Source organism: Saimiri boliviensis, chromosome 8 (assembly GCF_048565385.1).
Source record: "Saimiri boliviensis isolate mSaiBol1 chromosome 8, mSaiBol1.pri, whole genome shotgun sequence".
Taxonomy (NCBI): domain Eukaryota; kingdom Metazoa; phylum Chordata; class Mammalia; order Primates; family Cebidae; genus Saimiri; species Saimiri boliviensis.
Genome location: NC_133456.1, coordinates 41,923,648 through 42,047,227, shown reverse-complemented (window position 1 = coordinate 42,047,227; position 123,580 = coordinate 41,923,648). Strand labels below are relative to the sequence as shown.

Below are 123,580 nucleotides of genomic sequence, written 5' to 3'. Positions count from 1 at the left end.
TTTGGCCTTGAAAGTCAGTCTGTGAAGTGGAGACCACTCTTCCTTTGAAGGGTGGTACCTGGTAGGTTCTTGGGAACTGAATTAATGTTCCCCTCCTAAGAGTGGGTCTCTGTAGACAGGCACATATGCTGTTCTGAAATCATCTGTTGCTATCTCTGTCTCTGTTGGATGGAGGTGCTTCCAGTGATGTGTGATTGTGTCTTACTTAATTCAGTATCCCCTGTGCAGCATGGGGTCTTATGTAACATACATGGACAGTCAGTCAGTGTTAGGACTGGCTGGGTTTTAGGCTGGAAGACAGTGGAAATATACAAGCAAAGGCAGTGTCTTGAATTTACACGTGGCCTGCAGCAGTTTTCAACGGAAAGGAGCCCCCTGCTTAGGAGGGCCTTTTGAATTGGGCCCCCTTTATAGTTTATAGTGAACCTGAGGGTGATGGCTAGATTGTTGGGGAGTGCTCTTTAAGTACAGAGGGAAGACTTGGTAAAGACATAAAAGCGTGGAGGAAAAGGAAATAGCCAGCTGAGTCCAAAAAATGATTCATGTGGTTTGGGCAGAATCTGAAATGAGATTGACTCTTGATAAAGAATGCAAATTCAGCTGGGCTCAGTGGCTCACACCTGTAACCCCAGCACTTTGGGAGGCTGAGGCGGGCAGATCACCTGGATTCAGAAGTTCAAGACCAGCCTGGCCAACATGGCGAAACCGTGTCTCTACTAAAAATGCAAAAATTAGCCAGACGTGGTGTGTGTGTGGGGGGGTGTGCCTGTGATCCCAGCTACTCGGGAGGCTGACGCAGAAGAATCACTTGAACCCAGGAGGTGCAGGTTGCAATGAGCTGAGACTGCGCTACTGCACTCCAGCCTGTGCAACAGAGCAAAGCTCTGTCTCAAAAAAACAAACAAATAAGAATGGAAGTTCAACAAAGAATTAAGTGCCAGGGACTGTGCTAGAAGCCGTCTCATGAGTTGCTTCATTTTACTGTCCCAGTACCCCTGGGAGATGTGTTTCCCCTGTCCCCTTTCACAGCTGTGAAAACTGCAGCCATGGAGATGAAGTCCTTTGTCCAGGGGCTCTCTCCAGCCACAGAGCCAGGTTATGAACCAGTAGGTGCCCCTCATCATTAGGGACACTTGTTGTGGGTGGTCAGGAGCAGGCACTTCCCTACAGCAGTTCTTCCCCAGGGCAGCTCTGGGAGCTGAAGTTCTCTGCATGGGCACTGGCACCCTCTGCTGGTCTGTGCTCGGGAAAGGGGATGACAACCAGTCACCAGAAAACAAAGGCACAGAATGAAGCAAAGGAACAAAATGGGGCCATGAGAAGCGCCACTCCTGTTTACCCGGGAGTTCTGCCCATTGTAGCCAGGCCGAGGTGGGGGTGGGGGGCTGCCGGATTTGTCAACCAGAAGGGTTCCGAAGGGCTTGCAGTGGGGCCAGCCCCATTGTTCATTCATTGGATAACATTGGGTGGGTTATTTCATTGCCCTTACTTCTGATATCCATAGAAACGGGATGACAGGGGGTCAGAGACGTTAAATAATTCACCCACATGGCTGCTAGCTGGAATCCAGTGCTTAAAAGTTCACTTTAGTGGCTCACGCCTGTAATCCCAGCGCTTTGGGATGTGAGGTGGGCGGATCAGCTGAGGTCAGGAGTTTTAGACCAGCCTGGCTAACATGGTGAAATCCCATTTTTATTAAAAATACAAAAAATTATCTGGGTGTGGTGGCATGTGCTACTGGAGAAGCTTAGACAGGAGAATCGCCTGAACCCAGGAGGCAGAGGTTACAGTGAGCCAAGACTGCACCATTGTACTACAGCTTGGGCAACAAGAGCAAAACTCCATATCAAAAAAAAAAAAACAAAACAAAACAAAAAACACAAAATTCACTTTATTGGCCTTTCTGTGGCCAAACACCTGCTGGGTTCCAGGCTCTGGGGTTACATGAGGTGAACAAGACTCATGGTTGCTCCCTGTGTGGCGTGGTGACTTCTGGGACCTCCCATTCCTCCTTATCATTCCTGTTTAAGCCCAAGAAAGTCCTGTGCTTTTAAGAACATGTGTGGTTAAATTGGGCTCACCTGGGTATCTAGTCCAATCTCCCTGTCTCAAACCCCTTGCTAATCCCACCTGCAAAGTCCCTTTGGCTACCTAAGGTGACATATTCAGAGGTTCTTGGGGATTAGGGCATGGACATCATTGTGTGGGGAGAGACAGTCTGCCTATCTAGTCAGCTCTCTAGACCCCAAAGATGTATGTTCAGTCCAAATACAAAATACATTCGCCCTGCCCCAAGGCCTCATCCCATTATAACATCAACTCAGGAGTCCAAAATCTGCTCTAAATCTTGTCATCTGAATCACCTCAATCTGGCATGGGGGAGGCTCTGGGGATGACCTGTCCTGGGCAGTTCCTCTCCCTCTGTGAACCTGAAACTCACTAAACCAGTTACCTGGCCCTAAAGTGTAGTGAGCAGCCACCCAGAGGGGTACAATCTAGTTCTGTCCCTAATCCATGGGACCTGATATGTGATATGGGCAAGAAAGATAAGGAAGAAACAAAGAGGCTGTACACCCAGAAATACAAGACCACTAAGCTTCCTTTCCTCCTGGTCACAGAGGACAGGGAAAGGAGTTTCTCCAAAGGGTCTGGTCCTTGTCCTATGCTTGGAAGAAGGCTGAGCTAGACACTTTCCCTTGGCCCGCCCTGGCTGCTAGGGACCCCCTGGCTACCAGAGGGCCCATAGCAGCCCCCCGGCCCACCCTAGAGACGACCGACTATTTTGAAAATGTGGTGTAATATGATACTCAGAACCATATCATAGGGAGATGATGTTATTCTGCTTTTCTTTTTTATATATATGTTAGGCACAATAACACTAGTTTTAGTTACGCCTCTGAGATATTGACAAAAATGTCATTCTCACCCCCCTTGATATTAGGATTGAAAGCACAGGGGGAATTCACTCCTTGCAATGTCTAATTCAATATAATTCAATATAATTGTTTAATTCAATATAATTGGTTTTTTTGTGGACATTAGTGACCATGAAGGGATGCTTAGAAACCGCCTCTTTGAGGAGGAAGGCAGGACGTTCAATAAGAGTGGCTGGCTATTAGCTGGTCATGGTGGCACGTTCCTGTAATCCCAGCTACTCAGGAGGCTGAGGCAGGAGAATTGCCTGAACCCAGGAGGCAGAGGTTGCGGTGAGCCGAGATCGCGCCATTGCACTCCAGCCTGGGTAACAAGAGCGAAACTCTGTATCAAAAAAAAAAAAAAAAAAAAAAGAGTGGCTGGCGACCAAAGAACTAAACTTCTTTAACTCAACAAAGGTGAGTGGGTATCCCTGGGACCACAGGCATCCAACCGAGGACCACCTCCCTCCACCTGGAAGGCCCAGGTGCGGCTGGAGGGGAACTGAAAGGGTCAGACCATGGGATTGTTCTCAACGTTGGGCTTTTACACAGCAGTTTCAAAGACAAAGGGGCTTTTCAGCTAGGTTTGGCTCACCGTCCCCACCTCCCAGGACCAAGCTTGGTCCCCAGTGTCCCCAGCAATGCTTGGGACATCCCTCACTTCGCTCCTTTTTCTTGGGGCCACTGCCCACCCCTAGGTTGCCTCCTGTTCCTCCTAGAGATGGATGGCTGTGACATTCCAGGGAGGACAAAGGGAGGGGTGAGGGGGCAAAGATGCCCTTCTAAAGAGCCGGGCGCGGTGGCTCACGCCTGTAATCCCAGCACTTTGGGAGGCCGAGGCGGGCGGATCACGAGGTCAAGAGATCGAGACCATCCTGGTTAACATGGTGAAACCCCGTCTCTACTAAAAATACAAAAATTAGCTGGGTGTGGTGGCGCCTGCCTGTAATCCCAACTCAGGAGGCTGAGGCAGGAGACATTGCTTGAACCCAGGAGGCGGAGGTTGCAGTGAGCCGAGATCGCGCCATTGCACTCCAGCCTGGGTAACAAGAGCGAAACTCCGTCTCAAAAAATAAATAAATAAATAAATAAATAAATAAATAAAGTCCCATCCCAGAAAGTCATCCGACTACGCCCCCAGGTGCCCTCAGGCTAGAGCCTTCCATCCGCCTCCTCCCTTCGCCCCGCCCCTCGGCACGGGGGAGGGGCGCTGTGCGGCCGGCGCTCTCTGATTGGCTGCCGCGTCAGGGTTCCCGCGCGATTGTGCCTTGGGCCGTCTGCGCCTGCGTGCACACGATGGGGCGCCTGCATGGAGTCTGCCTTGGGAGTTGCTGGAAGTCGGAGGCGGGGGAGCTGTCAGTGGCAGCCAGGGCAGCGGCAGGGCGCAAAGCTGAGAGCAGTCCCTTGTCTAAGCCTTTCCGCCGCCCTCTGGCACGGCCAGTACCACGGACTGCCCCCTGCCGCGGCCCCTCGGCGACACGGTGCAGCTGCCGCTTGAGGAGGTGGGTTCAGGTACCGCGAGGAGTCGGGCACGCGCCCTCGCCGCCCTTAGCGGCCTGGGAGAGGGGTGGGGACTGGGGCCCGCCGCCCCTGGAAGGGAGGGGAAGACAAGCCTGTCCCGGTGACCTCTCGCTCCCGCCGACCTCCGCGGCGTGGACCCCAGACCCCCATCCGCCGCCCAGGGCCGGGGTGGTCCGGGCGTTGGTGCAGGCGACAGCCCCGGGGAGGGTCTTCATGTAGACTTGAGGGTGTGCGTGCTGGTCCCTGTCCTCCGCCGTCGCGGGACTCGGCGGTTGGGTCCCTTCGGGTGCACGGGCTGGGATGTAGACGGAGCGGAAGGCTGTGCTGCTGAGAGGCTGGTGTACTGGTGCCTGCCGGCGGGTGGCTCTGAATGACCCCCGGAAAGGCTGATGCGTGGGTCTAGGTCTGAACGGTGCATTAGAGATGGCTCGGAAGGGTGCGAGGGGCACAGAGAAGCTTAAGTGCTACTGCACTTTGGGGACAGTTTGCATTGGAATGTGGTTTAAGGGAGACAGAGGCAACAGTTTTGGAGAAGGCAGAGGTTATGAAGAAAAGTGAGAGGGAGTTATCCCCAGAATTCTAGCTGAGAAAGTTGCAGCCTTGTAGATAGAAGCAGCTACCCTTACCTCCTGGCCCAACCCTCAAAAAAGCGCTTGGCAGTGTTCAGGGAAGAGTGGCATTTAAATGAGGCCAATTGAGTTTGGTGGTTAAAGGGCCTAAGGATTACTGAGAAATCAACAATATTGAGACGGGAAAAGCAGCACCATTTTTATTCAGCAATGAAAGCTTGGAAGTATTTTGTGGGGAGAATTCAGCGTAAGATTTAAGGAAGTGGTTGATGCCAGGTGTGGCAGGTAGAGTTAGGTGATTGCTCTGGCCCCAAGGTAAAGGTAGTTGACTTTGGAAATTTCGCTTACAATTGTTTGTAGCCTACTTAACCTAGAAGTAAGTGTTTGCACTTTACAAGGGATACTGGGTCACTGTCCTTACCTGAAATGCGTGCACTTAGGGGATTTCATTTCTCTCTTATCCCGACTGCTTTTTCTAGCAGCAAGCTGGAAACCTGACATTAGGGTACAGGCTGCCTTGCACTTCACTCTTTTAAATAAACTTATGTGGAACGAGTGTCAAATAAAAAATAATTAAATAGAAAAAAATAAATAATGCTGCCTTCTGTTGAAATCTTATTGCAGTCATCCCCACCTATCTTTAACAGCAGTTATAATGTATATCCTGAGAATAAAGTATTGGTAGTGAAATTCATCGTGTATTTGAAGAAAATACTATTCTCTGTTTATTAATAAATTGATCAGAATTTAGTGTTTTTCATCTTCTCAGCCCTGTGGAAGATCATCGCTGTTTTCCACCCTGATGCAGTGTAGCATGTCACAGTCCTGATTTAAACAGGCTGCTGCCAGTGTATCAGCAAATGCAGGGTAGGTGTCTGTAAAAAAAAAAAAAACCATATTGCTGATGAGGAGCAAGGGAGATAGCCATATACATTTACATTTCTTTTAGGGAGACCGTTGTGTGTTCACATTCTCTCTTTGTCTTTTCCCTTTCTTTCCTTTTTCTCCGTGTCTGCCATAGGCTTGCTCCTCCCTCCCATGCCGAAATATTTTCTTTGTTATGCTAATAATACCTTTTAATTTATTAGCTTATAGCACTAGTGTGAGGAATAAATGCAGATAAGTGTAGATCACTTTTACATGGTATGTGACACTTGGTAGGCACCAAATTATTGCTGGGAGTATCAGTACATTCTTACTTGTCTACACACACACACACACACACACACACGGGGTGGGGGAAGAGAGAGTGAGAAATTGCAGGGGTCATACAAAGAGTTCCCATGTACCTGTACCCAGCTTCCCCTATTATTAACATCTTACACTAGTATGGTGCATTTGTTAAAATTAATGAACATATATTGATTTGTTCATTAAGTCCAAAATCTGCTCTAAATCTTGTCATCTGAATCACCTCAATCTGGCATGGGGGAGGCTCTGGGGATGACCTGTCCTGGGCAGTTCCTCTCCCTCTGTTAACCTGGAACTCACTAAACTAGTTACCTGGCCCTAAAGTGTAGTGAGCAGCCACCCAGAGGGGTACAATCTAGTTCTGTTCCTGATCCATGGGACCTGATACGTGATATGGGCAAGAAAGATAAGGAAGAAACAAAGAGGCTGTACACCCAGAAATACCAGATCACCAAGTCTTCTTTCCTCCTGATCACAGAGGACAGGGAAAGGAGTTTCTTCAAAGGGTCTGTTGGCACCTCATTCCACGTCCTGTGAGCTTGGAAGAAGGCTGAGCTAGACACTTTCCTTCCATGGGTGCTGCTCATTTTAGAAAGTGAGTCAAGCCGGGTGTGGTGGCTCACATCTGTCATCCCAACACATTGGGTGGCCAAGGTGGGCAGATATGCTGATGCCAGGAGTTCATGACCAGCCTGCCCAACATGGCAAAACCCTGTCTCTACTAAAAATAGAAAAGTTATCCAGGCGTGGTGGTACATGCCTGTGGTCCCAGCCACTCAGGAGGCTGAAGCAGGAGAATCCCTTGAACCCAGGGGTTGGAGGTTGCAGTGAGCCAAGATCATGACCCTGCACTCCAGTTTGGGCCACAGAGTGAGACACTGTTTCAATAAAAAAAGAGTCGGTCGGAGTCAGGGCCTGCCCTGGGTTCTTCCATTGAACAGCTGTGCATTACTTACAGGTGAAAATTTTCCCAGAGCACAGCTAAGCCTGGTTGTCCTGCTTGTAGGACTCTGGCATGCAGCTAATTATCAGCTTCACTTGGGCTGTTTTTACCCGGTCCCTACCCATAGCTTCAATTAGAAGCCACGTGCTGGGGCCTCAAGAAAGTCTAAGCTTTTAGAAAGCTCTCTGGTGACTCTCATCATCAACCAGGTTTGGCAGGCACGGATCAACAGCTTTCTGGCCCAGAGACACCTGGGGCACAGGAGGGGTCAGAGCTGTCCGTGATGCCAGTTTTGAACTGGTGAAGGCTCCCTCGATTGGGCACCCTGGAGCCCAGGGGACCAGGATCAAGGGGTCCCCACCTGCCCCAGGCTGCTGAGGAGGAGGAGAAAGGAAGGCTGGAAAAGCCCATGTGGAGGAATAGAGCTGCTCTACCTGCTGGATGTCCAGGGCCATCCTTGATACTGGGCCATTGCAAGGTAGTGTTATCAAGTTCCATTTTTAAAAAGCCCTGTGACTGGGTGCAGTGGCTCACACCTGTAATCTCAACACTTTCGGTGGCCAAAGCAGGCAAATCACCTGAGGTCAGGTGTTCGAGACCAGCCTGGCCAATATGGTGAAACCCTGTCTCTACTAAAAATATAAAAATTAGCCAGATGTGGTGGTGTATGCCTGTATTCCCAGCTACTCAGGAGGCTGAGGCAGGAGAGTCGCTTGAACCCAGAAGGCATAGGTAGCAGTGAGCTGAGATCACTCCATTGCATTCCTGCCTGTGTCAGAGTGAGATTTCATCTCAAAAAACAAACAAAAAAAGAGTCCTTTTACAGAAAACTATTAAGTAAACAATAGTACAGTGGTACCTGAGAGACTGATGTGTGGCTACTTGCGTTCCCTTGATGTTCTAGAGTAGAGCTGCACTGTCTAATGTGATTGTCAGCAGCCTTCTGGATCTATGGAGTACTTGAAATGTGCTGGTGTGACAGGCAGAGTTGCAAACTCTAAATAAAAGTTGAGGATGCCTCCTCCATCAGTGTGGGCTGTGCACAGTGACTTTCTTCCAGAATGGAAAGGGGGATAAGAGAGTAACTTTACAGTGGCAAAACGTGACAGACTGCCCCGGCCAGCCAAGGTTAACATCAAGTGATACAGCACACCTTGGTAAGACACCTGAGGCCCTGGGGGGCCAGGACTTAGAAGCTTCAAATTCAACCGCCACTCCTCTCCTCACTGCCCTCATGTGGCTCCTGCAGAGAGTAGTGACAGTGCCCTAAGGGGGCCTTTAGGAGGCTGATGGGACCACAGGAGGTCTCTTGGAGGCCTGGAGAGGCATGTGAGGACTTGGCACTTTCCACAGGTATGACAGCCGGGTTGGTGCTTGAGACCTCTGGTCAGAGCTGGTAATGCTGTGTAATGAATTGCCACAAACTTAGGAGCTTTAAAAAAACAAATGTACTGGCTGGGTGCAGTGGCTCACACCTGTAATCCCAGCACTTTGGGAGGCCAAGGCAGGCATATTACCTGAGGCCAGGAGTTCAAGATTAGCCTGACCAACATGGAGAAACCTTGTTTCTACTAAAAATAGAAAAACTTAGCCAGGCATGGTGGCGCATGCCTGTAATCTCTGCTACTTAGGAGGCTGAGCAAGGAGAATCGCCTGAACCTAGGAGGCAGAAGTTGCAGTGAGCCAATATTGCACCACTGCCCTTCAGCCTGGGTGACAAAGCAAGACTCCATCACAAAAAAAGAACAGCCTTGTTAAATTCCTCCCATGTGTTGATGCACTTGCTGTAATATTTATTCCTGCAATTATAAATCACCTGCTCCCAGGGCTGCCCTGCCCATTGCGAGACCTCTTCTGCCTTCCTAAGTGTGAGACAGTGTTTTCCCTGCCTTTACCACATTGTCCGCCTCTCTGGCTGGTGTCACTCCCCTTTAAGGAGAGTGAGCCATTGGCTCTGGGATCTTGGTCTCCCCAGTTTGCCAGCAGGCCCCGACTTGGCATGAGAAATAAATGTCAGTGGGAGAAATCTATCTTTTTTTTTTTTTTTTTTTGAGATGGAGTTTCGCTCTTGTTACCCAGGCTGGAGTGCAGTGGTGCGATCTCGGCTCACCACAACCTCCACCTCCTGGGTTCAGGCAATTCTCTTGCCTCAACCTCCTGAGTAGCTGGGATTACAGGCACGCGCCACCATACTCAGCTAATTTTTTGTATTTTTAGTACAGGGTTTCACCATGTTGACCAGGATGGTCTCAATCTCTTGACCTCGTGATCCACCCGCCTCGGCCTCCCAAAGTGCTGGGATTACAGGCTTAAGCCACCGTGCTCGGCCAGTCTTTCCTTTTTTTGAGATGGAGTCTTCCTCTGTTGTCAGGCTGGAGTGCAGTGACACAATCCTGGCTCACTGCAACTTCTGCCTTCCATGTTGAAGCGATTCTCCTGCCTCAGCTTCCTGAGTAGCTGGGACTACAGACACGTGCCACCATGTCCAGCTAATTTTTGTATTTTTTAATAGAGATGGGGTTTCACCATGTTGGTCAGGATGGTATTGATCTCTTGACCTTGTGCTGTGCCCTCCTCAGCCTCCCAAAGTGCTGGGATTACAGGTGTGAGCCACCGCACTCGGCCAGGAGAAGTCTTTTTAAAGATGCACATATATAGTAAAATGCATATCCCAACACAAACGTTGTTGCACCTATTGATGTGTATCTTAAGAAGCCTGAGATAGGGAAGTTTGGTAGGTGGAAGTTACTCTCCATCTCCTTTCTCATAGCATGGCACATGGAAGAGAAGATTTTGGCTTTAGCACTTCACTGTGAGTGTCCTGTTTATTCCATGGTCATAGGCCGTTAGTACCGAATTTACTTGAAAACCTTGTGAAATTATGCAGAAAGAAAGAATGAGGAATCTTGGGTAATGGGAAAGCAACCAGCCAGTTTTATAAAAACTCCAACATGGGTGGTCTCATCTCAGTTAACTTAATCCTTTTTGCAGTGCTCAAGGGGACCTTAAGTGTTCCCAGAAGGTTTAAGGAGCAGAATCAGCTCCCAAGGAGGTCAGCACAGTGACAAAAGACAAAGGGCTCTGCCTGCCTCTTAGGGTCCTTCAGTCACGGCCACCTCTGTCTAGGGGAGCAAAGATCCTGTCTGTCCTCAGCCTTCCTGGCTATAGCTGGGGGATGGGGTTGAGAGAGCAGAGCGTGGGCACTTGTTCTGGCTGGAAAATTAGCCTTTGAAACAAGGCTCCAGAGGCAGAGTTTGAGACCCAAACAGGAGAAGGAGGTGGCCAATGTTGATGCTCTCAGAGCGGAGGGTCCCGAACTGTCTGATTATAAGCGCGGCATAGGGTGCTTACGTACATTTACAAAGTTATTTTGAGAGACACAGAAGTCAGTGGACCCACTTTCTCTTCCTCATTGGAGTTCTCTGGAAAAGTGTTCCCAGGAACAGATGATCTGACGGGGCCACGGCCCCACCAGTGTCCTTAAGAGGGAAAGCTCTGTCAGCAGAGGGAAGCTCAGACCCGACTGATCACACAGGCTGGGATCTGTGGACACCAACAACTTGCCCTAAGGCTCCAAAGCCAGAGAGGCCCGGTTGGTCCCCGATCCTGGCTTTGCTAGCCAGTCTCAGTCCCTGGCTTCATCTCTTGGAGGGCTGATGCAATCTTGTTTGTGAGATGAAGCAAATGGCATTGCTCCTACCCCCACCAGGCTGGCGTCAGGATGAAATTCAACGTAGGAAGCACCCTCTCCCTACCCCCATGGACCAAGAGGTGATGCTATTAGAGTTATATGAGTTTGTGGTTTCCCCTTACTGTTTCCACTTCCTTCCTGAAACACCCTGCAAGAGGCTTCACGGGAAAGGAAGGGTCTTTCAGATGCCTGAGTGCAGCTGGGAATGGCTGTTCCCAGTTAGCCAGGCTGGTTGGAGCCCAGGGTGAGTTGGCTGGGTTGTGGGTTTGAACCACCAGAGCCACTGAGGCACAGCTGGCCCACTGCCAAGTGCTGCCAACCATCCTGCAAATGCCACCATTGCTCATGCCTGGGAGATGTTTCAGCATTGACCGAAAAGGTTGCTAGGTCTTGCCCTGCTCGGGCCCTGCTCCGGACAGGGCACTGAAGAGTGATCTATTGTCATACTCTAAGGACAGATCTGGGTCCTATGCCTCCCAGGGACCCCAAACACAGGATACCCATGACAGGACCCCAGCCCATGGGCACAGCCCCTCTTGTTAGTATTAATTATGCACTTATGTGAAATGCACCTGCTCTTGAAGAGGGGGACAGCCAGTGATTAAAGCAGTTGAGGGGCCGGGCGCGGTGGCTCAAGCCTGTAATCCCAGCACTTTGGGAGGCCGAGGCGGGTGGATCATGAGGTCAAGAGATTGAGACCATCCTGGTCAACATGGTGAAACCCCGTCTCTACTAAAAATACAAAAAATTAGCTGGGCATGGTGGCATGTGCCTGTAATCCCAGCTACTCAGGAGGCTGAGGCAGGAGAGTTGCCTGAACCCAGGAGGCGGAGGTTGCAGTGAGCCTAGATCCTGCCATTGTACTCCAGCCTGGGTAACAAGAGCGAAACTCCGTCTCAAAAAAAAAAAAAAAGAAAAAGAAACAGTTGAGGGCAGCTCACCAGGCTGTTTCAGACTCCATTAGGAAATGGCTCTGAGAGGGTTACTTGAAAGCAAGGTAATGGTCTCCCTGTTGGAGGGGCTCTGTGCCTGGCCAGCCCCTTACTTTAAATTCCAGCCTACTCTAGCCACCCAAGAATCTTCATTAAGTGGCTTTGAAGTAGGAACTGCTACTTAATTTGCAGGGATCAGCACAAAACAAAAATCAATAATTTTCAGAAATTAAGATTAAAGTGGGCTGAGCACAGTGGCTCACGCCTGTAATCCCATCACTTTGGGAGGCCGAGGCAGGTGGATCATGAGGTCAGGAGTTCAAGGCCAGCCTGGCCAACATGGTGAAACCTTGCCTTTACTAAAAATACAAAACTTAGCTGGGTATGGTGGTGGGTGCCTGTAATCCCAGCTAATAAGGAGGCTGAGGCAGGAGAATCACTTGAACCTGGGAGGTGGAGGTTACAGTGAGCCAAGATCACTCCATTGCACTCCAGCCTGGGTGACAGTGAGAGACTATGTCTCAAAAAAAAGAAAGAAAGAAAGAAAAAAAGATTAAAGCAGCAGAGCATTCAAGCAAGCATTAGGGACCCTTTTGAGCACAGGGCCTTGGCTGTGTAGTTTGTACACTGGCCCAGGACTGGAGACAGTGCAAGGCAGGCAGCTGGCCTGCACTATGTGGGTGAACTGAGTCACCCTGCCCTTTGCAGGGGTTGATGGGGATCTTTTCTAGCCCATTGGCCTAGGCAAGTCTGATGACATGAGTGGGGCTTACCCTGGTCTGGGCTGAATATGATACACTGGGACAAGTTGAAGGGAGGGGGATTGGAGCGGGGTGCTCCAGGGAGCATCATCTGTGTACAACAGGAAGTCCCTGAGCTTGGGCATATGACTTAATCATCTATCACAAGGTTCAGAGCAAAACCCAGAAGACCAGGCAATGATGCATTGAAACTGTCACTACCCAAGTTAGCGTTTTCCTGTATCATTAAAAAATGTTTTATAGATAAGAGGTCTCGCTGTGTTGGCCAGGATGGTCTTGAACTCTTGGTCTCAAGTGATCCTGCCTTGGCCTCCCAAGGTGTTGGGATTATACTGAGACACTGCCCCTGGCCTCCAACACTGTTAATTTTTGACATATCCGTGATTTTTGGATTATACCTGTTTTGTTACTTTCATTAGAGAAAATTGACCTGGCCAGGTGAGGTGGCTCATGCCTGTAATCCCAGTATTTTGGGAGGTCGAGGTGGGCAGATCACATGATGTTTCTCCTGTGAGAGTTTGAGACCAGTTTGGACAACATGGTGTAACCCCACCTGTACTAAAAACACACAAATTAGCCAGGCATGGTGATGGGTGTCTGTAATTCCAGCTACTCAGGAGGCTGAAGCAGGAGAATCTCTTGAACCCATGAGATGGAGATTGCAGTGAACTGAGATTGTGCCACTGCACTTCTGCCTGGGCGACAGAACAAGACTCTGTCTCCAAAAAAAAAAACCTTCAAAAGCAGATTTTTGTCACTGCACTAATCACTAACCATGGGCGTAAAAGGACAAACGAAATGAGAGCAAAATAATTTATGCCTTGTTTTCTTTGCCTTTGACCTTCAGCTCCATGCATTCCTGCAAATGCTTTGCCCACAGCAAACCTTTGAAGACCTTAACTTTTCTGTTTGAAGTGAGATTTCCAAGTGAATTGATGTTGTCTGGAAAGACAGTACCTTTACTGGAGAGCAATTGGTATTTGACGAGAATGAGATCAGGTTGCTAAGGACACCCTTGTTTGCAATTTTTGGTTTATATAAATTACTGGTGAATAAGAAAAATAAGTTTATTCTTTCTTTCAGATGGTAAACCAGAGGAGAGGCGTGTTAGGGGTAAAGTGAGTCATGGAGCGTGGGAGGCTCAGATGGAACAGGGCTCTGGGATGCCTCTCTTTCTTGACTTGGGACTTCTAATTTACCTACCAGGCCTCAAATTAAAAGACAAACAAAGGCTTCTAATCTGGTTGGGTGGGAACAGATAAAAGTTCCTCTGGGTGGATGGATAGGGGAGGGAAGGAGGAAGTTTGCAGGAACTGAAAGAGGACATTTTGGGGGGAGAGAGGAAGAAATCTCTTGTTTAGTTACAAAACTGAAATACAATTTTCAGTGCCTTCCTTCTCCTACCAGTCGTTTAAGAAATTGACATGTAATTCACATACCACAAAATGCAGCAGTTTAAAGTGTACCTTTCTCTGGTATTTTATTTGTTTTTGAGATGACATCTCGCTGTGTCACCCAGGCTGGAGTACATGGTGTAATCTCGGTTCACTGCAACCTGTGCCTCCCAAATTCAAGCCATTCTCCCATGGCAGGCTCTCGAGTAGCTGAGGTTAAAGACACCCGTCATCGTGCCTGGCTAATTTTTGTTTTTTTAGTAGAGACAAGGTTTCACAATGTTGGCCAGGCTGGTCTTGAACTCCTGACCTCAGGTGATCTGCCCACCTCGGCCTCCCAAAACGCTGGGATTGCAGGCCTGAGCCACTGCACCAGCCTCATATTCTCAGTTTTTAATTGTTTCCTCAAAGAAGTAGGAAGCCCACATATTACTTAGCTATTTATCTAATTTTTTTTGTTTGTTTTTTTTTTTGAGATGGAGTTTCGCTCTTGTTACCCAGGCTGGAGTGCAATGGCGCGATCTCGGCTCACCGCAACCTCCGCCTCCCAGGTTCAGGCAATTCTCCTGCCTCAGCCTCCTGAGTAGCTGGGATTACAGGCACGCGCCACCATGCCCAGCTAATTTTTTGTATTTTTAGTAGAGACGGTTTCACCGTGTTGACCAGGATGGTCTCGATCTCTTGACCTTGTGATCCACCCACCTCGGCCTCCCAAAGTGCTGGGATTACAGGCTTGAGCCACCATGCCTGGCCTATTTATCTAATGTTAATAGTGCTTTCTTATAACTAACGTTTACATAGATATCTTTTTTCATCCTGTTGTTTTCATCTGAGCTGTGTTTTTGTATTTAAAGGGTGCCTCTTCTACACATTAGATAGGTGGGTCATGTTTTTGTTTGTGTTTCTTAAAATTCAGTCTATCTCACTTCCATTTGGAATGTTCAGTTCACTTACTGTTCAATGGAATTTCTAACTTACGCCATTTGTGTTCTTTTTTTTTTTTTTTTTTTTTTTTTGAGGCAGTCTTGTTCTGTCGCCCAGGTTGGAGTGCAGTGATGTGATCCTGGCTCACTGCAATCTCTGCCTCCCAGTTTCAGGTGATTCTCCTGCCTCAGCCTCCGAAGGAGCTGGGATTACAGGTGCACGCCACTGTGCCTCACTAATTTTTTTTTTTTTTTTTTTTTTTTTTTTTGTATTTTTAGTAGTGAGCCAGCGTGCCTGGCCTATTTCTCTTTTGTTTTTTGTTCCTCCTTTCCTGCCTTCTTTTGGATAAATGGAGTGATTCTTCGCATATCCTTTCATCTCTAGTGGCTTTTTGGCTGTCTCTTTTTGCTCTGTTTTTAGCTATATGTGCTTTCTTTAGCAGTTGTTCTAGGGATTACAAAGCACACCCTAACTTTTCACAGTTCACCTGCAATGCTTGTGACACCACTTGGGCAATAAGGCAGCAAAAAGGAATGAAGCACAGGCATGGGCCACATGTGGGTGAGCCTGACACTGTATGCCAAGCAGCCAGTCACCAAGGGCCACATACGGTATCATCCCATTTATATAAAATGCCCAGAAGGGAAAATCCAGAGAGACAGGGAGCAGATTACTGGTTACCTAGTGCTGGGGGTGGACGGAAGAATTGGGAGGGGTGATGACCAAGAATAGCAGGTTCCTTGTTGGGGAAATGAAAATGTTCTAAAATCAGTTGTGGTGATGGATGTGTCATTCTGTGAATATACAAAGAGCCACTGATGTTGACACTTTGTTTAGAGATAGTCTGACTCAGTTGCCCAAGCTGGAGTGCAGTGGCATGATCTTTGACTCACTGCAACCTACACCTCCCGGGTTCAAGTGATTCTCCTGGCTCAGCCACCCGAGTAGCTGGGATTACAGGCATGTGCCACCACACCTAATTTTTTTTGTTTTTTGAGATAGAGTCTGGCTCTGTCACTGAGGCTGGAGTGCAGAGGTGTGATCTCAGCTCACTGCAACCTCTGCCTTCCACTTTCAAGCTATTCTCCTGCCTCAGCCTCCTGTGTAGCTGGGATTACAGGCACCCGCACCACATTGGGCTACTTTTTTGTATTTTTAGAAGAGACGGGGTTTCACCATGTTGGCCAAGTTTGGTCTTGAACTCCTGACTTCAGGTGATCTACCCACCTTGGCGTCCCAAAATGCTGGGATTACAGGTCTGAGCCACAGCATCCAACTCCATAAGGTACATTTATATTTACCTTTTTAAGAAACTGCCAAATTGTCTTTTGGAGTGGCCATGCTGTCTTATGTTCCCCCAGCATGTGTGAAGGCTCCATTTCCACACACCCTTACTTGATATTGATAGTAACATCTTTTTGTTTGTTTTTTTTTGTGATGGAGTCTCATTCTGTCACCCGGGCTGGAGTACAGTGGCACAATCTCTGCTCACTGCAATCTCTGCCTGCTGGATCAAGCAATTCTCCTGCCTCAGCTCTTGAGTAGCTGGAACTCCAGATGCAGGTTACCATGCTCGGCTAATTTTTTTTGTATTTTTAGTAGAAACAGAGTTTCACTATGCTGCTCAGGCTGGTCTCAAACTCCTGACCTTGTGATCTGCCCACCTTGAGCCACCACATCTGGTCATGATGTCTTTTTAATGTTGGACCTGTCTCGATAACATGGGCAGCATGGCTTTCTTTGCATTCAAACTGTTTCATTGAAAGATTTCTTCATATGGATGGTGTGTGCATATTTTTGTATATTTATTTCTGAGAGTTTTGTTTTTTTCGGGTGTGCTGTTGCAAATGGGATGCTTTCTTCTCTTTTCTAACTGCTTGTTTGTACATAGGAAGACTGTTAGAGGCCTGTCATCCTAGCACTTTGGGAGCCTGAGGCAGAAGGATTGCTTGAGCCCAGGAGTTTGAGACCAGCCTGGGTAGCATAATAAGACCCCATCTCTATTTATTTATTTATTTTTTTGAGACAGGGTCTTGCTCTGTCGCCCAGGCTGGAGTGCAGTAGTGCAGTTCCAGCTCACTGCAACCTCCACCTCTCAGGTTCAAGCAGTTCTCAAGCCTCAGCCTCCCTAGTACCTGGTATGACAGGTGTGTTTCACCACACCCAGCTAATTTTTGTATTATTAGTAAAGTCAGCGTTTTGCCATGTTGGCCAGGTTAGTATCAAACTCCTGTCCTCAAGCAATCCACCTGCCTTGGTCTCCCAAAGTGCTGGAATTAAAGGCATGAGCTATGCCCAGCCCCATCTCTATAGTCTAAAAATTAAGAAAAAGGAAGGCTGTTTAGTATGTTCCTTTGTACCTAACTCCTTAGCAAAATCTGTCCGCCTCATTTTTCAGAGTAAATATAACTATTTCACCTTCTGCTTTTCTCTTTAATGTCTTTCTTTCCTCACCTAGTTGCATCAGCTAGGGTCTCAAAAATAATAGTGGTAACAGAGGGCATTCTTTTGTTCCCAAGGTTGATGGAAGCTTCTGTCACTTCCATGCCTTACAAATGATGCTGGTCTTTGGCTTGATGGGTGTGTGTCTGGGTTTAATTTCCTTTATTGTGTGTAACTTAAGGAAGTATCCCTCTTTCTAATTGGATAAGTTTCTTTTTTAAATTTTGTAGTAAATGTTATCAAATGCCTTTTCAACATCTATGATGATGATGATTTTCAACATATTAATGTAAATAAAATGAAAAGTTTTAATTTTGAGCCATCCTTTGGACACTGTACAAGTCTCTCTTGGTTTAGGTAAGTTTTTTTTTTTAAGCCCCAGTGGGGTTTATTTGCTAATATTTTATTTTGGATTTTCCTGTAAATGTTTTGTTTTGTTTTGTTTTGTTTTGTTTTGTTTGAGATAGGGCCTTGCTCTGATGCCCAGGCTGGAGTGCAGTGATGTGATGACAGTGTATTGTAATAAACTCCTGGGCTCAAGTGATCCTCCTGCCTCAGCCTCCTGGGTGGCTGACACTACAGGCATGTGCCACCACGCCCGGCTAATTTTTAAATTTTTCATAGAGACAGAGCCTTGCTATGTTGTCTAGGCTGCAGTTCAGTGTACATTGTAGATGTGAATATTTATTGGTCTTTCTGCTGGAATCATTCCCTCTCCCATCTGTTTGTCTTTAAATTCTTGGCATGCACACACACTCCACCTGCACATCCTAACTGCAAAGTATTGATGTTGTCCAACCTGCCTTGAGAAGTGAGAACTGTTTTTCCTTCTTTGTATCTCTGCTGGTGTCCAGTCCACTGCTGTGTTTTTGGTAAACACTCGACCCACAGAGGGTGGGAGGCAGGAAGGGAAGGCTTCTGCATTTCCTTTGTGGACCCAACATCATGGATCCATTAAGCATATTGGGAAACCAGAAGGTCAGATGGCTGCACACTCTAGTTGCCTCTGACTCTGAATTGCTCAGGGCCCCCTGCATGCCAGTGATTTGCTTTTCTTTGTGAGTTGTCTCTTCACTCATATTCCTAGGCTGAGTTCCCCAAAACAGTGGCTAGCACAGCACCTCTAACAGTTGTGGGTGCTTATCTGATCTTGCATGACCTGATTTATAGGGTATTTTGAACAGGAGCTACCTGTTGTGGCTTGGGATATGGCTAAAGTTTACTTGACTTCCTTTCATAAAGTAACTGGTAGAATATATGCAGCATAAGGATAGTATTGCAAAAGCAGAAGTGGTGGGGGGTGATTGAGCTTGGGAAGCATTGGGAGGCAGACAGGCCCGCATCAGCACTGTCCTGGCCATTTGTAGGTTATATGACCTTGGGGGAATCCCCTCAATTCTCTGAGCCTTTGTTTCTTCCCTCATTAAGGAGGTCATCCATTCCTCATTGGACTATTGTAAGGCTTAAGATCAAACATCTTTCAAGGCACTCAGAGCAGTGCCTGGGCTCGGGGTCTTTAGGCTGTAACCATAGCAAACACTCAGATCCCAGCCATCCTCCCTTCTCTTCCCTCCAGTGTGGGAATGTGGAGGACCAACCTACTCATTCCCATTTGCCCTGGAGTTCTTTCTTCTGAACTTCATCTAGCACCTGCTGTGCACCAGGGATTCATGGGTGGGGAGGTCAGGGACAGCCAAATCTGGCCTCTGGCCTTCAGCTTGCCTCAGTCCCCATGGCTGACACCTGGCCCTTTGCTCTGGAATCTGGACCCTACAATCTCCTACCAAAGTCTCAGCCCAAAGAGGGCTCGAGGGCACTCTCTATTGGTGAGAAGATTCCATAACTGCCCATGTCTCCCCATCTCCTGAGTGGATGATCAGCCCGAGCAATCCAGAGACATAATCTTGGATTCTGCTAACTTTATTTTACAGTTGAAAACTCAAAGGAAAAGGTGATGTTCCAAAAGAAATTTTAAAAACTTTGAATGCTCTAGCGTGGGGGCCCAAATTCTCAGGTGCCCCTACCAAAACAGAGGCCCTCCAAAGCATTCAGTCCCAGTGTGTCTATCCCAAAGAGAGCAGCTCTCTGCCTCGGCTTCTGAAGAGCTATCAGTTCCCCTCTAAGAACTTCCTGCCTCAGGAGATCCCTGGATCAGGCAGGGAATGCTAGGACCAGACAGCTGAGAACCTGGCTTCCTGTCCCCCTCCACACAGTCAGCATTCTGAAGCGGTGGCTTCCCACATGGCTGTTGAATACGTGAATAAATACCTTGGGCATGAACAGGAGCCCGGTAGAGCTCTCTCTGCAGGGCTGGGACTCACTGGCCATGCTGTCTCTTGGTTTACAGTGAAGATGTGAAGTAAAGGGGGGAATTACCCAGACCAGTGGGAGAGTTTCACGTCCTCAGAAGTATGTTGAGTGCAATGGCAAATAGGTCTTCTTCCCTGCATTTGAAGCACATGCCATTCTAAGTTTCCCGGCATTCCATGCTGGTTATTCTGTCCCAGCCAAGAATCTTGCCCTTATCAAGGAGCTGGAATTAGAGTAGAAGGTGAAGGAGTTTGAAGTCTTCAGCAGCCTAGTGCTGGCTTAGACAAAATGTCAAACTGTAAAGAAGAGAGAAGAGAGAAGAGAAGTAAGGCCAGGCTATGGGCCCCAGAGAAGAGGGGCCCCTGCTGTTTTCTGAAATAAATTATGCTGGAACCCCTATTACAGCCCCTGGCCCTCCTTATTAAAAGGACAACTCTCCACCCACTCCCACCCATCTCCCTCTCCCCTTTCTGTAAGAGCAGCAGGGATGGGTTGATGAGTCCCTACACCTGCCAGGCCTTTGCATGCAGTGGTGTTAGGCCCAGCCTGCTGAGTTTCTAGGAAATTGAACAAGCATCTATGGAGAACTCAATCCATGTCAGGCTCTGCCACCAGCACCTTGGAGACAGAAGACCAAGACACACTTCCCAGCCCAGAGGAGGGTGGAACCTTAGCACATGATGCATTGAGAGCTCAGGATGCATCCAACCCAAAGTGCAGGCTAAAGGGAACTCTCACTGTATGAGTGGGATCTTCAGTGCAGCTTGCAGTGGAGGCTGCTCTACTGTTTTTCCATCAAGTGTGGTAGTCAAGGGCACAGACTGGACACTCAGAGCCACCAGAGTAAGGAAGCGCTCTTGCATCCCTCATCTGCTAGGAGAGCTGTTTAAAAGATGGGATTTGTTTAATTTTTTTGAGATGGAGTCTCACCCTGTTACCCAGGCTCACTGCAACCTCTGCCTCCGGGATCAAGCAGTTCTGCCTCAGCCTCCTGAGCAGCTGAGATTACAGATGCCTGCCACCACACCCAGCTAATTTTTGTATTTTTAATAGAGGTGGGTATGGCTAGGGTGGTCTCCAACTCTTGACCTCAAGTGATCGGCCTGCCCCAGCCTCCCAAAGTGCCTGGATTATAGGCATGAACCACTGCACCCTGATATTTATTTTTTTGAGATGGAGTCTCGCTCTGTTGCCCAGGCTGGAGTGCAGTGGTGCAATATCGGCTCACTGCAACCTCTGCCTGCTGGGTTCAAGTGATTTCCCTGCCTCAGCCTCCTGAATAGCTGGGACTACAGGCATGAACCACCATGCCTAGCCAGGAAGTGCCCTTCTATCCTTCATCTGCTAAGAGCACTGTCTAAAAGATGGGCTTTAGGTGGCCTTTTCTGCCATCTCTTTCTACTACATTCTGGCTCTTTTTCAGTATGTAATTTTCAGTAATGAGTAAATTAGCTAATTGGCTAAATTAATTACTGCACTACAAATTTAGGGATTAGTAATTTTAATAATTTCTAGTTCCCTTCTGAAATCTATAATCTCTATCTAATAAGCCTACTATCTGAGTCCTGTAGGTCTGTGTCTATTATTGTCTGTCTGTGCTAGTTTTTACATTAGAATTGTACCTCCCTAAGAGTGATTTTTATAACTACAGTGTTCATAATCATATCATCATGCCCAGCACAGAGGTGCTCCGTAAATATATATTTCCAATGTCAAAAATTTTCCATGTGGTAGAACACAAAAAATTTACCATAACCATCTTAAAGTACATACTTCAATGTGAGTACATTCATATTTTTGTGCAGCCAAACTCTGGACCTCACTAAATCCTGCCAAACTGAAACTCTGTCCCCACTGAATAAGCCATTACTGGCTCTCCCAGCTCCTGGCTGCCACCACTCTACTTTCTGTCTCTGTGAATCTGATTACTCTAGGTCCTTCACATAAGTGGAATCATACAGTATTTCTCTTTTTGTGACTGGTTTATTTCACTTTGCATAACATCCTCAGGGTTCATCCATGTGTTAGCATGTGTCAGAATTTCCTTCCTTTTTAAGGCTGAATAATGTTTGACTGTATGGAGAGACCACATTTGTTTGTTGATCTGTCGGTGGGCACTTGGGTTGCTGCTATCTTTTTGGCTGCTATGAATAACGAGACCGGCTCAGTCACGGAGACCCCCAACCCACATGGTGCTGAAGGAATTAAGAAACAGAGACAGAGGGCAAAAGGTGGGTTCAGAGTGGAGTACCAGGGGTCACACAGCATTTCCAGCTGAGAGTCCAGAGCAAACTCTGATCTCGTATTTATTGTTGACTTTACACTGACAAGTTTTACAAGTGGATGCTCTGTGTTCTTTCATTGGTTAAGGGTAAACTAACCAGGCAGCTAGTGTGTGTTTACTATAGGTTAAAGACAAACTAGAAAGTGCTCTTTACAAGGGAACAAAGGAAAGGGTCACATATCCTGTGTTCAAAGAACTAATTCATCTGGCGTGAGACATATTTATATTGGTTACTGTTTTATAGTGCTTTGAGCAGTTTTCTGCTTTGGGGGGCTGACTAGGTTTCCCTTGCCACCACTCTCAATAGGATTTCTCAGCAAATGATACGATTTCTCACACACGTCAGAATTTGCTCTCAACAATGCTGCTATGAACATCAGTGTATAAATGTGTGAGGCCCTTTGAATTATGGGGAGTACACACCCAGAAGTGGAAATGCTGGATTATATGGTAATTCTTTGTTTTGAGACAGAGTTTCGCTCTGTCACCCAGGCTGGAATGCAGTTGTGCAATCTTGGCTGACTGGAACCTCTGCCCCCTGGGTGCAGGCGATTCTTATCCCTCAGCCTCCTGAGTAGCTGGAATTACAGGCCTGCACCACCATACCTGGCTAATTTTTGTGTTTTTAGTAGAGATAGCGTTTCACCATGTTGGCCTGGCTGGTATCGAACTCCTGGCCTCAAGTGATTCGCCTGCCCCAGCCTCGTAAAGTTCTGGTTTTAGAAGTGTAAGCCACCATGCCTGGCCTATTTTTACCTTTTTGATGAATTGCGATACTGTTTTCCATAGCTGCAGCTCTATTTTAAACTCCCAGTAAGAGTACACAAGCGTTCCAACTGCTCAGCATCCTCGCTAATGCTTGTTATTTTCTGTATTGATTACAGCCATCCTAATGAGTCTGAGGTGGCCTCTCCATATAGGTCTTCTTTTTCTTTTTTTGAGATGGAGTCTCGCTCTGTCACCCAGGCTAGAGTGCAGTGGTGCAGTCTTGGCTCACTGCAACCTCCACCTCCCAGGTTCAAGCAATTCTTCTGCTTCAGCCTCCTCAGCATCTGGGACTTCAGGCACATGCCACCACACCCAGCTAATTTTTCTATTTTTAGTAGAGAGATGGTGTTACCACATCAGCCAGGCTGGTCTAAAACTCCTGACCTCAAGTGATCACCCACCTCATTCTTTCAGAGTGCCCGGATTACAGGCGTGAGCCAGCATGCTCAGTCTCTCCATGTGGTTTTGATTTGTTTCTCCAATAATTAGTGATGGTGAGCATCTTTTTATGTGATGATTGGCCATTTGCATCTCTTATTTGGAGGACTGTCTCTTCACATCCTTTACACATTTCTGAACTGCGTTAGTTGGGTTTTTTTTGTTGCATTGTGAGAGTGCTTTATCTATTCTAGATGGGAGCTCTGTCACATGTAATTTGCACCTCTGTCCTGTCATTCTGAAGGTTGCCTTTTCACTCTGTTAATAGTATCCTTTGATGCAATCCAATTTGTCTACTTTTCCTTTTGTTGTTTGGGCCTTTGGTGTCATATCCAAGAAATCATTGCCAAAGGAAACTCTCCTATGTTTTAAGAGTTGTCGGCTTGGAATGGTGGCTCACCCCTATAATCCCAGCACATTGGGAGGCCAAAGTGGGTGAATCATGAGGTGAGGAGTTCAAGACCAGCCTGACCAAGATGCCCTGTCTCTACTAAAAATACAAAAATTAGCTAGGCATGGTGGTGGGTGCCTGTAATCCCAGCTACAAGCCAGCAGAGAGTTGCTTGAACCTGAGATCTGGAGGTTGCAGTGAGCCGAGATCACGCCACTGCACTCCAGCCTGGGCGACACAGTGAGACTCCATCTCAAAAAAACCAAAAAGTTGTATAGTTTTAGACCTTACACTTGGGTCTTTGATTCATTATTGAGGTGTGTTTTTTTTTTTTTTTAAACATGACATAAGGTAAGGCTTTAAGTTCATTCTTTTGCCTGTGGATATCTAGTTTTCCCACACCATTTGTTAAAAGACTGTCCCTTTTCTGATTGAAAAGTCTTGGCATCCTTATTGAACTCATTTGACTGTGTGTGTAAGGGTTTCCTTCTGCACTCTGTATTCCATTCCACTGGTCTCTCTGTATGTCTTTACTGCCATACCACACTTTTAACCACTGTAGCATTTAATAATACATTTTGAAATTTGGAAGTAAAAGCCTTCCAACTTTGTTATTCTTTTTCAAAATTGCTTTGGCCATTTGGGGTCCCTTGAAATTGCATATAAACTTTACACAATTTATAAGGGTGGATTTTTCTTTAATTGAAGAAAAAAATGTCACTGGGATTTTGAGAGCGATTATCCTAAACCTGTAGATCACTTTGTGTTATATTGACATCTTAATGAAACTAAGCCTTATAATCTATAAATACAAGATTTTTTGTATTTTACATTTGTTACATAACCAGTCTCTGGAACCTTTAAATTCTGCCAAAGTCTTTGCCTCCTGGTTAAGTTTATTCCTATTTTATTCTTTTTTATGCTATTGTAAACTGACTTTTTTTTTTTTTTTAAGATGGTGTCTCACTATGTTGCCCAAGCTGGAGTACACTGGCTATTCACAGGCATAATCGTTATAAAAACTGACAGCATTGACCTTCCAGGCTCAAGCAATTTTTCTGCCTCATCCTACCAAGTAGCTGGGACTATAGGCATCCACAACCAAGCCAGCAGGAACTGTTTTCTTAATTTCCTTCTGGGATCATTGACTGTTAGTGTGTAGAAATACAACTGACTTTAGTATGTTGATTTCATAATCCTGAAACTTGGACAAATTATTAGTTCTAACAGTTAATTTTGTGCAGTCTTCAGGATTTTCTACAAAGATGTTCATGTCATTTGTTAATAAAGAAAATTTTACTTCTTCCCTTCCAATTTGGATGCCTTTTCTTTTTTCTTTCTTCCTTAATAGCTCTGGCTAGGATATCCAGTACTGTGAAAGCAGGCATCATTGTTTTATTCCTCATCTTGGAAAACTTTGTCTCTCATCATTGAGAATGATATTAGCTGGAGGTTGTTCATACGACCTTTATTATGTTGAGGTTGTTTGGATTTCTAGTCAGTATGTTTTTAATCATGAAAGGATATTAAACTTCATTAAATGCTTTTTCTGTACTAATTGAAACAAATTTTCATGTGTTTTCTTTCCTTCATTCTGTTAATGTGGCATTTTACCCTAATGTTTATATGGTAACCACCTTTCCATTCCAGGAATAAATCTTACTTGATCATGTTATTTAATCCTTCTGTGATGCTGTTGAATTCTCATTAGTATTTTCTTGAGCACTTTTGCATCTGTATTGATCAGGAATAGTGCTGTGTTTTCTTCTGCTGCTTTGTCTTTGGTATCAGTAATGCTGGCCTCACAGAATGAGTTTGGAGGTATTCTTTCCTCAGTATTTTGGAAGAAGATAAGCAGGATTGGTATTGATTCTGTAAATGTTTGGTACAAGTCACCCATGAAGCCATCTGTTCTTGTACTTTCTTGTCAAGTTTTTGGTCACTGATTCATCTTCTATTTCATTTATTTCTGTTCTAACCTTTAGTGTTACTTCCTTCATTCTCCTAGCTTTGGGTTTAGGCTGTTCTTTAATAATTTAAGGTACAAAGTTAGGACTGCAGTTTGAGAGCTTTTTCTTTTATTTGAGAGAGGGTCTTGCCACTTGCTGAGTTAGTCTCAAACTCCTGGGTTCAAGCAATCTCCTGGCCTCAGCCTTCCAAATAGGTGGGATTATAGAACAGTGTCACTGTGCCTGGTTGCTGCTTTTTTGTGTGTGGGGGTGGGGGCAAATGGAGTCTAGCTGTGTCTCCCAGGCTGGAGTGTAGTGGTACAGTCTTGGCTTACTGCAGCCTCCTCCTCATGGGTTCAAATGATTCTCCTGCCTCAGCCTCCCAAGTAACTGAGACTGCAGGTGCTTGCCACCACATCTGGCTAATTTTATGTTTTTAGTAGAGATGCGGTTTCCCCATGTTAGCCAGGCTGGTCTTAAACTCCTGACATCAGGTTATCTGCCTGTCTTGGCCTTCCAAAGTGCTGTGATTATAGATGTGAGCCACCACCTCCAGCCGCTTTTTTTTTTTTTTTAAATGTAAGCATGTACAGCCATAAATTTTCCTCATAGCACTGTTTTGCTGCATCCCATAAGATTCGATACATTGTTTTGTCTCAAAATACTTTATAATTTTTCTTATTTTTCTTTGATCCATAGTTTTGTAGCAGGTTGAGTTTTCATAGATTTGTGAATATTCCAGTTTTCCTTCTGCTATTATGATTTCAGTCCTTTAAAATGTATTAAATCTTGCTTTCAGTCCTAATATGTGATCTTTCCCAGAGAACGTTCCACATGTACTTTGAAGAATGTGTATTCTGCTGTTGGGTGAACTCATCTGTGTGTGTCTGGTAGGTCCAATTCCTCTATAGTATCATTCAAGCTCTCTGTTTCCTTCTTGATCTTCTGTCTGGGTGTTGTATCCATTATTGAAAGTCAGTTATTGGGCCAGGCACAGAGGCTCATGCCTGTAATCCCAGCACTTTGGGAGGCCAAGGTGGGAGGATCACTTGAGGTCAGGAGTTCAAGATCAGCCTGGCCAACGTGGTGAATCCCTGTCTCTACTAAAAATAGCTGGGCATGGTGGCATACTCCTGTAATCCCAGCTACTCTGAGGCTGAGGCACGGGAATCACTTGAATTCAGGAGGTTGCAGCTGCACTCCAGCCTGGGAAACAAAGATTCTCTCAGGAAAAAAAGAAAAAGTGAGGTGTTGAAATTTCCTACAATTTTCATAGAACTGTCTGTTTCTCCTTTCATTCTGTCAGTGTTTGTGTCATATATATAGGATCTCTGAGGTGCGTTGCATGTACCTTTTTAACTGTTGCATCTTTTTGGTGAATGGACTGTTATTATCTCTTACAACAGCTTTTGACCTTAAGTCTATTTAGTCTGAGATTAATCTAGCTCCTCTTCCTTTTTTCAGTTACCATTTCCATGGAGTAACTTTTTTCACTGTATGTGTAAGTCTCTTACTGTCTTTAGATTGTGGAAATAATTTGCATTTTTAAAGATTATCATCTGATGAAACTCAATAGCCTGGTGGGTGACTGTGCCATGAGGCCCACAGCCAGGGACTAAGGTGAGCAGTTGTTCTGGGAGGACTCCAGCACACCATTTGCGGGGCCTCCCTGTGCCACTCTGGATTGTTTTCTGCATGGCTTATGGTTTGTTTTCTCTCTCAAGTCCTTCCTTCTGCCTTCCTTTGTGTTTGATGTTTTTGTGTGACACACTTAGAATGCCTTCTTACTTCCTTTTGTGTACATTGTGTAGATAGTTTCTTTGTAATTACCATGAGGACTATATAAAACATCCCAAAGTTACAGCAATAGATTTTAAACTAGTAAGTTCAATCACATACAAATACTGTACTCCTTGACAGCTCTGCCCCGTCCTGTGTTGTTGATGCTACAAAGTGTATCTATATTTTAGAGAGAGAGTCTCACTCTGTCACCCAGGCTGGAGTGCAGTGTCACTGTCATAGCTCATTGTAACCTGAAGCCCTTAGACTGAAGTGATTCTCCTTAGCTGAGACTACAGGTGCACGCCACCATGCCTAATTTTTTAAAATAAATTACATATTTAACATAGCACACATCTCTTTTAAATCCAATAAAATAATTAAAATCAGAGATGTGAATCAAAATTCCAATAATACAGGTCTTTATATGTGGCTTCAAATGTCCACCTAGCATCTATTTGTTTTGACTTGAAGGACTCCCTTTAGCATTTCTTGCAGGACAGGTCCCAATGTAATGAACTATCTCAGCTTTTGTTTATCTGAGAATGTCTTAAATTTCTCTGGTCTGGTGCTAGGTGGAAGGATCACATGAGGTTAGGAGTTTGAGACCAGCCTGGCCAACATGGTGAAACCCCATCTCTACTCAAAATACAAAAACATGGTGGTGGACGTCTGTAATCCCAACTATTTGGGAGGCTGCACCACTGTACTCCAGCCTGGAGGACAGAGCAAGACCGTATCTCAAAAAGATAATAAAAAGTGTCTTAATATTCTTTTTTTCTTATGAGAGTTCATAAGATGCCTTTATTTGGTAAGGCACAACCACCTTTAAATTTGTCGTTCAAATGTTAACTGTAATTGGTGACTGCTTTTCTTAAATACGTCACTGGTGTCCAAGAGAGGGGAATAATTTAGCCCTTCATTTAAAATAAATAAACCCGGCCAGACATGGTCGCTCACACCTGTAATTCCAGCACTTTGGGATGCTGAGGCAGATGGATCATGAGGTCTGATGTTTGAGACCATCCTGGCCAACATGGTGCAACCCCATCTCACTAAAAACACAAAAAAATTAGCGAGGCGTGGTGGCACATGCCTGTAATCCCAGCTCCTCAGGAGGCTGAGGGAGGAGAAGATTGCAGTGAGCTGAGATTGCTCCACTGCACTTCAGCCTGGGTGAAAGAGCAAGACTCCCTCTCAAATAAATAAATAAACCCTAAAAGGAAAACAGAGGACCTTAAGTGCAGATAAGACTCCATTGTTACCCTGTGGCTGTAAATCTCCTGAGTTGCCTGTCCTCCCAGATGTTCTGTTAATCGCTGTAGTAGCTGACAGTTTTGTATTTACACGGTCAGAACAATGAGTGCTTCAGCTTGATTCCGGATTCTCCAAGCTTCCCCGGGACCCACACCACCTCCTGTCTTGGCACTTCATGAGTCCAAGGCTGCTTCCCGAGAGGATCTGGTTGGTAGACTGTGACCTTGATTCCTGCCTCTAAGCCTCACTTTTTTATCATCAGCCACCAGCTTTTTGGCACTAGAACAGTGCTTTTTATAGTGCATTCCAGTGAATGCTGAAATCACAACCTGGCCATTTGGATGTTCACCTAATGCTTTATGCTGCGGAATCCCTGCAACTCACCAACCCATGCCGGAACTCACTGGAGCTCAGGTGTGTAGCACTACCCTGTTTCTCTATGGCTGGGAGTGAAAACAGTGTTCATGTGTTTATTTCCCATTTTTTACTTTGAAGATTTTGTTTTGTGAGACAAGGTCTCACTCTGTTGTCGTGCAGCCAGGAGTGTAGTCATAGCTCACTGCAGCCTTGACCTCCCGGGTTCAAGCCATCTCGCCTCAGCCACCCATAGTGCCAGGAATACAAGCATGAGCCACTGCACCTGGCCTACTTTTGAGCTTTGAGTTCTTTATTTATTTTAGAGATAAGTCTCTGGAGATGAGTCCTTGGTCTGATAGGTGGTTTGTAAACATTTTTCCCAATATGTAGCTTATCTTTCCATTCTCCTAATTGAGTTTTTCAGAGAGCAAAAATGTGGTCTCCCTTGCAGATACTCTGCCCCTGTAGCAGGAAAGCAGACACAGACAGCACGTAAATGAACATGTGGATGTGTCCCTTGAGTAAGTGTCCATTTGTGGTAAAGAGATCTCTAGACAGATCAGTGTGGAGAGGTTATTTCATTAAGTAATAGTTGAGCTGGATATAAACTCTAACCCAGGGGTCCCCAAACTTTTTACACAGGGCCAGTTCACTGTCCCTCAGACCGTTGGAGGGCCGGACTATGCAAGGTGTGACACCCTTCACAGCCAGCGCTGCTGCCTCCACTATCCCAGACAGCGGTATACAGTGTCATAGGCCCAGCACCGCCTCCAGTGCTGTCTACAGGGACGGCGGTGATCAGCCTGTGACACTGTGTATACAGCGTCCTGGACATCTGCAGCAGCGGTGGGCCTCTTCTGTGGGAAGCCCACTGCTGCATGTTTCTCCTATTATAAGACACCTCCTAAAAATAAGACAGCCCCCATCTTTTGGGGGTAAAATTAATATAAGACAGGGTCTTATAATAGGGGAACACGGTGTGTAGTAATGTGGGGTGAGACTTTTGGGCAAAGGGAGGTTATAGGGATATTATGTTGTTGTACATTTGGGGGAGTATGGGGGCCATTGTACTGTGTAGTAATGGTTATAGTGCTTTGCCTTTCTTCCTACTTCTGCTGTGATTTCACACTACTTCCGGTGATGTGGGGCGCCGCAGCCGCAGACCACATGTGCGTCATATGACGCGCTTCCGGAGCCGTGACGCGTGCGTCCCGCGCCACCGGAAGTAGTACTGTACATGAGCGATGCCGCGCTTTGCGGCGGGGGGCTGGATAAATGGCCTCAGGGGGCCGCAGTTTGGGGACCCCTGTTCTAACCTCATGCTTACTTTCTCTTACTCCACTGTCTTCTGTTGCTGCTGGTGGGAAAGCAATTGTCAGCAAGTTCTTCCTTCTTTCCACCCTCCTCAGGAGCTTTTAGGACCTGTTCTTTGTCTTTTCTGCAATTTTGTTTTGATGGGTCTAGGTATGGATGCATTTATCGTATTGGGGATTGTGCCTCCTGACTCTAAAGTGTCCTGGGTCCTGTCTCTGTTTTCATTCTGTCACCAGACAGGAGTGCAGTGGCAAGATCTCAGCTCACTGCCACTTCCACCTTCTGGGTTCAAGCATTTCTCCTGCCTCAGCCTCCCAAGTAGCTGGGATTAAAGGCACACACCACCACTCCTGGCTAATTTTTGTATTTTTTAAGTAAAGATGGGTTTTCACTATGTTGGCCAGGTTGGTCTCAAACTCCTGACCTTAGGTGATCCACTCATCTTGGCCCCCCAAGTGCTAGGATTACAGGGATGAGCCACCACACCCGGCCTGAAATTTCTTTGAGACATGTTGGATCCTGTCATTTCATCCTCCCTTTGTCATATTTTCCAATTGATTAAGTTTTAAATGTCTATGAGTGGCAGCCACTAATTCTGGCATCTGTAGCTCTTGGAAGTCCACTCCGCTTGTTGATACTGACCTCTATGCCTTTTAGTGGGTAAGTTTTAAATGTCTATGAGTGGCAGCCACTAATTCTGGCATCTGTAGCTCTTGGAAGTCCACTCCGCTTGTTGATACTGACCTCTATGCCTTTTAGTGGGTAAGTTTTAAATGTCTATGAGTGGCAGCCACTAATTCTGGCATCTGTAGCTCTTGGAAGTCCACTCCGCTTGTTGATACTGACCTCTATGCCTTTTAGTGGGGCGTTGGCTGTAGTAATCACATGCAGCACTGGCTAAGGAATCTCAAGGTAGCTAGTGTTATAACTGAATTAGAGGTCCACCCTGGTAGTGGGGACAAACCTTCACACATTTGCTCACAGAAGTCATCTTCTGTGTTGATGATTTTTGCGGTATGAGAGCAGAGGGAAAACGGGCTGAGCATTTTCTCTAAATGGGAGTGGACATTAAAATCCCTAGTGAGGCTGGGCACGTTGGCTCATGCCTGTCATCCAGCACTTTGGGATGCCAAGGCAGGTGGATCACCAGAGGTCAGGAATTCATGACCAGCCTGGCCAACATGGAAAAACACCATCTCTACAAAAATACCTGACTGTATTTACCTGACTGTATTTTTGGGAGGCTGAGGCAGGAGTATTGCTAGAACCTGGGAGGTAGAAGTTGAAATGAGGCAAAATTGTGCCACTACATTCCAGCCTGGATAGTTCATAAATAAGAGATATAATTGACTCACAGTTCTACAGGCTGTACAAGCACAGCTCCAGCATCTGCTTGGCTTCTGGTGAGGTCCTGGGAAGCTTACAATCATGGCAGAAACAGGAAGGGCTGCAAAGAGAGAGAGGAGGTACCAGGCTCTTTATAAACAAACTGCTCTCAGGTGAACTAACAGAGCAAGAACTCACGCTTCACCAAACGCAGGATACTAAGCCATCCATGAGGGAGGTACCCCCTCTAACAAATGTGAGATTTGGAGGGGACACACATCCAAGCTGTGTCAGGCTATAAATGTTTTGTTTTGACTCTTAGCTCCTTGAGTGACAATTATTTGTCCTCCCTGACAAGAGAGAGTGAGACGGGTTTTCCCTCCGACTGGAAGGCAGATGCCAGACAGGGGGCAGAGTGTCAGCCGGCTGGGGTGGCTTACTGCACTGTGGAGGAGGGGCCAGGGACACGAAGCTTCGGGCACACAGGTGGATGTAGGTAGCCACCAGAGTGCAGGCAGGCTGGAGCTCCTGGATGCCACAGGGGTCCTGCACACACAGGCTAAGGAATGGTGCAGGCTCCACCTGAAATCAGGGCCACCCAGTCACTGTCTCTAGCCTAGGCCTCTCCTCCATGCCATTCCCCAGGGTAGATTGGGGAAAGGGCTTTCTGTGGCCCAGGGCCCAGGCTCACACTCACCAACCAGAAGCAGTTCCCCAAGCTGGAGTGGGGGTCCTGGAAGAAGGCCGGGCAGGCAGGGCTCTGTCCTGGGCAGGTCAGCTGAGTCTTCTTGGTGGCCCTACAGTCACCATCCACCTGGCAGGACAGACACAAGACTCAGGCCTCCCGCTGGACCATGTGGCTCCCCTACATACATTGGCCTCAGCAGGAGACTCCCCCCAGCCCTGGGCCTGCAAAGACCTCTGCAGAGCCAGCAGGCCACTTGCCTCTCCTGGGACTCTGCAGCGAGCAGCCCTGAAGAGCCTCAGCCAGAGGGAGGAAGGGCAGGTGCACCTGCTCACCTGCCAGGCTGAGCTCCTCCATGCTGTGGGCCACAGAGCCGTCCAGCAACATCAGATCCTTGCCTGCTTCATTGTCGTTGGTGCCCAGAAGGCCAGCGGATATGCCGGTGGAGAGGAGGGAAGCCGAGGAGGTCCTGAGAGCCCGTGATCCTTCCCCAGGGGACCTGTGTGAGAGAGGAGCCTGAGGCACATGGAGGATTGGTAGAATTCCTTCACCCTGGACTCCCGGAGCCCAGAGCTCTGGCTCCAAACCTTTAGCAGAAGAGGGAGAGAAAGCAGGGACCGACGACAGCGTGTGTCCCCCCATCCCCTCTCCACATCTTCAGCTCGACTGGCCAGAATCCAGGCCTGCCCTTTGTGTTCTTGGCAGAGGGACCACAGAAAGGCCAACTCCACCTTGGAGCCACATATCCCAGGGATGTGGGCAGAAAGCCCTGGGCCTCGGTGCCTTCATCTCAACCACTGTGGCTGCCTACAGCCCCGGGGACCTGTCGCACTGGAAGCTGAGAATGGTGCCTCTCAAAGAGGCTCTTGGTGATGGGGCCAACCCTGCAGGGGCCCAGACTCACTGTGGTGCCAGAGGCCCGGAGTCAGGCTGCAGAGGCTGGTGGGCACGTCACAGGAGATGGAGACCCCGTCCTCACTGGCCAGCTCAATCCTGGGGACGTCTCTCCTTTTCATGGCAAGAGGCAGCTGGAGGTCTGGACAGCTCTCCCCTGGCAGGGAGGAGTTGTACAACCTGTAGGCCTGTGGACAAGAGGGGGTGGTTAGGAGGGCTGATCCACAGCCAGGGGACAAGCTTGAAAGGGTCATCTCCCCAGGCAACCTGCCACAGGCACAGGTCTCTGGGGGAAGCTCGGGCCTCTCCTCCTCACCTGCAGGCTGGGGTAGAAGATGAAGGTGGTTCAGCTCCACAATCAGGGCCATGAGCCCCGAGCCTGTCCAACTCAGCATCAGGGAGAATGTGTTGTGAGCAAAGTCTGGGGCGAGCAGGATGCTGCCACACTGGGTGCTGAGGTCCCACACTCGGCTGTCAAAAGTCACCACATGCTGCTGGGCCCGGGCCACAAAGGCATGGTCTGGGGAGAAGCAGCCCCAAAGGCAGGGTGAGTGGAGCCAGCTCCACATACCACAGTGGGAACACAGTGCCTGCTGGGCACCCCAATACCTAAAGCCCCAGCTTAGCCTGCCCTGAGGCCAAGGAGTCCCCCTCCCCTGGTGTAGCAGCCAGAGGCCCAGCAATCCCTCACCTGCTTCAGGATGACATGAGCTGAAGGGCTATGGCCCAATTCAGCCCTAACAAGGGATGGAGTCCCCAGACCCGCTACAAAATTGCTGTGCTAAGTAATAAAACCTGGCTCAGAGCCCACATAGTCATGCTTCTGTTTACATCAGATGTCCACAGCAGGCAGAGCCATGGACAGAGCAGGCAGACTGGCAGCTGCAGGGTTTCATTTTAGGATGATAAAAATGTTTCAAAATCAATTGTGGTGAGGCATACACAACTCTGAATAATCTAGAAGCCACATAAAATTCACACATGCACTTAAAATTCACACATCGGCCAGGCACGGTGGCACTAAGCCATCCCAGCACTTGGTGGGACTGAGGCAGGAGGATCACTTGAACCCAGGCGGGCAAGGGTGCAGGGAGCCGAGATCATACCACTGTACTCCAACCATGACCAACCATGACAACAGTGAGATCTAGTCTCAAAAAAAATCATACAAGTCGTCCACTTAATCTCAAGGAAGCTAGGAAACACTGACTGTTTAAGTGGATGGCCGATGGCTCCCTCAAACATGACAGCAGTGTCCTGCAGACCTGCCCTCTTCAGGATAGGGAAGAGATGGCCTGTGAAGGAGCAGGTCTGACCAGTCCAGCCAGCGCGGCCCCTGAGCCGTGCCTTGGGGGTGCTCGTGCCCGTGGCGGGACAGCACCATCCACCGTGCACAGCCAGACACCTGTTGGCCAGGGCCAGCATCCCAAGGCGGGCACTACCAGCGCCGTGGTCAGCTGTCAGAACTGAGGGCACAGAGCAGCCCGTGGTCACACACACACAACTTGAAGACCAGGCTGTTTTCTACAAGATCAGCCGCACATGCCCCTTACCCATGTGAGTGAGCCACGTGGTTACCTGCATTTCACAGTGGAGGAAGCTGAGTCCACAGAGGTTAGCAGTCTCACCTGAGCAACACGAAAACTCCCCAGGAGCCCAGAGCTGGTCATCTCAGCACCGCCCTTGGCTGCACTGCTGGGCCAGGCCTTACAATCTGGAGAAAAGCAGGATGTGCCACCGCCTCAGCCCGAGTCCCATAGGACCTTGGGAATTCCAATAAGCTTTGGGCCTGGGACTGTGACGCCATGAGCCTCTGCAGGCTTCCCTGTGCCCCCACAGTACCTGCCCCTGCATGGCCCACAGGGCAGGGGGCTCCCAGGGAGAAGGGTAGCACAGCCCGGGGCAGGACTCACACTCCCAGAGACCCTGCAGCAGGCTGCATCTTAGCTAGTAGAACTCAGCCAGCACGTTGGCCCTGGACAGCTCTCGGAGTGGCCGCAGCAGCTTCTACTCCCTCAGGTAGCTGTTCACCCAGGCCATGTCCAGGGGCTCATTCCCCTGAGGCAGCAGTGGGCAGCGTCATCACCACTGAGTAGTTCCTAGAGAGAACACACAGGACAAGTCGCTATGCCTAGCCGAGCCTTGCTTCTTTTGGCTGCAGAGGGGGAGCTCACAGGTCCACAGGAAGAGCTCTGCTATGGAGAGCATTGGGGTGCCTCTCGGAGCGGGGCTGTCCTTGTTCTAGGAAATCCCATAATGAGGTGGAGGAGGACAGACAGGTCCGGCATGACAGCAGAGGTAGGGGGTGAGGCCGGGACAGAAACAAGCTGCCCTACTTTGAGGACACAGATGTCTGATGTCATGTCTGATCTGCCCCCTGGCTCTTGGGCAGCATGGGCCTGTGTGTGCGGATGCCAAGGACAGGAGCTGGAAGGTGTAGGAAATTGTTTTGTTTTTTGAGACAGAATCTTATTCTGCTTCCCAAGCTCAGGTATAGTGGTACGATCTCGACTCCCTGTGACCTCTGCCACCTGGGTTTAAGTGATTCTCCTGTCTCAGCCTCCAGAGTAGCTGGAACTACATGCACTCACTGCCATGCCCAGCTAATTTTTGTATTTTTAATAGAGTCAGGGTTTCACCATGTTGGCCAGGCTGGTCTCCAACTCCTGACCTCAAGTGATCTGCCCAAAGTACTGAGATTACAGACATGAGCCATTGTGCCCGACAAACAGGTCTAGGAAATGTCTACAGTTGAGGGGAGGACTGGAACTTTCTCAATATGTAGAGTAGAGTCAAGCCTGTGAGATCTGAATGATCAGGGAGATCTTGGCTCACGTGGGGGTGGAGTAGGAAGAGGAACATTGTACACTCTGTTGTTGATGGGCTGGTGAGGGGGAGGGACAGGGAGCCTCACTTACCTTTTAGGGAGCCCAGAGGCCCTGCAGCTGGGGGCAGGAAGCAGCGTCAGCACCCTCGCTGCCAGTTGAATCCATTTTTTTGGCACTCCCACCAGATCCCACTCACCAGGTAGGCGAATAACCAGACAGGTGATTCTTCAGCCAAGCCAAAGCCCCGCCCTGGGAGCTCTTCCCTTAGCCTACATTCTGACCGCAAGGCAGCTGGAGCAGGAACTTGTGTTACATGGAGCCTTTTCCCCGTGATGTGGGTTTAGTCCCTATTCTACAGCTGGGGAAACTGAGGCACACAGAGCCGATGCAGAGGAATCCCAGTAAGAGTCAGAGCCAGAGTCCAGATGCTCTACAAGGCCACCAGCATAGAAGAAGGGGTAGCCTCCTTACCTGGAGCCCGGTTCCTGGTGGGCCTCATGGCTGTGAGAGAAAAGGATATTTGGTCCCCAGGCCCCTGCTCTAGACTGGGTTTCCCACTTCTGTCCATCACCCCAGTGTTCTCAAAACAGGGACCAAAGGGACCTTTTGAAGTGAAAGGGTGATCGCATCCTTCCTAGATCAGAGCAGAAGCCAGAGTCCTCCCCTCACCCCGCCCCCCAGCCTTGGAACCTCCCAGTCCCTCCCAGTTGCATCAGCCCCAACACCTTGCTATTCAAACAGGCGAGGCAAGGTGGCTCATGCCCGTAATCCCAGCACGGAGTCTCTGGAGCTCAGGATTCTTGAGACCAGCCTGGCTAATATAGTGAAACCTCGTCTCTACTAAACATACAAAAATTAGCCAGATATGGTGTAGGGCGGTCAGAGTAGTCAGGGAGTCAGAGAGTGTCAAAGCATTCAGCATTGCACCTGATATGTGGCAGGAATGCCGGATGCGCCACTCCCAACATTACCTGGTTACGAGGTCATACAGGTCCAGCAGGGGTTTGCAGAGCCTCTTCGGTGCCCGTTAGAACGTGCCCTCAGCCCAGGACAGCATCTGCTGGGCCACCTGGAGAGGGAGGGGACAGTGAGAGCTGTCTCAGTCGTCCTCAACTGCCAGCCACACCCCATCCTTACTCTCACAGCTCCAGGATGCCTTTTATGGCCCCCAGGACCATCCTGATGGGCCTGGGACCCCAGTTGCCTGGCATCCCGGGCATCCACGCCTGTAGCCACCACATGGCCTCCTCTGCCCACTCCCGCCACACCTCCTCCAGGGGCAACAGCATCACTTCCAGGAAGGCGTTCTTCAGTGTGGCCAGGGGCCCTGCAACGGGCAGCCACCACCCACCATGAGGCTTCTGGGCAGCTCAGAGGCCCAGCCCAAGCCTTGAGGAGATAGGGACTGTTCCTGGGATTAAGATGGTGTGGGGAGTGGGGGAAAAGGAACAGAGCAGAAGGCACTGAAGATTGCAGGCAAGTTGTTACGGCAGACGGGAGCCGCCTCTGCATGGCCTGCTCATACGTTGTCTAGGAACTTGGATTGGGGGAGGGTTCTCACCACTCCTAGAAGTGATACGAGGCTCTCTGCACCTGAACTGTTTGCATGAACATGGTTTATGCTGAACCCCCTGCTTGCCTCCTAGGAGTCTGACAGTGTGGTCCACGCCAAGCAGCACCTGCCAATGGGGCAGCCCCACTAAACACCCTGTGTTACATAGTGCTAGGACAGCCAAGTGCCTCCCGTGTGAAGGCACTGGGACTGGTTCCCCCTGGACTCCACCCCGGCCCCCTTCCCTGCGCCAACACTCCTTCCTCCTCTCACTGTAGTCAATGACAGCTGCGAACAGCATAATGTGCCGAGTCATGGAGCACTCTTTCAAATTCACAGCCCTGTGGGTGGCCATGGGACTCTGGCACAGCAGAGAGGCTACGGAGGTAACATTCAACAGGCGGTCAGAGGGATGCCCACCCTGGCACTGGGCAGGGTCTTAGGGGCTCTGTGCTGGGCCGGACATTAGCTCTGGATGGTAGAGAGGCTAGAAGTTCTTAGTCCTGCCAGGAGGGCAATATCTGTGAGTGTTTAATGACCACACGGCCACAGCGAGCTCATCGTGGAACCAGAAAGAGACCCTGTGGCAGTGAGCTTCACAGAAACAAGGCTGTCCACTCTAAAGAAAGCAGGCGGAGACTGGAGAAACCTAGGCAGCAGGCATAAGGGATATTAGCTTGGAGACCCTGTAAGAATAAGACAACAGACCATGGAAAAAAGAAGGTTGGGCCAGGCACGGTGGCTGACACCTGTAATCCCAGTACTTTGGGAGGCTGAGGCAGGCGGATCACGAGGTCAAGAGATCAAGACCATCCTGGCCAATATGGTGAAACCCCATCTCTACTAAAAATAGAAAATTTGGCTGGGCATGTTGGTGCACACCTGTAGTCCCAGCTACTTGGGAGGCTGAGACAGGAATTGCTTGAACCCGGGAGGCGGAGGTTGCAGTGAAACAAATTCATGCCACAGCAGTCCAGCTTGGGCAACAGAGCGAGATTCCATGTCAAAAAAAAAAAAAAAAAAAAAAAAAAAAAACCAAGACTGTAGGGCTGTAAGAAGTAAGGCAGGGGTCTCAACACAGCTGAGCTGCAGGCCAGCAGGAAGCAAAGCCATCATTCTGATTGAAACAATGCCATAGGCCAATATGAGGGTTTAGGGCCCTGGACTGGGCATGGATTTTGGTGCAGGGTTGAGCCCTCCCTCCCACACTCACATTCCAGCTCATTCCACAGCTGCTCCAGCCCCACCTGCAGCCATTCCATGTAAAGAGGCAGGTGCTGGGTCAGTGCCTGCCTGGCCTGGCTCTGGCCCTACAAGGTGGTGATGGCCCGACCACTTGACTGCACGGCTTCCAGCCCTGTCCGGGACACCCAAAAGAGGAGGCCTGCCACGCCATCCAGGGTGCCTGCCGGCTGTACCTGGGCAGGAAAGCCAAGGCAAAATCAGGGTGAGGTCCAGGGCAGAGAGCCCCAGACCCTCCTGCCCAGGGTGGGATGCCTGGCAAGTGGGGGCTACAAGCCAGGCCAGAGGGGGAGCTCTCCACCCAATCCTTCCCTGCTGTGCTACTCACCAGGTGCTGGAACCTTCTTTTCCAGCCAGGCTTGCACCTGGGAGCCAACTGCTGCAATCCTGGACTGTTAGGACAGAGAAGAGGCTGGGACTCCCTCGGGGCCGCATAGGAATGAAATAGACAAAAGGTATCGGTGCCAGCGGCAGGTGCGGGCCTCACCCTGGGGCCATGTGCTCTGGTTTCTGGGCACAGATGGACCCAAAGTGCTCGGGGTTCCTGGCACTGTGGCCTCTGCCCAGAGAGAACAGGCCGCCCCTGGCAGCCATATGCAGCCAGCAGGAGGCTGTGGTTGGCAGCCTGCAAGGTCAGGCGTCCCAGGGGCTGGAAGGGCTGCCTGCCATCCAGCAACAGGACCTCCACCTCTGCTGACCGCCCGTGGGCATATGCCCGCAGCACCACACTCTTCTCTGCCCCCTGGAGGCAGAAGGGGACCTTCTGGGGCACCCTGATGTTTCCAGCTGCCTACTCCTCCACCGCTTTCTGTAGCTCCCTACTGCCCTAGGCCAAGCCTCAAAGCACTAGGACTTGAGAACCTGGAGCTGCACCACCTCAGTCAAGCTGCTGAGCCACCTGAAGCCCCCTCTTCTGTACCCTTCCCAGCTGCCTCACCTGACATGGCTGTCAGTGAGGGATGCCATGCAGTCCTGACAGGGTTTCCTGAGCCTTTTTTTGAGACAGGGTCTCACTGTCACTGAGGCAGGAGTGCAGTGGCACCATCACAGCTTGCTCCCAGCAGCTGGGACACAGAAGCACACCACCCCACCAGGCTTTAAGTAGAGACGGGAGTCCCACTATGTTGCCCAGGCTAGTCTCGAACCCCTGAGCTCAAGCGATCCTCCTGTCTTGGCCTCCCAAAGTGCTGGGATTATAGGTCTGAGCCCCTGGGCCCAGTCCTGACTTCTGAAATCTTAATGCCCAGACCCCTCTCCTTTCTTGAGCCAATGGGGGCCATGACCCAGTGAGCCAAGCTGGGACCCAGCCGCCACTCACTTTCCTCATGGGACACAGAAGCCTGGAGACAGCTTGGGGCCCTGGACATGGACAGTCTCACTTTCTCCTTCCTGTTGTCCACATTTCCCACCAACTGGACCAGGCTTTGGGAAGCTGAAGTGGAGACGCCCCAGTAGGCCAACCCACTGAGCCTTGGAGCTGCAAAGCTGGGAGTGGGAGGGCAAAGTCCTCATGGGAGTCTGTCCCTGGTCTCTGTCTCCTGCCAGCCCCAGGCTTAGGAAGAAGCTGGCTGAGGAGGCTGCAGTCGGACCTGTAGGAAACAAAGGGAAGGCACAATAACCACACCCAATCCCCAGGGCATCAGGTTCCTTGTGCCACGTCCCTCCTGAAAGGTTCCCAGTGCCTCATCACAGAAAGCACCTATGAGAATACTCAGGGCTGGGCACAGTAGCTCACTCCTGTAATCCCAGCACTTTAGAAGGCTAAGGTGAGCAGATCACTTGAGCACCGGAGTTTGAGACCAGCCTGGGCAACATGGCAAAACCCTGTCTACCAAAAACACAAAAATTATCCAGTCTCTTAACAAATAGATTTAAACAGTTTTTAAAATATCCATCTAGGCCAGGCATGGTGGCTCACGCCTATAATTCCAGCACTTTGGGAGGCCCAGGCAGGTGGATCATGGATCACAAGGTCAGGAGCTCGAGACCATCCTGGCTAACCCGGTAAAATGCTGTCTCTACTAAAAATACAAAAAATTAGCCAGGTGTAGTGGCACACACCTGTAGTCATAGCTACTTGAGAGGCTGAGGCAGAAGAATCGCTTGAACTGGGAGGCAGAGGTTGCAGTGAGCCAAGGTGGCGCCACTGCACTTCAGCCTGGGTGACAGAGTGAGACTCTTTCTCCAAAAGTAAAAAATAAGAAAAAAATTATCTAGGAGCCCACCAATCCAGCAGCAGCCTCCACAGGGCAACTTAGAGATGGCTTCCCAGGCCCCACCCAGACACTGATTTAATTGGTTTGAGGGGGCACCCCAGGCACTTGTGTTTCTAACATTCGCAGTTTCCTGGTGTTTCTGCCAACAGCCCAGGCTGTCTGAGTTCGCATAGGAACCACCGCAAAGGTCTAAGCAAGTTCAAGGGGATGCGGGTAACACCTGGCATAACACCCCAGGCACTGAGCAGTTTACCTAAATCCCTGTAGGTGCCTATCCTTGGGGATGGCAGGGACCAGGACCAGGACAGGTGTCTAGAATGGGGTGTAGGAGGGGCCGGGTGCGGTGGCTCACGCGTGTAATCCCAGAACTTTGGGAGGCCGAGGCGGGTGGATCATGAGGTCAAGAGATCGAGACCATCCTGGTCAATATGGTGAAAGCCCGTCTCTACTAAAAATACAAAAAATTAGCTGGGCATGGTGGCGCACGCCTGTAGTCCCAGCTAGTCAGGAGGCTGAGGCAGGAGAATACCTGAACCCAGGAGACGGAGGTTGCAGTGAGCCGAGATCGCGCCCTTGCACTCCAGCCTGGGTAACAAGAGCGGAACTCCGTCTCTTAAAAAAAAAAAAAAAAAAAAAAAAGAATGGGGTGTGGGAGAGGCTCATAGGCCCCAAGAGAACACAAGCCTGCAGGAGGCCCTGCAAAGGAAGGAGCCTTAGCTACCCTGTATTCTACTCCAGACACTGCAGCTAACAAGCTGTGTACCCTTCAGTAAGGGTGGCACCCTCTCTGGGCCTCAGCTCCAAGGTCTATAAAACATACAGAACAACGGTTCACAAAACGTAGAACGACTTAGAGAGAGAGAGTGCGTGTGTGTGTACGTATGTGTACGTGTGTCTGTTATGGGTTGAATATGGTTCCTCACACATGTTGAAGTCATGAACCCCCCCATACCCGTGAACATGGTGTTATTTGGAAATAGGATTTTTTTGCAAATGTCAAGTTAAGATGGGACCACAGTGGATGAAGGTAGGCCACACACCTAATGAATGCTGTTCCCAGGAGAAGGCCATGTGAAGACACCACCCAGAAGGCCACCACATGGGACAGAGGCAGAGACTAGTGTAATGCCACCATAGCCAAGCATTGCCGGCAGCGACCAGAAGCTAGAGGTGGTACGGAAGGATCTTCCCTAAGACTTTCAGAGGCAATGTGGCCCTGCTGACAACTTGATTTTGGACTTCTGGTCTCTAGAACTGTGAGACCAAACATGTCTTTGCATTAAGCTTTCTGGTTGGTGGCAATCTAATACAGTAGCCCTTGGAACTTAATGCAGCGTGCTTACTAAATGTGCAGAAGCACATTGATCTCTGAGGAGATCCAAGTTGGTAAGAAGGTACAGCCTAGGTCTCCTGTGGAATTTCACAGAGCACAGTGTGATCCTGCCAGGCAGGTGGGAGCAGGGGACAGTCTGCAGACCACACAGAGTCCGCCTCAGCCCCGCTGGCTATCACTGAAGAGCGAGGGCCCCACACACCTCTGTGCAGCCTGGGAGAGTGCCTGACCTCCCTGAATCTGTCTGTCCCTCATCTGTCCTGGGGCCACTGGGTTGTGGGGAGGAACAAAGAAGGCTGAGAAAGCCTCTGACCACTCCACAGACACCAGAATGGAGCCAATGAGGAGGCACCGGAACAGCTGTCCCAAATAAATATGGGACAGGGAAACAAGAGGACCAGTCACTTGCTGAGTGTCCACCACAGGCTCATTCCCAGGCATCTGGTTCCATCGGGCATGGGGCTTACAGATCTGGGAGCAGCCAGGAGCCTGGCTGGGAAACGGGAAGTGACCATCAGTCCCAGAGAACAAGAAGCTTGGAAGGAGAAGCTCCTTTGAAATGGCCACAGCTGCTGGACTATCAATCCACAAATGCCATCCTCATCCAGCTCCAGATGCCAGGGAGGGAGGGAATTCCCTTCTCACAAGCACCTACTATGTGCTGATGTTGTACAAATGTCTGCTTTCCTCCTAAGAATTCTGCAAGGGAGATGTTAGCTATTCTTATGTGACAGTGGGGAAGACTGAGGTTCAGCAAAGGAAAGTCACAAGGTCAAGTTCACCCAGCCAGGGAGACAGAGGAGGCCAATGGAAACACAGAGAGCACCTGCTATGTCACATGCCTTGGCTATGCAGGCAGTGGGAACTGCTATCCAGACCCCCAAACACCACCCTATGAAATACCTGATCCAATATGAGGAAACATGTTCAGAGAGGTTCCTTGCTGGGATTGCCTGGCCAGGTCAGGGCAGAGTAGGCATTGGAGGCAAGCTCTGCCCCTTCCTACTTCCCAGGGCTGCTGGGAGGCAGGAAGGGGAGGAGATGGGGCCAATAATGGCTAATGACAGCAAATACTTATGTAGTGACAGTTCTCCATCAGGCACTGCTCTAAGCAATCTATGCCTATGAACATATGTGATCTTTGCAATATTAACCCCATTGGAGATAGGGCCAGTGCAATTATAATAACCATTTTACAGGGGAAGAAACAGGTTCCAGGAGGCAGCTGGGCTCTGATTCAAACTTGGGCAGCCCAGCCACTACCTTCCATTATAGGAAGGGCTGGGTGTTGGGCCGGTGGAGGAGCTGCTTTGTCTTGGCGCCAGGCCTAGCCTGGGGTTCACCAGGTGTTCCCTGCACCCAGAGTGACGCTCTGGCCCCATCCAGGGTGCTCGTCTGCAGTTCCTCAGGTGGCCACTAGATGGCGGGGCCACCCAGGCAGCGAGGACCACCGACCTCCAGCTCCCCCGAGAAGTCAGGCGAATGAGACCTGCTGTGGTTTCGGAGGGTCAGGCTGAGGTGCAGGCCATGGTCTGGGGCTGGGGTGAGGCCCAGTTGGCAGTGGAAACGCAGCAGGAGCCCACCCTAGCCCAGGATGTGCTCCCCGGAGATCAAGAGGGCCTAGGATGAAAGAGTCTAGGTGTCAGGCAGGCACGGGGCTGGGGGGTTGAGCGGTAAGAGCTGCTTGTCACCATCCCCTGCACCTGGAATATCGCAGCAGCTGTCACCACCCAGCCTACACGCCTGCCCCTGCCCCTGCCCCAGCTAACCTCTAAGAAATGCAAATCAGGGCTGGCCACAGTGACTCACACCTGTAATCCCAGCACTTTGGGAGGCCAAGGTGGGTGGGTCACAAAGTCAGGAGTTCAAGACCAGCCAGATCAACATGGAGAAACCCCGTCACTACTAAAAATACAAAAATTAGCTGGGCATGGTGGTGCTTGCCTATAATCCCAGCTACTCAGGAGGCTGAGGCAGGAGAATTTCTTGAACCTGGGAGGCAGAGGTTGCAGTCAGCTGAGATCGCACCACTGCACTCCAGCCTGGGTGACAGAGCGAAACCATTTGTCTCGGGAAAAAAAAACACACACATACAGACACAAATCAGACATTGTTCCCTGCACTTAAGAGAAGCCAGGCTCTGGCATGGCCTGTGGACTGTTTCGTCTTCCCAATCTTGCCTGCCTCGCTCCCTCCATAAGGGCTGCCCCGTGGTCTCAAGACAAAGTCCTGCCTCAGGTCCCTTCCCTCTTCATGGCTCATCCTTGCCAGTGAGGCCCCTTTTCTAACACCCTGCCTCCTCTCTCTGCTTCCTCCCTGCGCAGCATTTACCACACCCTGACCACAGACCAGACAGCTCCAGTTTGCTGTGTCTTCCTGGCCCCACTGGAATGCACCACCCAGGAGGCCGGCACCTGGGCTGTCTCTTTCATTACCCAGTCCCTGAACCTAGAGCACAGCCCGGCATAGGTAAAACACATACACGTTTTCTGAAGGAACATAGATAAGGGGTGGGAAACGATGGTTTAGCGCTGAATCTGGCTCACTGCCAACTCTTACAAACACTTTTACTGGAATACAGCCATATGCATTCACTTACATATCCTATCCATAGCTGCTTTCACAGTGGCGGAGTTGGTAATTGAAACAGAGACTGGATGGTTCATAAAGCCTAAAATATTTATGTGTCCCTTTACAGAAGAGTGTGGGTCCCCGGGATGCATGGATGGATGGTGGATGCATGGATGGACAGTAGATGGATGATGATAGATGGATGGTGGAGGGATGGAGGGATGCAAAGGAGTGAGGGTGGGAGGGCAGAAATAGGGGGATGGATGGAAGATGGGAAGGAGGAAGGAAAGATGGGTGAATGGATGGATGGGTGGGTGGATAAAAGAACCAATGAACCAGCTACCAACCCCAGGAGGGGAAAGGGGTTGAGGAAAAGGGGTCCCAACACCTCTCTTCTGAGGCAATCATGACAACAGCAATGCTACCTTCTGTGCCAGGCACCAAGGCTGAGCATTCCTGCATCACATCTCTCTTAACTCTCACCATCACCCTACATCCTGGAACCTGCTGCTACTTCATTCCTCAGATGAAACACTAGAAGCTCAGAGAGGAGATGTGCCCTGCCCAGTCACCCAGCAGGCAAATGGCAGAGCCACCATACTGGCATCTGGCTGCCTCACTCACACCCCTGCCTTCTGCAGGCACCACCGTCCGTACTGCCCCATCACCACGGGTCCCTGGCCCTCCAGCTGCCCCTTTCCCCAGGGCAGACTCACCCTGGGCAGGTCACAGAGCCCCAGGTGGAAGGGGTGCCGCAGCCAGTGTGCGTAGTCTCTCCAGAAGCTCTGCCTGGCACAAGAGACCCTGACAATGTGCTCTAGCATGACCTCCATGATGATCTTGTCTGACTGAGATGGCCGATGCCTCTAGAATGAGAGGGCCCATGTGTCAGGGGCTCATCACGTAAGAGAATAACCATGGCCACCTGCAGATGGAGACCCTCACCTAGCAGGAACATGTGCCAGGAAACCACCGTCAGAGCCCTCATCAGCCACAGCACTCCCTTATGCTCTGGTGCAGGATTTTCTTTTTTTCTTTTCTTTTTTTTTTTTTTGAGACAGAGTCTTGCTCTGTAGCCCAAGCTGAAGTGCAGTGGCATACTCTTGGCTCACTGCAACCTCCATCTCCCAGGTGCAAGTGATTGTCCCATCTCAGCTTCCCAGATAGCCGAGACTACAGGTGCACATCACCACATCCAGCTAATTTTTTTGTGTTCTTTGTAAAGACAGCATTTCACCATGTTGGCCAGGCTGGTCTCGAACTCCTGACTTCAGGTGATTCCCCGCCTCAGACTCCCAAAGTGGTGGGATTACAGGCGTGAGCCACTGCACCCTGACCATGGCAGAATTTCTGCTGTGAGCACTTAGGATGGGCCTAAGAGCCCCAGGAACCCAGATGGGAGACCCAGAGGAGGAGGGGGCTTCCAGGGCCAGTTCTTCCCAGTTCTCCATGGGCGGGTTCCTGCCTCAGCCTCTGCAGAACAATGCTCGGCCCCATGAGGAGCCCTTCAGGTAGTGATGCCGGAGGAGACCTGGGCCCTGATGCCTCCATGAACCTGAGCTCCCGATCTCCCTCTGCCCCCTTCTGAGAAGCCCACTAGCACCCACTTCCTTCCCCATCTATTTCCAGCATCTCACGCTAGAAACACATGCTTTTCTTGTCTTCCAGAGCCCTCACCACATCCCAGGTAGGAAGGGAATATTGTGCCCATTTCACAGGTGAGAAAACCAAGGTGCACAGCAGGGAAGTGAGTTGCCCAGGGTCCCACAAGCACTGGAACTCAAGACCACACAGCCTCAGAGCAGGGCACTCCTGCAGCATGTGGAGCCATGTGGGGGTTCCCTGTCTGGACACTGCTCCCCAGGCCTCACCTCGTGTGTCAAGTTCTGCCACATGTGCTGTTGGCCCCAGGATAGGTCGAGCTGTTCAATGAACACTTCTCGGGTCTGTGTTACAGCTCTGCAGGCCGGGAGAGGGTACAGGCCCAAAGTTTCCTGGAGCAGATAGGGAAGAGAATAGGGTACATGACCTGAGGCGGGGGGGTGGGCAGCCGAGAAGCCTGGAGCAAAGGGGAGCCCCACACTGGGCACAGCGGCCAGACCCCACATACCTGTGATGGGGAGGCAGCCAAGCAGCCATCCCAGGGGGTGCTGTGTGCTGAGAACCTGTCGGCCCAGATGAGCTGCAGAGCCACAGGCTCTCCTCTGTTCCAGGGGAGCTGTACCTGCATTGAGATGGGAGGGCAGTGGTGGGGTTAAGGGGTAGACTCGGCGGAGAAGAGAGGCTAATGGCACCTCCACACCCCATCTCTGTTGGGAAATGAGAGGCTAGGGAGGATGGAGAAGCTGACACTACCCTCCTGCAATATCCCTGTAGAGGAATTAGGATGGAGGGTGAAGAGACTGCCTTGCTCCTCATCTCTGGAAGAACCCAGAGCTGTTCCCAGGCTGCAGACTGAAAGCATCTGGATTAAAAAACTGCCTCATCCCCAACACCCAGACTCAGCATTTCCAAAAGCAGAAAGCAATCACGTGCGTTCATGCGGCCTCCAGGGCCAGCAGGATCTGTCCCCTGCCAAGCACTCTGCCCCTGTCCTATTCCTCTTCCAGCTCTCCCCGAAGCAGCAGGCTCCTTCCCACCACAGAGGCCTTTGCACATGCTTTTCCTGCCTCCTGCAGTGCTGCTTCTGCAGCTTTTCCCAAGCCTGGTCCTTCCCATCTCAGGGCTGCCTCCCCCATGAGGCCCTCACTGACCACCCGCCTACAGTAGCTCCCCCACCCGCCTGTCCAGTTACTCTCAATCTTATATACTCTTTACCTTTTTCCCCCCTCTGAGGTGGAGTTTCACTCTGTCGCCCACATTGGAGTGCAATGGCATGATCTTGGCTCGCTGCAACCTCTGCCTCCAGGGCTCAAGCGGTTTTCCTGCCTCAACCTCCAGAGTAGCTGTGATTGCAGGTGTGCACCACCATGTCCAGCTAATCTTTTATATTTTCAGTAGACAGGGTTTTGCCATGTTGGCCAGGCTGGTCTCAAACTCCTGACCTCAAGTGCTCCGCCTGCCTCGACCTCCCAAAGTGCTCAAATTACAGGCGTGAGCCACTGCGTCCAGCCCATCTTTACTGCTTTATGGTGCTTAACGCACCTTCTGATTTTTAAATTAATTCCTTGGCTTGAATTCTGGAGAGCATCTTCTGCCTGCACACAACTGGCCTATTGTCCTCCCTTTCACAGATGGAAAAACCAAAGGCTCAGAGAGGTGATGGGAGACACCAGAGGACACCTAGCCAGATGGGGTGCCCAGCTGCTCACTCAGTCCCCAAAGCTACCACTAAACAGGCAACTCTAACTGAATTGAAGACGCTCAGACCTGTTTCCCACTTTAAAATGTGAGCTGTCCGCAAACACTGCATGGTATACAGTAGGTGCTAATGAGGTATTGATAAAGGAACAACTGAATGAAGGACCCTGGAGATCCCAGGCTTCAGGGAGCTGTGATTCTGAAGAAGTCCTTGTCACTGGTGAACACGGTCTCCTTCTCCTACCTGAGGCACCCAGCTCCCCAGGCTCAGCCACATAGCTCCTGGCTCCTGCCCCTGCGAAGGGCGCCTGGGACATGCTCGCTCACCTGCCGGCTCTGCCTGCCACCCCTGTTCTCAGCAAGGCTACTTGCCTCAGCTTGCCACCAGGAGACATCGAACGGATGAGCCAGGGCCAGGCGGGCAGCCAGCTTACTCTTCTCCCATCATAGGGAAGAAGAGACCAGCACCTGGGGAAGGGGACAGACTCAGCCAGAGGATTTACCCAGACAGGCTGCACCTCTTTCCCACCTGCACAGACCACCATCTCCATCAAGGTCAAGGCTGCAAGGACAGATGGCATTGAGCACAAACCCAACCCTATGCAAGGCCCTGGGAGAGCTCAGGCCATTTCTCAGAGGAGGACCTCGAGGCTTGGAGAGGAGCGGATGGGGCGAACACATGACAGATGAAACCGGAGGTCGCCCTCCTCTTTCACTGTCTTCCCTAGCTCTGTGGCTCCAGGCAGTTCACACCATCTCTAAGTCCTTCAATTTCAACATCTGAACATGGGGCTATTAATAGCACTGAGTAGATTGGAGGCTGAGGTGTGGGTTGGCGCACAGCACCTATCACGAGATAAGCATTCAGGGCCTGTCAGCCACTGTCACTGCCATGCCCGTTAAGGTGTTGTGGGGACCCAGGTCTCCTGCTGCCCTTCTAGTGAGACTGTGGGACATGGTGCAGCCTTCTCAGCCCCAGGTAAGGCTCCTTGAGCAAGGGAGGGCCCCAAGGACCCTGATCAACCTGCAGGGTGGAGTTCAGCTCTGCCCCAGGGTGACCTTCAGCCCTGACACCTACCTGGTTTCTGCCATCCCAGCCGACAACCAGGCCGTCCTGGTGGCTGCCTCCCAAATGCTTTGAGGACAGGTGGAGGCTGCAGTGTCGAGGCAGGGGGAGGGGCAGCAGGTGGGTGAGCTCCACTGGCTGGGGGAGACACAAAGGGTAGGCCATGTGAGCTGAGGTCAGCAGCTCCAGCCCCAGTGTAGTTCAGAGGACTCTCGGCGGCCGCTGCTGCCAGCTCAGGCAGGTGGCCACTCGGGTCCACACACCCAGATAATTTTCACAAAATTTGGAAGCTATGTGCTCACTTTGTCACCATTACCACTTGAACCCTGCACTGTCCCTGTGGGAATCCCCATTACAATCAGACTTCCAGGGTTCTCCACGAGGTGATATCTGCCTCCCCAGCCCTCGGACCTGGGCTGGCCTTGTGATGTTCTAATAGAATATGGTAAAGTGATCGAGCGAGCGCCAGTTCTAAGCCCAGGCCTTAAGAGGCCTCGCCACACTTCCTCCCTTGAACCCGTTCCCAGCCACATGAGAACCAACCCTGCTCGCCTTTGGGCTGATGCCACCCGGGGTTGAAGGGAGCCTGGTTTCAGCTCTGGATGTCCGAGCGAAGCTGACAGCCAGCCCCCGAGCAGGTCAGAGAGCCCAACCAAGGCCAGCGGGACAGACCTGCTCGCCCTACAGACCTTGAACATGTGGAAGACCAGAAAAGCTGCCCAGGTAACCCACATCCTTGTGAGCAAGGACCAGTGCTTGCTTGATGCCACTGAGTTTCGGAGCAGTTTTTCACCATCTTGAATCAAGATCTAATTGGAGCAGCCCCAAACCCCAAAAACCTGCATCGCTCTTGGGGGCCTCACATGCATGGGTGACCTGTACCCTCTCAGATTCCCCATGCCCCCATGCTGCCCAGTCGTATGCTCTCCTTCCATCTCGGGGTATGACAGGTGGCACCCCATAGCTGAGTCCTCACAACAGTCTGCACACCCTGGGTCTTCTTCCTTTGTCCTCCAGGTGAGTCAAGCTGCCCTGACCTCCTGCATCACGACCTCACCTCCTGAGGCCCCTGCACAGTCCTGCTTTCCCAGACCCCTACGGCAGGAGGCTGCCTGGGAGTGCTTTGTGCTGTGGTGAGCTCTGAGCTCTGTGCAAAAGGCATCCACCTGTTCAGATGGGCTGCAGGGAGCTGTGCCCAGAGACACTGGCACTGGCTGGTTCTCAGGGTATCACTCAGTCACTGGTTCTGGGGAGGCTGACCACATGCAGGGCTGGAAGCCTCTTCCCTGCCACCTGCTGACCCACCACGTGCAACACCGTGACCACAGTGTGGGGCTGCAAGCTGCGAGGCTCACCAAGGGTGGCACAAATACACAAATGCACACATGCGTGCACGTGCATATATACACACACCCATGCACACAGGCATACACACATGCATGTACACAGGCATACACATGCACACACGTGCATACAGGCATGCACACAGGCATACATAGATGCACATATAGGCATGTACACACATACACACATGCACACTGCCTTGGCCTGTTGAGGACCTGCTCATTTTCTCTGCCTTCCAGGGCACACTGGGAGGATTCCATCAGGCCACCTGGCAAGCCGTGCCCCCAGGCTGGGGTCTGCACTCTGTCTCTGCACCTGGTGGGTCCGGGGTTGGGCTCTTCTCTGTGCCCAGGGGGTTTCTCATACGGAAACTGACAGTCTGTGCAGACGCATGGCTGCACAGACCATAAATGACAGCCCCTTCCAGGGATGTCTGTTCCTGGGGGACCCCGGGGCTCATGGCTGCCATTGGGGCTGCATTGGCACTCACCTCCCCTGGCACCATAACTGCCCAGGGATGCCACCCCTCCCACACCCTGGCTCCTTCTCCCTGCCCAGTCACACTCAGAATAAGCCCTAGCTCCTCTCTGTGGGCTGCGACCCTGCGTGCCCTGGGTCCCCGAGTCCTCCTGCCTCACCTTCTACCTTCTCCCACTCCAGCCACGCTGGCTTCCCTGATGCTGCTCCACATGCAAAGCTCATTTCCACCTGGGGCTTCCGCCTGAAGTGCCTCTGCTGAGATCTGCACCTCAGCCAGCAGCTTCTTATCCCTCATCTCTCATCACCTCCTCCAAGAGGCCTTCCCAGACCACCCCACCTAAAGGAGCCCCACACTCCACACGGGCCCTGCTTGCTCTCTGTCTTTCCCACACGTGGAAATAGTCATGTTGGATGTTATTTTATGTGTGTCTTCTTGCTCAATGTCTGTCTCCCCGGGGGGTGATAGCTTGGCCATCTTGCTTCCTGATGGATCCCTTGTGCCTAGAATCATGCCTGGGATCAGCAGGTGATCAGTGATGGCTTCTTTTTGAGACCAAGTCTCACTCTGTTGCCCAGGCTGAAGTGTGATGGCACAATCTTGGCTCACTGCAACCTCTGCCTCCTGGGTTCAGTCAATTCTTTTGCCTGAGCCTCCCAAGTAGCTGGGATTACAGGCGCCCACCACCATACCTGGCTAATTTTTGTTTAGTAGAGATGGGATTTCACCATGTTGGCCAGGCTTGTCTCAAACTCCTGACCTCAGATTTTCCACCCATCTTGGCCTCCCAAAGTGCTGGGATTACAGGCATGAGCCACTGTGCCCAGCCAGGGATGATTTCTTGAGTGACTGGGTCACCACTGCCCGCATCCCCTCGCACACTCACTGTGCAGGCTGAGGTTCCTGAAGGGCCTGGGGAGAGGTCCGGAGAGGCTCCCAGTGAGGGCCAACTCCTGGCCATCCCACAGCACCACATGGTGCAGGACAGGTCCCATGAGCTCGCTCATATGTGGTCTGCAGGACCAGCTTCCCAGGAAGGGTGCTGAGCTGGAAGAGAATCATGGCGCCACAGGGGAACCTGCCCCACACTTCGGCCTGGGATGGGAAAGGAGAGAAGCTTGCAGAGGAGCAGAAAGGGAGTATTTGTGGATCATTTATAGATTTCTGCATGGTGACATACGTCAGGGAATCAAAAAGCCAAATGATTCCTAAGGATGAGCGGATAACATAAAGGAGGGGAGTGGGTGAAGGGACTGTGGCCAACTGGAGACAGCGCACAACAGCCACTTCTCAACTCCGTGGTCAAGCTGTGTGGCTCTGGGCAAGTTTCCAACCTCTCTGAGCCTCACTTTCCTAGACAGTGAAGGCAAAAAAGTGTCAACCTCTGCAAGATAATACAAACGGTGCACTCAGCCCAGGGCTAGATTGTGGAGAGGAGCTTGTAGGAGCCACACAGTTGGTCCTGGGATTTCTTAATCATGCAGTGAGCAAGTATTATGCTCCCAAGCCAGTGCTGAGTGCCTGAGTACAAAGATAGCCAAGATCTGGTCCTGGCCCTTACAGGGCTTCCAGGCTGACAGAGAGATAGTCACAGGACAGAAAATGATGTGACAAGGATGGTCACAAGAGTCATTCAAGGGAGATAGGAACGCAGACAAGCAAGCTTGGGGAGGAGGCAGGGAAGAGCATTCCAGGTAGATGGAACAGCCTGTGCAAAGGCTCAGAGAGGGTCGTTGTCCCTACTGGTAGGTACCATAGTCTGAGGGTCACTTGAGGGCACTGTAGGGGGACTGCTGGGGTTGGGTAGAAAGTTTGCTTTTTTTTTTTTTGAGATGGAGTCTTGCTGTCATGCCCAGGTTGGAGTGCAGTGGCGCAATCTCAGCTCATGGCAACCTCCGCCTCCCCAGTTCAAGCGAATCTCCTGCCTCAGCCTCCTGAATAGCTGGGACTATAGGCGTGTGCCACCACACCTGACTAGTTTTTGTATTTTTAATAGAGACGATCTCACCTTGTTGGTAAGGGTGGTCTCGATCTCTTGATCTTGTGATCCTCCCACCTCAGCCTCCCAAAGTGCTGGGATTACAGGCATGAACTACCATGCCTGGCCTTCCCGTAGATTTTCAAATGGCCGCACTTATCATCCAAGGCAGGCTCAAGCACCACCTCCTCAATGAAGCCTTCCGTGGCCACCTAATCTAAATACACTCCCTGTTCACTCAGTCACTTCAGTACATTTTCTCCAGATCTTACTACTATCTATTTGTGTCCTTTTGGGGTAGTTAATCTCCCACACTACAGTACACAATTGATGAGAGGAAGGATTGATCAATTCCATTTTAGGTCACACCCACCCCACCTTCTGAAATAGTGCCTGGCGCCTAGTAGATGTTCAACAAATCATGCCAAAGGAAGAAGGGCTGGATAAAGACACCAGCTGATAATCTACTCCAGCAAATTTTGTCCATTTCACAGCCTTGCCTGCCCTTCTTCCCAGGAACCAGGACATTAGGACGATTTCTTTTTTTCTCCAAGGGCTGCCCCAGGAGTCCCCCACCCCCACCCCAGCATGCCCTTGACCTGAGCTGTCCACACACCTGCAGGAAGGAATGTTCCAGTTTCATGAAGTTGGTGAGACTGGGCTTAGCAGCTACCAGATGGTTGCTGATGTGAAAATAATGCTCCTCCACGCCCAAGGCAAATGTGCTCTGAACCTCTCACCCTTGGAGTAGTGTAGCTGAATCAGGAAACAAACAAACAAAAAACCACACACACACACACACACACACACACAAAATAAATCTCATCAGGGCTCTGATGGAACATTTAAGCAGATGCTGGCTTTAAGCCGTGAGCTCTGCCTCCTGAAGCCCCAGGCCCAAGAGACCCACAGCTTCCTAGGCTGGAAGACCTTTGGTGAAGTAAGGGTTTAGAGCCTCAGTTTAGGCCATCAAATGTGGCCATGGCAACTCTCTTCTCAGGCCCTCCCTGCTATAGCACTGACTTGAAAATACCAGCCTGGCACTAGCAGGCAAGAACTCTAGTTGCAGTAGTGTTGCAGACAGCAGGGGGCAGTCTAGCAGAAAGGACAATGCTTGGGCTTGTGTCAGCACCAAACACACAGAGCTCCAAGTGTGGATGCACCACGGAGAGGTGAGTAATCAGCTAGTTCCTTAACCACCTGAGCCTCAGCCTTCTATTTCAAAACACAGGGATAAGGACATCTATTTTATTATGGGTTGCTGTCAACACTGTAGGAAATAATGTGCTAACTTCCAGGTTGGCTGTACAGCAGATTCGCTAGGGACAACACTAAAAATATATTCTGGGCTCCCACTTAAAACCTACAAGAATGGAGTCTGTGAGAAGAGGTTCAAGAGCTAGTACTTTTTTTTTTTTTTTTTTTTTTGAGACGGAGTTTCACTCTTGTTGCCCAGGCTGGAGTGCAATGGCGCGATCTCGGCTCACCGCAACCTCCGCCTCCTGGGTTCAGGCAATTCTCCTGCCTTAGCCTCCTGAGTAGCTAGGATTACAGGCACGTGCCACCATGTCCAGCTAATTTTTTGTATTTTTAGTAGAGACGGGGTTTCACCATGTTGACCAGGATGGTCTCGATCTCTTGACCTCGTGATCCACCCACCTCGGCCTCCCAAAGTGCTGGGATTACAGGCGTGAGCCACCGCGCCTGGCCTTTTTTTTTTTTTTTTTTTTTTTTTTTTTGAGATGGAGTCTCACGCTGTCACCCAGGCTGGAGAGCAGTGGCACAATCTCGGCTCAATGCAACCTCCACCTCCCAGGTTCAAGTGATTCTCCTGCCTCAGCCTCTCGAGTAGCTAAGATTACAAACGTGTGCCACCACGCCTGGCTAATTTTGGTATTTTTAGTAGAGACAGGGGTTTCGCCATGCTGGCGAGGCTAGTCTCGAACTCCTGACCTCAGTTGCTCTGCCCACCTCAGCCTCCCAAAATGCTGGGATTACAGGCTCCAGCTACCACATCTGGTCAAGAACTGGTACTTTTCATGAGCTGACCAGAGATGTGTCATTACATTAGAGATATCCCTGTCAAAAATGTTCAGCCTGAATCTTGTCTTCAGCAAACAATCTGACAAATCCACATTAGGAGAATGTTTTGCAAAATAACTTCCTGGACACTTCAAAATTGTCAATGCAGGATTTTTTTTTTTTTTTTTTTTTTTTTTTTTTGAGACAGGGACAGGGTCTTGTCTGTCATCCAGGCTGGAGTGTGCAGTGGTGTGAACACAGCTCACTGTAGCCTCAACCTCCTGGGCTCAAGCAATTCTCCCATACCTCAGCCTCTCAGGTAACTGAGACTACAAGTAGGCACTGCCATGTGTGGCTAATTTTTTCATTTTTTGTAGAGACAGGGTCTCCCTAGGTTTCCCAGACTGGTCTTGAACTCCTGAAGTCAAACAGTTCTCCCATCTCGGCCTCCCAAAGTGTTGGGATTACAAGTGTCAGCCACTGCATCCAGTTGGGATTTTTTTTAAGGTGGTTAATGATAATAAAATGTTTAGGGGAAATCATATTGATATCTGCAACTTACTTTGAAATGTATCCAAAACTAAGATGGATGGAGAGCTATGTGATTATGCAAAATAAAATCTGAACAGGAAAATCTAGGTATGTGGGTGTTCAACTGTGAAATTACTTCCATTTATTAGTGTCTGAAAAAATTGTATAATAAAATGTTGGGGGGTGGTGCTAGGCACAGTGACTCATGCCTGTAATCCCAGCACTTTGGGAGCCCAAGGTGGGTGGATCACTTGAGGTCAAGAGTTTGAGACCGAGCCTGGCCACCATGGCAAAACCCGTTCTCTACTAAAAATGCAAAATTTAGTCAGGTGTGGTAGTGCATGCCTGTAATCCCAGCTACTCAGGAGGCTGCGGCAGAAGAATTGTTTGAACCCAGTGGGCAGAGGTTGCAGTGAGTCGAGCTTGCATCACTGCATTCCTGCCTGGGTAACAGAGAGAAACTCTGTATCAAAAAAAAGTTAAAAAATAAAACATTGGTTAAGAAAAGGTAGGGTGTGGAAGAAGAATGTTCCAGATCAGGAGCTGGCTTTTGGGTCAAATGTGGCCCACAATCTGATTTTGTAAATGAAGTTTTATTGTAACGCAGCCATGTCTATTCACTTATATGACGTCTAGAGCTGCTTTACGACGACAATTCTGAGTAGCTGTAACAGTGATCATAAGGCCTGCAACCTCTTCATTTCACTTTACAGTAAAAGTTTGTAGACCTCTGTTCTAGATTAAGAAAATTAAAAAGAAATGGCAATTATGCACGCCGTGCAATCTTGGCCTGCATCCCAGATTTAAAACAAAACAAAACAGTTTTTTGAAAGAACGTTATTGGGAAAGCTGGGAAATTTTATATGGGCTGTACATTAAATGAAGGTATTACTTCAATGTTCAGTTTCCTGAATGCTGTAATTGTGTTAAATCAGAAAATATCCTTTTTACAGGAAAGAGGTGAAGTATTTCAGATTAAAAAGATGACATCTTCAGAAACATCTCTATATTAATTCTTAATAATACGGAAAAAAATGTATGATTATACAAATTTATGTAACATAGATGAGAAATATGGAAAGATATTAACAATTGATCAATGTTCACTGTCCCAAAGTAACTTTTATATAGGTTCAAATGACTCAAAACAAAACTTGGGGAAAAACTAAGCAGCTCCCTGAACAAAGCCAGGTGTGGTGGTACCACCTGTGGTCCCAGCAACCCTGGAGGCTGAGGCGGGAGGATCACTTGCACCCCAGAGCTTGAGGCTGCCGTGAACTATGATCATGTCACTACACTCCAGCCTGGGTGACAGAGCAAGACCCTGTCTTAAAAAGAAATTTTAAAAATGAAAAGTAAGGCCGGGCATGGTGACTCACACCTGTAATCCCAACACTTTGGGAGGCCGAGCTGGTGGATCATTTTAGGTCAGGCGTTTGCAACCAGCTGGGTAAGATGGTGAAACGCCATCTCTACAAAAACAAAACAATACAACACAAAAATTAGCCAGGTGTGGTGGTGCGTGCCTGTAATCCCAGCTATTCAGGAGGCTGGGGCAGGAGAATCGTTTGAACCCAGGAAGCGGAGGTTGCGGTGAGCCGGAATCATGCCACTGCACTCCAGCCTGAGTGACAAAAGGAGACTGTCTCAAAAAACAAATAAATAATAAGGAAAGAAAGAAGCTCCCTGAATGATTGTGCAGTTGTAGCGAAGTGTAGGGAACTCCAAAACAGTGTAAATTCGACAGAGAACCCCAGCACATAGCACGCGTGCTCTGTAAAGAAATTCGGCCTGGGCCAGGACTAGGAGGGTGCCTAGCAAAACACGGTGGCTGGCGCCCATCCACACCAGCCCTGCGATTGGGAAGGCAGAGACTGCTCAGCAGACCTGGTTACAGCAATTACAAATGAAGCCTTGGTAAACTGTAAAGTGCTGGGGAAACCCAAGGCCTGGCCCTCCCCATCTGCCCTGCACACAGCAGGTCCTGGGCACCCCAGGAATTGCACAGAGGGGACAGAATTTAAAGGGAGGTCGTCCCCATCCACTCCTTACCTGGCTGGAGAAGGGCAGGCCCAGCCTCTGAAGAGCAGGCACTGTGTGGCTGGCATTGGCCACCATCTGCAGCATGCCATGCAGTGGCCAAGCCACCAGGGCTGCCAGGTCCACGCTGACACCACTGTTTCTACCACAAAGGGCCGCACTGGCCTGGGTCTGGGACTCCAGAGACAGAAAATGGCACAGGCTACTGAAGACAGGTTCACCTCCCTTCCCAGCCCAGGAACACACCAGACTTCAGGAGGGGCCATGCCCTGTGGTCCTTAAACACAACACCAGCGGGAAAGGAAAAGGCTCCCAGGGGTGGGGAGGGTCAACCCCTTTTGAGCCTCCTTGACATCATCTGTCGTCATTTGTCCCTGAGGAGTTAGGCCTGGGTGGCTCTTCCTTTCATTGAAGTTGAAGTTGTTGAAATGACACCTTTTCCAAGAAGCCTCCCCTGACTACCCTTCTGAAGTCCATCCCGATTCTTTGCTGCTAGGCATCCTCCATCCATCTGCCTGGAGTGGGGCTCCCAGCACAACCCAAAATGACCTCACTCACTTACTTACTAGGTTCCTGCTCCCCTACTGCCACTCCATGAGAATGCCAGCCCCCTGGGGGTGGGGTTTCTCTTAGGACAGCTCCTGACACACAACAGGGGGTCAGTGAGTACTTTCTGAATGACTGAGGGAGGCTGCTTCTCTGTAGGGATTCCTGGGGATTCTCTGAGCAGCCTGCAGGCAAATCAGCATGAGGTCTGCTCTTGATAAATGGCCACTGTGACCTGATACCCACCTGCAGTCATCTGGCCCTGGCTGGAGGGTCCCATCCCTCCCACCACCCCCAACAGAACAGGAGAGTCTGGCTCACCGTAGGAGTTTCTTCCTTGACTTAAATTCCCACTGCTACACATAGAAACCCAGTGGGTCCAGAAGCCCCCGAGCAAACAGATGGCGCCTACTCTATGTCAGACGCCAGGTTCCCATGGGGTGCAGCTTATGGCTGAGACCCAAGTGACACTCAGCCAGGCTCCAGCACCTCCCATCTGGCCAGTAGGGTGGATAAGCCCCACAGCTCTGTGCCTCAACTTCCTTATCTATAAGGTGGGCACAGCCCACCCGCCTCAAGGGACAGCATCCAGAGTAAATGGGGTGACACATGGGAGACGACCACCTGTAGGCATGCAGGAGGCCTGGGAAACGCTTCCTTACTTCCTCATTCCACACTCAACCACGTGTACCTACTAGGTGCAGGCCAAGAGGAGGGAGGGGACACAATTCCCACACCCAGGAGTGCCTGGCTGTCAGAAATACCAAGAATGTTAACAGGCAGAAAGTGTCCCCAAGATGGGGGACATCAGACTGTGGACAGCGAAGGGAGGAGAGAGAGGTCACTCCTGGCTGGGGGCGGCCACACCAGGCATCCTGGGCCAGGAACTAGAGCAGCGTGAAAGTGTTCATCCAGAATGACCTCCCATCACTCCATCACTTGTCCCCAACAAATTCTGAGGTCAGCTCAGACTGGGGACAATTTCCTCATGTGATCCAGTCCTCCGTTCACCCCTCAGGAGGCTGAGGGCCCAAAATAAAGTTTTTGTTGGTTTTTTGTTGTTGTTGTTGATTTTTTTGAGATGGAGTCTCACGCTGTAACCTAGGCTGGAGTGCAGTGGTGTGATCTTGGCTCACTACAACCTCCATCTCCCAGGTTCAAGTGGTTCTCAGGTCTCAGCCTCCTGAGTAGCTAGGACTACAGGCATGCACCACCATGCCCAGCTAATTTTTTTTGTAGAGACAGAGTTTCACCATGTTGACCAGGCTAGTCTCTAACTCCTGACCTCAAATGATTCACACGCCTCAGCCTCCCAAAGTGCTAGAATTACAGCCATGAGTCATTGCACCAAGCCCCCAAAATAAAAAAAGTTCGAGGCCAACAGAAGATGCCCTAGGGGACTAGGGAGACCCAGGAGTCCTGAATGGTCAAGAGCCAGGTCTCTGTAATCTATCTGGGGTCAGAGGGTAGCTCTGGGTTCAATCCTTGCTCCATCATTACCAGCTGTGTGGCCTGGGCCAGGTGACTTAACCTCTCTGAGCCTCCATTCCTCATCTGCAAAATGGGAATGGCATTCCTAATCCTACCTCATATACCCATTCACGCACATTCAACACCTACTATGTGCCCTGCGGCAAAGCAGACAAAAATCATCCCTGCCCTCATGGAGCACACATTCTGGTGATTCTTGTGAAGAGAAAATGAGAAACCAAGGTATTTGTATGCTACATGGTGTGTTCAAATGACAGAACAGGGGAGAGGCTGGGAGGAGATGGGGAGGTGGAAAAGAGGCCTCCCTGAGCTGCCATTGGAAAAAACACCTAAGAGAGGTGAGGGAGCCAGGCAGGTGCGTGGGACAGGGGCATTCCAGGCAGCAGGATCAGGCCGTGCCAAGGTCCTGGGGCAGCAGCAAACCTGGTGTGTTAAAGAATAGAAAGGAGTGGAACAGGTGGGGTTGGGGGCCGGGAGACAAGGTCAGATGGGGGAAGGGTGCGGGTTCTGCCAGCTCGCAGGCCCCTCTAAGAGCTGTGGCGGCCCCCTGTGTGATGGGGACAGCTGTATTGTACTGAGCTCTTATGTGTGCACAGCTTGCCTGGCGTGTAGGTAGTAAGTGCCCAGCCAGTGCTGGCTCCTCTTATTGCTTTTATTTTCCCCTCATAATGGGCTGAACCATGGACCCCAAAAAGAAATAATGAAGTCCCACTTCCCTCACGCTCGGTCCTATGAATATGACCTTATTTAGAAATCGGGTCTTGGCTGGGCGTGGTGGCTGACAACTCTCACTCCAGCACTGGACATTGGACTCAAGGACATTGAGTCAATAACCTTCCAAGAAAGAAAACACCAGTCCCAAATGGTTTTTCTGGTAAATTTTAACATACATTTAAGGAAGAAATACCAATTCTACATAATCTTTTTTTTGGAAAATAGAAGCAGAAGGAACACTCCCCAATTCATTCTATGAATCTAGCATTACCCTAAAATTAAGAGCAGTTAAAGACATTGTAGGAGAACTACAGACTGGAATCCCTTATGAATACAGATTTTTTAATCCTTAACAAAATTTTAGACAATATAATCCAACAATGTCTTAACAGAATTATGCAACACAAGAAAGTGGAATTTATTCTTAGTATACAAGGATGGTTCAATAGTCTAAAATCAATCAATGAACTCAGCACATTAAGAGGTTAAAAAAGAAAAATTATAGGATCCATGTAAATTCATGCAGCAAAAGCATTTGTCAAAATCCAACACCCTTGAAGGTACCAACTCTCAAAATACTAGGACTAGTGGGAAGTATCCTCAACTTAATAAAGAACATCCACAAAAAGTCTACAACTTAATGGTGAGAAACCAGATGTTTTCTCCCTAAGATTGGGAACAACACAAACATTTCCTTTATCATCATTATTATTTAACATTACATCTGAAGTTCTAGCTGGTGAAATAAGACAACAAAAGGAAACAGAGTATACAGATAAGGAATAAAGAAATAAACCACCTTTGTGTATAGATGACATGAATGTCTATAAAGATAATTTAAAAGCAGAAAATTCAAAAGAAGAAATAAAATCCTCCTGTAACTAAGAAAATGATAACAAACAAAATTTGTGTATATATAGAATGGACAATACAATAGTATTCAGCCTTAACCAAAAAAAAAAAAAAAAAAGGAATGAAATTCTAAGACATGCTACTACATGAAGAACCCCGAAAACATTTTGCTAAGTGAAATAAGCCGGACACAAAAGGACAAATATTGTATAATTCCACTTGTATAATGTGCCTACAAATGGTTAATTTATAGAGACAGAAAACAGAGTTTACCAGGGACTAGGGAGAGAGGGAAATAGGGAGTTATTTTTTCATAAGTACAGAGTTTCTGTTTGATGTGATGCAAAAGTTCTGAAAATGCATAATGATAATAAAATCATTGCACAACCTTGTGAATATATTACACTTAAGGCTACAAAATTGTGTGTTAAAACATGGTTGACATAAATTTTATGTATATTTTACAATAAAAATTTCCAATGGGAGGGTATCCTACAAAATATCCAACCAGCACTCCTCAAAATTGTCAAGACAATCCAAGACAAGGCTGTGAAACTGTCACAGCCAAGAGGGGCTTAAAGAGACATGACAACTTTGTAAAGTGATTATATTAGTCTGTTCTCACATTGCTATAAAGGAAAAGCCAAGACTGGGTAATTTATAAGAGAAGGAGGTTTAATTGACTCAAAGTTTTGCATGGCTGGGGAGTCCCCAGGAAACTTACAATCATTGCAGAAGGGGAAGCAGGCATGTCTTACATTTCAGCAGGAGAGAGAGTGAGCATGTGAAAGAGGAAATGTCAGACACTTACAGAATTATCAGATCTCATGAAAGCTCACTCACTATCATGAGAACAGCATGGAGGACACCACTCCCATGATGCAATTGCCTCCCACCAGGTCTCTCCCTCAACACATAGGGTTTATGGGGATTACAATTCAAGATGAGGTTTGGGTGGGAACACAAAGCCTAACCACATTAGTGATATACTGGACCAAACCCTAGAATAGGAAAAGACATTAGGTAAAAAACAAGGAAATCTGAATAAACTACAGATTTCAAAAAAAAAAAAAAGAAAAAAAGAAAAAGAAAAAAAAAGGAAAGGCCGGGCGCGGTGGCTCAAGCCTGTAATCCCAGCACTTTGGGAGGCCGAGGCGGGTGGATCACGAGGTCAAGAGATCGAGACCATCCCGGTCAACATAGTGAAACCCCGTCTCTACTAAAAATACAAAAAATTAGCTGGGCATGGTGGCACGTGCCTGTAATCCCAGCTACTCAGGAGGCTGAGGCAGGAGAATTGCCTGAACCCAGGAGGCGGAGGTTGCCGTGAGCCGAGATCGCGCCATTGCACTCCAGCCTGGGTAACAAGAGCGAAACTCTATCTCAAAAAAAAAAAAAAAAAAAAAAAGAAAAGAAAAAGAAACTACAGACTTCAGTTAATAATAATGTATTAGTAATGGCCTACTAATTGTAACAATTTAACCATATTAATGTAACATCTTAATAAATAGGAAAAACTATGGGCAGGGTATATGGGAACTCTCTCTACAATAGTCTCAGTTTTGTTTTGTTTTTTTTTTTTTGAGACGGAGTTTCGCTCTTGTTACCCCAGGCTGGAGTGCAATGGCGCGATCTCAGCTCACCGCAACCTCCGCCTCCTGGGTTCAGGCAATTCTCCTGCCTCAGCCTCCTGAGTAGCTGGGATTACAGGCACACGCCACCATGCCCAGCTAATTTTTTTGTATTTTTAGTAGAGACGGGGTTTCACTGTGTTGACTGGGATGGTCTCGATCTCTTGACCTCGTGATCCACCCACCTCGGCCTTCCAAAGTGCTGGGATTACAGGCTGAACCACCGCGCCTGGCCAATAGTCTCAGTTTTTGTGCAAATGTAAAACATCTAAAAAATTACATTTTTTTTTTAAGTTAAAAGAAATTTTCTCCTTCAACAAAATTCTGAGCTAGATGATCTTCAACACCCTTCCACTGTACAACAACCAGATTCTGAAAAACAAAACAAAACAAAAACTTATCTATGCATTACTGAACTTGAAGGAAGTATGAGAAATTTCCACGTGTCCTGCTAACATCTCATTCTCCAGATCTCTGCCCCACAAATAAATGAAACCTTGTGATAGTAAGCAATTAAGAATAAAAAGAGGCTGGGCACAGTGGCTCACACCTGTAATCCCAGCACTTTGGTAGGCTGAGGCAGGCAGATCACAAGGTCAGCAGTTCAAGAACAGCTTAGCCAATATAGTGAAACCCCATCTCTACTAAAAATACAAAAATTAGCTGGGCATGGTGGTGGGTGCCTATAGTCCTAGCTACTTGGGAGGCTGAGGCAGGAGAATTGCTTGACTCCAAGAGGTGGGGGTAGCAGTGAGCCAAGATTGTGCCACTGCACTCCTGCCTGGATGACAGAGTGAGACTCTGCCTCAAAAATAAATAAATAAATAAGTAAGAATACAAAGGTTAAGATGAGAAAATGCCCAGGGAATTGAATTCAGAAAACAAGGCTTACATCAACAGCAATATGGAAGAGCTAAATTTGAGACCTCTGTGCTAAGCTAAAAACTCAGAGAGGCTAAAAGTGGACTGGTAGCACCCCAATAGTCCTACCAGATTCAAACACAGATCGTCTTCAAGAACAATTCCCTAGCTGAGCCCATCAGATTCCCAGGTTAAGATTAAGAAAATGTGAGTTCACCATCAAAAATCACCAGATATAAAGGATCAACTCATCATGCGTGTAAAATTAGAAGATATAACAACTATTTAGACCTCCAAGAAATTCAGATATTAAAATTTTATCAGCTGTGAAATATAAAAAATCTACTTAGAAAGAAATAGACAGAAGGAACAGAATCACAACAATGAGCCATCAACAACAGACCATCAGGAATGACCAGGCAAATGTGACAAATAATCAAATGAAGCTTTTAGATATTAAACACGTTTGTTGAAATGAAAATACTCAATGAATAGGTCAAATGGAAGATTAGAAACAGATAATTAGTAAACTATAACATATCTAAGAAAATTATTCAGAATGAACATAGAATGGTTAAACAGTACAGATGTTAGACTGAAAAGATCTGACATCTCAAAAATTAGATTTCAAGAAGGATAGACTTGAAAAATTGAGAAGCAATATTTAAAAAGTTAATTTCTTAGAATTTTCCAGAATTTGGGAAACATACAAATGTGTAAGTTCAAGAAGCATACTGCATCCCAAAGAGGATAACTTTTTAAATATATTCCTAGAGCTGTCATATATGACAAAACACCAAAGAAAAAAGAGATCTTTAAAGCAGGCAAGAGGAAAGAACAGACAGATAACCTACAAAGAAGCAATTAAAGTAGGTGTTTTGACAGCTACAATGAAAGCCAATATGACAGTAAATAATTAGCAGAATTTGGTGATAATAAACCCCATTATAATGAAACTTTGGATCTAACCATGCTTGGTTATTACTGATCAATTACTCACTAATGATTGGCAGCCTTCTGTCTAGTTCTACTCTCAAACTGGGTGGGATAAACGTCTATCTTCTGAATGGATAGGGTACGGGACATAGTAAGATTTGAAGGAAAAGTAAGTACTCTATTCAGGAAACAGGGAGTCGGAGGATGACTCTTTTATTTCCAGTATTATTCCTGCCCAATCTCTCCTGATTAGACCTACTAAATGGGCCCCAGCTAAATATGAGATCACTACAATTATTGCCACTGTTACGGAAGTCCTGGCCAGTGAGACAGGATCCAGAACTGGCACTCTTTGACATTTATTTTGAAGCAGAAAGCCACTGCCACAACCGTGTGATGCCAAATCACAACCAGGATGAGCAAATATTTTAATTATAGAGCCAGACCACTGGAACTTCTAGTCCAGGCGTCCCCAAACTACGGCCCCCGGGCCGCATGCGGCCCCCTGAGGCCATTTATCCGCCCCCCTGCCGCACTTCAGGAAGGGGCACCTCTTTCATTGGTGGTCAGTGAGAGGAGCACAGTATGTGGCGGCCCTCCAACAGTCTGAGGGACAGTGAACTGGCCCCCTGTGTAAAAAGTTTGGGGACACCTGTATCTAGTCAATCAGCTAGACAGACTCAGGTAACTCATTTTTTTAACTATCACAATAAGCCCACTCTTCTTTTTACCAAGTTAAAAATCATCCTCAGCAATCTTATTATGAGGGGATTTTATTGTATCTTAAAAGTGATCAAATAAAATAATTTCAGTTTAGAAGTGTACACTCAATCACCAATACTGTATGGCAAGATGAGGGTGAAATAAAGATATCTTTACATAAATAAAACTTAAGAAATTTGGCACACACATAGGCCTACCAAAGGCACTTCTAAAGGACATGCTTCAGGAAGAAAAAAAATACTAGTAAATTACTCTGAAACACCAGAAAAACGGTGAGCAAACAAGATGATAAACATGCATGTAGGTCCAAATAAATAATTTCTCTAAAAGTCCTACTACTAATAATGTCATTTGTAGAGTTTATCAAAAAGGAAGACTAAAACATTGGATTCTCATCCACCTTAGCACAGAAGGGAACTTCTTCAACCTAATAAAGGCATCTCAAAAAACCCTACATTGAACATTAAATTTAATGATTAAAAAATCAAATGCTTTCCTCTTAATGTCAGAAACTAGACAGGCATTTCCACTGTCACCACTATTTATAATTATACTGAAGAATTGAAGGTTCCACCTTGTATAATGAGGTCAATCATTCAATAAATAATCTTGGAAATGAAGAAATAAAACATTCTCTTCATAGATGACATGATTTGTACTTAGAAAATACCGAAGACTCTTCACAAAATTAATGAAACTAGTTCATGAGTTTAGCAAAGTTTTAGACTGCAAGGTCAATATACAAAAATTAATTATAGTTCTATATAGTATACTATAAACTTCTATAAAATTAAGTATAACTTTATATACTATAAACTTTGATTTCCAATTGTTCATAATTAGTATGTTCATAATTAGTATGAACAATTGGAAATCAAATTTTAACATGAAGCACTATTTACAACAGCACCGAAATATGAAATGCTTAAGTATAAATCTATCAAAACATGTACAAAATCTGTTTGCTGAAAACTGCAAAACATTATCTGAAAATGTCACAGATAATTAAACAGAAAGATACACTGTGTTCATGGATTGGTGGACTCTGTATTGTTAAGATATCAGTTCTCTCTAATCCAATATCTGAGCAAAAGTTTTGTAGAAATTTATCAGCTGATTCCAAAATTAGATAGAAAGACAATAGACTAAGACTAGCCAAAAGAATTTTGAGAAAGAGTATTAATAGCAATGTTGAAGAATTCACAACACTCAATTTCAGTACTACAGTAATTAAGACGGTGTACTGCTGATTAAAAAAATGCAGACACATAAATCAGAGACAGTCAAGATGTAAACCCCAAAATTTTAATATGATGAAATGGAGAAAGGATAGTTTACAACTACTGCTGGGATAATTGTAAATCCATATTTTTAAAGAGCTAATCTTGATCCATATATCACACCATATAGAAAGTAATTTGACACTGTCTCATAAAGTTAGACATATAGTTACAACACAGCAATCTAGGTAATTACCCAAACAAATGAAAGATTGTGTCAAACACAAAATACTATATATTGTATTATTTCACTAATATTAAATTCTAGAAAAGGTAAAACCATAGTGACTGAAACTAGATAGATGGTTGCCTAGAATTGGGTATTAGAGGAAAGCATTCACTGCAAAGGGCCATGAAGAACTTCTGACAATGTTCTAGATCTTGATCGTGGTCATGGATACATGACTGTATGTAAATTCCAAAGCTTACTAAACGTCACACTTAACGTGGGTAAATTTTATTGTATGTAAATTATTCCTCAATCAAACTAGGGAGAAGTGAATTGGCTAAATTATTCTCAACCTTCCTTGAATTCAGTTTGACTTACTTGAGTCACTTTTTGACTAAGAGTCATCCATGTCCACCCTTCTTCATACAGTACTATTTCCTGTATCATCAACTGTTGTTCAGTCTTTATTAAGGGTGCACTACTATTTTCTCCAGAATTTTCTTCCACGCCTCTAACACCCATTCTACAAGTTTTCATGTAAATGTTCAAGCAATGATGATCATAGTACTTTTGCTGCTTACCTGACTATAAGATGCCATCTGACTTCAGATATATTAAAATGTGAAAAAAATGTACATCCTAGAATGGAAATGTGATAGAAAGAAACAAGTTTTAAATACTGGTGAAATCAACTTTTTAATTATTATGTAATAATCTCTTTATCTTCAGTAATGCTTTTTGGTTGTCAGTGTTGCCTGATGTAAATACAACTAACATGACGTTCTTTTGATTTTGCTGGTATATCTTTTCCCCGCCTTTTTACTTTGAGAGATCAACCTTGCCTTTACAATTAAGGGGCTCTAGAGAGCTGCTGCTGGTGTTCAGCAGTGTCTGTGATGTCTGGTGGTGGTAGCTGTCAAACAGCAGTAACAGTACCTTTAAGATAAGACTTGTTGGGCCAGGCGCGGTGGCTCAAGCCTGTAATCCCAGCACTTTGGGAAGCTGAGGCGGGTGGATCACGACGTCGAGAGATCGAGACCATGCTGGTCAACATGGTGAAACCCTGTCTCTACTAAAAATACAAAAATTAGCTGGGTGTGGTGACGCACATCTGTAATCCCAGCTACTTGGGAGGCTGAGGCAGGAGAATCGCTTGAACCCAGGAAGTGGAAGTTGCAGTGAGCCAAGATCGTGCCATTGCACCCCAGCCTGGGCAACAAAGCAAGACTCTGTTTCAAAAAAAAAACAAAAAACAGGCTGGGCGCAGTGGCTCAAGCCTGTAATCCCAGTACTTTGGGAGGCCGAGGCGGGTGGATCACGAGGTCAAGAGATCGAGACCATCCTGGTCAACATGGTGAAACCTCGTCTCTACTAAAAACACAAAAAATTAGCTGGGCATGGTGGCGCGTGCCTGTAATCCCAGCTACTCAGGAGGCTGAGGCAAGAGAATTGCCTGAACCCAGGAGGTGGAGGTTGCGGTAAGCCGAGATCGCGCCATTGCACTCCAGCCTGGGCAACAAGAGTGAAACTCTGTCTCAAAAAAAACCAAAAAACCAAAAAAAAAAACCAAAAAAACAAACCTCTTCTCCCAGACACCTGCACAGCTCACTGTCTTTCCTTATAATCTCGGCTTGAATGCCAAGCCTTCCCTTACTAGGCATGCCATCGTGCTCTGTCCCCCTGCCCTGGCTTCCTTTTTGGGCCTCACCTCTATCAGCATGTCACCCCAAGAGAGCACAGCCCTTGTCTGTTTCTTTCACTCAATCCCCAGTACCTAGAAGAGAGCATGGCCCATAGCAAGTGCTCCATCAATGAAGAGAGTGAATGACAACCACATCAAATACTGCCCAGGACATATTCTCTCCCTTCTTACGGTGTTTCAGGGATGGCTGAGATTTTTGGCCACAGAGACCAAGCCATAGCGTTGGGGGCTGTAGATGATAATGATCTGGGACTGATATATGTGGCACAGAAGTGAGCAAAGCTGATGAGGCTGAATCGTGGAGCTCCTCAGCCAGCCTCACCTTGGCAATGTCTTGGCCAGCCTGGGAGCAGAGGGGTGTCTCCCTCTGATGGGGGACACTCAGATGCCCTGATTCCCATCTGCAGGAGCTACAGCAGCATCCTGGGAACCTTCCTGGCAGAGCCCTGCTCCAACTTAACCCACCCTCCCATCCCAGGCTGGAAACCTGCAGCACCCCTCAGGTGGAAGGCAGCAGGAACCCCATGCAGCTTCTCCCTAAAACCATGAGGCTGGTTGCCATGAGTGTCATTCTGTACCTGTGGAGGCAGGGAGGGCTTTCCTGGAACCAGGTGAAGGTGGCACCATGTATCGTGATGCAATCCTTCCTGGCAGCTGCGGGGCACAAGAAGCCAGTTCCAGGAGACCCCTGACCTGGCCAGCCTGTGTATCACAGAGGCCAGAGGCAGAAGCTGCAGCAGGAAATCTCTCCCACTGAACAAACCAAAAAGCTTTCGGACCACTGTGTTAGCATGTTCTCAACAAATCAACCATCAGCAACTCTAACTTTCACAGAGATGGGAGGGAGGTTGAAATTTCAAATCCTCTAATGACAACGTTGGTTTCTTTGGCAACCAGCCCCACTGAGCAGGTGCCCCCAGCCGTCAGTTAACTCATTAGCATACATAAGAAACATCACTTCATACATTACAAAGGCTTAGCACTCAGCCTCGGGACACTGGGGCAGAGACCACACATAAACTCTTATGATGTTCCAGTAACCCACAGAATGGAAGAAAAAATCTGCACAGTAGATACCTCACAAGTGTCTGTTATTCAGAATGTATAAAAAACTTTTACAACTCAACAACAAAGACGATCCAAACTAATAAAGAACTTTAATACACACTTCACCAGCTATGCTTCATCCAAAGCTGTGAACACTTATAAAAGCCTCAATGCCAACAGACTCCACTTAGTAGATGTTATTATATTTATTAGTATTAGAGGCCATGGTGTAACTATGTTAATGTGATGGCACAGTGTAGATATTAGTGTTAGGGCATGGTGTACCTACATATTACATTGGTGTTGGAGAACAGTACAGATACTACGTTAGCATTAGGGCACTGTGTGGATAGTATTACATTAGTATTAGAAGCCACGGTATGGATATCGGATTAGCATTAGAGTATGGTATGGGTATTATATTGGTGTTAGGGCACGGTATGGATATCACAGTAATGTCAGGGAACAGGGTGATTATTATAATAGAGGCCACTGTGAGGTCATATCTTAGCAGCCACTGTGTCTGGGACGTTGACAACGATATCAGGGTGTAGTCGTAACAATGAGATTTGGGGATTTCTTCCGTTGTTGAGTACTCTAAAGACTCTCTTCTCTGCACTCAGGGCCGTGGGAAGAAAGCTTTTTACTCACCAATGAACAAGACTTAGTTGACAGGACCGTCATGCTGCCCTGAGGAAGTCGAAGCTCCTAGCTGCTTTGGGCACCTCAGAAGGAAGTTGGTCAGGGGTGGGATCGCGTGCCCTCTGGTGGCGCCAGAGCTCAGCACAGACACTCTTGCTCAGTTTCTCAGCGGACGTGCACCCCCGCCTGGCTGTCCTGAAATATCTATAAGATTCAATATTCAGTTTATTCAGTGTAATAATTTTGGAAATTCAAAAGAAAATGAAGCCCACTGTAGGCATATCTTTCCCAAAAATGGTGATAGAAGACTCTGGAAGCCATGTAGAATAAAATGAATATATACACAAAATGAAAACAAAAGCCTACTCAAAATAGTCCAGAGACTGTAATTTGAAATGCAAAACTATAAGAAATCTAAAATAAAATCTATAGGACATTGGGTTTGGTGTTGAGTTTTAACACACAACATCAAACACCAATTCATGAAAATATTGATAAGAGACTTTATTAAACTAAGTATTCTACTGTGAAAAACTGTACTCAGAAAACAAAAAGACAAGACAGATGTGAGAAGATATTTACAAAATACATACGTGATTTTAAAACTGGGTAAATATCTGAACAGATACTCAGCCACAGCAAATATACTGATAGTAGGCTGGGCATGGTGGATGCACATCTCCACATTACCCGGCTTGGTGATGCATGCCTGTAATCCCAGCTACTTGAGAGGCTGAGGCAAGACAATCACTTGAATCTGGGAGGCAGAGGTTGCCTTGGGCCAAGATCACATGTAAAACTGCAGATTCACTGAACCAGACTACATTGTATTCAGTGGAAGGCTGATCAAGGATTCAAAAGTACGCAACCCTTTGTTTTATCTACTTCTGACCTGGGAGCACCCCCACTTCCTACTTCCAGTTGTTCCACCTTATGAACCAAATGACTGTACATCTTACGCATATTGATTGGTGTCTGGTGTCTCCTGTCTTTCTAATGTATAAAAGCAAACTTTACCCTGACTACCTTGGGCCCATGTTGTCAGGACCTCCTAAGGCTTTGTCATGGGCATGTCCTCAACCTTGGTAAAATAAGCATTTTAAATTGACTGAGACCTGACTCAGATATTTTGGGATCACAATCCACAATCACCATAGTGTGACAGTTGACTACATACAGCATTCAGTACAGAGATGTGCCATACAGGTTTGTAGCCTGGGAGCAATAGGCTATATGATATAATTTATGTGTGGAGTGGGCTACGCCATCCAGGATTTAAAAGGACACTCTAGGGCAGGCGTCCCCAAACTATGGCCCGCGGGCCGCATGCAGCCCCCTGAGGCCATTTATCCGGCCCCCCCGCTGCACTTCAGGAAGGGGAACCTCTTTCATTGGTGGTCAGTGAGAGGAGCACAGTATGTGGCAGCCCTCCAACGGTCTGAGGGACAGTGAACTGGCCCCCTGTATAAAAAGTTTGGGGACGCCTGCTCTAGGGTGTTCAGACAAGGATGAAATCACCAAGGACAAATTTCTCAGCAAGAATTCACATCATTAGGAGATGCTTGAGGTGTGTTTTAAATGGTTAAAGCCTAGGAGAAACAAAAAGAAACTCAAATCCTGTTACGGTTTAATAACAAAGCTTAATAGAGTTAACATATTTCATCTAATCTAAAATGCTAATGATTAACAGACATTATCTGATGCACCGTCACAAATAAGTTGCCAATTAAACTGACTTTCTAAATAACAACAAGAATGAATTATGGTTTTGACATGCTAAAGCAAAAAAGGAGGAAGCCATTAGCCTGAGGTCTTGCCTAAGCAAATGGAAACTGAACTTGGAGGCATTTAAACTGACTTAAAAACATAACCAACCAACCAGTCAATGACAAAAAGCCCAGCCGCCAGTTGGCTGTACGACTAGGGACTCTGAGGGAACCGTCCCCACAACAGGCGGTCACCTAGCTGGAGCCAAGCAGAAACCTCACTTAGCTGCCACCACTAAGAGCTCGAAGCCCCAGGCCCTGCTTTCTGTTCTGGTGCTTCAGGTGTGATTCGTGAATCATTCTTTTGCTCAAATAAACTGTTTAAACTTATTTTGCCTAAAATTCTTCTAACCCCTGCATCCTAACCCCTAACCGGTAACCCCTAACTCTAACCCTCTCCGTTAGCGCTAATCCTCACCCTAAGCCCTAACCATACATTAGTTTCTATGTTTGCCGTATTGGCCCGGCCTCGTGAGTAGTGCGAATTTTACAGTAACATTTGTGGACGGAGGCCTTGCATTAGCATCACAGCTGTTTTCTACATGATCACTGCGGGTGTTGTATTCACATTTCGGATGTCATATCTGCCTTAGGAATGCTCTATTTGTGTTCTGAGGCTGCGATGTGCACCTCGCACTGCAGCCGCCTGGCCTTGGGTGGAGAGAAGCTCGGTGCACGGGCTGCACAGGGGCTTTTGGTGGCCAGTTTTCCAAACCGAGATCTTCTTACTAGTCTCTGACCCTGAGCAGTTTGGCTGCAAACAGGAAGGATTTTACTCACCATGGACGTGGTCCAGAGTCGTCCCAAAGTGAGGCTGTGCCCGCTAGGTCAATGCTGTGGCAGAACGCGGCTCCGCTCTCTCGGTGCCCCCAGGTCTGCACTGAGGACACTGAGGACAATGAAACTCGGCAGACCGCCGTGGCACAATGCACGTGGCCGGGAGGCCATGTGAAAAGACAGGCTCAGGCGCCCCCTGCTGGCAGCCGGGCAGTGCAGGGCCCTCTTGCTGCCGGTGATGTGCCCCCGCCCTCTTCGGGAGACTAGGGCCCCTGCAAGGCCCTCTTACAGTAAGACCCCTGCCCCAGGGTCTGTGCTGAGGAGGACGCAGCTCCACCCTCAAAGTGCCCCCCAGGTCTACACTGAGGAGAGCGCAACTCTGCAGCCCGCTGTGATGAGACACAGGGAGGTGCTGTGACGTGATGCACATAGGCAGCGGAGCCTCAGGAATCTGAAAAGGCGGGCTTGGGTGCCCCCTCCTGGTGGCTGGGCACTGCAGGGCCCTCTTGCTCACCGTGTAGTGGCAACATGCCCCCTGCTGGCAACCAGGGCAATGCAGTGCCCTCTTGCTCACAGCGTGGTGCCGGTGCTGCTGGACCCTCTTACTCGCGGTGTAGTGGAAGCATGCCCCCTACTGGTCGCTGCGGGCACTGCAAGACCCTCTTGCCTGTAGTTTTATGGCAGCACCTCCATGCTGGCAACCAGAGAACTGCAGGGTCCTCTTGCTCACAATATGGTGCCCGCGTGCCCCTCGTTGGCTTCTCAGGGCACTGTAGGGCCCTCTGGCTCACAGTGTAGTGGTGGCACACCCCCTGCTGGCTGCTGGGGCACTGTAGGGTCCTGTTGCTCACAGTGTATTGGCAGCACGCTCCCTGCTGGCAGCTGGGGACACTGCAGGGCCCTCTTGCTCCCAGGGTGATGGCTGGCGCCCCTTTACTGGCCTCCTCCTGCACCACTTAAAGTCAGAGTGCCAGTTATCCAGCATCCACAGTTCTGGGAATACGAACTGAAATGGAGCTATAACTGGAAAGAGCTGATGTCTCAGTTCTTGTCTAACTTGGAAGAAAGATTTTCATGAAGAGGTAGTACAAAGATGGCAGATAACTTCACTGAAAACAAATACAGTGTAAACAGCTTATTGTAGAAAACATAGGTAGGCCCCAAGGGAGGAGCAGGCTGATCGTGCAGGAAAACAGACCAAGAGTCCTGTGCAGGGAATTTTATTTTGGACTTCTTCACATTCCTGCCTCTGTCTCAAGTCTCCACCTCTTTTCTTTGTCTGGTTTTTCTGCTCCTACCTTAGGTGCCTGACTTGCCCCTCTTTGGCTTGTGAGACCTCCTGTTGGTTAAGACACAAATCTGGAGATCAATCCAAATCCACTGATGGGCCTGGCTTCTTCCTGCCTCCTAGGAAGGCCCTACAGTGGTCACGTCTGTACCTTCTGTGCCTGCCTATCTCTTTTGAATGTCCTTCTCTGCCCTAATCTGTACTTATGGTGCCAGGTTTCTCTTAAGAATGTTCCCATGTGTGTACTTACGCAACAATCTTGCATGTTCTTCACATGTACCCCAAAACCTAAAATGCAATTTTAAAAAAAGAATGTTCCCTTTGTCCTTCTTATCAGCATGTAGCTAGCAATTTTCTGACATTTTAACTGTAAAGTGAATGATGATTGGGTCTTCCTAAGAGGAGTTCTAGGGTGTTTCTTTCTACATAGGTACATCTTCCTCCTGCCCACAACTGACAAATGCCCATCCACTCCAGCATTAGAGATGCTACTAATATATCAATTTTTGACAGTCCCTTCAGGTGAGCCTTCGCATCTTCTGTGCTCCCACCCGCATGTCTAGCTATCTACCTACTTTGTTCATGTCTAGCTATCTACCTACTCTAACACAGCCCACTATCCTGTGTCTTTCCCAAAAGTAGGGAAGAAACAATTCATTGGAAACCATAGGAAATGAAATGAATGTAGATGAAAACTTTACAACTTATACAAATAATCACTCAAAATCATCCTTACACTAAAAATGCAAAACTATACAATTTCTAGAAGAAAACAGAATAAAAGCTATGTGCCCTTGGGTTTGGTAATAAATTTTAACAAACAACACAAAGTTGTTGGTTAAATACAATACACACAGAACAAAGAATTCAGTGGATTTTTAAAAATATTAAAAGTGTATACTCTGAAAAAGACCTTGTTAAGAGAATGAAAAGACAAGCCACATATTGAACGAAACTATTTGCAAAATACCGATCTGAGAAAGAATTTGTATTCACTGTACAAAAAAAAAAAATCTTAAAACTAAGTAAAACAGCCCAATTAAAGAAACAGATACCTCACCAAAGGATTTAAGAGAAACCAGCCCTCTCAAAAGACTCCGCCACTGATATCAACCAACTGCCTGAAGGTGCCTCTCGTTTCTTGCCTGATAAGAGACCACACATGACAGAGAGGTTCTGGCCAGTATGCAGAGGATGCACAGAGCAAGTTTTCACGTCCTCTGCGTCACCTTTTAATGTCAGAGGGCTGAAAACTTCACCCTGGGATTATGCTAACACTGCCATTATTTGAACATGGGACCCATGAAGGAGTAAGAAACTCAGCTGCGATTGTCTGCATTTCTCCTTTCATAAATATTCATGACTCCTCCTAGAGCTTATTAAATATGTGTGTTTGGCCATGCCACTCAGCATAAATTACTGTTTTCTCTACCTCTCCCTTGAAGTGTCTGCTTCTGGCTTCTGGCTGGAGTCTGTGCTTTCCAGCTGGTTAGAAGAACTACCCTGCAGGCTGCAACCCTTTATAGGAAATAAATCTCTCACTGGGTGCAGTGGCTCATGCCTGTAATCCCAGCAATTTGGGAAGCCAAGGTGGGTGGATCACCTGAGTTCAGGAGTTTGAGACCAGCCTGACCAACATGGTGAAACCCTGTCTCTACGAAAAATACAAAAAATTAAACAGGCATGGTGGTGGACATCTGTAATTCTAGCTAATTGGGAGGCTGAGGCAAGAGAATTGCTTGAACCCAGGAGGTGGGGGGTGCAGTGAACCAAGATCACACACCATTGTACTCCAGCCTGGGCAACAAGAGTGAAACACCTTCTCAAAATAAATAAATAAATAGAAATAAAGAAATATCTCCTTTCCAAAGTTATGAACCTTGTCGTTCTGCAGCTGACAGTGTTACAAAGTTCAAAAGACCTTCCATCCTCTCCCACAGAAGTCCTAGAAATTGTCATTTTATTATTTTAGATGCCTGAGAACTTGTAATCAATGAGCAGAAATGTTGAAATTGTGCTTTACCACCCATGTATCTCTCAATCCAATCAAGTAGATGTTTAAAATTAACCATGAGAATATGTATGTCTAATTTATGGCTAAAATTTCAGGATGAAAGCTATAGATCTCTATTTGTGTTTTATGCCTATTAACATATGTTATATATATATATATGTGTGTGTGTGTGTGTGTGTGTGTGTATGTGTGTGTGTGTGTGTGTGTGTGTGATATTTCCTTAACTTCAGATAGCAATGCAAAATTCACTGATAAAATCCTCTAAAAGTGCTGTATTCTAACTTAGCTTGGAAAAAAATAAGAATTTCTAAATAAATATTCTCCAAACTCCTAGAAATGTAGGAACTGATACAAATGATTTTCAAGTTAACACAATTTATATAAAACATAGTTAAATAAGATCAATTTAATGCTTTTGGTGTAAAAAAAAAACAACTATATCTTCAGCGATATCACTATTGAATATAAAGTAAACATAAATTTCTATTCTGCTTGAGTTCTAGTCAAATAAGCTAATATGTTTACCAGATACTTAAATTCTTAAAGCTTATAGATTTGATTCTAATTAAGTTATTCTTATTAAAAACATTATTTCAATAATAATTTTTTACAGTATATCTGCCTAATAATAGTTTCCAAAATACTTTTGGTAATTTTTAACCTTAAAGTTAAGCTAACTAAAAGATTTGCATTAACCATTTAGATAATTTATAAATAAGATACAATACTAAAACATTAATTACTGAACATAACTAATTCAACTTTATATACTTTTGCCCCCTATTTTTATGGACAGACTAAAGATATTTTGGCCTGTTAATAAATATTATTTTTGCCTACCACACTGAGAAATTGTACTATGAGGAAACACATCCCTCTAGATGGTGGGAGATCGTATACTCATGCGTTGTCTAACCTACTATAGAATGTTAATATATGCCAATATAAAATTGTCTACTTCCTAGTTTACTCTGGAAAATAAAGATTACTAAGCATTAAAAATATAATCAATATATATAGGCCGGGCGCGGTGGCTCAAGCCTGTAATCCCAGCACTTTGGGAGGCCGAGGCGGGTGGATCACAAGGTCAAGAGATCGAGACCATCCTGGTCAACATGGTGAAACCCCGTCTCTACTAAAAATACAAAACATTAGCTGGGCATGGTGGCGCGTGCCTGTAATCCCAGCTACTCAGGAGGCTGAGGCAGGAGAATTGCCCGAACCTGGGAGGCGGAGGTTGCGGTGAGCCGAGATCGCGCCATTGCACTCCAGCCTGGGTAACAAGAGCGAAAATCTGTCTCAAAAAAAAAAAAAAATATATATATATATATATATATATATATATATATATATATAAAATCAATATATAGAAATAAAATTATTAGAAATAATAGAATAACTAGAAACAACTCTATGCAAAGTATGCAAGGAAAGTAGGGCAAGTTTTGCAAGTCAAGTAGGTTGTATTTTTTATCGGAAAAACTATACAAAATATACAAATAAAAAGGGATACCTAATATTTCCTAGGTTACATTTATATAGGGAAAATGTTATGTTTTCAGAAATTATGTAAAATCCTGGAACTTTGTCAGTGTACCACGTAGCAGTTATGTCAGACGGGAACACTTCCCATTTACAGGAAACTAGAAAGCCCCTGCCTCACCCTCACTTTGGGCTGACACCATTTTTTGGCCTCGGCTGGTCTGCACCCAGGTGCTCATTAAAACAGTATGTTGCTCCACACTGCCTCGAGTTGTTTGCTGGCACTCTCAGGGTTCGAACCAATAATAGAGCCTTGCGCCTAATATCCCAGGTGGTAATCCAAGAGCAATCTCTGCTTGACACCCCTCCTCCTTCACCCTCCATATCCAAGCAATCACCAAGGATACAAGCCGGCCAGGCAAGGTAGCTCTCGCCTGGCAGCCCAGTACTTTAGGAGGCCAAGGCATGTGGATCACCTGAGGTCAGGAGGTCGAGACTGGTCTGGCCAACATTGCAAAACCCTGTTTCTACTAGAAATTCAAAAATTAGCCAGGTGTGGTGGCAGGCGCTTGTAATCCCAGCTACTCGGGAGGCTGAGGCAAGAGAATTACTTGAATCTGGGAGGCATCAGATGCAGAGAGCTGAGATCACGCCACTTCACTCCAGCCTGGGCAACAGCACAAGACTCCATTTCAAAGAAAAGAAAAGAAAAGAATTAGTATAGTTTTTCACCAGAAAAGGGGTCTTGTCTGAGACCCCAACAATGGGTTTCTGGATCTCACACGAGATGGAATTTATGGCGAGCCGCAGAGCCTAGTGACATTAGGAGAATTTATTAGCCACTACTAAGCCACATAGCAGGGAATACTCAGAAAGCAAGAGGAGGAACACACCTGATTTAAAGAAAAAACATTATTTTTGAGACGGAGTTTTACTCTTGTCACAGTGACATGATCTCGGCTCACTACAACCTCTGCTTCCTGGGTTTAAGCATTCCCCTGCCCCAACCTCCCAAGTAGCTGGGATTATAGGTGTGCACCACCATGCCTAGCTAAGTTTTTTGTGTTTATTTTCCATTTTATTTTTACTTTATTTATTTATTTTTATTCAGTCCCTGTAGAGACCGCCAATAATGGCCAATGCCGACTATATTGCCAGTCATCATGGCAGGGTATTGGGAAAAGTTTTCAATTAGCCATAATCATGCCTCAGATAAAGCTCATTGGCTACAATACTGCCAATGTGCAAAGCTATTTTTTTTTTTTTTTGTATTTTTGGTAGAGACTGGGTTTCACTGTGTTGGCCATGCTGGTGTCCAACTCCTGGCCTCAAGTGATCCACCCTCCTTGGCCTCCCAAAGTGCTGGGACTACAGGTGTGAGCCACTGCGCCTGGCCTGAATGTTTGTTTATATAGGTTATTAAGAATAGTATTGTCTCTTATAAAGGCCTGTGATCAGTTTGTGTCAGGCTATTAGTATTGGTACTTTTCTATGTTACTATCGATTTTAACAATAATTTATGAGTGTACTATTATCTTTAAAGTAAAACTTACTTTTAAATTAAGAATGCTCTTTGCTTAAACTACTCTTATATTTTTATAAGTTTTGGGTCTTTATTTAGTTATTAGCTTGTTCCTGCAACCACAAATACTTTATAACCAAAGGTGCTCAACCCCTAAATACATAATCCAACAAATGTAAAGTGTGTGTGTGGGTGGGGGAGTGTGGGTGTGTTTGAGACAGGGTCTCACTCTGTCTCCCAGGCTTGAGAGCAGTGGTGTGATCATGGCTGGCTCACTGTGGCCTCAAACTCCTGGGCTCAAGTTATCCTCCCACCTCAGCCTCCTGGGTAGCTGGGACCACAGGCAGGCATCACCACACCAGCTAATTTTTATATTTTATGTAGACATGAGGGTCTCACTATTTTCCCAGGCTGGTCTTGAACTCCTGATCTCAAGTGATCCTCCCACCTTGGCCTTCCAGAGTACTGGGATTACACTCGTGAGCCCTGCACCCTGCCCAGATTTAACTTTTTCTAAAGCTTTTATTTAAAATAAAGTCACTGTGGTTGATACCTCTCTGACAGTTTTGCATTTTAAGCGTGAAGACTATGTTGAATTTTTCCATGTTGTAAAATGTGCATCCATGTTTATTTCATTCCTATGGTTTCCAATTAATTTTTCCTTCTTCCTTTTTAGAAACACAGGGGCTAGTGGGCTCCCTGTCAGTTTGCATTTCCAGAACGATGGTGCTGAACACTCAGTGCTCCGACTTTAAGTGGTGCAGCAGGATGGCCACCAGAGGGCGTGCTTCCTCTGCCAGCCCTGCAGCCCCCAGCCACCAGCAGAGGGCGCGCCGGAGTAAGGCGGCATAACTGCCTAACAGCCCACCTCCTCTAACAGAAGCCCCGCCTTTATGTAGGCTTACAACTTGAGATACTACAGGTGAAAGGGTCTTGGGTTTACAGTTTTGGAAATTACATGTGAAAGGGTCTTGGTCCATGGAGTACGCATAGGGTGGGGTTTTGAACTTGTTTAAGTTAAAACAATGCCTTCTGGAAAGACTCCCCCACACTATGCCTGCCATCTTATAGGAGGGTGATTAAGGGGGCACCCGGTCAGCCAGCCTTTACTTGTATTGAAATGCAGAGTGGAAGTCAAGGAGGAGGTGATCTTAGGTGCTTGGGTCTCCTTCCTCACCAGGTGACCTCCTCCCTGCACATGGCCACTCTCCCACGTGGGCTACTTTCCAGCCTCACTCACAATCTCTCTGAGCAACTGTGGAAAGAAGACAGTGGTGGAGCCTCTCCCTTGTCCAAGTCACTCTGCTGATAGACCTGCATAACTCATCTCACTGAACCCTGGACCGCCCCGGGAAGAATACCTCTGCCCCTGTATTTCAGACAAAGACTATGAGGCGGTCGGGCACGGTGGCTCACACCTATAATCCCAGCACTCTGGGAGACAGAGGCAGGTGGATCATGAGGTCAGGAGTTCAAGACCAGCCTGGCCAAGATGGAGAAACCCCATCTCTACTAAAAACACAAAAATTAGCCGGGCGTGGTGGTGGGCACCTATAATCCCAGCTATTCGGGAGGCTGAGGCAGGGAGTTGCTTGAACCCGGTGTCAGGTCTCCACATGCAAACCTGAAGCCTGAAAGTCGGAAGTCCTGCTTGTTTCCTGATTGTCTCCCCCTCACCCCCCCCCCACCCTCTGCATTCACCATTTTCCCAGATTACCCAGCGGAGCTTCCCCAGAGAAGCCCCTCACCCACCCCTGCCATCTTAACTGTTTTTATGATAATGTGAATACCTCTCACCCATCCTGTCATCTTAACTGCTCTTCTGCCTCACCCCCAGCTGCCACTGTAACTGAACTTATGGTAATGTATCTCCTTGCCCCTACCCCCACCACTGTAACTGATCTTACTCTGTAACTTTCCACTGCCCATCGGAAACCTATAAAGCCAACTCCTATCCCATTGCCCTTTGCTAACACCCTTTTTGGCCTTAGCTGACCTGCTCCCAGGTAAATAAACAGCCACGTTGCTCACACAAAGTCTATTTGGGGTGTCTCTTCATTCAAGGCATGCATTTTAACACCCGGGAGGCAGAAGTCGCCGGAAGCTGAGATCGCACCACTGCACTCCAGCCTGGGCAACAGAGCGAGACTCTGTCTCAAAAATAAAAATAAAAATAAAAAAACAAAGAATATGAGGCTAGCAGAGGCTGTGACCAAGCAAATGACCCAAGGTTTGTCAGCAGTAGCTGAATTGGAACTAAGTTTTCATATTCACAGGGTGTGATGAGGGCCTTCCGATTACAAGATCCAAAATGTGACTGGCACTTCCATTAACATGTACATACATTTGTCTGGAATCTATGTATGAGCATTTTCATGCATCAAATTTTGCCAGGAGTCTCACATATTATCTTTTATCATAGGCACAAAATTCTGTGTTCTTCAGCATAAATACTTGTATTTTTATAGTTGAAAGTTGGGGATGCAAGTGATCTCCCACACAGCCAGCAGCTAAAATATTCCAAATGTAGTTTTCACCATGCATTGGGATTTACTCAGGCGAGGGCGGGCTGGCAAAATATGAGGGAAATATTAGGGAAAGCTAGGAGATTATAGTCTCTAACCCAAAAATATATAAAATTAGCCGTATCAATTTGTAAACGTCCTTTGTGAGATAAAAGTATAAAATGTTGTTTTTCATCAAAATTTGAAATAAGATGGGAAGCTCTGCAGCTCAGCCACTGGCTGATGCACTGTTGCAATCCAATCTTCTCACTTCTGTGTTCTAATTTCTTCCCAGGTACTACTGTTGAGTTTGAGCCTCAGCAAGGAACTCAAGGAAGTGCCCACTAAAACACTGAAGTATCTTTGCCTGCCTGGTTTGCAAGATTAAAAGGACTGATAAAGTTTACTGTTGGTGAAAGCTACAGGCACTCTCTTGCTAACCCTAAACCCTAACTGACCCTGACCTCATGCCACTCTTCCCCACAATCCCTCAGGTATGTCCCATTTCTGCTCAATTTTATCCTCCAAACTTCTAACGCTTAATACTCTAAATACAAAACCAACCTATGGGCAATCTCATCCCCAGTTGAATACTAAATTACACTAGGAAATGAAATCACAAGAACAGAAAGGCATAGATGAATGTCTAGCATAATTATATAATTAATAATGCTCAATGAAATGATCATAATCTGACACTAAGACATAGTTGAAGGATTACAGACCATGATCACTTCATCCTTTTCTCAGAAAATCAAGCTGGTTTTGCCTACTGAAGCCATCTCTGCAAATAAACGTCAACTACGCAGAATGAAGAAACCCAGGAACTCATCTCCACAGATGCAGGAAGCACTTTTCACAAAGCCAACACCATTTCATTATAAAAACACCCAACAAACTAGGGATAGGAATTTTTGTTAACACAGCAATCAGCCTCTATGCCAAACCCATAACTAGAACCATCTCCATTATTACGGCCATATATGACAAAAGCACAGCTAACATCATAAACAATGGGGAATGTTAAAAAGCTTTTCCTCTAAGATCTGGAACAAGTTTGGCTACTTTTACCACTTTTATTTATCATAGCCCTGGAAGAGCAATTCGACAGGAGAATGCAATAAAAGGCACCCAAACTGGAAAATAGGAAGTCGAATTGTCTCTGTTTGCAGGTGAAATGATCACGTACATATAGAGAGAAAACCCTAAAGATTCTATCAAAAAAACCTACTAGAAATAATAAATAAATTTACTAAAGCTGAAAGACACAATATCAATATACAAAAACGAGTAGCACACTGATGAGCAAATAGCGAAACGCCTAGGAAAGAAATGAAGAACGCTACTTCATTACAGTAGCTACTACCTCCACCAAAAAGTGATACCTAGAGATGAACTCAACCAAAAAGGCGAAAGATCCCACAATGAAAGCTATAAAACACAGATAAAATGTATTAAAGCAGACACGTGTAAATGGAAAGATATCCCACGTCCAAGTGCTAGAAGAATATTGTTAAAATATCTATATCACCCAGTGGGATCTACAGAATGAGCAAAGTCCTGTTAAATCACAAAAGACATTCTTCATAGAAATAGAAAAAAAAAATCCTAAAATTTACATAGACGTGCAAAATATCTCAGACAAAAGAATCTTGCTTGAAAAGAAAAATGCTGGAAGCATCACACTAACTTATTTCAAAATATGCTACAAACGTATGGTAACCAAAACGACATGGAACTGGCACAAAAAAAGGGTCCAGAGAGAGACAGAGATAGAGATACATGAATGACAGACAGACATAGACAACTGAAACAGAATAGAGAACTCAGAAATAAATTCACCCATTTACTGTCTACTAATGTTTAACAAAGGCACTAAGAAGACACCTTCAGGAAGGACAGTCTCTTCAATAAACTGTGCTAGGTAAACACAACATCCACATGTACAAGAATAAATCTAGACCGTTATCTTACCATATACAAAAATCTACTCAAAATGAAGATTTAAATGTAGGACCTGAAACTACAAAACTACCAGAGAAGAAAAACTAGGATAAATGCTTCATGAAATTGGTTAGGACAAGGGATTTTCAAATAAAGATCAAAAGCAGAAGCAACAAAAGCAAAAACAGACGAAGTGCAATTACACTAAATGTAAAGCCTTCTGCGAAGCAGAGGAAGAAATCAGTAGCATGAAGAAACAGTCCAGAAAATGGAAGACAGCATTTGCAAACTATGCATGAGGCTACGAGTTAATACGCAAAACATATAATGAACTCAAACTACTCAAATACCTCTGCCCCTGTATTTCAGACAAAGACTATGAGGCGGTCGGGCACGGTGGCTCACACCTATAATCCCAGCATTCTGGGAGACAGAGGCAGGTGGATCATGAGGTCAGGAGTTCAATACCAGCCTGCCCAAGATGGAGAAACCCCGTCTCTACTAAAAACACAAAAATTAGCCGGGCATGGTGGTGGGCACCTATAATCCCAGCTATTCAGGATGTTTTTGGTAAAACCCAATATTCGTAATAAAGTCCAGAACCATGAATTGTTTTAAATAACTTCTTCTTATATGTGATTACAAGTATACCTCTATGGGAAGTTAGTATACTCTCACACAAGCTAATTTTTTGAAGGAAAAGTCCAACTGTAGAAACTCCCAGAAACACAATAGTGATAAGCACCCACAGAAAGCCAAGAAAGTCATGCCCAGGATCCAAATAATCAGGTGGAAAACTGATGGCCTGGAATATAATAGTTGAAATAATGAATGAAAAGGTCAGTGACATTTACAATATTTCAGTAAAAAATGATAATCTTTAGAAACCATCTGCCAGGCACGGTGGCTCACACCTGTAATCCCAGCACTTTGGGAGGCCGAGGTGGGTGAATCATGAGGTCAAGAGATCAAGACCATCTTGGTCAACATCGTGAAACCCCGCCTCTATTAAACATACAAAAAATTAGCCGAGCATGGTGGCGTGTGCCTGTAGTCCCAGCTACTTGGGAGGCTGAGGCAGGAGAATTACTTGAACCCAGGAGGCGGAGGTTTCGGTGAGCCCAGATTGTGTCATTGCACTCCAGTCTGGGCAACAAGAGCAAAACTCTGTCTCAAAAAAAAGAAAGAAAGAAAGAAAGAAAGAAACCATCAACCTCCTCCAAGAGGTAACCACTCCCCTCAGATATCACCAGGGGATTCCACTGCTTCAGGAAAGATTGGAAGTTACCAGTCTCATGTTTTTACATGGCTGGTAGTGTTTTTAGGTATTCCAAATGTAGGGCGTCTTTTTTTTTTTTAAGTAAAACAGGCATATCCAATTTTTTGGCTTCCCTGGGCAAAATTAAAAGAAGGAAACTTGTCTTAGGCCACACATAAAATACACTAACACTAACAACAACTGATGATTTTTAAAAAAATCACAAAAAGGCCAGGCAGGTGGCTAATGCCTGTAATCTTAGCACTTTGGGAGGCTGAGGATAGCAGATCACCTGAGGTCAGGAGTTTCAGACCAGCCCGGCCAACATGGTGAAACCTCATCTCTACCAAAAATACAAAAATTAGTCAGGTGTGGTGGCAGGCACATGGAATCCCAGCTACTCAGGAGGCTGAGGCAGAAGAATCGCTTGAATGAGGAAGGCGGAGGTTGCAGTGAGCCGAGATCATGCCATTGCCCACCAGCCTGTGAGACAAGAAGGAGACTTTGTCTCAAAAAAAAAAAAAAAATGTGATTTTTTTTTTTTTCTTGAGAGTGTCCTGCTCAGTCACCCAGGCTAGAGTGCAGTGGTGCAATCTTGGCTCACTGCAACGTCTGCCACCTGGGTTCAAGCCATTCTCATGCCTCAGCCTCCTGAGTAGCTGGTATTACAGGCACCTGCCACCATGCCTGGCTATTTTGTATATTTTTAGTAGATACAGGGTTTCATCATGTTGGTCAGGCTGGTCTGGAACTCCTGACTTCAATTGATCCACCAGCCTCAGGCTCCCAATTACAGGCAGGAGCCACCACACCTGGCCTGTCATTTCTTTATATTTGGATAACACAAGGACTTTAAGACCCTTTCTCCCTTGGGTCAATCAATGATCTACACCATAAACATTTTACAAAACAAAGGTCAATACAGTCCTCATTCACATCCTGGTCAGGTCACTCCTAGTGTCTCCCATATTGCAAACCTCCCAGCAAATCCAGCCCTTTCCTCTCCATCTGATGGGCTTCTCAGCTCCCGTCACACTGACTGGACACAGACTCCCTAGAGGCAACCCCCAAGAGCAGAAGACACCGATGACTCAGAAGTTCCTAAAAGGTCTTCAAACCAGATGACACAAAACTCAAATGACATTTTGCTTTGTTTTGGTTTATTCTGTTTGAGACAAGAGTGCAGTGGGTATCCAAGTAACCTTTTTTGGAATCTTTTGTAGAGATGGGGTTTTTCTCTGATGTCTAGGCTAGTCTTAAACTCCTGGACTCAGGTGGTCTTCCCTTCTTAACCCCCCAAAGCACTGAAATTACAGGCCTGCACTGTGTAATTCGCCATGTGACACAGTCCAATAACAAAGAAGAAGCCCCACGGGTCTAGCATCTACTCCTATGGGTGCATTGATGGCTAGGAAACCCCAGGAGGAGCCCAAAGAGCAGCCATGGCACCCACATGTCCTGGTACTCTGAGTGCCCTGAGGTGGCCAGGAGAGAGGTGGGGGTGGCTTAGGGCTGGGGGAGGGAAGGGGACAGGGATGGGGTGGGTTCTGAGTTGGGGAGGGGCACGAGAAAGAAGGGGAGGGAGGGGAAGGGGGAATGCTGGGAACCTGGAGGAGGGTATCTGGGAAAGGATCCGGTTCAAACTAAGTCTTCAAGGGCAAGTGGGAGGCTCAGCTACAAGTCAGGGAGAAAGTCTACCAGGGAAGCAACAGGACATGTGGGACAAGACAGCGGGAGGCTCAGGAGTAATTAGACGGAGACCAGGACTGTGGTGTCCACCACACCTTCTCCTGTCGGGGCACGGCCTGAGCAACGCTGAGGCTCTATGCTCCCTCTCCACCAATCCCCGGCCCCGGAACATGGTACCTCACAGCGGACATTCCATGGAGCACCTGCATCCTCCAATGCCCCTACCCCAGCTCAGCCCCCCACTCGCCTCCCAAGGCTCTCTGGAACCTTCACACACCTGATTTTCTGGTCTTCCCCACCAGCTCCCTGTCCCGCTTCTGGGCGGCTCCTTCCTTCCTGAGCTCCCAGGGTTTCTCATGGTCAGTCTTGGCTGCAAAACATAAGAAACAAATGATGGCAGGATGGCAGGAAGAACCCGATATACAAGCAGAGTGGGAGGCTCCACAGCCCCTCTCAGCCATTCATATTCTATGCAACAAAACATCAGAAGGATGCGGACCGTCCTAATAGTAAACCGTCTCCATCACATCCATGGAGCCATCCATCCATCATCCTGTATCTTGGGAACAAATATTGGATCTACACTGGTTTTAAGCATGCATGGCACATTTACAAAAATTAACCCGACTTACTTTGTTCATCAAGCAAATCTCAATGTATTTCAGACAAATCTAATCACACAGCAGGTTTCTGATCACAGAATTGTGCTAGAAGTCAATGATTAAAAGCTAACCAAAAATTATTATATGCTTGGAAATTCCAAGTGTCCTTTTACGATATCAACAGAAGAAAGAATCCAAAATGAAACAAGACTGCCTTTACACTCAGTGAGAGGATCATAACATGGCAATCAAATGTGTCCCCTGGCCCGGGAATTTCACTGTGTGGCACAAGGTTGTGTGGTCTCAAATCACCCCTAACACACCTAGACATGTTAACATCTAAAACAGCGTGATGGTGTCACTTATCTATATTATCTTAGTGCCTGTGAAGGTGGACTTTTAATTCTGAACCCTAATGAGGGGGAGAAAACCAAGTTGACTCTCATGGTTGAGCTCCCAGGGATGTCCAAGGAATCTGCATTTCAAGAGAAAAAGTTCATCAGCCTCTCTCCTGGGGGATTTGGCCACAATACCCAGAGGGTTGGCAGCATCATGAGTGATGGGTGGAGAGTGCCACGCTGGTGAGCAGGACCCAGGGTCTGGTGACCAGGTCAGACCCCCCACTGTCCATTATCTTTCCTGGACCCACCCTCAGCTAAACTTCCCAAAGGCCTGCTTCTGCTAATGACACAGAGTGCTCAAACGTACTCAGGCCTCTCACAGCTGAAACCACTGCTTTAAATCTCCTTACAATTTCCTATGCGGTAAAGTTATTGTAAAATGCAAATACTCTATTCATGCTACAGATGGAAAGCCAATGCCTTTACCATAAAGAGAAAAACAACCCTGAGACACAACGAAAACAAAATCAAAACAGGGATAACACAACTATGGCATTCAATTCCATTCGTATGCTGTCACCTGCATAAAGAGCCCCAGATTTGGGTTGTCTTGGTTGTAAAAGGAGAGACCATGTAAGTGGATATTGAAGTCAGATTAGCCCAAAAGTGGATGGCAGAGAGCACCATGATGTCCATGAAGGGTTGCTGGGGTCACCTTGATTATAGCCCAAGCAGAGACAGGGCAAGGAAGGAGATGCGAGCAGAGTTTGGGGCCTCCAACCAGGGAGGTGATTTATGCAGCCCAGGAAAGGCTCCTCAAAGCCAGGGTCAACCTCCCTTGCAGGCAGGTCCTTCATGGAGGCAGGGCCAGGCACCCCAGATTTGAGGCCAGCTGTGCTGCTGACCAGTTGTGTGACCCTGGCTGCTTTCCTTCCACACAATGTGAGCGTCAATGGCTGTGTCAAAGACTGAGGATAGGAGGAAGCAACCTGTTGAGCACTGTATACTGAGTGTCATCACCTCCCAAGGACATCTTTCCTTTCAGGGCTGGCACCTTGGAAGGTCCTTGGCCACTAAAGGTAGTAATGATAACAGCAGCAAATCATCATTTACAGCTGTTGAGGCAGGGCCAGGGAGTAGGGCTCCTAGGTCTTTGATAAGAATGAGGGTCTGTGGACTCATGGGGACAGCTGAGTGAGTCCTGTAGTCTCCTGGGTCCCCAGGGGCCAGGTCTGTCTTCAGTGGCACTGGGCCTAGGCTGGGATGCTGGGGTGGCCACTGGAGCATCAGAAGGACAAACAGGTACCGAGGCAGTGGATCCATTGGAGGTGGCAGGTGTAGGATCATCTGTCCACCAAGTAGAGTCACCAGGCCTGGCTGACCACTGCCCCCCACAGACGATGCCCTGTCCTTTGCCTCACACTTTGACAGGGCAGTGGCTGGCACCTGGGTCCTCACAGAGCATCACTCTAAGACCTCTGAGTCCTGGTTATTGAATGGGAACTTGAGTCACCTAAGGCCATTGGAACAAGGAGGAAGAATCAGGCCCCACAATGTTTTGGGACAGTGTTTAGCACAGGAAAGTGCACAGAATGCATGCACGACACAGGGGAACTGTCGATGTGGGAGCCAATATTGTATGACCTCCAGCCCGAATCTGGACACTCTCATCTGTGCAAGCTGAAAGAAACAGGAGACTTGCAGGAAAGACAGTGCCTGGATTTAACTTAAAAGAACTCAAATGCTGAATGTTCACACTCCTGATATCTTTCCAAATCAACTCTCTCGATGTTCCCATCTTCACCACTATCATGTGGAGTAACTGAAGCAGTCAGAGATTTACTGACTCAGTGCCACTCAGCTGATTCTGAGTTCACTGCCGATCACATCGGAACAAACTGCTTTTTCTGAAGTTTACCCTGTTTGATCATGCTGCTGATTATTTTGTGCAGCTCTGGGACAAACTCCCCCTGGTAGAGGATAAAGCAAATCTGAGGTGACTCAGTCCTGCTGTCACTTCACATCAATTCCTCACTCTCCTCCTCTGCCCCTCCACAGTCTCCTGCACAGGCTGACACCGTATGGTGACCTTAATGGAGTCCACCGAGTATTTCAGGTTCTCCTCTGGGACTCTTGAAGGTGGAGGTAGTTACAGGATTTGCTTTGACTCAGGCAAATGAAGTAGAATTAAAAAATATGTAATACGTGTTGTAAATATGCTAAGTTTTTCATTCAGAAATATAGAACATATATACATAACATAGAATTTATTTATTATGAGTTGTGTTTAAAAATAGTTTAGAAGCTGCTGATTTGTTTCCTTTTCAAATTTTGCAGGATAATTTTTTTTTTGACAGTCTCTCTCTGTGCCCAGGTTGGAGTGCAGTGGCACAATCTCAGCTGATTGCAACCTCCACCTCCTGGGTCCATGCAATTCTCCTGTCTCTGCATCCTGACTAGCTGGGACTACGGGCATGCATGACCATGCCTGGCTAATTTTTGTATTTTTAGCAGAGATGAGGTTTCACCATACTGGTCAGGCTGGTATTGAACTCCTAACCTCAGGTGATCCACCCACCTCTGCCTCCCAACGTGCTAGGATTGCAGGCATGAGCCACCACACCCAGCCTAAATTTTGCAGGATAATAAGTAACCTTTAGGCCAAGCACAGTGGCTCACCCCTGTAATCCCAGACCTTTGGAGGACGAGGCAGGGGGATTGTCTGAGGTCAGGAGTTCAATACCAGCTTGGCTAACACGGTGAGACACTGTCTCTACTAAAAATACAAAAACTAGCCAGGTATGGTGTCACATGCTTATATTTCCAGCTACTCAGGAGGCTGAGACAGGAGAATTACTCGGACTCAGGAGGCAGAGCTTGCAGTGAGCTAAGATCGCACCATCGCACTCCAGCCTGGGCAAGAAAGCAAGACTCTGTCTCAAATAAATAAAATAAATAACCTTTTTAAGTATTGTTGGGCACTTGTCTGGTTGTTTTTCTTTAACACGCCAGCAGTGATTCTTTCTGAGTTTCTAACACAAGATAGCAGTTTTTATCCTAATAAGTCAACTACGCTGCCCCATCCCTAAGACACTGGTATGGAAAGAAAAAGCCAGTAGTGTGACTGCCTATGCTTCCCCCAGTGTGGCCCCCTGTGAGATGGGCAGCCGAGGCCACGAACTGTTCAAGGGCACCAGGCCTCTTCTGTCTGCACTCACTCACCTTCCTCAGGTCCTCACATGGGGGATGGCATTGACTTTACATGCTGTTGCTGCAGCTCCTTGGTGAGCTGGCCCTGGTCATGGGACCGGAACTGTGAGGTCAGGACAATAGAGGGCTTCGCCACCTGCAGAATGGGAACAGAAGCTCATGGTGAGTGCCAATCTATTAGACAATTTAAAAAAAAATATTTGTTGAATGAGTGGAAAAACAAGGTGATGCTTGAGTCTATAGTGGTCAAGAGCATGGGGGCTTCAGAAAAGATCAGAACCAAGTTGAAATTCCTGTACTTTGGATTTCTACATCATGCCATGCAAAATTACTTTACCCCTCTTCACCTCAGTTTCCTTCTGTGTGAAATGGGAACAATAAATTTCATTCCTCATTCAGTTTCTGTTAAGGATTCAAGAGATAATACCTCTGAAACATCCAACTCATTTAAATGTATCATCATTTCTGTCATAACTAGTGGGATCAATTTCACTATTATTGTATATAAAGTTCTGTGCCTGAAACCTACAAAAAAAAAAAAAAAAAAGAAAATCTTATCTCTAAAAAGTGTGATTTGTCATTTTTATATTATTAATCATAACCGTATTTAATCACACAAGGTCTTGTAGATGGCAGGTGCTCAATAAACACTTGGAGGATCAATTCGTGTGGGCTCTGCAGCCACACTGTTTAGATCCTATTCAGCCTCTTCCACTTATTAGCTGAGTGATCTGGGCAAGATAATTCACCTCTTTGTGTCTCTGTTTCCTTCACTATAAAATACAGACAATAAGAATCCCTAGCTCCTTAGGTTGTTGCCAGGGGTCAATAATTTGGCACATGGTAGGGGCTTTTTAAAAATTAGCTGTGATGATCTCCTTCCAAATCTTCCTTGTCAGAGCCACAGATGAGGCCATAGTGCCACCTGGTGACCCTGGAGTGTAAGTACACATGATCACCAATAAGCTCTCTCTCCACCACAGGTCCCAGACTGGCTAGTTACGGCCTGGAGGTTTCTGCTGCATTTGCCTTCTCAGGACTCAGGTAAAGACTTTCGTATTTTCCTCCTCGCATTCCTGCAGATGGGTTCATGTTGCCCGACACAGCTGGGTGATCCACAGAGCAGTGACCACCTATAACAGCCCCGTGAGGTAGCTGGAGAATGTTCCTTCCTTCTCAACCTCTGGGCAGATGCCAGGGCTGGGGTGACCCATGCCCTCGTTTCTTGCTTTGGAGGATCACATTTTCTGTTGGCAAGGAAGGCAAAGGTCACAGCAAGCCAGAGACTTGGGATCTCTCTGTGCCATGGGCCTAAACAATAAAGACTCTATGCTATAAGCCCAAAGCTCGGGTGCTCCCAGGGCTTCCCGCCTCGTGGCCTCTGCTGAGGGAGGATGAATACTATGTCTTCCCAGAGCATTGGGAGCTTGTAGCAAGCAGCCTCCCCAGCACGAAATCTCTTGGAAACCTCAAACTGTCTAAAACATTCGTGCACATTTTGCATCCTATTTCCCATTTGTCAGCATGTTTTAGGAAAAAAACCTCAATTTCCTAAATATGCAAGAGAATGTACATACATACCCATGTAGGACAATGTGGCTTTTTAAAACATGTTATTTAGGCTGTGGATGGTAGAACATGCCTGTAATCCCAGCACTTTGGGAGGGTGAGATGGGTGGATCACCTGAGGTTGGGAGTTCGAGACCAGCCTGACCAACAAGGAGAAACTCCATGTCTACTAAAAATACAAAATTAGCCAGGTGTGGCGGAGCATCCTTGTAATCCCAGCTACTTGAGAGGCTGAGACAGGATAATTGCTTAACCCTGGAAGGTGGAGGTTGTGGTGAGCCAAGATTGCACCATTGCACTCCAAACTGGGAAACAAGAGCAAAACCCTGTCTTAAAAAATATATATATATATTTAAAAATCTTGCCCATCCCCTTTCTGAACTCCAAGAATGCCAAATACTTGTTCAACAAATATTATTAAATGCCTACTATGGGCCAGGTGCAGTGGCTCACATTTGTAATCCCAACACTTAGGGAGGCCAAGGAGGGTGAATCACTTGAGGCAAGAGTTTGAGACCAGCCTGACCAACATGGTGAAACCCAATCACTACTAAAAGTACAAATATTAGCCGGGAGTGGTAGAGTGTACGCCTGTAATCCCAGCTACTAGGGAGGCTGAGGCAGGAGCCACTGCACTCCAGCCTGGGCAACAGAGTGAGTCTCCATCTCTAAATTAATTAATTAATCAAATTAATTAATTAATTAATCAGATTAATTAATCAGATTAATTAATTAATTAATGCCTACTATACGCCAGCCATGATTCATGGTCTTGGGCTATAGCACAGAACAAACTGACAGGGTTCCTCTCTACTGTAACTTACATTCTTATATGATAATGATAAAGGTTAACATTAATTAAGCTGTTACTACATGTTAGTTATGGTGCAAAGTCATTCCCACACATGATTACACTTACACCTGTTAGCAGGCTTACAAAGGACACAGTTGTTTTTTCCGATCCCACCAGGGTTGCTCCATTGGTGTCGCCACCCTCCTGATAGGATGAGAATCTGAAAATCAATCATACTTTTACGGTTCTTCCATGGAGAGAAATTATGACACCCCATGTCATGGAACCAGGAACGAAACCACTATGTGCTAACTGATGTAAGCATTCCCATTTGGCGTAGAAGCATACCCAGATGTGTGAGAGTGTTTCATACTGGACCCCTGAATATTTCTCCCAGTGGCTTGGGATCCTAGGTCACGATTCCCTAGAGGGGTCATGCATTTAGGGATTGACCTTGGAGACACCAGAAAGCTATAGGAAGAGTCACCAACTGCCTTTGATACCTGCCACCTTCTCTTTAATTTGCCCTCTTCAAACACAAAGACTCCTGTGCTTTCTTGAGTATTTTACAACATGATGCACAGGTGAATACAACTCAGGGGACTCTTTTTTGACATCATTAGAGAGTCTGATTCCAGACTCTTGGGGAAAAAACACTTAAATCCCACATAAGGGGGACTGGACAGCTAAGTATAGTGAGACAGCTTGACTCCAAGAGTGATTCTTAAGCACTGAGCTCTGCTAAAAGGATCTATGGTCAGGTGGTACCTACATTTCACTCAGAGGCCGACAACTTACACCGCGAAAATTCCTCATATTATGACAAATGTCTCCTTGTGCTGGTGACATAGAGATTCTAGCATACTGGGAAGGATCTGAGGCATTGCATAGGAATTCCCACATGGAGGGAGCCTCATAATAGGATAAAGGGGAATTACATGCCAGGCTCCTTTAGTGGAGGATGTGAAAAACTAACCACCTGTAAAAAGTGTGTAAGTAAACCATGCCTTTTTTTCTCTGATGCCTTGACACCTTGAGGCCTTGCTGACCCTGACCCTGGAAGGACTGTCTCTGCCAAGGTTAGCTAATTCCTAGAGGTAGCAAACAACTCACCTTCCCTTCCTTTTATATGCAAAACAGCCAATCCAGAGCTATAACACACCCACCTCTTTTATTGGGGTCTCACTCTGTAGGCCACTGTCTAGCTGTAGTAGTCACCATAGGGCCAGCCCCTATGTCCCAGAGCCTGCTGAAATTATCCAAGCTAGCCAATCCTCCGCCTTCTGACCCACCCCAGTGCTTCTCCACGTGGTTCCCCATGGCCTACCATGACTGCTGCTCTTAGATCTGTGAGTATAATCATCTTTTCCACAGCAGTCATTCCTGATCTGTTGTGTTGGTTTGCCACACCTACATAATCATGGAACCTACATTTTAAAGTAGTGATTGGTGATCACAGACGTGATGACCAGATCATCCAGGTTGCTCTCAAGCCAAGACAAAGCATATGTGCCTTGATGTTTAGGGAATGCTATAGATGATGACCATGCACAGAGCATGTGTACAGTTTTACTTCTCTGTACCTCTAGTGTTGAAAACAGTTTGGGACACAGTGGCCCGATATTTGTTGAAGAATGAGATGACGGTGGTGAGGGTGGAATGCTAATGTCATTTCTTCTGGTTCTCTCGAAGGCCTCCCCTTCCAGCAGGAGTTGGAATACTTGGCATGGAAGCAATATCCCATAAATACAGAAGACCCAAGTCAGGGGCTACTAGCACCAAGGACACACACAAAGAGATGCCACAGGCAGAGAGATTTCAGTTGCAAAGTTATGGTTTGGGGCCGGGCGTGGGGGCTCACACCTGTAACACCAGTGCGTTGGGAGGCTGAGGTGGTGGATCACCTGAGGTCAGGAGTTTGAGACCAGCCTGGTCAACATGGTGAAACTTTGCCTCTACTAAAAATACAAAAAAAGTTAGCTGAACATGGTGGTGCACACTTGTAATCCCAGCTACTCAAGAGTCAGAGGCTGGAGAATCTCCTGAACCTGAGAGGCAGATGACACAGTGAGCCAAGAATGTGCCATTGCACTCCAGCCTGGGTGGCTGAGTGAGACTCCATTCCAAAAAAAAAAAAGTTATGGTTTGGATGAGTCGGGGTGGAGGTTTCCTGGCTGTCGTTCCAGGTTTGTTGCCTTCATGGCCTCCAGACTGAGCTCTCAGCCCCCTTCTCTTAGATGAGGTGGCAGCAGTAGGCAGTGGTTGACTCCAAGGGACTACAATGGCCTTGGCTCGTGGTTTTCCCCAGACATCCCATGACTCACAGGCATAGCCGCAGGAACCTCTGCTGATGATGTGCCCTGCAGGGCATGGACAGTGGGGGAGGGGGCAAGAGCATCAGAGATCTTAAGAGAGGATCTGCCATTTTCTTTTGTCCTATAAAGTACTCTCACTTCTGACGGGGTCGAAACTGTGTGGGATTAGATTGGGAAAGAGAGATGGAAGGGAAGGGAGATCAGAAAAATAATTTGGGATGTGGGAGATTTAGGAAGGAGGGAGAGAGTGAGAATGAACCTCAGATCCCTAAGTAGCCCTATGGGATGAAAAGATAGAAAGGAAACTTACCGGTATTGGGGCTGTGACTCAATCCAGCAACATTACAATCCTGAGGTTGGGGTCAGCCTGCTGGTACTGCAAGGGGTTGGCAGCCTGAGCCCAGCACATGGGAATGAGCATAGTGTAGGCAAGCTCCTTTTAACTTCATACGGTGACTTACCTGAGGGACAGAAGGACAGACTGCTTTCATTAGTAATGTTGGTTCAGGAGAGATCTTTCCGGCAGCCTAAGGGATTGCATTCTGTGGAAAGAGATGAAGAGCAAACCCTGGGGCTTTCACTGGCCAATCCCATATCATCTTCCTGCTCATGCAAATAAGTCACTGTGTCCAGGATCAAGTCACATCAATAGTCGAGTGCTGTTAAGCAAATTACGTAAATTTTCTAAGCCTCAGTTTCCTCTTCTGTGAAATGCAAAATATAACAATGCTTATCTCACAGGATTGTAGTAAGGAATTAATGACTTAATAATAGACTATCTAAAGGTACCTAACACATATTAATGCTCAAGCATGCTAGGCATAGTCTTTACCAATACTATTGCCATTGGTTCTAAGAGTCCAGTGAGTTGAGGATGTATTTTCCAGCAGGAGTTTGGAATCTGGGGACAGGTTAGGAAATGGCTTGTGGTCTAGTAACAGGACTGAGAATCAGGGATGTAACTTCCACCCTCATCCCCTTATCAATGATCCAGTTTGCTGAGAGCAACTCTTGTCTTTTTGTTCACAGCTAACTATATGGAGCACTGGACAACTCCGGCAGGCATAGTCGGAGAAGGAGCCTGAGAAGGAGGAGGTGGAAAGAGGTCTTCGTTTTGTGAAAAGGGAGCATCCTGAGTTGAAGGGAAAATGAAGAGAAGATGAAAAGCAGCTCCTGGGTTCATAGGGGAGGGGAGGGAAAGAAGCAGGGACGGGAGAAGCAGATATGTAGGAAGCAGGGAAGAGGCAGCCGCTGTGCATGGGAGGCCTGGGTCTCCTTCCAGCACTCCTGTGAAGCAGGGATGTCAGGAAAGTAGCCTTGCTCAGGTTCACCTGCCAGACTGAGGAAGGAGCTGCTGAGGAGGGGAGGGCAGGGACTTTTTATAGCTGTCAGTGCGACGGGTGTGGCATTCCTTCCCCTCCACCTGCACACACTCTGGCACTATGGAGGAACTAAGGTAGCCCGGGAGGGTCAAACTTCTAGAATGAGCCTGGGACAATCTCCAGTCTGTGTCCTGACTGGTCCCAGCTGCCGTTTCTCTGGTTCTCTGCCTAGGGGATTCCTCCTGCTTTTCTCTTTCTCCTCTCGTTTCTTCTTGGCAGCCCCACAACTTGGCAGCTACTTTGCCGCGAATCACCAGATTGGATGAGATACCTCATGATAGGCCTTTCGTTCATTCCTTCACTGGGAAAAGGTACAAAAGGTATGATCTAAGGCCCTTATGGCGTCTGTTGAGATAACGTCACATTGCCCTTGCCTAATTATCTCCATAGCACAGTTACAAAACAGTTCCAGCTGAGGGAGACAGAATAGAATGGAGGCTCCACGAAGGGAGTCATCTTTTCCTATTTTGGCAACCACCGCAGCCCAGTGCCTTTGTATACAGAACTTAATAAATATTTGTTAAATGAGTGAATCTTTTTTCTTTAGCTCAGAAGAAAAGTAGTTTAAGTGATTTCAGAGTTTGTTTGGTGGTAGAATAGAATAACGTGATAACGGTCCCAGGTTCTTTATCCTCCGTTTCACCATGCCTACAGTTTGGGCTCAAAAGTCACAGGGTCACTGAACTAACACCATGGACACAAGACAGCTGTCGCAACTCCAGACATCACATCCTCACGCCAGCGGCCCAGGCAAGAAAGGACATGCACAATTTAGAGTTTCTGTTTTTAATTCAAGAAGTCCATTCTTTCTCAAAAGAGCCAAGCAGAACTCTCCCCTATGTTCTTGGCCTGATTTGGGTCACCTGCAACCCCATGCAATTCCACTCCCCGCAAAAGTGGCTAGAACAAGAAGTATTTGGCCAAGAGAAGAAAAAGTCCTATTATTTGGTGTAACTGCTATTTTCTCCTTCCGGACTGGACACATCGATACCCTGAATGACATCAAGATTGTGTTAACACAGAGAAAGGTGAAATGGGCCACAAAGTGGACAACGAATCCTTTCCTACAGACCTACAAAATCCAGCTTCTGCTTCTGCTATTGCTGACCTCTCTGCCCTCCATCTTCACTCTGGCTTTTCTTTCTCAGAGGGCTCTCTGATGAATAGCCATTTCTCTGACTGACGCCTCAAGAATGGAGCCCAGAGATCTCCGTCAAAACCTTTGTTCCTCCATGACCAGGACTGAGGTAAAGGAAGAGGAATAGAAAGCAAAGGAGGGAACTGACTCAGACTCAGAGCTGGACCCAGCCGCGGGCACACTGTTCATTACAGCTCCTCCATGGGCCGGGCTCTGTGCCACGCACTGAGGGGGCAAGGATGTGCAAGTCAGGCAAAGTCTTCCCTTTCATGGATGACGTTTCGGTGCAAGAGATACTTAATACATTCATAAATAGACTACGAAATCAAGACTGAGAAGGATCACGGAAAAAACAAACAAACAAACAAACAACAACAAAAAAAAACAGGGCAAGGGATAGAGGTGATGGGAAGGCTTCTCTGAAAAAATACTGAGCACTGACCTTGTGTGTGAGAACTGTGTAACCACTGGAAGACAGGATGTAGGAAGGCCTTAAGGTGGGAGGGTGGCTATGATAGAGAATACCAAGAATGCAGATATGGCCAGGGTGAGCAAGCGTCAGAAACAAAGTCAGCGATATAGTCACTGACCAGGGATGCAGGATTTAGTTGGCCTTGAAATTTTATATTTTCATGTAACGGAAGTCACTAGAGAGACCTGAACAGGAAGGTGACATTATCTGCTTTCTATTCTGAAAGACTCACTGCAGTTGCTATAAATAGGAATATAGCTATTATTACAATAGGTAACAGTGCATATATGAACAGAACAGTTAAAACACATTTTTATAAGTAATTAATAAGCCCCAATAATATTTTAGAACTATATATATATATATATTTTTAGATTTCTTTTTTTTTTTTTTTTTTTTTTTTTTTTTTTTTTTGAGACAGAGTTTTGCTCTTGTTGCCCAGGCTGGAGTGCAATGGCGCGATCTCGGCTCACCACAACCTCCACCTCCTGGGTTCAGGCAATTCTCCTGCCTCAGCCTCCTGAGTAGCTGGGATTACAGGCACGCGCCACCACGCCCAGCTAATTTTTTGTATTTTTAGTAGAGACGGGGTTTCACCATGTTGACCAGGATGGTCTCGATCTCTCGACCTCGTGATCCACCCGCCTCGGCCTCCCAAAGTGCTGGGATTACAGGCTTGAGCCACCGCGCCCGGCCTAGAACAATATTTTTTTAACTGAGAAAGATAGAGCTACCTCTCCCACCCAAGTAGTTTATATATTCATGGACAAATAACTTTATTTCACTAGAGTGAGATAAAGTCTAGAACCAATTATTTTCCTAGTATTTCTTTTCATAGTTGTCAGCTTTGAAATGTCTACCTCTTATAATTAAGTAGATAGAAAAGGAAAATGTTTATTGTGGTAATGCCATTCAATTTCTCTGAATTCCTTTTGAATTACTTGTCCACAATCTCACACACCAATTTGTTATCAAAAATTATTTTTGGTGATCCGTCAATTGACAACTGAATTATATCCTCCTTCAGTCCTCTAAAGACCAAACCATGGAAGCCTCCTGCACTGTGAAAGGGCTTGTTACTTTATCACTGGATCATTCATACACTCAACACGGATGCCCATGTTTTTAATCATTTCTTGTTTGGCATTCTGCAGATTTTTATACCCTGGGATAATAAGATTCAGTGACAGGTGAGGGCTGAGGTTTTCTTTCGTTATGTGGGAGAAAGGCATTGTGAAAGAAGTCACCTTGTTCAAAGCACATCTCAGCCACTTGAATTTAGTAGAGTACATAGGCACACTGAAAATCTGAAACCAATTCCTTTACCACGACTCCTGCTTGCCTATCCCTTGAAAAATCTTTTCACACCGAGCTCTGCAATGGTGTGTTGTTTTATTTCTCTCTACCCCATGCCAAGCAATATGCCTGGCACGGCCATGTTTGTTCAATGAGGGAAGTGGGGGTTTGGAGTGTCGGCTTGTTCTTCCCACATCTTCCCTAGCTTCCCATCCCACTTCCCAAACTGAGATGTCACCAATGGAACACTGACAACATTTTTCTGGCTAGGGGAGTCCCAAGCTGGGGATAATAACACTGATGTCATAAACACAGAGAGGTAAGAAATTTATTTTTATTACCCAAGAATCAGGACTGGAACAAATGAAGGGTTGGATTTCCTGGTTGGGACCCTGGTTTCATTATTGTCACAACTGAGTTCTCAGCCTCTTCCCTCTCAGGCCAGGTGGCAGCAGCGGGCAGTGGTCCAGTCCACCACACTGCACTGGCAATGGCAGGTGGTTTCCAGCTGAACATCCCACGAACCACAGCCATAGCCACAAGCACAGCCAGTGACAGCCATCCCTGCATGGGTACATGAAATGCAGACCTCAGAACTCTCGGGATTTAACTGGAGGGAGGGCTACCCACAACCGTCTTTCAAGTCTGTGCAGCCCAGGGGTAGAGCTAGGTTTCGTGGGGCCTCGGTCTCCTTCAACTTTGAGAGCTCAACTCAAGGAGAGAAATACAGACATCACTGAAACAAATATTTGGGGCCATGGAAGAGACCTATGCAAGTAAGAGACGTGGAACTTTGGAGTTTGCATTTTCTTTATGATAAGTTCACCTCTGTGTTGGCCCCTACCCGTTAAAACAGGGGCATAGATTGGAAAGAGAGGTGAAGGATGTAACCCTGATGGAACAACGGAGGAGTGAAAGAGTTGGGAAACAGAGGCATCAAGGGAAACGGTGAAAGGAAGAGGCAGAAACCCAAGATGCCTCAGTAGCATCCTTCAGGGAAACAAGAATGGGCAAGGGGTCTCTGGGAATCAAGAGTCATGGCTTAGCCCCAGGGCGATACAGACCTGAGACGGGGGAAGGTGCAGGTGCAGGAGGCTGGACAGGGGAGGACGCAGGGCATCTTACTCACCATTCTCCCTCAGGGAGTTACTCACCAGCAGGGCAGGAGGACAGCCTGCCTCGGCTGTTGACACTAATACACGAGAGCTTCTTGGTTGTGGGAGAGGGACTGTACTCTGAGTAGGAAAGAAGGGGTATAGCCCATGATCTGTGTTCCCCATCACCCACTTCCAAATCATCTTTTACCTCAGAGGTGACAGTGTGTCCGGAATCAGGCTACTCATCAGCTTTTAAGGCTTAGATTCTTCATTTTTAAAGGGGAAGTAACCTTTACCTCATACAATGGTTGTGGGAATTAAATGAACTAATCGACATAAAGCTTGGATTGTACCTGGTTCATAATGAATGTACCTAAATTACAGCTACCACTCTCCTCCACCTCTTCCTCCACATCAGGAAAACAGCCTCTAGCCAAGAATTCAAATAGGGGTAGGGTAGTGCAGAAAGCCCTCATCAGGGATTGGGTTTTGTTAAGATCTTGGGATGGGATAGAGATGACGTCAGGGTTTAAGAACAGGAGAAATGAGCAAGGGTCAGCCTCCCAATTCCCCTACCTGAGAGTTACCTAGACTGCTGAGAACATCCTTGATCTTCTTATCCATAACGGAGTCTAAAGAACACTGAGTACTCCCTAGGGTCATTAGCTGGAGAACGGGGATGAGGATGAGCAGCAGGCAAAAGGAAGGCCCCATCCTGTACAGAGTCAGTGTCCTGGGGCTGGGAGAAAAGATGGAAAGTGGCTTAGATCTCTGAGCTCCTGGGTGGTGGTGCAGGAAAGAAGACAATGAGGTTAGTTTCCAGCGAGTGAAGACGGAAGAACAGCATCGTCAGTACTGGATCTCTTTAGGCAGTTTGGAGAAGCAGGTAGGGTTGCTGAGGAACAGACTTACTTACCAAAACGTTCAGAAAAGGTGTGCAAGGACTAGCCAGGCAACAGAGTCTTAATACACCTGGATTAACCTGAGCGCCTTTAATATACAAGCACACACGCATGTGTAAACACACTCCCAGCGCATTTTCAAAGACCCGTGACAGCTAGGGTGACAGGTGACTGTGATAAACTCTGGGGTGTTCATGAGAAGCAACAGCTACCTTTGCTCTGGATCTCTACCAAGGGAGTCCTGCCTTATTATCCTCCTCCTCCTTCTTCTTGTTAACCCAATAAGGCTTGCACCTGGGCCTTCCGTGGCCTGCCCTTAGTATAGGATTCTTGTTTGATTCTTCATCAGGAAGTGGTTACTTTGCAGTTAACAAACAAATTAATCCACCCATCATCTATCCCAAACCCAAGTGTATACTCTTTCTTATCTCTGTCGGCTAAGGGAGGGCCCTGCTTGTCACCTGTTCAGATACCATTTTATTGTCCCTGGCTAACCTCATTTGCAGGAAAGTCACAGAAAAACGGATTAGTCCTGGATTAAAAATAAGGAAGTTCAGTATTTACTTAACCAGAAGCATAGTTTACGATTCGAGTTCCTCTGGAGGCTCAAAGAGTTCCCCTTTTCTCCCCGCCATTCTCAGCTAATCTTTCAATCCTATCTCCTCATGGTCACAAGGTAGAAGGTGCCATATCTTCAGCTCAGACCCTGAGCAGGAAGGAAGGAGTGGAGCAAGGCCATTCTCTTTGGAAGCTTTACCTTTTTACTTTGAGAACAAGATCTTGACATCCTGGTAATTGAGAGTAACTGAGCCTTTTGAGGGCCGCTTGCTGAGAACTGTGAGCTCAAGAAGATTTTCCCTTACATTCCACTATTTGGTTCTGGGTGACACAACCTCCCTTTCTATCAGCTATGGCTGGAAAAGAGAGCTAGGTATCACAATTCCTTATCTAAGACCTGGGCCCCAGGTGCGTTTCAGAACTCAGAATGTTTCAGATAATGGAAGGTGCAAATTCCCTATATTATGTTATAAAACCAAGGAGGTTGGGGGCGGCAATCTGCAGTCTAATGCATTTATTAGTCTGCTGCAAAACGTATGAATATTTATGCGGGATAAATAAAGACCATAAAGAGCCTCACACCAGGCCATGCCAAGTTTTTCTGCCAGATGAGTTAGCCTCAAATTTAGGACAGAAAATTTTCATTTTCAGATCCTTTTAGATTTTAGAATAGCGAATAAGGGATTGAGGACTTTGAGGATTCACGTGTGCCAACAGGAGTGAGGATGCCATGACTCCTCATCTAGGATGGGGCATGCGGCCACCATGAATAAATAAAATTTAAAGAAGAGCCTGTATCTGTGGTCCCAGCTGCTCAGGAGGCTGAGGCAGGAGGATCACTGGAGCCTAGAGGTTGCAGTGAGCTGAGATTGTTCCACTGCACTCCAGCCTTGGTCACAAAGCAAGACCTTGCCTCAAAAATTATTAAATTAAAAGGCAGTTGGATGATTATTCCTGAAGGCAGTCAGAACTGAAAAAGTTGGGCTTTGCCTCTGTGCCCAGCCTTTCCACCTGCTTTTCTGGAGATGCCCTCTGATGAACAGCTATTACTTCTATATTTCTCTCTCAGCAACTTTGAGAAATGGGGCCTAAAGATGCCAGCAAAATGTCAAGGATGCTTCAGTTACCAGATAGGAGTTGAAGAGAGGAAAAACGAGACTGAAGAATAAGAAAGAGCAAACAGTTGGGTTTGGGAGAAATGATGGGTTGATTGATTTGTTTGTTAATTTAATGAATATTTGTAGAGCTTCTCTTTACCAGCTCTAGCTCTGGTGGCTCAGCGGCGGACAACGTAGACAAGATCTTTGCCCTTTTGTTACTACATTCTAATGGGGGAGATGAATACAGTCAATAAATGTGTGTGTGTGTGTGTGTGTGTGTGTGTGTGTGTGTGTGTGTGTAATATATCAGATATTGAGAAATGATCTGAAGAAAAACAAATCAAGACAAGGTAACAGAGTGTGCCACTGTGCCATTGCCCATAATGCACTGTGTTCAGGAAAGGTGTCTCAGAAGAGGTAACAGCGACCTGAAGAAGTGAGTGGGTGAGTCCTAGGAAAATCTGAGACAAATGTTCTAGTCTACGGGACAAGCATAAAGAGCCCACAGTGAGAGATGGTTGGTGTGTTGAAGGAATAACAATGGCAATTTGGCCAGAATGAAGTATAGTGGGAAAGGCCAGAGAAGAGGTCAGAGGTCTGACCAGGGCCAGATGGAGCTTATAAGCTCTCTTATAGAGAGAGCTTATGTAATGTAATGTAAGGGCTTCGGGTTTTATTATAAATTTGTCAGCACATTATTGCAGTGTTTTGCGCAGGGGAGTTACATAAAATGATTTATTTATTTTTTAATGTTTCTTCTTCCTTTTTTTTTTCAGAGACAGGGTCTAGTTCTATCACCCAAGCTGGGGTGCAGTGGTGTGATCATGGCACTACAGCCTCAAACTTCTAGGCTCAAGTGATCCTTGTGCCTAAGCCTTCCAAGCAGCTGAGACAATAATAGTGCGCCATCATATCCAGTTTTTCAAAAAAACAAAAAAAAAAATCTGTAGAGACAAGGCCTTGTTATGTTGCCTAGGCTAGTCTTGAGTACCTGACCTCGAGCGATCCCCCGTCTCACTTCTCAAAGTGATGGGATTACAGATGTCACCCGCTGTGTCTGGCCCTGATTAATGTTTTATAAATCCTACTATGGCCAAAGTGGAAGAAACACTGTGGAGGGAAAACGGGTAAGAGGTAAGCAGAGAAAGTGGGCACCAGGCTTCTACAGAGTACTAGGTCTCAGAGAATAATCAAGGAAGGAGTGAGAACCGAGCCTCCAGAAGATTTGCTGATCCTTGCATCCACAGGGTGTGTGGAAGGAACAGAGAAGTAAAGATCTAGATACCTTATTGGACAGTGCTGCTATTTACTAAAGTGGGGTTTCCTGGGAGAAGAGTAGATATGGTGGGAACATAAAACCGTATTTGATCATGGTCAATTTAATGCACCTATTAGAAATGTAGGGGAAGCTGTGGCATACGGAGTTAGGGGTTCAGGGAAACAGAGTTGGAGACACAAATTTGCTAGTAAACAGTACACAGGTGGACCTACGTGCAGAGAGACTCTAATAGGAAAAAAGCAATCTATTTGTCTTTAGTGAAGAATATAAGGGAAATAGAAGACTGGGCAGTGGATGAGCGGAAACATATAGATTTAGAAATAGGAATTAAGTTGCATTGACTATCAGTTTGTTGGGAATAGCAAGGAAAGAGAAGACAACAGGCACACTTGACAGTGCTCCTGGGTTAAAATGACTGTGGACAGCAGGGATAGTGGCCACCACCTCTGGGGAACACTTGTAGCCAGTGGCATGCTTAGCATACTTGACACACAGAGGGGATCACTTTTTAATATTGCTGTCCTTTACAGAACAAAATCATTTTCAGTAGTAATTATGTAATGATTGGTAATAGAGCTAATCATTATTTTTGATTCGTTCTCTGGTTTTAAAACAAAAAAAAATTAACTATCGGAGAATATACACTTTAAAGATATCATTTAAATTTAGTATAATATTTTACATACGAACCAAAATTTGCACTTAGCAAACAAAAATATCATACCTGACAGTTTGCACCGTTTCAATATAAATTTTAAACACAATTAAAATTGTTTTAATTGTCATTGTTTCTTTAGAATCTGCTGTTTAAATGCAGGAGTTAACATAACAGCACAGGGACTGGAGACAAACCATTAGAAGCAAACTTGACTATTGAATTGTTATGATCTTACTTTAGAAACGAAGGTGTGGGCAAGGCACGGTGGATTATGCCTGTAATCCCAGCACTTTGGGAGGCTGAGGTGGGTGGATCATGGGGTCAGGAGATAGAGACCATCCTGGCTTACACAGTGAAACCCCGTCTCTACTAAATAAATAAATAAATAAATAAAAAAAATTACCCAGGTGTGATGGCAGATGCTTGTAGTCCCAGCTTCTCGGGAGGCTGAGGCAGGAGAATCATTTGAACCTAGGAGGAGGAGATTGCAGTGAGCTGAGATCATGCCACTGGCACTACAGCCTGGGCAACAGAACGAGGCTTTGTCTCAAAAAAAAAAAAAAAAAAGAAAGAAAAGAAAGAAATGAAAGTATGTAGCTGAGACTAAGTATGTTGGGGCCAATTGTATAGCTGGAAGTTCTCTGGATTAACTTTCATGTAGAACACAATATTTATTAAAATATAAGTAAAAACTGTGCTAATTTGAAATTTTCATATATGTTATTAAAACTCAACAGTAATCACAGCAATTGTTTGGAATTTCAATTCACAGTGTTTTGGGGGAAAAATATTTAACCATTGGTATTATTTAGAATTGCCATGCATGGAGATAATGAAAAGCAGATTAACTTTTATTGGCTTTATTATGGCTTTTGAATTCTCTTCGGATAATGCGCCCTGCTTCTAGCCAGCGTTCCCACCCTCGGTAGTCGCTGCTGATGGTGTCAGGACATTGCCTGGGATTAGTCACTCTATCATAGAGCTTCTACCTCAGCATTCCTGGAAAGTGTTCAGAAAACCCTACCAAGAGAGATGAAAGAAAGTTTTTCTTCTTCCAAAATGTGTAGATAAACCCAGTAGAGACTTTTACACATTCTCCTCTCCCTTAGAGCCACCTTCTTCCTAAGAGTGCACTCCTTCTGCAATGGTCTCAATGTGGAGGTAACTGTGATTGCCCATACTGCAGGATGCTCAGGGAAGGTGTCTCAGAAAAGGCAACAATGACCTTTTAAATCTTTCTTGTCTCCTTTTCCCCATTCGATTCTCTTCTGATTATTTTGTATTTCATTTCATTTTACATACATAAAGTTTGAAAAGTTGTTAGCATAGGGCTCCAGCTAAGAAAGAAAGAAAAAGAGGGACCATAAACCTGGGTATGGGCAACCGGGAAAGAGAAAGGCAGAGAAGATGGAGATGAAGCTGACAGTTACATCTGTTTCAGGCTAAGCTAAGGCACAGCTGTGACCATGTTCTACGACTAAGTCCTATGACTTCTCATACATGGGAACAGAGGGCTTCAGCATGGAAGATGGAATTCTGAAGGTGCATAAGACAATCTACTGGGTTAGAAGTTAATATCAAAGCTATGTTTATTTAGTTTTTCATTAAACATTTTCTTTTTTATATGTTCTATTATGAATATAATGTATTATGTTTATAGTTCATTAATTACATTTGAATATAGCTTGAATTTTTTTTAACTCATGATGTATCTGAAAAAAAAAAGAGAGACAAAAAAAGAAGTTTCCAGAATGTTTTTGACTAGAACCGAGGAACTCTCTGATGAGGGATTGAAGTGCTGATCACTTTTGATATTCAACAGAAATGAATCTTGTTGATTTCTAAACTTTAGATTCGACACAAATTGATATTAGACATAAAAATTGAGAATCCAGATTTTTTTTTTCTCATTCAGAGGGAGGCTGACATACCCCTGAACTGAGATTAGCCATGGGTTCTCTTGGTAATAGAATAAAAGGTCCCCAAGAAATGATGGAATCTGGGCAAGGGTTGTATAAAACCTGATTGAGACCCAGAGTTTTGCATCATCAAGCAGAGAAAAAAAATGGGTTTGTAAAACATGAGCTGATGCTTTCAATTAGCAGTGAAACCATGAAGGATCCTTACTCATCAATATTTCAATCAGGTACAAGACTGTTAAAGAAGAAGACTGGATTCCAGTTACAAACAAAAATTGCCCTAGGGTGACTGAGCTATTGCTTCTTAGAATGCTGGGAAATGTCTAGTCAAGGCAACAGTTAGGTTCCTGGCAGTATCCATTGTAAAGTTAGTTACGGTAATACTTAACTAACTGGTTCAGCTGTTGGGTGTGCACAAAAGCAGAGGCGATAGAGATACTCAATGGAGAATGATTACAAGAAGAGACACTGGGGAGGGAATAATAGAGAAGAGGGTCTGTAGAAGGAGAGAATGGAGAAAGGAGGTGAAAAAGAGAGTAAGTGTGGTAGAGGCTCCAGAAGCCACAGGCCCTTGCACTTTACTCGAAGAGAACGTTTCTGTAAAGTGGTTTAAGGCCAACATAGACAACGCCGCATTACCAGATTCACCTGGGGCTCACCTGCCAGGGCAGTCATGCCAGCTCAGTGCGTTCTTCCCCACTTGCTATCTGTGTGTAGCCTAAAAAGAAGCGGTGGAGGATTCCAGGGTTCGGATTCAGCAAAGGGATGGGTCTAGGTGGAAATTGCCAGAAATCCCTGTGAAAGAGTCCACACCCGTGGAAACCGCTTTAGGCACAAGAGGAGGGAATAAAAGGTAGTGGGTTTTCAAAAGGCATTTCGGGAGTATCATTCCTGCCATATTTTTATGAGCAGACACTCAGCTGTGGGACTCTCCAGTCTGCGCTTTTTGAAAGAGCCTTCCTTTGTCTGCCAGTGAAAGGCTCCATGGGTCATAGCTCAGAGGTTTAGGAGTCATAGGTCCTTTAATTCTCTAACATTTTAAGAGGATAGCAGAGTCTAGGTGGCGCAGGGCCTCACGCCTGTAATCCCAGTACTTTAGGAGGCTGAGGGGAGCGGCTCTCCTGAGGTCGGGAGTTTGAGACCAGCCTGACCAATATGGAGAAACCCTGTCACTACTTACAAAAATTAAAAAAAAAAAATACAAAATTAGCCAGGTGTGGTGGTGCATGCCTGTAAATCCAGCTACTCAGGTGGCTGAGACAGGAGCATCGCTTGAACCTGGAAGGTGGAGGTTGTGGTGATTGGAGATTGTGCCATTGTACTCCAACCTGGGGAACAAGAGTGAAACTCTGTCTCAAAAGAAAAAAAAAAAAAAAAAAGGATAGCTGAACTGAACTGACTAGGGACATTTTACATATGTAATTTTATTTTATATATAAATATAAATTGTATATAGAAATTGTATTTCTATATAAGTATACACATGTAAATTTTATTTATATATGAATATATTTAAATATATAAATATAAATTATATACACACACACATACACACATATTATACCCATACTTTGCTTGATGTTGGGAATGCATTCTGAGAAATGTGAGTTAAGCAGTTTCATCATTGTGCAAACATCATAGAGTCTGCTTACCCAAACCTAGATGGCATAGCCCACTGCACGCCCGGGCTATCTGATGGAGCCTATTGCTTCTGGCTACAAACTTGTACAGCAAGTTAGTCATACTGAATTCTGGAGGCAACTGTAACATACTGGTAAGTATCTATGTATCTAAACATAGAAAAGATATGGTAACAATGCAGCAGAAAATATTTTTTTTTAAATGGTACACTTTATAGGGCACTTACCACGAATGAAGCTTGCAAAACTGAAGGTTGTTCTGGGAGACTCTAGTGAGTAAATGGAAAGTGAAGCTGAACGTCGAGGACATTACTGTGCACTACTGTAGACTTTATAAACACTGGAAACTTAAGTTATGCTAAATGTATTTTTTTAATTCTTCAATTAAAAATTCATTTTATCTTGAACTTTTTTTTTTTTTTTTTTTTTTTTTGAGATGGAGTCTTGCTCTGTCACCCAGGCTGGAGTGCAGTAGCACGATCTGGGCTCACTGCAACCTCCGCCTCCCAGGTTCAAGCCATTCTCCTGCCTCAGCCTCCCGAGTCGCTGGGACTACAGGTGCATGCCATCATACACAGCTAATTTTTTGTATTTTTAGCAGACATGGGGTTTCACTGTGTTAGCCAGAATGGTCTTGGTCTCTTGACCTTGTGATCCGCCTACCTCGGCCTCCCAAGTGCTGGGATTACAGGAATGAGCCACTGTGCCCAGCCATCTTTTTTACTTTATAAACTTTTATATATTTTTTAACTTTTTTACTCTTTTGTAATAGCACTTAAGATAAAATTACATTGTACCGCTGTACACAATTTTTTTCTGTCTTTTGTAATAGCACTTAAGATAAAATTACATTGTACAGCTGTACACAATTTTTTTCTGTATATCCTTATTATATATGCTTTTTCTATTTTTAAAATTTTAAATTTCTTTTTTACTTTTTAAAAAACTTTTTTGGTTAAAAACAAAGATACAAATACACACATTAGCCTATGCCTACACAGGGGCAGATCATCAGTATCACTGCATTTCACCTCCACATCCTAGCCCACTGGAAGGTCTTCAGGGATGATGACACGCCTTGAGCTGTCATTTCCTGTGATAACAATATCGTCTTCTGGAATACCTCCTGAAGGACCTGTCTGAGGCTGTTTTACAGCTGACTCTTTAAAAAAAAAATGTAAGTAGAAGAAAGTACACTATAAAATAATGATGAAAGTATAGTAGAGAAAATATATAAACCATGTAATAAATATGACTTTCCAGAGTCGAATCAGGTTTTTCGCTGTTGTTTTCTATGTATTTTGTCCCTGACTAAGTGTCCATGTTGATAGTATTTTCTGATACCAGGTGTTATCTCACCCTCATTATAATCACTGAATCAGAATTAACTGATAAATCATCCTCCCATGTAACCAGGAATAGAAAATGGGACTATCTGAATACTTTTTTGATTTGTTCTATTCTTACGATTTCTGGAACACTGACCTGTTCACTCAGGGGAGGATATGTAAAGGGGGCAAAGAGATTTCTGAGAGGAAAGGAATAGAGACTCCAACACATTCACTTTGAAGTTCAAAATTTTTAGAATCTTATGTTTAGAGTAAGACTTTTAGGATTGAGATACTTTCCACTCAAAATCTGAGGATTCAGATGGTCCTGTTTGAGTTCTGTTAACACAAATGAATACCAAGATCTCAAACACAAGAAAGGATGAGGGAGTCTTGACTGGGAGACCTGGGCTCACCACCAGGAATGAAAGTCTCACGATGGAAGACTGGTTCTGGCAAATCATGTGACTAAACCTAAAATCATGATTTGAGAGCCAATATAACTTGGGGAGTTCTGTAATAGAGGGTGCTTGTTGAACTATGCATTGGAAAAAAAGCACATTTCTAACCTGTTCATTCTTAGTAGTGACAGACTTAGTGCCATACATAACTTAAGGTTTAAGGACGATTGGAGTGTCACTGCAGGCACATGGTAGGGTTATAGCTCGCATGGTTAGATACCATAGGTGTCTCTTCCCTGCCTAGTTATTTATTTTCCCCTAATGCTTTACTGAATTTTAAGTTGTCTGAGAGCAAGAATTATTTCTTAATTATAATTTCTGTGAGACGGAGTCTCACTCTGTTGCCAGGTGCCAGGCTGGAGTGCAGTGGCATGATCTTGGCTCACTGCAACCTCCGCCTCCCGGGTTCAAGCAATTTCTCCTGCCTCAGCCTCCTGAGTAGATGGGACTGCAGGCATGCAACACCACACCCAGCTAATTTTTGTATTTTTTAGTAGAGATGAGGTTTCAACATGTTGGCCAGGATAGGTCTCAATCTCTTGACCTCATAATCTGCCCACCTTGGCCTCCCAAAGTGCTGTGATTACATGAGGCACTGCGCCTGCTCTATTTCTTAATATTTTCTGTATCTCCAGCACCCACATGATAACTGGCACATAGCAGATGACAATTGTTGGTCGTTGGTTGAATATGTAAATAAATGAATGTTGGCTTAAAATCTTTTATCTTTGTTGGTCCTACCCTGCTTTAACTTAAGGATAAGGTAGAGTCCCTCATGCTGCCAAAATACACAATGAGAAATGAGGACTTCTTGTCAACTTTTCAGGGACAGTCTCTGAGCTTGTGTTAAAAGGGGTCAACCCTGGAAACCTCAGATGTGGTAATAACGAGTCCCCACCCTACTTGGTTCTCATATCCCGTGTTTGCCTTTTCTGATCTTGCAAGACGTCTAGCCAACATTAACCTTCGAAACCTCCCTAATCCTGTGGCAATAAACTTAACTTTTGCTTTTCTCTCTCGTCTCTCTCTGCCTTTTTTCTTGAGCATTTCACTTTTTTTCTTTTTTTCTATTCCCCTGCCCTACCAGACCTGGTCTCTCTGGCTAATGAGCCATAATTCTCTTTTTTTTTTTCTTTTTTAAAGAAGTGGAAGCTTGCTCTGTCTGGAGTGCAGTGGCACAATCATAGCTCACTGTAACTTCAAACTTCTGGCTTCTATTGATCCTCCTGCTTCAGCTTCCCAGAGTATTGGAATTACAGGCATAAACAACCATGGCCAGCCTGTAATTCCTGTTACCACTTTTAAGCACTTGGATTTATGGTTGTAAACAATGATAAATAGAAAAAATAGACCAGCTAATGTAGTGACAATCAAAGAAAGTGTTTTTCATTAAGAATCTTCTTCATTTTCTCTCTTGGATATTTCCAGAGGCTGGGAAAAGCACCGAATTAGTAAAAGACTACAAATGGCTGATGAAAACAAAAAATGTTCAACATCGTTAATTGACAGTAACTTACGTATATATAAATTGAAACAGCTACAAATGCCAGTTTTCACCTCTCAGATTCACCGGGGTTAAGGACAAGGAGAAAACAGAGATTTCTTATATTCGCCTACTGGGAATATAAAATGATAACTTTTTCTGTGGGTGATTATTGGGCAAAATATCTCAAAGTTTAAAAGTATATATTCCTTTTAATCTAGAAATTCTATTCTAAGGACTTTAAATAATCAGATATATGTACCAATGTTGATATTAAAAAGTTCATCACATTATTGTTTACGGTAGTAAAAGAGTTCAAAATATTTAAATGAATTACGGCAAATGCCATAAGCTATTAGGTAGGTAGGTACATTATGCAAAACTGCTTAGGACATAGTGTTAGCTGATTGATACGGTTTTGATCTGTGTCTCTACCCAAATCTAATATCAAATTGTAATCCCTCATGTTGCAGGTAGTTTGGGGTGGAAGGTGACTGGATCATAGGAGTGGATTTCTCATGAATGGTTTAGGATCATCTCTTTGGTACTGTCCTCATAATTATGAGTTTTTGCAAAATCTGGTGATTTAAAAGTGTGTGACATCTCCTGCCCTGCCTTCCTCCTGCACCTGCCAGAAGAGACGTCTCGCTCCCCCTTTGCTTTCCGATTCCTGAGGTCTCCCTAGAAGCAGAAGCCACTGTGCTTCCTGCACAGCCTGCAGAACCATGAGCCAATTAAACCTCTTTTCCTTATAAGTTACCCAGTCTTGGGTATTTCTTCACAGCAACGCAAGAATAACTTAACACAGTGATTAAAACTATGGCATGGGATTGTATGTATTTTTTGATCTGATATAAAGATATTTAGAAAAATGCTAAGAGTGCATACACTATTATTACTATGTCATTACTATGTGTTACTATTATATATTATGTTATATTCTCATTATGTTAATAATATAACTACTAGTAACGGTAGCTCTCTTTGGATGGCAGGATTAAGAATGACTGTTATGGCCAGGCACAGTGGCTCATGCCTGTAATCCCAGCACTTTGGGAGGCCGAGGTGGGCGGATCACTTGAAGTCAGCAGTTTGAGACCAGCCTGGTCAACGTAGTGAAACCCCGTCTCTACTAAAAATACACACACACACACAAAAAAAACAGCCCCACATGCTGGCACACAAGTGTAGTTGCAGCTATTTCAGAAGGCTGAAGCAGGAGAATGGTTTGAACCTGGGAAGTGGAAGTTCCAATGAGCCAAGATTGTGCCACTGCACTCCAGCCTGGGTTTTAGACAGCCACAAAACTGTCTTAAAAAAAAAAAAAAAGAATGACTACTATTTCCTTATGTATAACTATTAATAATTTCACTTTTTCTATTGTTAAATTGTTTAACGTTTGTTTCAAAAGTCCTCTGTGACAGATGGAGGCAAACATGTCTGCATCCAGACCTCCAATATTTGCAGACATACCCTCTGACTTTGTGGCTCCTCCCATCAAAAAAATGGAGTCTGAACCCTGAGTCTGGCTTGGCCTTGTGACTTGCTTTGACCAATGTATGCAGCCTAAGTAAAATTGTACAATTTTTGATGGTAAGCATAAAAAGCCTTGCAGCTTTTACATTACTCCCTTGAGGTGCTGCCCAGAAGTACTTCATCAAAGGAAGTTGTCTTGCCTATTGGAGAATCAGCAAGGCCTCCCATCACAAGCCAGGACCAAATGCCAGACATTTCAGTGTAGGCATGTGGACCTTCACCTTCCAGGCCAGCCAGCTCTCCAGCTGAATGCAGTCATATGAGCAAGTCTAGGTGAGCCAGCACCATCAGCAATTCACATGAGAAATAATATGTCTTGTTTTAAATCACTCCCTTTTGGGGTGGACTGTTACTCAGAAACAGATAATTGAAACAACATAACATTAAAAAGAACATAAGATTTTTAAAAGAACAGGGCAAAAACTGGAAGCATTTCCTTTGAAATCTGGCACTAGACAAGGATGCCCTCTCTCACCACTCCTATTCAATATAGTACTGGAAGTTCTAGCCAGAGCAATCAGGCAAGAAAAAGAAATAAAGGGTATTCAAATAGGAAAGGAGGAAATCAAATTGTCTCTATTTGCAGACGACATGATTATATATTTAGAAGACCCCATCATCCCAGCCCAAAATCTCCTGAAACTGATAAGCAACTTCAGCAAATTCTCAGGATACAAAATCAATGTTCAAAAATCACAAGCATTCCTGTACACCAGTAACAGACTTAGAGCCAAATCAAGAACGAACTATTCACAATTGCCACAAAGAGAATAAAATACCTAGGAATACAACTAACAAGGAACATAAAGGACCTCTTCAAGGAGAACTACAAACCACTGCTCAATGAAATAAGAGAGGACACAAACAGATGGAGAAACATTCCGTGTTCATGGTTAGGAAGAATCAATATCATGAAAATGGCCATACTGCCCAAAGTAATTTACAGATTCAACACTATCCCCATCAAGCTACCAATGACCTTCTTCACAGAACTAGAAAAAAACACCTTAAACTTCATATGGAACCAAAAGAGAGCCCACATAGCCAAGTCAATTCTAAGCAAAAAGAACAAAGTGGGAGGCATCACACTACCAGACTTCAAACTATACTACAAGGCTACAGTAATCAAAAAAGCATGGTACTGGTACCAAAACAGAGATATAGACCAATGGAATAGAACAGAGGCCTCGGAGGCAACACCACATATCTACAACCATCTGATCTATGACAAACCTGACAAAAACAAGCAATGGGGAAAGGATTCCCTGTTTAATAAATGTTGTTGGGAAAACAGGCTAGCCGTGTGCAGAAAGCAGAAACTGGACCCCTTCCTGACACCTTACACTAAAATTAACTCCAGATGGATTAAAGACTTAAACATAAGGTCTAACACCATAAAAACCCTAGAAGAAAATCTAGGCAAAACCATTCAGGACATAGGCGTAAGCAAGGACTTCATGACCAAAACACCAAAAGCATTGGCAACAAAAGCCAAAATAGACAAATGGGACCTAATTAAACTCCACAGCTTCTGCACAGCAAAAGAAACAGTCATTAGAGTGAACTGGCAACCAACAGAATGGGAAAAAAATTTTGCAGTTTACCCATCTGACAAAGAGCTGATATCCAGAATTTACAAAGAACTAAAACAGATTTACAAGAAAAAAAACAAACAAGCCCATTCAAAAGTGGGCAAAGGATATGAACAGATACTTTACAAAAGAAGACATACACGAAGCCAACAAACATATGAAAAAATGCTCATCATCACTGGTCATTAGAGAAATGCAAATCAAAACTACATTGAGATACCATCTCACACCAGTTAGAATGGCGATCATTAAAAAATCTGGAGACAACAGATGCTGGAGAGGATGTGGAGAAATAGGAACACTTTTACACTGTTTGTGGGAGTGTAAATTAGTTCAACCACTGTGGAAGGCAGTGTGGTGATTCCTCAAGGACCTAAAAATAGAAATTTGATTTGACCCAGCGATCCCATTACTGGGTATATATCCAAAGGATTATAAATCATTCCTCTATAAGGACACGTGCACGTGAATGTTCATTGCAGACTGTTTACAATAGCAAAGACCTAGAACCAACCCAAATGTCCATCAATGATAGACTGGACAGGGAAAATGTGGCACATATACACCATGGAATATTATGCAGCCATCAGAAACAGGGAGTTCGTGTTCTTTGTAGGGACATGGATGAACCTGTAAACCATCATTCTCAGCAAACTGACCCAAGAGCAGAAAATCAAACACCACATGTTCTCACTCATAGGCGGGTGTTGAACAATGAGAACACATGGACACAGGGAGGGGAGCACTACACCCTGGGGTCTGTTGAGGGGAAATAGTGGAGGGACAGTGAGGGGTGGGGAGTTGGGAAGAGATAGCATGGGCAGAAATGCCAGATATAGGTGAAGGGGAGGAAGGCAGCAAATCACACTGCCACGTGTGTACCTATGCAACAATCTTGCATGTTCTTCACATGTATCCCAAAACCTAAAATGCAATAAAATAAATAAATTAAAAAAAAAAAAAGAACTGTGGTTGACAATCTGATGCAGGGCAAGTGAGCCTCAAAATTGGGGCCTAGCCTGGGAGGGTTCTTGGTTTTGCCCGGGAAAGAATTCAAATTTGGTGGTAGCAACTTTTCCTGAAGTGGCAGTGTACAGCAGCAGCAGAGGTACCGCTCCTTGCAAATCAGGGCTACCCTACAGGCAGTGTGCCCAGAGTAGCAGCTTGGGGGAAGTTCTGCAGTCGGATTCATACTCACTTTAATTATATGCAAATTAAAGGGTAAGTTATTAAGAATTTCCTAGAAAAGGATGGTACTTTCAAGTCATTGCCATAGAAAGGCATGGTAACTTTTGGGTGTGCACAGCAATGGTAAACAGCCATGGCACTGGCAGATATATCTTAGGGAGAGGTGCTTTTGCCTGTTGCCTGTTTCAGCTAGTCTTCAATCTGGTCGAGAGTTCAAGCCCCACCTTCAGAGTTGAGTTCCACCTCCTACCTCAAATCTAGCTTGATGCTTGATTTACCAAGGAGCTTGAAATTATTACTTCAGAGATTTACATGGAACATCTCTAGCTGTCATGGTGATATAGTGTGTTTTGTAAGAAAGACTTGTGACTAGAGGCTACAGTGGTTCAGCAGTGGGTCAGTGAACAGATAGCAAGTATGGTTTTGTATGTACGTGGCTTTTCTTCATAGAAAGAGCACAACTTCTCCAACATATCTGCAGATGGATTCAGAGACCCTAATCTGGCTCTCAGCAAAGTTCTTGGCTCTTTCATACTATTGGCACTGAGGGAGGGAGTCTTTGGCATCATTCCTAGTTCTCAGAATTTTCTTACCCAGTGGGATCTCCAGAGGTAAAGGAGCAAAAGGGCTCCATAGTATTTTAGAAAATATTCTCAAAACCTTGGTTTATTGACCAGAGAACTGAGAAAGTCCTCAGGAATACTACACAGAAATGTTACACAGTTCTTTCTTAACTCTCTCCTCCGAAGTCTGTATGGGGAAACTTCCAAGAAATCTTCCCAGTGCTTTTTCCTCTAGTGATCCACATATCATTATAGGAATGAAAACTTGAAGATGAGGTTCATGAGCCTGCATCTCAGGCATCAACCTAAATTCCATATCAGAGTGTTAGAATTCCCAGGGCCCTTGGAGATCATTTGATTCTACCCTATCACGTAAAAGACAACCAATCTAAGACTGAGATGAACATTGTAGACTACCTAAGGTCAAAAATGAGCAATTTTGTAGACACAGAACTGGGAGGAGAGCCTAGGTCTCTCTGCTGCACTGCATTGTGCTTTGTACAATGTTGTCTTGCTTCTCTAAGACAAAATGAAATCTAAGAGAAGAGATGATACATTGTCTTTGCTAATTTTAAGTACATTTCACATTTTAGTGGGTCATTGGCCATAGAAGAATGAAGTCAAGTAAGTTATATAGGCAAAAACTTTGATGCAATAATATAAATACAAAAATAAAATGAAATGGCGAGGTGATTCCTTTTTCTGGATGCAAGACTTCCTGAGACCACTGAAGAATGAAGGCAGCACAGATTTCGTTTCACAGGTTGTGTTCAAAGCTGTTTTCAAAGCCAGATGTCTGGTGATGGATGTTGATTCTCTTTCCTCCTACTGGGTAATTGATATTTATTATAAAACTAAACAAGAACATACAGGGGTTGGGGAAAATAATTCTGACAACTGCTAGTTTCAAAATTCAGTGTTTTGCAGTTCATTTTCCCCAAGCATGCTTCTCATGGATGTCATACTCACTGACACATCCCTCTGCAATCAGTCTCTATTATTATGATTTGGTCTCTTCCATGCTGAGTCCTGGCCAAGAGCCCTGATTAGGGCACAAGAATCCAAGGATGTGTTAGCAAATAAAAGGACTGTGGTCTATTGCCACATGCAGAAACCTGGGGGCCGTATTCACAGGTCAGTGAATTGGAGTTGGACCCCTCTCTCTTCCTGCTTGAGTTAAGAATTTCCGGCACAGAATTAAGGAAAGAATTTAAACCACTGGCTCTTGCTGAAGCTTCCTGATGCCAACCAATGTATCTGAGGTGTGACCTCAGTACTTCCTACTGGCACCAAGTTTGGTACAGGCCCCATGATATTCGAACTTTCCTTAGTATTGAAAGCTTTGGATTTTTGTTGATCTTCTGGGTTCTCATTCACCTCACTCTTCTCCCAGCAAATCATAGGTTATACTTACACAAATCTGATAAAGGCTCAGGATATTTTGGGAACTGTCATTCTTTGTTGGCACAGAACCCAGACCAACTGCTCTTTGTGGAGTCTGGCTTGAGCATCTGGTGCTAGGATTGAAGCTCTGGGCAAAATGTGCTTTAAGAGCTGGAAAAATCAGAGTAACTACAACCCTTACTCTAGGAGAAATTTTTCATTAAGGTCAAGTTCCAAGCATGGCCCTTTGACCAGGAATCAGAACCCAAGAAGTCAGGAGTTGAGCAGATCTTGGGACAAAGTGAGTATCAGAGCAAGACTGGAAGCAAGGGAAGACGGTCTAACCATACAGAGTTGCGAATTTTGGCTAAAGACCTTGGCCTACACAGTATTATGAGAAAAATTAAGTTAATCGTCCGTATTTAACCATAGGATGTATCACATTCAAGTCCAGATTTCCATCTTCTCTTTCTGCACCTTGTAGATCCTCAGCCCAGGCAAGAGAAGAGAAACTTTCACTTCAACCACCAAACTCATTCCAGAGGAAAATGCTCATTCTAGGTGCATTTTTTGGTACTCATTTGCCATTTCTTTTTCATTTTCCTAAATAGAGTACAAGGAACACATACTATCCTTTCCTCTGTGTTTTCTTCCTGAGAAACTATTATTTAGACCAAAGATTGGTACTTGAGAAACAGAGAATTCCACCTGACATTTTGGATGTTGTGTCTATTCATGTTATGAACTTTTTCTTAGTAAATCCTTCCTTTAAATAACATGCTTAGGCTTGTTCTTGGGGGAGAAATAATATCTGAAAGCTCACATTTGGTTTTAGTATCACTATTTTAAGAAACTAAAACAGATTTTCCTAAGAGTTTTTATTTATTTTTTAACAAAAGGTTCCCTTTTTAACATCAACTTTTTTAATAGTTGTCATACTTTTTAGTATCCATTAAGAAAACAGTTTTCTGGCCAGGCTCAGTGGCTCATGCCTGTAATCACAGCACTTTGGGAGGCCGAGGCAGGTGGATCACCTGAGGTCGGGAGTTTGAGACCAGCCTGACTAACATGGAGAGACCCTGTCTCTACAAAAAATACAAAATTAGCCGGACATGGTGATGCATGTCTGTAATCCCAGCTACTTCGGAGGCTGAGGCAGGAGAATTGCTTGAACCCAGGAGGCGGAGGTTGCCGTGAGCTGAGATTCTGCCATTGCACTCCAGCCTGGGTAACAAGAGTGAAATTCCATCACAAAAAAAAAAAAAAAAAAAAAAGAAGAAAGAAAGAGAAAACATGTTTTCCTATTCATTTATCATATCAAATATTTATTGAGTGATCGTTATGGGACCAGGCATTAGGATACCAACAAAACAAGAATATTCTCTGCCCTTGTGGTGATTATAGTATAATGGGAGAGAAAAAGATTAAATATTAAACAATGATTCACAAAATTATTACATGATTACCATTACTGATTATTACATGATTATCATCATGATTACTCATAATTACATGAGTAAGGGTTAGGATGAAGAAGCAGAGGGAAGTCTTCCCTGTGGAAAGTGATGTATTCATGACTTAAAAATGAGCAGAATTTAGTCCGGCATCTTACTCCATTCAGTCTGCTATAACAAAATACCTTAGACTCTAGTTTATAAATGAAACTCACAGTTCTGAAGGCTGGGAATTTCAAGACCAAAGTACTGGCAGTCTGGTAAGGACCTGTGTCTCATAGACAGCACCTCTATGTGCCCTTATGTGGCAGAGGGGAAAACAGGCTTCCTCAAGCCTTTTTTGTTGCTTTTTGAGATGGGGTCTCACTCTGTCGCCCAGGCTAGAGTGCAGTGGTGCAATCGCGGCTCACTGCAATCTCCGCCCCACAGGTTCAAGTGATTCTCCTGTCTCAGCCTCCTGAGTAGCTGGGACTGCAGGTATGCATCACCACACCTGGCTAATTTTGTATTTTTTGTAGACATGGGGTTTCTCCATGTTGGTCAGGCTGGTCTCCAACTCCTGACCTCAGGTGATCCACCCGCCTCGGCCTGGGATTACAGGGATCAGCCACCACACTTGGCCCCAGAACAGGATTTTTACACGGCAAACAAAAGGGCCTATGTGTTTATTTCTAGAGTACTCAGAAAACGAGTAAGACATGCCTGAGATTTCATCCAGGAATGGAGAAGATTAAGTCCAGAAGTGCAGGTTGGAAGGTCCATGGGAGAAGGAATTAAATTGCTTAGTATTTTCACACTATCAGGTCTTGCTCATTTGTTATAAGAGTTAGTAGAATTTTTTTTGTGTTAAAAATTTGCATTTAGAAGGTATTACCTGGCTACCATGTGGAGAATGGATTGGAAAGGAGCAAGAATACATTCAGGGAGACCCTGAGGAGTGATCAGTAATCTTAGTGAAAGATGATGGAATTCTGGAGGAGAGTGATAGCAGGAGAATTTAAAGGAGTGCAGACCCTTGAGATATAAATATAAATATGTAACAACAAACTGCTTATGAATTCAGTAACACTTTTACATGTTTGTGTTTATTATATCAGCATCCACACACATTTGAAAAATATTAAAATACTTTGTGGTAGTTTGGGTCCTTGGAGTTTCAGCTACCAAGATGGGATTAAACACAAGGATTTTATTAGGGGCAACACTCGCTCCAAGGAAAGGAAACAGGGAGAGGGTGGGCAGCCTGGGAGAGCCATGACATTCCAAAGCAAGTCTGACTTGTAGTGAAGGAGCGAGGGAGATTGGCTGGCAGTGTCCTAGCATGCAGGGTAGGCACTGAGGGGTCCTTGAACCAAAGGTCCACAAAGGAGGCCTATCTCTCAGGAATGGGCCTGCCTTAGATCCCCACTATGCTGAGCTCCATGCACAGTGTGTGCATTAGTCCGTTCTCACATCGCTACAAACAACTACCTGATACTTGGTAATTTATGAAGAAAAGAGGTTTAATTGACTCACAGTTCCACAGATTTAAGAGAAAGCAAGAATGCGAAGCCTCGGGAAACTTACAGTCATGATGGAAGGCAGATGGGAAGCAAGCGCCTTCTTCACATGGCAGCAGGAGACAGAGAGCGTGGGAAGAGGGAGGCGCCACACATTTTTGAACTATCAAATCTCATGAGAACTCACTCTCTGTCACGAGAACAGCAAGGGGGAAATCTGCCCCTTGATCAGTCACTTTCCATCAGGCCCCTACCGCGACATGTGGGGATTACAATTCGACATGAGATTTGAGGGGCGAACACCGAGCCAAACCGTATCAGAAGGGTTTCAAAGAGCAGTAGCCAGGGCCCTTGGTATACCACACTCCCTGTAGGAGGCAGTCTTGCATTCTCAAGGACACCACACACTTTTTTTTTTTTTTTTTTTTGGAGACAGGGTCTCACTCTGTCACCCAGGCTGGAGTGCAGTGGCACGATCTAGGCTCACTGCAACCTCCGCCCCCTGGGTTCAAGCAATTCTCCTGCCTCAGTTTCCCTAGTAGCTTGGACTACAGGTGCCTGTCACTGCACCTGGCTAATTTTTATGTTTTTAGTAGAGACCGGGTTTCACCATGTTTGCCAGGCTGGTCTCAAACTCCTGACCTCAGGTGATCCACCTGCCTCAGCCTCCCAAAATGCTGGGATTACAGGCATGAGCCACTGCACCTGACCTACCACACACTTCTATAATTGCATTTTATTTATTCAGGCTATGGATTATCCCTGAGGATTTCATGTAATAATTCTGAGGTCTCTCATCCCTTGCAACAACTTATGAGACTCACAAAGAGCTGGGAGATTCTGAAGGAGAGTGGGTATAGCCCATCGTCTCTCACATCAGTCTTTTCCTGCTTTTTATATACCTGATATTTCTACACATTCTTCTCTCCTGCGAATCTTCTCACATCCAGCATTTCAAATTCACAATTCACAAACAATGCCTCTCTGTGTGAAAATTGAAGCCATTTTTCGGATTTTCCATTCCCTGACTTATTTTCTGTTCCTCCTCACCCTGTCCCAGCTCTTCTTTTCTGCCTTGCTAGTTTCCAGCCTGTTATAACCCCTCATGAATGAACTTTTTCCTCTGCTCTTAGCTCTTTTCCTCTCCTCTTCCCCTTTGTCTGGCTCTAGATGTTTGGATAAAGTTAAACTTTTCCACAAAATATTAAAGCTGTGTAACTTCTGCTGGCCTTCCTGGGGCTCTGTAGGCACTTTTTGTTGATAACTTATGGCGTGCTCATCAACAACAGCCTACATTCCCTGCACTCCCTTAAAAAGCTCAAAACAACCTTTGATTCTGTCTCAGAAGATAGTATCACTTCCTACTGTCTAGCCATAGAACAAGAGGTACTCATCTCCTCAGGATCTCAGCTTCCTCATCCTTAGAATGGGCAAATTCAAGTTCAAAGACAGTGATGGGGATTAAATGGGCTGCAGGTGCACAACTATCATGGCAGCCTGTGCATATCATTTAGTAAATGTTAATCATTATTACATCTGTTAATAAATTATTTACAGTGTTATTATCTTCTTCCAAATCAAATGCCAATAAGCCAAGCATTGTTTAACAGGCTATTGGGTTTACATGGCATATTTTGATGATGAGGAAATAAACTCTCTTTGTCACTGTGGGTAGTTTGCTTTAAAAGATGAAGCCTCAAAATATTATATCATCCTATTATGTCTCTAAGGCTGAGATAGATAATAAATCACACCCAAACTCAGAAACAAATAATAATCCTGTACGCATATTTTCTTTTCAAAAATTATTGCTAAAATGCAATGTTCCTGGTCTTTTCATTCATGTGGTATGAATAGCTAGAGAGTCTAGTCAGATATTTAACTCTCAGTTCTTCCTTTTATGCTGGTATATTATTTATTTTATTTTTATTATTTATTTTCTTATTTTGGAGATGTAGTCTTGCTCTGTTGCCCAGGCTGGAGTGTAGCAGCGTGACCTCAGCTCACTTCAACCTCTGCCTCCTGGGTTCAAGTGATTCCCATGCCTCAGCCCCCTGAGTAGCTGGAATTACAGGCACCCACCACCTTGCTTGGCTAATTTTTATATTCTTAGCAGAGATGGGGTTTCACCATGTTGGTCAGGCTGGTCTTGAACTCCTGACCTCAGGTGATCCACCCACCTCAGCCTCCCAAAGTGTTGGGATTACAGGCATGAGCCACCATGCCAAGTCATATTATTTATTATAGTTTTATGAAAAACAAACTTCCTATTCAGTGTTGGAAATAACAATCATTAAGCTGATTACTACATCAGTTTTTCAGGTACTGCTCTAGTCCTACCATACAAATTAGCTTTTTGTTTTATTTCTCAGGACCTCCCCGATAAAACCAGGCTTCTCTTATGTAGTTTTAGGAACCTCTACTTCTCTCGGGCAAGTTTCTTCTACA

General features: G+C 46.1%; 1 protein-coding gene, 1 long non-coding RNA gene and 1 other non-coding gene across 3 annotated transcripts; 1 reads left to right on the top strand and 2 right to left on the bottom strand.

Annotated features, from left to right (window-relative positions):
• Positions 1-4,203: 4,203 nt before the first annotated feature.
• LOC141585367 (uncharacterized) lies at positions 4,204-83,636 on the top strand. The gene is made up of 2 exons (XR_012518784.1): positions 4,204-4,417; positions 81,779-83,636. It is a non-coding gene; the product is annotated as an uncharacterized LOC141585367 (long non-coding RNA).
• LOC120367305 (U4 spliceosomal RNA) lies at positions 78,569-78,709 on the bottom strand. Its single transcript, XR_005581711.1, has one exon. It is a non-coding gene; the product is annotated as a U4 spliceosomal RNA (small nuclear RNA).
• A 16,171-nt stretch (positions 83,637-99,807) lies between the features above and the next one.
• Positions 99,808-101,593, bottom strand: RETNLB (resistin like beta). Its single transcript, XM_074403504.1, has 4 exons — positions 101,506-101,593; positions 101,177-101,328; positions 100,647-100,727; positions 99,808-100,056 (listed from the first exon to the last, which is right to left on the bottom strand). The coding sequence occupies exons 2-4, from the start codon at positions 101,301-101,303 to the stop codon at positions 99,929-99,931; spliced, it is 336 nt and encodes a 111-aa protein (XP_074259605.1). The 5' UTR covers positions 101,304-101,328; positions 101,506-101,593; the 3' UTR covers positions 99,808-99,928.
• Between the last annotated feature and the right edge of the window lie 21,987 nt (positions 101,594-123,580).

What these genes read in the sequence shown, in the direction of transcription:
- RETNLB (XM_074403504.1), bottom strand. Translation starts at nt 101,303, where the DNA reads ATGGGGCCTTCCTTTTGCCTGCTGCTCATCCTCATCCCCGTTCTCCAG. An exon ending in GGATGTTCTCAGCAGTCTAG is followed by an intron (nt 100,728 to 101,176) that starts GTAACTCTCAGG and finishes TTTCCTACTCAG; the next exon opens with AGTACAGTCCCTCTCCCACA. An exon ending in GCTGTCCTCCTGCCCTGCTG is followed by an intron (nt 100,057 to 100,646) that starts GTGAGTAACTCC and finishes GTACCCATGCAG; the next exon opens with GGATGGCTGTCACTGGCTGT.